General features: G+C 42.7%; 2 protein-coding genes and 1 long non-coding RNA gene across 4 annotated transcripts; 1 reads left to right on the top strand and 2 right to left on the bottom strand.

Annotated features, from left to right (window-relative positions):
* Positions 1–24,937: 24,937 nt before the first annotated feature.
* Positions 24,938–36,200, bottom strand: LOC128119775 (uncharacterized). The gene is made up of 3 exons (XR_008221675.1): positions 33,105–36,200; positions 29,914–30,004; positions 24,938–25,585 (listed from the first exon to the last, which is right to left on the bottom strand). It is a non-coding gene; the product is annotated as an uncharacterized LOC128119775 (long non-coding RNA).
* Positions 36,201–36,435: 235 nt separating this feature from the next.
* Zdhhc17 (zinc finger DHHC-type palmitoyltransferase 17) lies at positions 36,436–100,656 on the top strand. Its single transcript, XM_052753316.1, is given in 19 exon segments — positions 36,436–36,614; positions 53,735–53,770; positions 53,772–53,839; positions 54,738–54,819; positions 54,821–54,861; positions 63,738–63,815; positions 64,368–64,512; positions 68,756–68,820; positions 69,432–69,594; positions 75,903–76,028; positions 82,937–83,079; positions 84,219–84,321; positions 88,351–88,473; positions 89,298–89,360; positions 93,744–93,837; positions 94,874–94,957; positions 95,979–96,136; positions 96,756–96,850; positions 97,914–100,656. Coding segments are annotated over 19 exon segments (1,899 nt in total). The 5' UTR covers positions 36,436–36,521; the 3' UTR covers positions 98,053–100,656.
* Positions 100,657–103,637: 2,981 nt separating this feature from the next.
* Csrp2 (cysteine and glycine rich protein 2) lies at positions 103,638–123,855 on the bottom strand. 2 transcript variants are annotated; one of them, XM_052753315.1, is made up of 6 exons: positions 123,514–123,855; positions 110,790–110,902; positions 107,732–107,900; positions 105,211–105,340; positions 104,476–104,569; positions 103,638–103,943 (listed from the first exon to the last, which is right to left on the bottom strand). In XM_052753315.1, the coding sequence occupies exons 2-6, from the start codon at positions 110,899–110,901 to the stop codon at positions 103,867–103,869; spliced, it is 582 nt and encodes a 193-aa protein (XP_052609275.1). In that variant the 5' UTR covers position 110,902; positions 123,514–123,855; the 3' UTR covers positions 103,638–103,866. The 2 variants fall into 2 exon arrangements, with proteins under 2 accessions (XP_052609275.1, XP_052609274.1); XM_052753314.1 differs by lacking the exon at positions 123,514–123,855 and adding an exon at positions 123,174–123,295.
* Positions 123,856–144,179: the final 20,324 nt, after the last annotated feature.

The following is a 144,179-nucleotide window of genomic DNA, read 5'->3' as shown; positions in this document are numbered from 1 at the left end:
AATGCCTGTTACTAGTGCAGATGACCAATATAATAATATAATAATAATACTAAAATAATGATAATAATAATAATAATAATAATAATAGACTATTTAACTCTCCCAAATACAACTAAACTTAAAACAACACCCAGTTCATTAGAGGTCACAGCAGAGATGGCAGCTCTTTGACAGGGTCAAGAAGGAAGAGGGAGACAATTGGGTAAGATTGGAGGACCTGGGCCTTAGTGAAGGGGTTTAATTCCAGGTGTCTCACCTGGGAAACAGATGGGTGGGGTAAATTTTGGACCTAACAGTTGGGGGTTGATTGGCATACTGAAGTGAAAGTCTTAGAGGAAGTCTTGGTAAGTAAATCGTGGTTTGATCTGGGAGCTTTAACAAGGAAGCCACTGTGTCTCAGATAATCTCCTTTGCAGGGAGTCCCTGAGGCAAGCCCTGAGTTATTTATTGGTTTATGGTCTTACCTTCTCTGGGCAAATTTTCCTGGAACAAATGACTAAGTCATATTGACACTGGTTGTCTCGTTTGTAGACATTATGGTCCCAGCACATCACTGCAGGTGGCTGGGATTCGTTCTCATGAACTTTGCTAATAGAAGGAAGTAGCCTGCCTCAGAGAAATGCACCATCCCTAACTTGTCTTGAGTTCTGTGCTCAAATATTCTGCTACCTACTTGTCATCTCCTTTTGGATGTATTATGTATTTTTCAAATTCCAAATAAAACACATAGCCGATCCCAGAGAGAAAAATCTTTTTATATCCCCCATTTCAGTAAGTGGTAAAACTATCTTCTAAGGTAGGTAAAGTCCACCTCTTGCCTTGCACCCCTACATGCCATGATGGGTCCTGTTGGCAGGGCCAAATTCAAGCACTTAATAGAGTCCAGCACTGAAATCCTAGCTCAAGTCACCATTAGCTCTTACCCTGAGAACAAACCCTCACACTATGACATTCCACACCAGTATTTTCGATTTTTCTAGAAGGTGAGTTCTTATTCCCATGTCAGGGCTCTTGTCCAGGTCTTCCTTGCCTGGATTATTAGCCCTCTAGGTCTCTCTGTGGGTCCTTCTGACTGTGAAATCTCATCATGAGTTCCTTTTCTTCAGTCACTCTAACTCAATGGTTCTCAACCTCCTTAATACTGAGACCCTTTAATACAGTCTCTTATGCTGTGGTGACCCCCATCCATGAAATTATTTTCATTGCTACTTCGTATCTGTAATTCTGCTATTGCTATGAATCATAATGTAAATATCTGACATTTATATCTATATAGGTGGCCCCTGTGAAAGGATCATTTGACCCTAAAGAGGTCATGACCTATAGTTTGAGAACCTCTGCTCCAACCAAACTCAATTCTCTTCCTCCGTTGTTGTAGTCTATTGCTATTTTTCACTTATTTTATTAGAGTTAGAAAGCTCTGGAGCTATATTATCCTAGACTTTGTTCCCTTGTTCGGCACAGCAAACACAAACTCCTTCCAAACAACCATCTCATCTACTATGCACCAGGCCCTGCGGTCCCACTGCCTTGAAAGGAACTTGGCATACGGCCTTCTTCAGAAGTAATTGTGAAATGACTCATGGAGAATTTTCAGGCAAAAGTTATTGATTTAGATGGATAGTGGTATGGATTAGTATATGAATTATTTAATAAGTAACCACCATTTAGTGGAAATATAAAGATACTAAATATATAATCTCTCTATCCTCATTAGCGGCTTAACATGCTTAATCCATCATTTGAAATATGTTTAATGTCAATTTTCACCCAGCAAATCCCGTGGATAAGTAATGAGATTTGTTTCATGATGGTACCAGCTTTGCAAGGGGTAATTTTGCTGGACTCCTGGAAGAAGCAGGAAGCTGAGGGGTTCAGGGAATACCTGAATGCATGAATGAACAGCTCAGAGCCAAACCAAAATCGTGCTAGGAAAGCTTGCTTCAAATTTTTAAAAACCTGGTCAGGTATATCTTTACTTTTAATAGATAGTAAATGTTAAAGCAATTTTCTGGAAGCTCAAGTATGGTTAAAATGCTATTTCCGCTGAGTGTGGTAGCATATGCCTGCAGTTCCCAGCACTACAGGGGCAGAGGCAGGATAATTTCTGTAAACTCAAGGCCAGCTTGATTTATATAAAGAGCCCCAGGCCAAGCCAGAGCTATATAATGAGATCCTATCTCAAAATATAAAATAACAGGAGCCGGAGAGATGACTCAGCAGTTAAGAGTGTGCACTGTTCTTACAGAAGACCCAAGCCCAGTTTCCCAGCACTTACAATGAGCCATCAGTTCAAACCTCTGTAACTCCAACTCAGGGAACCCCATGTCTTTGATGTTCTCAGGCACCATCACACATACACATTTCTCTCTTTCTCTCTCTCTCTCTCTCTCTCTCTCTCTCTCTCTCTCTCTCTCTCTCTCTTTCTCTCTCTCTCACATACACACACACACACACACACACACACGAGAGAGAGAGAGAGAGAGAGAGAGAGAGAGAGAGAGAGAGAGAGAGAGAGAGAGGGAAACACACACAGACACACACTAAAATAAATTAAACAATAACAACAACAAAAAAAGGGATATTTCTTGACTGGGCATGTAGCTCAATGATAGTAACCCCAGCATTTGAGAGGTTGAGGCAGAAAGATCTCTCAAGTTCAAGTTCAAGGCCAATCCAGTCCACATAGCAAGAGTCGAAGAAGAAGAAGAAGAAGAAGAAGAAGAAGAAGAAGAAGAAGAAGAAGAAGAAGAAGAAGAAGAAGAAGAAGAAAAATACTTATCCCAGAAAGCAACAATGAGTTTTAGTGATTAATCAAATATACTTAATTTCATGGAAATCGTCCTAATGCAACTTAAAGAGAGTATTACTTTTTTGCAGCTGGCAGGGAAGAGCTTCCTCGGGCACACTCCAGGAAGTAACCCTCAGCTATGGTCTGGCATTGCTGACTCACGCCATTCACAAAAGCACAGTGTCAGGGTACAAGAAGGCCGATGCTAGTGAAATGCACGTGAAGAGTTGGTCAGAGTTGATGGGGAGGCAGGACACTTGAGTGCTCCCTATACATTTCAATAGATTGGGAGCATGTTGAATCCACAGCGCTCAGTCAGAAGCTTCTCAGCAAATAAACTGTTGTCTTTCAGGCACTGAAATGGCAATGAGAATATAACGATTAAAAAAAAAAAAAGAAAAGCTGTATTCCTTGCTATCAGGTTAGTGATGTTTAGTGACCAGACTGTTGAGGACCTGAATGGAGGAGAATCACTTAGAATGTCTTATCCTACTGCTTAGAGTTTGAACTCTGTTCTGACAGCAATGGACAGTTGTTGAGGAATTCAAGCAGTCCAATAAAGTAGCATGATTTTATATATGTGTGTATACACACACACACACACACACACACACACACACACACACACACACATATATATATATATATATATATATATATATTAATAAACAGTGAGTGGCTGGTCTGTTAACGTTTTAGAGACTGGTTATGGGTTGGAGGTTGGCACAGTGGGCTGCAGGGAAAGAAACTGGGGAACCAGGAAATGCTGCTATAGAGCAGACCAAGAAAGATGGCAGCCAGAATGAAGAGAGGTACAACAGTGAAGGGGTACTGATGGGTACCGAAGTAGAGAAGAGATAGAGCCAGCAAAGTTTCGATAATGGGAAGACCTCCCAGGGCAATGGAGGGACCGGGTTTAAAAACTGGCTCCTAGAAATACAATAAAAGCTCACAGAAGGATCTGGTTTTCTGTTTGATTTTGTTGTTGCTGTTTTTTGTTTTTTTTTTTTGCTTTTGTTTTCCTTGTAGTATAAAACTCTCGTTTTGGGGATGCCTAAACAAGCATTTAAAAGCCTTACCCCCTTGTATATATGGTCATCATTAACTGGATGCAGGGGAGGATTATTATTACTAATAGTAATATAGAAAAGAAGATGTGAAGTTGAGGGAGAGACTGACGGCTTGTGTGTTCTAGGGGAGTTGAAGGAAGGCGGTAGGGGTGGATATGATCAAAATATATGATTATATGCATGAACTTCTCTTCTCCCCTACCCTCTCATCCTCTCCTCTCCCCTGTCCTCTTCTCTCTCTCTTTCTCTCTCTCTCTCTCTCTCTCTCTCTCTCTCTCTCTCTCTCTCTCTCCCCCCCCCTCTCTCTCTCTCCCTCCCTCCCTCTTCCTGCTGTCTGCTGATCCAGATGTAGAACTCTTGGATCCTTCTCCATGTCTGCCTACACTCCTCCATGCTTCCTGCCATGATGATGATGGACTAAACCTTTGAACCTGCGAGCCAGCCCCAATTAAGTGCTTTCTATGGTCAAGGTCATCCCTTTACAGCCACAGAGCTTTGACTAAGACAGGCTCTCAAGCCATCTTTTGCTGCTTCTCTAATGTATGGCTATACCTCTTAGGACTTTGAGGGAATAGTAGACTAGGAGAATAGACTTTGGCTTCCACTACCTACTCTGTCAGGTGTTGTCATATAATTTCCTGAATGACCCAATCATTCTGAATTTCAGTTTGCTCATCTGTCAATGGGTAAAATAAAATCTTGATCGGGGTTGAAGAGATGGCTCGTTAGTTAAGAGCACTTTCCGCTCCTGCAAAGGACCTGAATTTGGGTTCCAGAACTCATATTGGGAGACTCACAAATGCCTGTAATTCTAGCTCTAGGGAATTTTATGACCTCTTCTTGACTCCAAAGGTACCTGTACTCACATGCGCATATTCATCTAATGACACACACATAATTTAAATGATGATAATAATAATACAAAGAAATAATAATAATAAATCTTTAAAATCCTAGTCAAAGGTTTGCTTATAATAGCTTAATTTATTAAATATTTAGATCATTTTGTTGATCCATAAATATTTCCAGAACACAATATTAGTTCCCCATTGTTGCTACAACAAATTATCACAAACTTACCACCTTAAGATAAAACAAATGGCCGGGCAGTGGTGGCGCACGCCTTTAGTCCCAGCACTCGGGAGGCAGAGACAGGCAGATGTCGGTGAGTTCGAGGCCAGCCTGGTCTACAGAGTGAGATCCAGGACAGGCACCAAAACTACACAGAGAAAGCCTGTCTTGAAAAAACCAATCTCTCTCTGTCTCTCTCTCTCTCTGTCTCTCTCTCTCTGTCTCTCTCTCTCTCTCTCTCTCTCTCTCTCTCTCTCTCTATCTATCATCTTACAGTTCTGAAAGTCAAAAGTTGAGAGTGAGTCTGTATTTATTTTCCTGTTGCTGTGACAAAATACCCTGGCAGAAGGAACTCAAGGAAGGCAGAGTTTATTCTTGCTTGCGGTTCACAATACAGTCCATTGTGGTGATATTTTCTTTGTGCACCTCAATAAAGCTTACCTGAGGATCAGAGGAAAAAGCCAGTCACTATAGTAAACATAGACGTCAGGCAATGGTAGCACACACCTATAATTCTAGCATTCGGGAGGTAGATATTCACCCGGATCTCTGAGTTCAGGGCCACCCTGGGACCAGAGACAGGCATGGTGACACACGCCTTTAATCCCAGCACTAACTAATAGAGGTCTGGAGGTCTGTACTGACAGACAGGAAGTGATGTAGCTAGGCAGAGAGGAAGTGAGATGGCAGAACAGAAAGGCATATAGGTGTGGGTATGCAGGAAGTAGGTCTCTTTGGAAGCTGAGGTGTTGGTAAGGTGAGGATGACTGTGGCTTGTCCTATTCCTCTGATCTCTTGGTTTTCACCCCAATATCTGGCTCCGTGTTTGTTTGTTTGTTTTCGTTTTTCGAGACAGGGTTTCTCTGTGTAGCTTTGCGCCTTTCCTGGAACTCACTTGGTAGCCCAGGCTGGCCTCGAACTCACAGAGATTCGCCTGGCTCTGCCTCCCGAGTGCTGGGATTAAAGGCATGTGCCACCACCGCCGCCGCCGCCGCCGCCGCCACCACCACCGCCTGGCTGGCTCCGGGTTTTTTATTAATAAGACTGTTAAGCAATTCGTCTTACAGTCCATCATGGTGAAGAAGTCAAGACAGCAGGGAGTTGGAAGCAGCTGGTCAAACTGTGTCCACAATTTAAAGAGGAGAGCACGGAATGCTGATGCTCAGCTCAGGTTCTCCTTTATATGCAAGCCAGGACCCAAGCCTAGGGAATGGCACCACCCACTTTTAGGGTGGGTCTTCCTACCTCTGTCAAACTAATCAAAACAATCTGTCACAACCACGCCTACGCTTACCTCCCAGATGACTCCAGATTTCATCAAATTGACAATTGAGATTAATCATAATCTTGCTAGTCTCAAATCAGCATGGTAGTCACTCCCAGCTTTCTTCTGAATATTTCCTGGATTGCCCCCAACTAACAGTCACATAATCTGGACCCATTCCTCATGTCTTCTGTGGTGGTTTGAAAGAAAATAGCCCCCAATGGGAGTGGCACCATTAGGAGGTGTGGCCTTGTTGGGGTAGGTGTGGTCTTGGAGGAAGTGTTTCACTGTGGGGGTGGGCTATGAGGTCTTTCTCAAGCTTCACTCAGTGTGACGGTCAGTCGACTTCCTGCTGCCTTCTGGTTAAGATGTCTCCAGCACCACATCTGCCTGCATGCTGCCATGCTCCCCGTCATGAGGATAATGGACTGAACCTCTGAAATTGTAAGTGAGCCACCTCAATGAAATGTTTTCTTTTTAAGAGTTGCCATGGCATGGTGTCTCTTCACAACAATAAAAACCCTAACGAAGCCACCTTCCCTGATTCTCACACAGGGAAGGAGCCTTACAATTACTTTCTAGTACTGCCTAGTCCCAAACAACTCTCCCATTTCAATATCCATTAACTTAACTGTGACTGCAAACCCTATTGAGTCCCTTAAGATGATACAGTCGCAGGAATATTAATCTTGTTTCCGCAGAGAAACAGAACCAATTAGACAAGATGCTATACATGATTACAATCCCGTTGCTGGAGTGATGGAGACAGGCAGACTCCTGGGGTTCATTGGACAGCCAGCCTCCCAGTGAGACCAAGGCTGGTGAGAGATCTTGTCTCAAAAAGAGAATGCGGACACTGCCTGATTCATAATATGTGTCTCCACATGCACAGATACAGATGTGTATACAGGCTCATCCACATCCACATCTATACATATACAGATGTGCCTACTCATGCATCCGCATATGCACATGCACATATACATAAAAGACAAACCTCTATCTGTTGATATAGATGTACACACACACACATATATATGTATATATATGTTGTATGTATGTGTGCACATGCATATTTAAATACATGTATATCTACACACACACACATACACACACATACACACACACACATATGTAGAGGAAGAGTAAGGTACTGTCTAATGTTCTTATGGTGCCTAGAAGTTCAAACTCTGCCATACAGCTAGTGTGCTGGATAGTTTTTGTTAACTTGACACAAATTAGAGTCATTTGAAAGGAGGGGATCTCAAATAAGGTATCTCACCCATCCGATTGGCCTGTGAGCATGTCTGTGAAACTTTGTCTTGGTTAATGATTGATGCTGGGGGCACAACCCAGTGTGGGCATTGCCACCAAGGAGCAGGTGATCCTGGTTTGTGAAAGAAAGTGGGCGGAGTAAGACACAGGACACAACTCAGTAAATGGGCGCTCGCCGATGGCCTCTGCTTCATGAACAGTTCCTGTCCCCGGATCATGAATTCTAAGCCAAATGAACCTTTCTTTCCAAAGCTGGGGTTGGTCAGTGTTTTATCACAACAGCAGTAAAAAGAAAAACCAAGACGATTACACCTATGAAATCAGATCTCCCCTGAGATGTAAATTTGAGGTTTCAACACATACATTGTTATTGATTTTCATGGATTTCATTGTTTGGAATATCACATCAGTGAAGAAAGAACTGTGGAATTTATTTAAAATGAGTACTTTGTTTAGCGCTTTTCTGTTTCTTCTCTTTTAACAGTCTTTTTATTGTTAAGACACAGTAGAACTCTGAGCTTCTTGCTAAGACACAGTAGTACTCTGAGCTTCATGCACATTCTTCCATCACATATTAATTTATAACACATTTGAGGAGAATTACCCTCACTGCCGTGAAGAGCTTATACTCTGCTCGCTCAACATGTGAACACTTCGAATTACAGTGCATTAAGATGTCAGCGACCAAAGAGAACCTTCTAAAAATAAAGTGATTTTTAAGCATTTTGTAAAATGACTAACTCCTCCTTCCCCACTGAGCACGTACTCTGTGTTCCGTGAAGTGTTGCTTAGAATCCCATAGGTAGCAAAGCTCGTCTTGGAGTGGAATCGCGTTTGCTCTCATTGAATCCAATTGACTTTCCGACAAGGAGAGCTTTGCTACACACAAAAATAAACTAATGCATACTTCATACACCTTGAAACAGCTCGTTTCGGCCTCCCAGAAACTGTGCTGGTGAGATTTTTTTTTAATTATCCACATTTTACAGATAAGAATCTGAAATTCAAAGGAAAAGAAAATTTACTTTAGGACTACAGAGATTCTAAGTGGCAGAGGCAGGAATTCCACCCCAGTTTGCCCCAAATCTAAACCTGGCCACATAACCAGAGATCTCTGTACCAGGTGCAAATGGCTGAAGAATAGATGTCTATGTATGCATTTATAGAATTACCTTTAAAATGGGGAAAATGGATAACATGTATGATGGCCAATCTTGTCAACTTGGCAGGATCCAGAATCATCCAGGAGACAAACTGCTAGGCTTGTCTGTAAGGGAGTTTCTAGGTTCAGTCGACTGGGGTGGGAAGACTTACCCTAACTATAGACTGCACCATCCCATAGCTTGGGGTCTTGAACTGAATAAAGAGGAGAAGATGAGCTGAATACCACCATTCATCGTTTTCTGCTTCCAAACTGTAGAGCAATGCGACCCTCTGCCTCACGCTTGTGCTTCCATGCCTTTCTGCCATGATGGACTGGACCTTTGAACTGTGACCAGTGACCCAAAATAAACCTAGCTTTCCTGAAATTGCTTTCTTCATAGCAACAAGAAACGTAAGTAAGGCATCGCACGAACAGGAGAATTTTAAGCAGGGAGAAGAAAACTAATAAAATACTGGAAAGCTTTTTAAATGGCAAAGAAAAAGTACTGAAGAGTAGCCTTACCCTGATAGTGGCAAGGTTCATTGAGAAGGGTCGGTGGGAGGATCACGACATCTGAAGGCATCACCAGACTAAAACACGAAGAAGAAAGAACTTACAATAAAAGACTGTGTCAGCCAGGATCTTGGGATCATCCGAACACTCCAAAACATGGAAGTCGAGACCAAGAAGGAGTGAGGAAGGAGAGTGGGAGCCTTTAATAATCGCCCCCCAAATTTTAAAAGGCCTTAAGCTCACAAAGCCAAGAAGCTTGGCCAACCATAGGAAAAATAAATATAAAAGAAACATCATGCATGTCCCTGTGACAGCCAAACTACATCATCTTTACATGGGGTGGTGGGAATAAAAAGTAACCACGGTAGAGTGCTCCAGAAGGATTCTTCACAAAGCAATACAAAGTAAAGACATTTTCAAAGAGGTTAAGTGGGGAGACAATTTGTTGGCAGCTAAAGTATAAGAGATGGCCCAAGAGATTCTTCATTGTAGAAGGAAGTGATCTTAGATACAAGGCAGGTGGTCAGGAAGGAATGAAAAGGACCATTTTTAAGGGCAAGAAAAATCCACAGGGTAATTTACAGACTGTTCCGGGAGTATATAGGGGTCATTGTGAACTCAGCTGGGATATTCAGCAGGGTACCCTCCAGTCTGGAATCCCGAGTTTCAGATGTGAGGGGCTCCACTCCCCATCTCTACTCCTCGAATTCCGCGTTCTCTGAATGTGCGTCTCTGATCTTTTTTTTTTTTCTCTGACATTAACACAATCCGACCTCAGCCCAAGCTTTGTTTCCTCCGCTGTTCCAAACTGAACTTACACAGAAAGACTGTCTAGCAGCAGAAACATCACTGGTAATAGGAGCTTCTATCTCCCATGGCAGAGAGATGACGCTTGTTTGGAAAACATTCCGTCATAGGGTGTCGCCTGTCCATCCCCAACAAGGTTTTCTCTCTGGCTGTTTCACACACAAGCCATTCACACACCACACAAGCGATGCGTTGGACACCTCCTCTTTTCTCGTGCAAGGGATAAATCAAGCTTTCCTGATGGTTTCTTCAGCAACTTAGCCTCCGTCCACCCTTTGCTTTACCTCCAGTGGACAGCCTCACCTTCTTCCCTGAGTGACTTCAGCATACCTCCCCGCTGACACTGGAGTCTGTCTGTGTAGGGAATGGTCCCAGAGTCGTACGATGCGCAAACCAAACATCAGTTTGTCGTGACTCTGCTTCTACCTCATTAAGATGTTTTCCTAATCAAAGACTGCTCTGTTAGTAGTACACGCTGTTAGCTTTAAAAAAAATAATCTCACTGATATTCCATAAAAGATTTACCAAAACTAGCTGGGCAGTGGTGGTGCATGCCTTTAATCCCAGCACTCGGGAGGCAGAGCCAGGCGGATCTCTGTGAGTTCAAGGCCAGCCTGGGCTACCAAGTGAGTTCCAGGAAAGGCGCAAAGCTACACAGATAAACCCTGTCTCGAAAAACCAAAAAAAAAAAAAAAAAAAAAAAAAAAAAAAAAAAAAAAAAAAGATTTACCAAAACTAAAAAAAAAATTTGATATAAAGTTTGAAGCTGGAAAACCTGTATTCTGTACTTAGAAGGCCAATACTGTAAAAATGTCTATTCTTTTCAAATTCATCTGGAGTATCATAAATTCAAATTAAGATGCCAGCAGGTTTTATTTTTTGGTATAAGACTAAAATATTAACAAGAAAGACTAGAAAAAAAAGACATTTTTTGAAAAGATAATGAAGACAAATATTAGGATGAGTAAAAGTACAGACACATTTCTTTATCATCCAATTAGCCAGTCTCCTGTCTGTGTGTCTGCTACGGTCTGTCTGTCTTCAGTCTTTCTTTGTTAGACACTGGCCACATTTTTCTTTGGTAACATCAGCCCTTTCCTTCAGAAGGGCATCATCTCTCCTCTGCGCTCTCTATGGTTTTGTATGGAGCTGTCAATCACAGTAACCGAATCCCTTGGCCTGAGGATTGAGGCACAGTGTAGGCTGGGCCAATCACAGGAAACCATCCTCTCAACTGGTCTGTGGGTTAAGTGATAGCAAGTCACCCAGAGAATTCCCTGGAAATTTTTCAGAATGAAGCTAGAAATAGGATGTCTTCTAGAAGCTGCTAGAACCTTCTAGAGTGCTATAAGATCAAGCTTGCAAAAGACTGGTGTCATTCCCCTGGGCTCTCTGCCTCCTGCTTGTGGATCAAGATGTGAGCTCTCAGCTGCCGCTCCAGTCACCTACCTCTGTTCCCCCACTCTACCATCATAAACTCTAACCCTCTTTAGAACCAGAAGCCAAATTAAACTTTTTTTGAAGTTGCCTAGGTCATGGTGTTTTATCACAGCAATAGGAAAGTAACGAAGACAAATTATCCTTTTCTTTTGGGTCATTTGAAATCTACTCTGCACATAGACACGGTAGCTCACACCTGCAATTCTACCACTCAGGGAGGCTGAGGCAGGAAGGTTGACACTAAGTTTGGCCAGTCTAGGCTATATAGTAAATTCCAGGCCAATCTGGGGTTTATAGAGAGACCCCATATCAAGCAAATAAGTGAACAAGCAAACAAACACGTAAGTAAAAAGTCCACTTTTCAGAACTCACCAGCATTTCTCTGTCATTTTGGTATTTAAGCACACACAAAATTTGCCCCCTCCGACATGGTCTTACAACTAGCTTTCTCCACCTACCATTCTGGGCCTGCCACGCAGCTCTTTCACAACACAAATGTCCTATATTAAACTGTTCCCCTGCTGACATACCATTAGAGTGATTTTAGGTTTTTACTGTGACGAGCTGCCATAACAAATAACTTTCTAATATGAGCTCATGCATGCTTGTGTGATGAATCTGTAAATTTCTAGAAACGGAATTTCCAGGTCAAAGAAGAGATGTGTTTGAAATTTAGATAAATACTACAAAGATGTCACCCAAAGAGCTTATGCTAATTTGAATTTTTACCAGCAAATCTATGTCTGAGAGGGTCTGTTCTTAATCTTTGCCAATCTGTTAATAAGATATAGTATAGTATTGTTGCTTTAATATACATTTCAGTATAATCCTGGTTGAGATCTAGTACCTTATCATTTATGTATAAATTGTTTTTCTCTGAACTATAATTCTTATGGCTGGATTTTCTTTTTATTGCAGATCACTTCCAAGGAATAATATACATGCTTTTGAATTTCATACAGACTTCAGTAGTTTTTAAAGCATGCAATTGAATTCAGAGTTAGGTTGACAAGAAGGTCATATATAATGGATTTTTCATATGAGAAAATATACTCCATTCACATTGGTCCCCAGGGAGTCTTCTATTTCCCACAATGCAAAGCTGCAGTCTGCTTGCCTCTTCCCTCTTGTTCTTAATATCCAGGCACTGCAGTCTCCGAGATTCACATCCTTTTAAAACTTACTACGTCTCCCAAAAATACTATATGACAATATGGTTTATTGTCGCCTCGAGGCTCAAAAATATGAGAATGACAGAGAGTGGGCTGCCTGAATATCAACAACACAGATAGCAAGCAGCTTGTGAGAGGTTATGTAAGAAAGAGGACACAAAATGCTGCGTGCATCAAACTAAAAAGCTGCGACTGGTCCAGAGCGTGAGCGCAACTGTGGAAGAAACAGAGGCAGCCAAGAGAAAAATCACCAGTAGCGGAGGGGAGCCTGAACGCTGGCATGCTTGCCACATGAGGATGAGAAGAAGGTCCTATTTAAGGTTTGTGTAAAACCGTGATGAATCCATCGCCAACTTGGTGAAGTTCCCGAGTGTGACAAACCACCAATTTCGGTTTTTGTGTGTGTTGGTGGTGACAGGTTTTACAGCGATCTTAGGAGCCTGACTCAAACTAGCGACGGCTAAAAAAAGGATTCCCTGGATTATGTAAGAGGAAGTTAGGGGATTGACCATGATCGAGGCTCAGTGACCGGGAGCTGGCTCTTCGGGGCTCTCTGGTATCTTCCAACTCTCACTGACAGCGTTAAGGCTTTCCTACGGAGCAGCAAACAGATGTTGGGTGACATCTTAAATGCTTTAAATGTACAGTAAAAAAAAAAAAATGTCATCTGTATTCTTTATCTGATAAAAATGTATGATTAAGTTTATTTCCAGAGAATTCAAACTCTATTACCTTTTCTCAATCAGGGTTTCTTTCAATTTTACCATTTGTCACCCCCTTTTACATCAACGAAATTTTAATGTGACTCTGGATATATGTTTAGGTTATATAAAATACATTCACAAATCAAGCATCTGCTGACAATAAATCATAAAGAAATTAATTTTAAAGCAATCCTTTGCCCAGCTATGGTGGCACACACCTTAAATCCCAGCACTCAGGAGGCAAAGGCAGGTGGATCTCTGTGAATTAGAGGCCAGCCTGGTCCACAGAGTGAGTTCCAGGACAGCCAGGGTTACGCGAGAGAACCTGTCTCAAAAAAGAGAAAGTCAAACAAAATAGAACAAAACAAAAACAAAACTGTAAGCAGAAGTTTCTGTCCCAGCAGCAACTCCCAAATACCCAGCCGCCGCTTCCCAAATAATTGACTCAGAGGCTTAACATTACTTATAAATGCTCGTCTGGTAGCTCAGGCTTATTACTAACTCGTTCTTGCACTTAAATTAACCCATAATTCTTATCTATGTTTAGCCATGTGACTTGGTACTTTTTCTCAGTGTTGCTTCTCATCTTGCTTCCTCTGCATCTGGCTGGCCTCCTGACTCCACCCTTCCTCTTCCCAGCATTCTTAGTTTGGTCACCCCGCCTTTACTTCTTGCCTGGCTACTGACCAATCAATGTCTTATTAAACCAATTCAAATGACAAATCTTTACGGTGTACAAGAGGATTATTCCACAGCACCAACTTTGGTATGTATACAAATTTACCATTTATTAAGGATGAAAGACAGTTTCCACCCTAGTGAGATGAGGTGTCTAACAGAACACAATCCAAACACATAGTAATTTGACACGTGCTGGGGAAGGTGGCTGGGGAAATAGTAAGTCTTTGTTTCCATAGTTAGACCATTATATGTTTATAAGTATGGAACACTTTGCACGTGCATTCAGTTACTCGATCCCGCGTGGAGTGGAGACCCACAGCTCAAGACACACTTAAATGACTTCCTTGGTGTATTTTTCAGTGTCTTTCCCAAATGTGAGGACTGTAGTAAATTCCAGGATATGTAGAATTTTTAACACAAAACAACAACAACAACCAAACCAAATAAACTAGTGGCTACCTATGTCTATGAACTCAACCAATGTTCATTATCAAAGCACAGTTTTCTCTTGTAAAATACGTGCCTTAGGGTGACAGAACTCTTCAAAGCAGGGTATCTTGAAGTATCAAAGGAAAAGAAAGTGCTGAATCAGTTAAAACCTGCCCTTGGTTTGTTCCAACTCCCCTCTCATCCCTTCTTAAATGTACATACACAATCCCAGCACTTGGGAGGCAGAGGCAGGCGGATCTTTGTGAGTTCGAGGCCAGCCTGGACTACAGAGCGAGATCCAGGAAAGGCGCAAAGCTACACAGAGAAACCCTGTCTCGGAAAAAAAAAATGTACATACACTATCTTCTGTCTGACAGGAAGCATTATTATGCTAGGTGCTTAAGACAGACAGATCAATACATACATACATAGATTCATATTTGTATACATAGCAAGGTGAATATATATATGCTAAAAATTTAAGCTTCATTTGGACATAATTTCAGATATTTGTTACAGTATCTATACAAAGAACTATCAAATATCCTTCATAGCTTCATAGCTTTTCTAGTTTTCTCAAATTCTAAGTTTATTGTCACTTTCTCTTTGAGAATTTCAGAGCTGATGTTCTCCTTATTCCTAACATGCCATCGTGTATTTTCATAAAAACAAGGACCTCTTTAAACTAACCACAATGGAACAAACCAGGAAATAAACATCAAGGCAAAAAAATAGTGTCTAACCTATAGATCAGACTCAAACTTTGCCGATTTGCTCCCCAAATGTTTGTTTTAGCAAAACAAGATCCTGGCTCAGCTATCACATTTGATTTTTGTTTAGCTAATTCCCCAGACTTCGTCTTTCCTAACAGTCACATTGGTGGTGCGGGGCGGGGTGGGGTGGGGGGAGCGGGGAAGACAGGAGTACAAGATAGACATTTTGTAAAATGTCCCTTAATTTGTCAGACGTTTCTTCAAGAGTAGATTTGGGACCTGGCTTTTGGCTGGAACACCACGGAAGTGTAATCTTCTCGGTGCTCATGATGCCAATCCAACCCATGTTCCTATTTTTAGCATCTAAGATAGGTGGCAGACAGAAGAGGAAAAGCCAGGATGTAGTCTGTTAATACAGTAAGGGAGGCATGCACATGTGTCTGCCTGGCTGCTTCCTCATATTTTCTGGGTCCTCCCTTCTGCTTTGCCTCAAGTGGATGGCACACCTCTTGCATTTTACGCCGAGTCTCCTTTGACATAACATGGAATGCCTGGCAAAACTTGTCTACTTACTTTTAGCACAGGCATCCAGCGGGCAGAGTTGGGGAGTTGCCACGGCACCACCTTTTACAACTGCAGCATAGAATTGGTCAGCGTGGCCTCTTCTGTGTCACGTGATTTATTCTGATAATTCTGTGGGAGCCCACAGAGGTTTCCTAGTGAAATCTGAGCTTGCTTTACCCAGCAGGGCTGCATAAGAGGATGATTGGACCACGGGCCTGGGTACCAGGTGTTCGGAAGGGTCTACACTTGGCTGTATCTAGCAAGGGAAGGTCTTTTGCCTCACCCCATGGCATTGTTACAAAAAGTCCTTTTGAATAAAGATCCTTCTCGGCTGGTGGATAAGGATCCAGGCCCTCCCGAGGCTATCCTATGTTTCTGTCTTTTTCTCTCCCCTCTATACATACTTCTATCTGAGTCTCTTATTCCTCTCTCCTTGAGAGTTCCTTGGGGAAAATGTGGGGGCCGGTCCCCCACATAATCCCAAGGGGTAATTTATACAGGTCTTCCAAGGTTCCCAGCAGGCCAGAGCTCCAGGTGCCCCATGAAGCACACCCATTGGAACGCTTCCTTCTTGTCCATTTATCCTTCTCTACTATTGTTGTTCTGGTTAATCATTTCCCTAAGTAAACCAATTATATGAAAGCCCTTGTCTCAGAGCCTATCTTCTGGAGGGACTAAGACATTTGATGGTAAAGGTAGAGTGCAGAGCAGACTTTCCTGCCCTACCCCAGAAGGGTTCTAGTACTAATGTCTCATCAGTCAGAACCCTGCCACAGCTGGTAGAAAACATGTGGGGAGATAGCCCTGTCTCAACCATATCACTAAGACTTGCATTGATTGGGGTAAGGGCTGGGTTCAATAGTGTGGCGGTTTGAATAAGAATGGCCCCCATCGGCTCAAATACTTGAATTCTTAGTCACCAGGCACTATTTAAATGGATTTAAAGGATTAGGAGGTGTGGCCTTGTTGGAGGAAGTGTGTCACTGGTGGTAGGCTTTGAGGGTTCAAAAACCCATGCCAAACCCAGAGTTTGTCTGTCTGTCTGTCTGTCTGTCTCTCTCTCTCTGTCTATGGATCAGGATGTAGCTCTCAGATACTGCTCCAGCTCCTGCCTGCATGCTTTCATGCTCCCGAGGAGGATGATAATGGACTAAACCTCTGAAACTGTAAGCGAGCCCCTAGTTAAATGCATTCTTTTATAAGAGTTGCCTTGGTCATGGTATCTCTTCACAGCAATAGAACAGTGACTAAGAAAAATAGGGGTTTCCTTGAACAATTTGTAGACAATGGTAATTATAAGATCTATGGATTGGCTCACTTTGTCAAGGGAGCATCCAGATTAAAAAGAAAGGATGGGTTCAAGAAACCAATTTTCAGTTCTGGGCAGGCCATGAACAACAGAAAGCCTCTGTTGTAGTTTTATTTCTGCTATAAAATATCTTGACAAAAGCAATTTGGGAGAGGAAGGGGTCTGCTGTTCATCTTACAGTGCCTGGTTGTATATAGTCCATCATTGCCGGGAAATCACAGTGGCAGGAACTTGAAGCAGCTGGCTATACCACATCCATAGTCAAAAACAGGGAGAAATAAACACTTGCATGCTGCGTGTTCATGCCAGCTCGATTTTCTACTCTTAGACAACTCAGGACCCCCTGCCTAGGGAATGGTACTGCCCACAATGGTCTGGGTCTCCTTATTCATTGACAGAATCCCTGACATACATGTCCACAGGCCAAACCAATGTAGACAATTTGCCATTGAGACTCTCTTCCCAGGAGATTCTAAGTTGTTTAAAGTTGGCATTTAAAGCAAACCGTTACAGCCCCTCCAGGTGGCATTTAAAGAAAAACTTATCTTCTATATCCACCGAGCAAACTGTGTTAGCAATCAGACCCCAAAGCGAACAGCATGGTAACAGAACTACAAAGGAGATGTAACACATAGCTCAGAGATGTCACCTACACCAAAGTCCTTGAGAAAGAATGGGAGGCCGAGGCCTGTCATGACAGCCTTTAGCCTATGAAATTTCCACTCGTACATTCTCCTGTGCTCTTTTGGCACGGACAGTTCCCTCTGCATTGCCTAGAGCAGTGGTTCTCAACCTTCCTAGTGCTGCGACCCTATAATATAGTTCCTCGTGTTGTGGGGACCCCTGAACCACAAAATTATTTTTGTTGCTACTTCATAACAGCAAAATTACTGCTACTGTTAAGAATCGTAATATGCAGATGGTCTTAGGGGACACTGTTAAAGCGTTATTCAACCCCCCCAACGGGGTCTCGACCCATAGGTTGAGAACCACTGGCTTAGAGCAACTAGCCTCCCCTTGTCTGGGAGTCCTGCATTTACCTCCGATAAGGTAAAGAACAGCGTCACTTGTTTGAACAGAGGACAAAGGTATGATGATGGATCTTGGTAGTAATAAGTCAAGGAGGGCAGGACATAAAAGAAGCCAACATTAACTTTGACAACATGGGTTTTTGTGATGAAGCAAGGACACTCGAGTTCACTTTAATACACAGTTGGGAAGGGTACCTGAAGCACAGATGGGATGGAGGATACAGGCCAGGGCCTCCACTTAAGGAAGGGGTCTAAAGGAAGTTAGAATTGTGGGAAAAAATAGAACATAAGGTCTAAGACCCACAGCCTAACTGTATTTCTCCTAAGAGCCCAGAGGACATATTAATCCCGAAGGTAGAAATTCCCTGATGAGGGTGCCATCGGCTTCTTTGGGATATCTAATGGTGGCTGTCTACCATACTTGACAGTAAGAGGTGCTGCTGTAGAACTGGACTTCCTAATACAAGGAATCAATAAGCATCCAAACTAGCAGGGGCCAGATGGCAGCCCTTGACAGACAGAAAGTGGACATAATTACAATAATGAGCTGTAAGGCCAGAGTAGCAACCTGAGTGCCTCGCCCACAGGCTTCTGAGGTAATGACTAACAGACCAGTGTGCCTTGGGGAGAGCCAAATGAGCATCCATCCACTGGAGTGCTATTTGACCTACATGTGTAACTTAAAAGGTGGGCAGCTGGTGAGCAGAAGGCCCGACGCTGGCTGTCTCCATTGGAGCCCCTCACTACACAGTTAAACAAGCTCCAACCTGGAACTCATCATGAGAAGGGGAAGCCAAGTAAAGATCTTGCAGTTCTAGCATAAATACATATCCTGTGTATTCTTCCAACAGTTCCCCCAAAGGACAAGTATCTATTTATAGAGACAGTTCATTGAGAAAAGGGAACACATGCAGACATTTCAAGGCTTGCTGGGTACAGGGTCTGGATAACATCATACTGGGAAACTAGAAACATTGTCATAGCCTCCCAGTGGAGAGGGAATTCATGGAGACCAGTGGCCCAGGCTCACCTCACAGTCATCCAGGGGAGTCAGAGATTCATCCCCAACTTATACTCCTAAATGTCAAGTTGAAATGGATATGTAGCAAGTGGCAGAATTCTTGTATTGTTTTCCTGTTGTGTAGCAAAGAATTATGATAGGGAAAAAACAAAAACCAAATCAAAACAATGGAAAGTGCACGCCATTGCTGGGTAAAACAGTACATCGGGGTGGCACCAGCCCAAGAGGAAACAGATGGACGTTCGTATCTCTGGGAAAGACTTACACCATGCAGATTTGTTGCTACTCATCATATTCTTGTTCAAGTCAGTTATTTAAGCAAGCACCATCAGAGGACATCAAGGTTGACTACTGGAAACTTGACCCAAGAACAGCTCCACTCTCTGCTGCCGACCTGGGTGTGTGGTCCACTTACTATAGACTTACAGTGTAGCCTTTGGTTGCTGGGCATGTGATTAATGCCTGAAGGAATAGATTCTTCCCAGCCCTGCCAATACAGAGGGACAGAAACTAGCTGCCTTTCATGTAGAAGGGAGAGCAGGGTGTATGCACTCCATATTGCCACAGAAGTAGGTTAATGTTTCTGTTCTCGGTCACAATTTAAATAGTTCCCAGGACTTGGAACAACTTGAAATTTCGTAGATGATCTTGTGGAGGTGACATGATGCTGATTGGGGTTCTCAGTGCAACCACACTGAATGATAACTATAAATGGGTAAATGCAACAACCATTACTCAGTAAGGCTAATTCCTCCATACCTTTATATGAAGAGCCACCCAGCCAGGGGGATGTCTTTCTGTATGCTGTGAATATGTGTTGCTCTGATTGGTTGATAAATAAAGCTGTATTGGCCTATGGCAAGGCAGCTTAGGGGCAGATAGGAAATACAAGCAGACAGACAGGAAGAAGAAAGGGATAAGGGAAGAGACATGAGCCAGCTGCCCAAGGAGCAACATATAATGGGATGCAGGTAAAGCCACAGAACATGTGGTGATCCATAGATTAATAGTTATGGGTTGATTTAAGATATACGAGCTAGCTAGCAAGAGGCCTGCCATAGACTATACAGTTTGTAACGAATGTAAGCCTCTGTGTGTTTACTTGGGTCTGAGCAGCTGCGGGACCAGGCAGGACACAGGAAAACTTCCTACTACACAGCACCAAAGGCTGTGCTCGTTCCTCTAATAATACTGGACTCACTGCTTCATTGACACTGTCACCCACCACCTCAAAGGCCCTGCAATAGACTAGCAAAGGCTACAAGCAGATTGAATAATACACACTGTGGAACAAACCAGACACCCCATATCCACTGTGTATCCATAGTTACCAGTTGAGTCAAGATGACACATGGTCACCGCGGTAGGTAGCCTTTGTTTTTTACCCAAAGGCTTCTTCTCTAGGTAAACGTAAACATGTAAGAGCTTAGACAAAGAGTGCACAAAAATCATCCCTTTGTCTTTGAGCAAATCATTCTGAATTCTGGATCCCGTGAATCTCTCCAGTAGGATCGAGTCTCCATTGCCTGCAACAGTAAGTGTCTTCTGCCATGTACTGCACACTTGGTTTTCTTTTTACTGGTTTTTACTCTTGTTCTCCTATCCCCAACTCTTGTTTCCTGGAATCCTATCACAAAGGGAATCAATCCGAGGAAGCCCTAGTCTCTGGCTTTTCTTCCTAGGGAACCCTAGAAGAGATTTCAAAGTAAAGCAGAACATAAAGGATGTTCTAGATGGTGTTTCCAAGGCAGTAACACTTGAGTTAGGCCTTAAAGTTTCAATAAGTTGGCCAGGTGGGCAAGAGGGAAGTGTGTTTCAGGTAGACGCAACAACACGAACAACAGTTGGGAAAAGTCTTGGTGAGATCAGAGAATTGCAAATATTCCACAGTGGAAGAAGCATCATTAACCACATGGTTGAGATGTCGGGGGATACCAAAGGAGGTCAGCAGGGACCAGATGCAAAAGACTACGCATACGATGTCATTGGGAACTCTCTCATACACATAACAAGTTAATAATTATTTTTGTCATGGTCCCACACCTTGTCCTGCAACTGAAGCCATGTGAACCAAATCTCTTCCCAGCATCGAGACACTTTAAGATGAATTTGCTCTCCGCTGATCGAAAGTTCTGGAGAAAGCGTGTGGCAACATAAGTAGACACTGCTGATTTCTATCTGCTCCATTTATTTTTCCTTCCCAGTCTTTCCAGGAAGAGCTCAATTTTGTTTGTCCTTACTGACTACATAGCTTTGTGCAGGAATGCTCTGTGTCCCCAGTTGATACTGTGAGCGAGGGATGAGTAACTTTTTCCAGTAAGTAACCAGATTAGTAAATGTTCTGGGTTTGTGACCTTCATGGTTTTCCACTGTAACTCTTAGACTCTGCTACTGCAGAGGGAAAGCATCCTTTAAGAACATCTATGCTTTAGCTAGGGACATTGACCTTTGCATTTATTTTATCATTTTCCTGTGTCACAGAGCATTACGGTCATATCTCTAAGACTCCGAGGGATACAAAAATGTGTGAAGCCTCAAGTAAAATGGCATAGTATCTGCATGTAACCTGTGCACATCCACCAATGGGCGTTGTCATCTCAAAACTTCTTGTAATGCCAAATACAATGTAAATTCTGCATAAGTAGTTATATGTTGTTGCTTAAGAAATGGCGAGAAAAGTGTGTACATGTTCAATACAGATGTGATTTTTCCTTGTTAAATATTCCCAATCCTGGGTTAGCTGACTCCACAGATGTAGAACATAAACACATGGGCATATATCTTTAATCTCAGTACTCAGGAGGCAGAGGCAGTTGGATCTCCGTGAGTTTGAGGCCAGCCTGGTCTACATAGGGAGTTCCAGGACAGCCCGAACAACATAGAGAAACTGTCTCAACAAACAAAATGCAAACCAAACCAAAGGTGTGTAAGATTGATTACTTCCCATTCTTTCCCTCGTTTAGAAATGTAATACCTGGGGCTGGAGAGATTATTCAGTAGTTCGGAGCACTGCTTGCTCTGAGCACCTGGTTTCAGTTCCCAGCTCCTACATACAACCATCCACACCTCCATTTTCAGGGAGTTGAGTACCTTCTCCCGGCCTCTCTGGGCATCAGGCATGCACTCAGTGCACTTACATGTATACAGGCAAAACACTTATACACGAAAAACAAAAATTAAGAAGTCGTTAAGACACAAAAAATATAACACCCATAGTCCATGAGCTGTGCAAAGGCAGCTGAGGGGACAGATGTAGCCCAGAAGCCTGTCTGCCAATCTCCTGAACATTCAATGCGGCTTCAGCTCTTGTGCCAAAGATTGGCTTAGCATACACCTGTACTTAAATCTTGAGCAGCGAGATCTGCAAGTGTTCCTTGGCTCAAAAAAGAGGCACATGAGGAGGAACAGTCTTTTCATTGCCTATCTATGCTGCTGTGTGATGAATAATACCTACAGCTGTTATAGCTATGTTGAGGACACGAAATTTCTCACTTTTCTCCGAGACTGGCAAAGCAGAGCAAGGGATCTGATAAAATCGTCATGACAGTACTGAGCTGTTGAACTAACCTGAAAAATACTTGGATCTTCAAATGTCATCAGATTGTTGAACTTCACTGACTCTAGATTTCTTGTATAATAAATGTTCTTACTGTTTAAGCCACCTTAGGGGCTGGAGAGATGGCTCAGCGGTTAAGAGCATTGGCTGCTCTTCCAGAGGACTCACATTCAATTCCCAGCACCCATGTGGCAGCTTGTAACTGTCTATAACTCCAGCTCCAGGGGATCTGACACCCCCTCACAGATCTACATTCAGGCAAAACACCAATGCATATGAAATAAAAATAAGTAAATCATAAGTCACCTTAAGTTTTCTGTTGCTTAAAGCCAATACTTTTCTATTGATAAATGACATAAACTACGTAAGGAAATACTATGTAAATCATTATAAACACTGACTTTGAAGAATATCTCAGAATGAACAAGAGCGTGGTATATTTTACACAGTTAAAATACCATATTTTCAGAATACATATGTGGAAATCTATATATAAATATATATGTACTTCTCAGTCTCAGAAATGTGTGATGCAATTTCCTCATTGTGTGAACATCAAAGGGTACTTACACAAACCTAGATGGTATAGATTTTTACATAAGTAGGCTATATGGTATAGCTTATTACTCCTAGGATCACAATGAATAAGATGTGAGATTAAACTACTCAGAAGAAATTCGGCAATCAAGTGCAGCATTTGGGAGATGCACGGCACAACCGATGGCATCACTTGGCAGGCTGTTTCCCTATAAGTCCTTTTCCTTATAAGTGTTATTAGCACGTTCTATGGAGTTAGAGAGATGGCTCAGTGGTTAAGAGCCTACACCACTCTTCCAGAAGACCGGAGTTTGGTTCTCAGCACCCATGTTGGGCAGTTAACAACCACCTGTAATTCCAGCTCCAGAGCATGCAGTGCACGCGCGCACACGCACACACACACACACACACACACACACACACACACACACACTTTTAAAAACAAAAATGAGTCTGTTTTTAAAGGAGTACATTATAAAATAACAGTACAGTATGATACATTGATAAATCAGTAACATAAGAATCTCTTATTATTATTCAGTATTAAGTACATAATCATATTACTGTGTTTAACTGATAGCACAATTCATACCAGCATCAGCACCCACACCAGGAACATGGTGCATTACAACCAATGGCTACGATACCACTAAACTAGACTAAGGTTCAGCTCCTTTATGATCTAACGAAACCACTGTCATGTGTCTGGCCCCTCATTGGCCAAAGCCTCTTTGTGTGTTTAAAGGGTTTAGGAAGACTATGATCAACCATAATGAACTCTGGGAACTGTTGTTGGGTAAGTAGGGAGGCAAAGAGACTTAAGCTTATTTTTCTTATTTTAAAAGTTAAAGTATATGCAATCTTTCTAGACTTTAAAAATTGTCCAGCCTGGTCTACAAAGCAAGTTCTTGGACAGTCAGAGCTGTTACACAGAGAAACCTTGTCTTGAAAAGCCAAAAACCAAAACCGAAAAGAAAAGAAAAGAAAAGAAATTGGTTTACCGGGGCTGAGAGATGACTTATTGGTTAAGAGCACTTGCTGCTCTTCCAGAGGACTCAGTTCACTTCTCAACACCCACATCAGGCGGCTCACAATGCCTGTCACTCCAGTTTATATCCCCTCTTCTGGCCACTCTGCTCACCTGTTACACACGCGGCATATACTCCCCCAGACACATCAGAAAATGAAGTATTTTAAAGTGGTTTATTAGACAAACAACATGTTCACAAAAAATAACCGGAAGAATTGTTGACATGGACAGGTATTTTGAATTGGATCCTGTGGGAATGTAGGGATTAATTAACTGATCAATTAACTTAGAGACATGATCTCATTATGTAGCTTATACTGGCCTTGAACTCTTCATCTTTCTGCCTCCTTTCCTGAGGGCTGGGATTAGAGGCATGTACCACCACACCTGGTTTTATTCTAGTCTCTTAATATGGTACTTTCAGCCATTCTTCTTGCTCTGTGAATGTAGCTAGGAAGGGTGTCATCCAGCACAGGAAAATGGGAATACTAGATGATACAGTCACAATACTTAAGCTTCTCTTATCTTCCCTGAGAGGCAGAATACCCAATGAGAAGTCTCTGAGCATTGGTATTGGTACTTCTTATGTGAGTGAATATTTGGAAATAGGGAAAAAGAGTTTTTTACTGACAGCAGTCTGGTAGTTTTTATTAAGAACAAGCTTGTTCTGAAATGACTTAGGTAAAAAAGATAAAATTAGGCTTGGTGGTGAAGGCCTACAATCTCAGACACCTGGCAGGCTGAGGTCAAGGGATTGCAGGTTGCAGGTTCAAGGCTAACCTCGGCAACTTAGTAAGACCTTGTCTCAAAAAAAAAAAAAAAAAAAAAAAGGAAAAGAAAAGAAAAGGTTAAGGAGACTATTAAGAAAGACTATTAAGGAAGAAAAAAAGACTCACAGACTGAAGAACTTAAGATAGAAAGAGGAAGGGTGAAGAGATGGGCACCCACATGGCAGCTCACAATTGTCTGCAACTCCAGTTCCAGGGGATCTGACACCCTTACACAGATACACATGCAGGCAGAACACCAAGGCACATAAAAGAAATAAATCTAAAAAAGAAAGAAAAGAAAAAAAGGAAGAGGAAACTTTTCTGAGAGTAAAACTGAAAAACAAAAGTTGATTGTAGCAACCTCTGACTTTATTACGGAAGATGACTTTTCATTGAGGAAGTCTGAAAGAGAACGATCTAAGATGGTTCTTCTGTCATCAGATCCACAGGCATGAAAGACCCTCTGGAGAGTATGTCTCTCAAGCCCTTTTATTTTACAAATGACAAAACGGGCTGAGAGATCGAGGGGAATGATAGAAATTATACCGTTAATTAGCGGCCAAGCCAGAGCCAGTTTCTTGGAATCGTCTTTCTTCTGCATCGCGATGGCTGAGGATGAGCTGTCTGAAGACAGCAGGATGGATGGCTTCCGAAAGTTCTTCCCAGGTTAAGTGCATCGGTCAAGAACTGGAACTGTAACAGACCATGGGGAGGGGTTGAGATGGCTCAGCAGGTAACGGGCCCGAGTGTGATCCCTGGAACCCACATAAATATCCTCAAGTTTTTTGGGGGAAAAACTCCTAATGCTTCTTTGCATTTTTCATTTTTGGGGGGAGGGGAGTTGAGACACAGAGAGATTCTCTGTGTAGCCCTGGCTGTCCTGAAACTTGCTCTGTAGACCAGGCCGGCCTCGAACTCATAGAGATCCGCCTGCCACTGCCTTCCAAGTGCTGGGATTAAAGGCGTGCATCACTGCCCAGCCATTTTTCATTTTCTTATTCTATAATATTAGAAAAGGTTGTGAGAAAAGCTGTTGAGTTAGGAAGCACGCACGACAGCTCTGACTCGGATGAAAGTAGTGTCTCCAGGGATACTCACCGGGACGGGGGAGCAAGTGACTGTCTGGGGATATCTCTCTATGGAAAGGAGGCAGAAGCTTCACCTAGATGGAGCGCACACATCTCAGGACCCACGCTTTCTAATGAGCCTGTATTTTTATTCCCTTGACCAACATTTCTCTACACATCACCTCCTTGATGTACAGAGAAGCCAACAGAAGATTAAATTCTTTTTTTTTTTTTTTTTTTTTTGGTTTTTCGAGACAGGGTTTCTCTGTGTAGCTTTGCGCCTTTCCTGGGACTCACTTGGTTGGCCTCGAACTCACAGAGATCAAGATTAAATTCTTAATCTCCAAGCAGAAACTAAGAGTAGAAACCAAGCTGGGCAGCGGTGGCGCACACCTTTAATCCCAGCACTCAGGAGGCAGAACCAGGGGATCTCTGTGAGTTCGAGGCCAGCCTGGGCTACAGAGCAAGATGGACAGGCACCAAAACTATAGGGAGAAACCCTGTCTCAAAAAAAAAAAAAAAAAAAAAAGTAGAAACCAAATTTGATATAGAGGAAAGAATATTAAAAAACAAAAACAAACAAACAAAAAAACCCCAAAAAACAAAACCCCTGCCGTATTGTGTTCTAGAACAATACAGGCTGTCTAAGGCTGAGCAAAGAGATGGAATGGCAATTGCAAACACATCATAAACAAAGAACTTAAGTACTGCCCCCAGGTCACAGAATTAAGAGGTCAGAATTAGGTCTGAACCTAGCTAGTCTGTCTAACTAGCCTGGAAAACCTGGACAGAAACATATTCAGATTTATTAAATCATCTGCTAGCCTGGCACATGCCTTTGATCCCACCACTCAGGAGACAGAGGCAGGCCGAGCTCTGTGAGTCCAAAGACAGCCTGGTCTACAAAGCAAGTTCCAAGCCAGTCAGGACTACACAGTGAGACCCTGCCTAATAAAAGATTCCTGCTTCCAAATTCCAGTGTACTCTCAAGTTAAGACGATGATTTAAGAAGAGCTTAAGTTTCCTGACATAACACGCTCTTCTAATAACAGAGACTTGTAGACGGGGCAGTGCTGGAGAACTTTCTAGAAGTGATCTAATATCAGCCAACAACCCGCAACACTTACTATCTTAATGAAGCCCTGAACAGGAATACCAGCAGGGGTCCAGCAAGGCCAAATCTAGTCATCCTTAGCACCACAGCTGTAGCTCCTTCCATTCCTAAATTAACGATGCTTGAACCACAGCCTCATCTTGCCCTAGAATCAGGGATGGTGTGGTGGTTTGAATAAGAATGCCCCCCATAGATTCATATGTTTGAATGCTTCATCATCAAGGAGTGGCAATATTTGAAATGATTAAAAGGATTAGGAGGTGTGGCCTTGCCAGAGGAAGTGTGTCACTAGGGGTGGACTTTGAGGGTTCAAAAGCTCATGCCAAGCCCAGAGTCTCTTCCTCTGCTTATGGATCAGGATGTAGCTCTCACCTACTTCTCCAGCACCCGCCTGCATGCCGCCATGTTCCCTGTCATGATGGTAACGGACTGAGCCTCTGAAACTGTAAGTCAGCTCCAGTTAAATGCTTTCTTTGGTAAGAGTTGGCTTTGTCCTGGTGCCTCTTCACAGCAACAGAACAGTGACTAAGACAGAAGTGAGGACGGTGAATGTCAGGTAGCTAGGGCCACTTCCTCCACAACAGCCAGAGGAATGGCTTTCCGGGTCAGTGAAGATGTACAGGCATTTGTTCTGTAGTCCAGTAGTCATGACGAGGAACATGAGTGACTAACTTCATGACAAGAAACAAGAAGCACTGTGGGGCTATGGTGGCACATGCCTTTAATCCCAGCACTCGGGAGACAGAGCCAGGCGGATCTCTGTGAGTTCGAGGCCAGCCTGGGCTACAGAGCGAGATCCAGGAAAGGCACCACAATGACAGAGAAACCCTGTCTCCAGAAAAAAAAAAAAGAAAAGAAAAGAAAAGAAAGAAACAAGAAGCACACGGGGCCTGGATAGAGGGTGAGAAAGGGTGTGGGAGAGTGCTTGAGAACACATTGTTGCTTTCACCTGCTTTTTCTTAAAAATTTAGTTATAATGTGTATGTTGTTTCCTCTTAAATGGGCTTCTTAGAAATTTATCATCAGCTACACCCATTCCACATATTTCTTTCAATTTTCTAGTTTGATTCAGTTGGCATCAGTGACTAATACCGAATCTGAGGGGAAAATGGTCCACATTTCATCTCAAGTGGGGTTGTAGAGTGTTGTTCTTCGTGGGCCCTTGCCTCAGCCTAGTTCTAAGGAGCAGTATTGTTTAGTTCTAATGCTGGCAGTTCCAATGACACACAGAAATTTGCACAATGGCTTAGACAGAAATCTTATCATAAATATACTTGGTGGAATTCAAAGCGTTGTGATTATGTAACAGAATTTAGCCAGTCCAAATAATCTAAGAAGGACTGGAATATAAGAATTTTAAGATTAAGAGTATCTCTATGTTATGGTTACTATTTCCAACATTTGTTCAGAAAAAAAATGTTTAATTGCCATATCTTAGAACAAAAAATTACAGGGTACAAAATCAGCAAATAAAAATCACTTGTCAAGTTGAGTGCGGTGCCTCACACTGTGACCTCAGCAACTCAGGAAACTGAGGCAGGAGGATTGCTCTGAGTTCTAGGCCAGCCTGGGTTAGAGAATAAGAAACATACATACATTAGTGTGTTTCTATACACTAACTATAAGCTATCTGAGAGGGAAATTAAGAAAAATAATACCATTTATGATAGCCATCAAAAAAAACAAAATGGGAACCTTAACTAAGGAAATGGAATTCTGGTACACTAAAAATTACAAGTAACTGATGAAAGAAATGAAGAAAGACACAGTTAAACCAGGCTGGCTTCGAACTCACAGAGATCCGCCTGGCTCTGCTTCCTGAGTGCTGGGATTTAAGGCATGTGCCACTGCTGCCCGGCTCCCATCTTTGCATCATTAAACAAATGTTTCACAACATAGACAAATGTAACACACCTTAAAATAATATTCCACAACACTATACTACTGAAAATGATGTACAGATTCAATGCATCCTTCAAAATCCAATAGCTCTTAAAAAAAAAAAAGAGAGCTGGAGAGATGGCTCAGAGGTTAAGAGCACTGGCTGTTCTTCCAGAGGTCCTGAGTTCAATTCCCAGCAACCACATGGTGGCTCAAACCATCTGTAATGAGGTCTGGCTCCCTCTTCTAGCCTGCAGGGATACATGCAAGCAGAACACTGTATACATAATAAATAAATAAATCTTTAAAAAAAAAGTAGATGCTTTAAAAAAATCCTAAAATTCATATGGGAAAAATATCTACATAGTCAAAAACATTTCAGAGAAGGAGGGGCACAAAGATGACTCTTGGAAAAGTATATTCCACGTTTAAAAAGAATGAAATTAGATTCATATTTTACACAAAAATCAATTCAAAATGAGATGGACACACAGGACCTCAAACTACACAAACTCCTAGAAGGAAGCGCGTGACACCTTCAGGACGCTGGGCTTGGCAACGATGCCTCAGATACGACACAAAAGCACGAGCCACAAAGGCAGAACTGGACAAGCAGGATCACCCTGAGCTAAAAACCATCTACTTAGCAAAGCAGTCAATCGATAACGTGAAAACCCAACCTGCAGAATGGGAGCAAACATGTGCCAATCACACCTATGGGACCAGAATCCAAAAGAGGCAGAGAGAATTCCTACAACTCAACGGAGAAACCCCAGACAATCCAGTAACAAGGGGCCATATTTCTCTAAAGATATGCTAATGGCCTACAGTTTTATGAAGGATGTCCCAAATGGCTAATTATTAGTGATATCTGAATGAAAACCACAATGAGCTATTACACACTTGTTGGGATGAACACTATCAAAAATCAAAGAGCAGCTGGGTATAGTGGCACTCACCTGTAATCCAGCACCTGAGAGGTGGGCAATGGAGGATCATGGGTTTAAGGTCATTCTCAGTTAAATAGTGAGTTTGAGACTACGAGAGACTCTGTCTCAAAAAGAAAAAAAAAGAAAAAACAATTGTAAGGGGTGAAGGAAGTAATCAGTGTGGGAGCTTCTCAAAAAAAAAAAAAAAACCCTAAAAATAAACCTACCCTATGACCCAGTTATACCACCCTGAGCCTATACTCAAAGGGCTCTCTAGCCTACTATAGACATTCGCACATCCATATTTACTGCTTCCCTATTCATACCAGCAAAGGAACGGAGACAGCTTAGGTACACAAAACAGATGAACCGATAATGAAAACATGGTATTTATACGCAGTGGAATTGAAATGTAGCTATTAAGAAAATCAAAATTGCCGGGCGGTGGTGGCGCACGCCTTTAATCCCAGCACTCGGGAGGCAGAGCCAGGTGGATCTCTGTGAGTTCGAGGCCAGCCTGGGCTACCAAGTGAGTTCCAGGAAAGGCGCAAAGCTACACAGAGAAACCCTGTCTTGAAAAACCAAAAAAAAAAAAAAAAGAAAATCAAAATTATGAAAACTGAAGGAAAATGGAAGGAACTGGAGAATATTTTAGTAAGATAACCTAGGATCAGAAAGACAGATAAGGTATGTTCTCTCCCGTATGTGTGTCCCATGACAGCTTCTTTCTGTTAAATGTGAATATGTAGGTGGGAGGAAGTGTGGGTAGAGGACAGGAAACTAGAAAATGACTGAGGATGCAAAAAAGGAGGCTTTAAGGGAGGAAGGTAGAAGAGGCAGTAGAAGACATGAGATACGAAAACAGAAGCTCCTATGGGAGCTGAAAGGCACATCCGGGAAGCAGGAACGAGGAGATGGGGGAGAGAAGGTGGGAGGGACTCTATGTATGAAAATACCAGAAGAAAACCTACTATTCTGTAACCTAATAAAGAAAACTCTAAAATGTAAAAACCAACCAACCTACCAGACACAGAAAACCTAAAACAGCAACCAGCGTTTGCAAGGATGTGGAGAAATGGGACCCCTTGTTGCAATGGCTCTTGTTGGTTGTCAACTTGATTACACCCGGGGACTCATGAAAATCCAAGGGGCTGGGTACACCTGTGGGAGATTTTTCTTTTTTTTTAATTACATCGTTTGATGTGAGAAGACTGACTTCTAATCTGGATCTTTAGAGGTGGGAAGATCCACCTTTAATCTGGGCCACACCCTCGGTGGGTAGCCTAAATGGCATGGAAGAAGGAAGCTTGCTCTCTTTCATTGCCTTCTTGCCCTCGCTCTTGCTGGCAAGACCCTCAGAATACTGGCATGTACTGAACATCAGCTGAGACCTTCAGCCTCGTGGAATGAACAACTAACTGCTGGATTCTTGGCCATTGGTAGACAGCCATTGTTGGATCACAGCCTGTAAGCCGTTCTAATAAATCCCGCATTTTGTTTTCCAAAGTGACTGCGCCATCGCGCATGTCAACCAACATTGTTCACAATAGCCAAGAGATGAAGTATGGGGGCATCCAGAGGCTCCCTACCTTAGTCAAGGTCAGAGAATCTGTGCTTGGTTTACTCAGCAGGGCTGCATAACGGGATGATTTGGCCACAGGCGTGGTTACTAGGTGTTTTGAAGGGTCTACACTTGGCTGTATGTTGTGCTTTGATCTTGAAATGGGGAGGTTTTCTGCCTCTTCCTTTGGTAGTGTATAAAAAGCCCATTAGACTACAGGACGAGGGGTTGGGTATTTAGCTCAGTGGTAGAGTGCTTGCCTAGCAAGCTCAAGGCCCTGGGTTCGGTCCTCATCTCCGGGGGGGGGGGGGGGGGGGGGGGGGGGAGGGGGGAGGGGGGAGGGACGGGACGAGGCAGCTGGGTAATGACCCAGGGCCCTCCCAAAGCTATCCTGTGTCTCTGTCTTTCTTGTCTCTGCCGATATTTCTGTCTAATACTTCCTCATTCCTTTCTCTCCTACCCCCCAAGAACTCTTTGACAGGTCAGAGTTGGTCTCTGACAATGAAGAACACTCTCTGCGAGGTGAGTGGATAACGCAAATGTGCTGTGCAATTACAGTGGAATATTGTTCAGTTCTTAAAAAGAAGGAATTGCTATCATATACAATACAGATAAACCTTCAGATTACATTATGTTAAGCAAAATAAACCAGCCATAGGAAATACTACATGCTTCTACTTAAGGAATATGAAGACCGTCAAAAGTATAGAAGAAGAAAGCATGGTAGTTGGCAGGAGCTAGAGTAGTGTAAAGATGAAGGTGCTGGGGTTGGGGATTTAGCTCAGAGGTAGAGCGCTTGCCTAGCAAGCACAAGGCCCTGGGTTTGATCCTCAGCACAAAAAAAAAAAAAAAAAAAAAAAAAAGAAGATGGAGGTGCTGTTCAGTGAGTATAAAGTATATCACCTGCCGGATGGTGTTGTTGGTTTTTGCTCTTTTGGGGGGCTCATCACCCAGCTCCCAAATAAGTCACACACAGAGGCTTATTATTACTTATGAATGCCCGGCCTTAACTTGGCTTAGTTTCTAGCCAGCTTTCCTTAACTTAAATTATCCTCTACCTTTTGCCTCTGTGCTTTTCCTTTCTCTTACTCTGTGGCTGGCTGTGTAGCTGGGTGGCTGGCCCCTGGAGCCCTCCTCCTTTCCTGGCTACTACTTCTTCCTCCCAGATTTCTCCTTCTATTTATCCTCTCTGCCTGCCAGCCCCGCCTATCCTTTCTCTTGCCTTGCTATTGACTGTTCAGATCTTTATTAGACAATTGGGTGTTTTAGACAGGCACAGTAACACAGCTTCACAGAGTTAAACAAATGCAACACAAACAAAAGTAACACACCTTAAAATAATATTCTACAACAAGATGGGCTCTAGGGATCTGTGGCACAACATTGTGTCTATAGTTAATAGTGCCGTACCGTGTAGTTAACAGTTCACATCTCATGTGACATGCTTTTTACCATAATTAAAAAAAAACAACCACTAAATAAGGGCTAGAGAGATTGCTCAATGGTTAAGAACATTTGCTGCTCTTCCAGAGTTTGGTTCCTAGAACCCACACCTGGCCCCTCACAACCTTCTGTAATTTCAACTCAAGGGGCTCCAATGCCTCTGGTCCTCGTGGGCAACTACACTCACATACATATACTCACACGCAGACACACATACCTGTAGTGGGTAGCCATTCCAGCTTTGACCTGGAAGTTCCAACCCCCATCGAGGCTTCGGTAACTGTCACGCTTACAAGGCGGGGCCGAGAGAGGACCCCTGAAGACCCGGGATCCGGATGCCCTGGCTCTCTTGGTTCCTGGACCTTGGACGCTGGAGGTAGACTGAGCAGAGTTCTCCAGAGACCACCGCCGGACTGCGCCACACCTTTGCCAGACCCTGCACCCTATCCCTTCACTTATAAGTTACCCCACAAAATAAACCTCCCTTTTAACTACGTGGAGTGGCCTTAATAATTTCACCAATACATACCTACACATAATTTTTCTTAAATCACCTAATAAACTAAATAGTTCATTGCAGATAATTATAACAGAAGAAATATGGGATGGCAGTAAAGTAGTAGAAGGGGATCCTCAGGCGTCTTCCAGATGTAATTATGTAACAGACTGGTTGTGTGGCTTTAAGCAGGTCTCTAGACTCCCCATCATTTGCCCATTTGTGAAATGGTGACATTGGACTAGGAATTAAATGACAGCTAAAGGTTGCCTCTCAGGTTACCTATTAAACCATATCCACACCACTGGAGCCCATTCCTTCCAATCTTCCTGTCCCCACACCCACTTCACTACTGTCCTTACGAGGTCAATACTTCTCTTTCTTATCTATGGATGCCATTCTTTCATCATCAGTACAATCAGCACACTCGCTGTACTTACGGTCCCTTGGAAATGTTATCTCAGATTCAGGCTGTGTAGATAAGAACTCTGCAATGACCAAGGCGGAGCCTGCTCAGAGTCAACAGCTTCATTTTGGTCCGTACTGAACCTCATCCAATCTAACATGCTTTCCCAAGACCAGGTGCTGTGTGTGTGTGTGTGTGTGTGTGTGTGTGTGTGTGTGTGTGTGTGTGTGTGTTTTGAGACAAGAGTCATGCAATGAAGCCCCGGCTGGCTTGTAAACTCCCGATTCCCTTATCTTCACCTCTGGAGTGTGCCACTGGGTGAAGACCAGAATGGCTGCTTTGGCTCCTGGTTTACCAGTTGTCCCTCTAGTAATTTTATCTCCACCTTACTGTAGGGAGGAAGGACGACATGGATTGTTCATTTTCATTTTCCGTTTCATTTTCCTGTCAGCCACTTTTGGCATTAATATTTTCCTCTGGAAGTTGTAGATTTCTCAGAAGTTACAAATACAAATGTCTCCTATAATAGCCAATCAGATAATGAGTAAGGCAGGACTATGTCCGGCAGTGGCTGAACAAGAAGGCTCAGGTACCCCATGCTCCAGACTTAGACATTCTTTTCAGAGGAAAGTTTATTTTGGTTCTCAGTTTTGAAGGTTTTGGTCAGCAGTCTTTATATTCACTGGTTCTGGGTCTGAGCGATGCAGAGCATCGTGGTGGTGGGAGCAATATGAGGGAGGCTGTCCAACGAATGATGGACAGAAAGCAAGAGGAGCCAAAAAATCTTCATTTTTAAAAAATTGAAACTTCTTTTTTTAAATTTTGGTATCTAGTTAAGCTGTATTTTGAAAACTACCAGACTACTATGTGGTCTAAATGGTAGATTTTTGCTGACTCAGTTTGACTCTGACCCTTCCACCCAAATACCCTGGGAACCTAGGGTTCCCACCCTGAACACCTCTTTTATGACTATTCCCACTACGCCCTGAACTAATATTTCTAATCCATGGGCACTCATGGAATGCTTTTTTGTTTTTTGTTATCTCCATGTCTATTTTCCTCATTCACTTCATTCAGTGTGGGATTTTTGTTCGTTTTAATGCCACAGCCTCTCCCCTGTTCCTTTCACTCGACTTTCTCTCTTTACTCTTTTCTCTAGATTTAAGTAAATGCAAAGAGCGTCAGGGTAAGGAGACGTGGGCCGGAATATGCCAATAAAACGGATTCTGTCCATGTTGACACATGACTGAAAAAAAAAATTGGAGCTGTAAACGGAGAACTCGAAATTCTGTTTAGGTCTGCATGATTCCTGGTTTCTGCCGGACTAAAAAGAGTGAAAATCGGTCCACGCCGGAAGGAAAGGCTGTGCTGAGGATACACACGGATACAGCATCTTTTCCCCCACCAGAAGCAGCTACAAAACAGCATTCATCATTTCTGAATGATCACTGCTCTTTTACCCACGAACACTAAGTGTACCTTGTCATTCGCGTTTGTTATGAAATTGTCCTAGCCTCATGATCGCATCCAATGCCTTGCTATTCCCCGTTTTTCCTCACCTCCTCAGAATCGAGGTCCAATCCAGAACCGATCCCAGCTCTCCCTCGACCCTCCTCAGATTCTTTTGGCGGGAACCTAAACCTTACAAAGGGGTTTCCTCCTCCATCTCCCTTTTTTTTTTTTAAACTTCTGGCGCCTTCCTCCCGATTTACAAATAAATCTGGTTTTGTCCGATTGCAGGTTTCTTCCTGGTGACCTTTGGTTGATTTGGCTTTAATTGGCTAGTGTTAGGATGTCTAATCGGTCGTTAACCGGTCGCTCTCTGCTCAATGTGCCCCGGGCGCTGTACAGATTTACAATCCCTCTTAGCCCAAACCAGAAACAAATCCTTTTCTACAATTGTTCCATCAGCCTCCCTCCCAGCCCTAATATCCTCTTAAAGATGGCTTTAGTCCTTTTTATCTAGGTCACACTCCGGGGCTTTCAGTTCTGAATTCCTGGGTCGTATCAAAATGTAGCAGATGGCAACGTGCGGGGGCTTTGACCTTGCAAAACAGTCATTTAGAAATGCACCAAGAGCTCAGGCACCAAAGCGAGCGTCCCATAACAAAAAGCTTTCCCAGGAAGGCAGGTTCCGTCCTTGTCTCTTCGGGTGTCCCCGAGGCCAGGGGCAGAAGAATGCACCCTTGACCTCGGGGTGGGGGTGGGGTGGGGGTCATGCCCGTGGCCCTCGGAGCTTCCCAAGGAGGGGGGGGGGGGGCCGGCCTTGCACTGCACCGCTTTTTCCGGGGTGACCGGAGCCAACCGAGCAGCATCGGCCTCGGACCGGGACCGGGACCGGGACCCGCCCCGGGACCGCGGCGAGCGCCCACGCCCAGCGCGCCGTCCCGTTGTCCCGGCGCAGTGCAGCAGAGCGCACACACTCTCCCCCCCGGCCCGGGGCGCGCGCGGGGGGGGGGGGGGGAGGGAGGAAGAGCTCCCGGACCGCGCAGGCGCACGCGCAGCGGGACCCGCGCCCTCGGCGGGCGGGAGGGCGGGGCTGAGGGGGGGGGGCGCGTCCCGGGGGCTTGGCGGGGGAGGAGGAGGAGGAGGAGGAGGAAGAGGTGGAGGAGGAGGTGGAGGAGGAGGAGGAGGCGGCGGCCGCGTCGCCCGCGCCGGGGCCCGCGCAGCGCCCGCGCGCTCGCCCTCCGCCTCCGCCGAGCCCCCGCGGGGCCGAAACGCTTTCTCCCGGCATGCCGCGGGAGGAGGGATTTAACACCAAGATGGCGGACGGCCCGGATGAGTACGATACGGACACGGGCTGCGTGCCCCTTCTCCACCCCGAGGTGAGGGGGCCGACACCGCGCCCCGAGCGAGCGCCTATCCCTCCCCCGCCCTCTCCCCCACCCCACCCGGGCCCCGCGTGCGGCCCCGCGGTCCCCCGCTCCCTCCGGCCTCGCCCAGGGCGGCGGCGGCGGCGGCGGCCGCGCGGTGGGCCGTGGGATGGGGATGGTGGTGGTGGTGAGGGGGAGGCTGGAAGGAGCGAGTCCAGGCCCGAGCGGCCGCGGCGGCGGCGGCGGCGAGCGGATAACGGGGGAGGAGATAGCGGGGCGGGCCCGGGCCGGGGCGGGCTCACTCATGCTGGGACGCCGTCCCTGGCGGTGCCTGGATGGAGGAGGAGGAGGAGGAGGAGGAGGAGGAGGAGGGCAGAGGTGGGGATGTGGACGGGTCCGCTTTGTCGCCGGGCTGCTTGCTGCTGCTGGTGGGTGCAGGGGCGACGCGGACGGACCGGGGGAGGGAGGGAGGGAGGGAGGCGGGTGCTGACCCTTTGCAACCTCAGCCGGAGCCCCCTGGGCGCCTCGCTCCAAGCCTCGCCAGGGCGAGGAGGGAGCGCTGGCCTGCTTTTGATTTTTTTTTTCTTCTTCTTTCCCTTTCTCCATCCCTTCCTTCGTCGTGGGGAATGACACTACTCTCTCTCTCCGTTAGTTAGTTCACCCGTGGTGGCAGGGGGCGGAGGGGTGGGGGGAGAGTAGTTGGGCAAAGTGATGTCCTTCCAGGATATGTCATAGCCACCACCTCGCCGCTCAGGATGTCGAATTTCGGTGTTTTAAGTATTTGCCCTTAAGCCATTAAAAAGAAAAAGAAAAAAGAAAGAGGGGTCAGAACTTTCGGGATACCCCCCCCCACCCCCGCGCACACGTTAGGTTGTCAAAGTACAGCTGTTTTAGGAAGCGGGTGTGTGTTGGGGAGGTTAGAGCAACACGTTTCCCATCGTTTCTTTTGTATCTTCTCATGCAAGTGAACGTTTCTGTCCCAGATCGCTCACGTCCCGTAGTTGTTTACCTCCCGGTGTGTGGCCGAGTTGGTGTTGAGTGAAGACCTGGAAGCAATGCTTCATGCATTCGGGGGGGGGGGGGTTTAACGGTGCCCGGTGAGGTGCGGGGAAGGGAACAGGGGTAGCGCAGCTCCCTGCAGAACTCAGGTCGTGTCTTGAGGTTGGATATCGTGCCCAAATCTGTGGTGTTCACCGACAGGGTGAACAAAGGTGGTTACGTGGCGTGACATTGATTTTTTTTTTCTTTCTGGATTTTGTGTCTTGCGAAAATTGTGAATAACAAGGACCGCTTTCTCATCATATGTTCATTCTCCGTCATCATCTTCATTCATAACTTGATTATACACACACACACACACACACACACACAAAACTGGATAGTTTCTTAGAAATATATGCTTAGACAAGTCCCATTAGAAAAAGTGATTTTGGGCTTCTGACAGAACTATGCAGTAGAATAAACTTTGTAAAAAATTGGAGTGGTAGGGACTGGAAAAATGGCTCAGTGGTTGAGAGCACTGGCTGCTCTTCCAGAGGACCTGGGTTCAATTCCCAGCACCCACATGGCAGCTCCCACGTGTCTGTAACTCCAGTTCCAGGGGATCTGACACCCCTACACAAACATACCTGCTGGCAAAACACCAGTGCACATAAAATAAAAGTAAATCATTAAAAAAAAAACTGAAGTGGTAACAGTCTTAGGTTTGGCATTAGAGGTATTTCTTTTGATGTACACTTAAGCCCTAAAAACATGTCCAGAAAGTTTTCAGACATTGTGTTGTAACTGTGGTTAGGGAATATTTCTATTCATCTGTTCCTGTGGGTATATTTCAAGCACTTAAAGTATTTTATATATTTTAATGTTCTGTGACACTCAGCGGCTGTTTGGAGGTGGAAAGAGTGGGATTAGGCATTCAAGACTATCCTTAACAGTGTAATGAGTTGGAGGCCAGCTTGGCCAGCTTGGCCAGCTTGGGCTAAATGATACCCTATCTCAAAAAATCAGACCAAACTTAAAAAAAAAAACTTTCAGCTTTGTAAAAGTGTATGTTGTTTGTTAACCTAAACATAATTTTGCAAGGCGTGGTAGGGTCAGGAATGTCTCTGAGTTTGAAGTCAGACTGGTCTACATAGCAAGTTTCAGGCTATCCAGGGCTGCATGGTGAGACCATGTCTCAAAAACTTTTTTGGTTTTTTTTTAGCCTGCTAATAAGTCTAGAGATTGGTCGATATGATAGAAAGCTTGAAGTTTAGGTGTTATCAGTCTGTTATTTAATAGATGGTGTATTACTAGAAAGTCAACTTCCCTCCTGTTCAGTTGAAATTCCTTTTACCAGTACACACAAGGTCTAGTGGTTTCAGTTCTGGAACTCTGGGGGCGAACTGAAATGTCATTATTTTCTCTGGTTAGTTTCTTGCACCTGCTGTAGACCTGGCATTACTCCGCTCCTTACATATGTTAGGAGCAGAGCAGGGCATGCTAGTTCTCTTGAGTTTGTGAAATTGGGACGATGATGATGATGATGATGATATTTATGCACCTCACTAATGGTCCCTTAAGGAGGTTAAATGAGATAATGGAGAACACAGGCTTTGGGGCCAGAATGATTGGGATTACACTTCTGATGCTTCTGTTTTATCTCCTCCTCTTCCTCTTCCTCCTCTTCCTCCTCCAGGCAGGGTGTCTTTGTAGCCTAGCTTCCAACCCCCTGTGTAACAAAGGATGACCTTGAGTTCTAATCCTCATAACCTGGATCGTAGGTATGTGTAGGTATGTGCCTCAACACGGTACTGGGGGTTGAACCCAGTGCTTTGTGTACACTAGGCAACTGCTCTGCCAGTGGAGCCTGCTTCCCAGGCCTGGATTCCAGTTTGGAGTCCTCGGCAGTGAAATGATAGGAAGTCAAAACTTCTTGAAGCTTCCATTTGTTCATGAGAAACTGTTGATGTTGCCAGAATTTGTTGAGCTGTAAGAGAATATATGTCGGAATATGAGTGAACGCACTTTAGGCGCTCTGTTAAGGCTATCTTTTCACTCACTACCAGAAGAATTGTTACTTTCTGAGTAATTTAGAAATTCATGTGAGTTTTTATTTTATCGGCTTTGCATATTGTAGAAGCGTTTCATTTTACTTTTTTCTTTAGATTTAATGCTGTCACAAAAATAGTTTCTAAGTATTTGTTAAATAGATGAATTACTTGTAGGATAGAGGATTTAGCTGTTGCCAAACATGGTAGAACACATCTATAATACAAATACTTGAGGAGCTGAAACAACAAGATTGTGAGCTCCCCACTAGCCAGAGCTACAAGGCAAGACTGTCCTGTCTACTTTAGATAGAGAGACTCCAGATAGATAGAGTCAGCTATTGCTAAATCACCAATTGTGTGTAAACTACCCACTGTTGAAACCTGTTTCAGAGAAACATGGACAATGACATAGTTTTAGAGATATTTTTGGTAAGAAAACCTTACTTTTTAAATGAGATGCCATTTGTTTAGTGAGTCATGTAAATACTTGTTTATTAGATTTGGACCAGGTGTGTGTCCTGAACTCAGAATTGTGTGATTGTGCTGTGCGTGCGTATTCAAGAAGAGACACTAGAGGATACTGGTTAAAAGTGGGTTTTGCTGTTCACTGTCATCGTGGTCAAATTATATTTTCCTCATTTGTAAAGCTAGGTTGCTGTTACCTACCTTTTAGAGTCACTGTGAGCATTCATATTAGACAAGCTGTTTGAAAAGCAGCCCTATCACACATTCGGACAGATCACATAGTAAATACTGAAAGGAAAGCTGATATTACCATTGCTCTGTTGAAATAGGTGATAATTCATTTTGTCACAGAAGAATTAGAGGCTATTTGGAACTAGATAAACTGTCCATCCGTGGATTAGGGCTGGTCCTGGCTCTGTAACACTGAGTTAGCAGATGCTTAACTGCTCTGAGTTTCTTTGCTTTTCAGACAAAGAGACTAGACTAGATGATCCCCATGATCTCTTTGAACTCTGATCTGATTTAAGTTGTGATTGTTTTTTTTTTTTTTTCAGGGTAATCAACTCGAACATCTAACTGTTATAGCAGTTATAACAACACTATTTTAGATCATGTGAGTTAAAATAAAGTGAAATGGGTACTCTGTTTTCCAGAAAGTAATAATCTAGTTGAGAACATAAATGTCTGTCAGACCCTTGATGGAGTCCAAGTCAGTGCTGACTGGGGTAGTAGAGCTTGCTGTCAGTGTCAGGTTCCCGTCACTCAGAATAACCTGTCAGGAGGTGTAGAAGAGGGACAGACCATGTGCTGGTCTGCAGTCCGGCAGTCTCTTGTTTCATTGTAGCGGAGCTTCCGCAGATCAGATCAGTGTCGTAATAGATGATCACGACACCCCTCTGCCAGCGTATCCTGGAGCTCTGTGCTTCAGAAATCTGACAGCATTGGACTGGGCTGCCTAGATCATCTGGGCTTTCCGCTCACTGCTTTCTTCCTTCGTCCCTCGTTTTTAAAGTCTGATACTGCATCTCCCCCAACCCCCATAGCCTGTGTGTTTTAAATGGTGGCACTTTATTTTACATTTGTTTTTAATCCATTTTCTTTTCTCATGATTTGTCTTGGTTGAATAGTGAAGTAAAACATTACTGTACTTGCTGACTTCACAGGTTTTCTTCATAAAGTCTCCCTTTTCAGGCTTTAGTAGTGATGACTTTGCTTTTTTACATCTGTACGGTCCATTCTGTTATGTACTTGTTTTCTTATGTTAGGTCATTGGCAACTCTGTCATCAGATTCGTGTTTGTAGACGGTCGATAGGATCTCTTTTTTCTTGTTAGCATTTTTTTTTCCCCTTGAGACAGTGTAGTTTTGGTGCCTGTCCTGGATCTCGCTCTGTAGACCAGGCTGGCCTTGAACTCACAGAGATCCACCTGGCTCTGCCTCCTGAGTGCTGGGATCAAAGGCGTGAGCCACCACTGCCCAGTTTAGCATTGTTTTTTAACTGGGTGTGGTGGTGCACACCTTTAATCCCAGCACTTGGAGGCAGAGGCTGGTGGATCTCTTGAGTTTGAGGCCAGCCTGGTCTACAGAGTGAGTTCCCAGACAGCCAGAGTTAAGCAGAAAAGCCCTGTTTCGAAAAACAAAGGAACAAGATTTATTTTTATTTGTTTATGTGCATGTGTTTGTGTGAGTGTGTGTGCATGCTTATGGAGGCCAGATGGGGGCAGCAGAGCCCCCTTGAGCTGGGCAGTGTGAGTGAGCTCTGTCATGTGGGTGCTGGGAACCAAACATGGGTCCTCTTCAAGACCAGCAAGTGCTCTCCTTCTCTTTTTTAATTGAAGCAAAAATGCTCTAAATCATATCATTGTAATTTAGATTTTAAAGGCATAATAACTACTGAGTCTCTTATATAAATTGAAAACAAGGTTAACCATTGACCTATGGAGTATAATAAATTCAAAGTTGAAAAGTATTAGGACCAAAATTCTTACTTGGTTTGAGAAAAATAAAATGCCATTTTTCTGTTCTATATTTTTATTTATTATTATTATTATTATTATTATTATTATTATTATTATTATTATTATTACTATTATTTTAGGCAGAGCCTGATGTAGTTCAGGCTGGCCTGTAGTTGACGATGTAGTTTAGGTTGACCTGGAGCTCCAGATTCCTTTCTCTGCACCTCCTGAAGTACCTGGCTTACTGGTGTGGCCCAGGTGATGGTTTATTTTAATTGTCAACTTGACACAATATAGAATCACCTGAAAAGAGTCTCATTGAGGAGCTGTCTAGATTAGGTTGGCTTTGGAGGATTGTCTTGACTGCATTAATTGATGTAGGAAGACCCAGCCTTGAGAGTGAGTGACACCATTTCTGCTGCAAGCCGCAGGAAAATGTAATGGAATTCAGCTACTATCACAAAAGCTACTACTTGGAAAAGTCAAGAACTTCTCCAAAGGTCAAGCCATGGCCTAAGAAGTCTTGGTGATATTTTAGCTTGTACTCGCACGCGTGAGTGCGTGCGTGCGTGTATTAGCTGGTTCCTAAAATGATTTTCTTGTGTGCTTCCAAGAACTCCTAACGGTGTATTTATCTAAAATGCCTATCAAGCACCTGCCTCCTAGGTCAGGTGGATAGCTTTATTTCTTGTGCAATTAATTTATGGTGAGACCCTCTTTCCTTACAGCCTTACTAATAGACCCCTAACTTCTTGCCTAACCACTTCTAGGAATGTAGACTGAGCACATAGATCCCCTTTTTCTTTTCTTTTCTTTTTTTTTTTTTTTTTTTTTTTTGGTTTTTCGAGACAGGGTTTCTCTGTGTAGCTTTGCGCCTCTCCTGGAACTCACTTGGTAGCCCAGGCTGGCCTCGAACTCACAGAGATCCGCCTGGCTCTGCCTCCCGAGTGCTGGGATTAAAGGCGTGCGCCACCACCACCCGGCTTAGATCCCCTTTTTGATATACTAACCGCTCATTAGCACTCAGTTGACCTCCTCTGTTACCACTCCCATTTTGGGTGGTAAAAGAAAGGCTGATAGTCACTGCCTGAGGAAAATTTTTAGGTATCTTTATGACCCTGAGAATTCAAGCCTGGTGACCTTGCTCGGATTGCTTGGGTTTATAACTGGATTCCTGAGAGACTTGGGGAGAACTGAGAGAGTCAGAGAACTGAGAGGGAGAAGGAGGATTTTAACTAGAGAACTTGAAGACAAGAAGGAGAAAAGATAACAGGAGAACTAGATGGGGAAGAACTAGATTGAAGGGCTAGAAGAGAGTACTAGAGGAACGAGATGGAAGATGAGGAAGAGCCAGATGGGGAAGAACAAGATGAGGAAGAACAAGATAAGAGAGAGGGAGATGGGAGAGGAGCTAAGATGGGAAAGAACTAGATGGATGAGAACCTAGAAGGGGCAGAACTAAGATGAAGGAATTAAGATAGAACCTAGAGGAGAGAGCAGATAAATGTAGAGAGAAATCAGGCAAGAAAGGAGCTAGGTGTGAGAGCAGAATAGAAGCTTGTAGAGAGAACTGACACAGAATAATAAAGTGTATAGACTAAGGAGTTTTGTGTGCATAGATTTATTTCTTATCCTCAAAGATTCAATTATCAGCTGGTTGTAGATTCTTCCCAGACCCTGGGAGGACTATCGAGGGGCTGGACCCCCCTAGTCCCGTTACATTCCCCCAGGTTAGGGTCCTGGACAGTGGGCACTCATGTGTTCTCTCTCTGCTCTTGACTGGATGTGACTCGTTCCTGATTTCTTGACTTCCTATTATGACTGACTGTAGCCTGGAGTCATGAACTACAATAAACCCTTTCTCCCCTAGAGGTTTTTTTTTTGGAGGTGGGGTGGTGTCAGGGCATTTTATCATAGCAACAGAGATGAGAGTAGGATACCCAAGTTCTCAAATTATTTAAGATGATTTGTGAGAATTATCTTTAAAGTCTTGAGTGGACTATGGAGTGTGTAGATAGAAAAACATGAGTGTGAGCAATGAATGAAGTTAGGGTACTTGTATTCAAATCCCAGTTCTGTTACTTCCTAGATGTGTGACCTGGGCAAGTTTTGAACTCTTGTGTACCAGCTGTCTAAGCTAACAGCAAAATATAATAGTAGATTATTGTAATGACTAAATGAGCTGATTTATGCAGTTTTGTGTCTAGCCATTGATAGACACAGTAGATCTTAGCTATTAATGTAATCGTCTTAGTTACGGTTTTTATTGCTGTGAAGAGATACTGTGACCATGACAACTCCTATAAAGGCAAACATTTAATTGGGGTAGCTCAAGTACAGTTTGGAGGTTCAGTCCATTATCGTGGCGGGGAGCATGGTGGCATGCAAGCGGACATGGTGCTGGAGCTGAGAGTCCTACGTCTTGCAGGCAACAGGAAGTCAACTGAGACACTGGGTGGTATCCTGAGTATAGGAATCCTCAAAGCCTGTCCCCACAGTGACACACTTCCTCCAGCAAAGCCACTAACAGTGCTAATAGTGCCTTCTAATAGTGCCACTCCCTATATGAGGTTATGGGGGCCAATTCATTCAAACTACCGCAGTAATAATAGATAATACCCAGACTGACAAATTGAGCAGTAGTGGTACATCTCTACATATATGTGCACGCACACACATAAATGTTAGGTTAGAGACAAGAGAGACTGAACGACTGAAGTAAGTAATACTGGTTGTCTCAAGGAGAAGCAGAGGACTTTTTGATGAACACTTGCCTTACTTTATTGTCTTAACTTGTATGAGTGTTTGTAGAACATCTGAGTATGACTTTGACCCTTTGGTAAGTCACAGAGTAATGAAGTTTGTGAAGTAACACATCGTGAAACAAAAGATTGTAGGTTTTCAGATACTTCAGGATAGATGAAGAGGAGGGAGATTGAACGTTAAATTTAAAAAGTGGATTGTAGGCTTCTAGGGTTTGCTAAGGGTGCTGTGGTTGGACAGTTAAGGTGTCTTTAAAATGTAAGGTGGCCCAGCAGGTAAAGGCACTTACTCACAGCCTGACTCCCTGAGTGGTAGGACCCACATGGTAGAAGGAAAGCACTAACTCTAGAAATTGTCCCCCACGTGAAGGCCGTGGCACACCCCCCCACGTAAAATAATGAATAAATGTAAAAAGATGTAAAAATATATTAAATGTAACGTGCTTTAAGCAGAATGCCAAATGATCTCAATATCAGTCACAAAAATGTTTTGCTCTTAAGATGCATAAATTCTCTTTAAAAGCATCATGTCAAGATACATGATGTGAAAAACACATAGTATAAATAGAAAAGCATCACGTCATTGTATGACTATGAAATCAGTTGAAATAAAGTACGGTGAAACCTTAGGCTCTGTGAAAGGGCCTAACTGCAAAGAAGTCAGTCCCTGGGACTGCAAAGAGTTAAACAGTAGTTTCTATGCAGAAAGGAGTTTCTAGTTCCATCAAAAATAAAAATTCAGAAGAAAAGAAAAAGAAAACTTGCCACTCAGTCCGCTTTCTTTAGAGTTAATCCATGCCTACTGGAGTATTTCCCTGATACAGTGTGCTCCCCAATGGGTCTGAGTGTCACTGTCGATGTGGAGATGAGATGGCTGAGTGGAGCCAAAGCATTTAGGCATATCAGATGGCTTATGTTTTTAGTAGTTGCCATATTTGCCATATTCTAGGGCACTTGTAGGGCAAATGTATAATTTTCTGATTATGGCCACTTTCTAATTTACAAAGGATTTAATGAGAGATGAACAAAACTAATTTGATTATCCCTATTTTCATGGGGGCAAAACCCTGTTTTTATACTGATAATGAGTTATTCTTACTTTATTAGAAACTTCTAGTTGCAGATGTCAACAACTCAATTGAAAATTAGCTGGGTAAGAAGGCGGATTTAATATATTTTCTCAGATATCTTATAAGGCCACGTCAGGGTGCAGTTGCACTGAAGGACAGCCGCGCCGGGGCTCAGACTCGTTCTTTTCTCTCTGTCTTTCTTTCCTAATAGAGAGCAGCTCTCTATAGTCTCTGATGTAGACATGGACGCCAGGTTTATTTATTTATTTTTATTGTTTGGCCACACCTCTCAAACCGTCTCAGTAGAGAGGGACTATGTTGTCTCTCGTTCCACACTGGAGAGTAGCACAGGCTCAGGTTTAGTTTCAGAGTCTACTTAAGTCCACCAGTATAGCAGTTGTTGGTCAGGACACCATGGCTGGAGCTGGGGGAGGACTAGCTGGGCACAGCAGCCTAGCTGTCATCTGTGATTTCCAGCAGTCATGTGTCATTTCCATGCGTACTTGGAGATGTTATATTAAACTCAGTTGTGCTGCACAATACAACTTCTAATGAAGTACTGAGTGGTATTTGTTATGAATAACCTAGACCAGGAATTGATAAACCTTTTTGTGCAATGCCACATAGTTAACTTATACATTTTTTCAAAACTTCAGACTGTGTAGTTTCTGTAGCAATTGCTGGACTGTGCTGTTGTCTGAAAGCAGCTGTAAGCAATATGGAAATAAATATGCATGCTGTGTTCCTGTAACAGCTATTATAAACTCAGATGATGGGGCCATACCTCACCAACCTCTGATTTAGAAGAAGATAAGTAGAAACTCACAAGAAGTTTATGTTAAAGAACATTTCAGCATATTGGAAGCTCTTACTCTCCTATCTTAACTTTATCATAACTTCATCAGGAAGACTTGGGTTAGATGAAGAATATATGTGTATATTTAAATCTGAAGGAGAGCCTTGCCACATTAAACATGTTTCCATACAGAACTCTCTAATATATGGGTTTATGTTACTTTTTTAAAAATGATCCAAGGGGATTCTTATAAACACCCCTCCATTTTATCCTCTACTCTTCAATACCCATTTTGATATATGGGCAGAGTTGTATACAGGAAGAGGAAGAGTACTAATCTGACATTTAATGTATGAGACATTATGCCAAGTTCTTTTAATGTTATCGCCTCAGTGTCATACATAATAATAGCAATGCTAACACTGACATGAGCTAACATTATTGTAAACATTTTTACATATTGTTTATTTTCACTGCTTTTGTGTGCCTATTTTACAGATGAGATGATTGATGTATATGGAAGTCAGACTTGCTGGCAAATGGCAGAATTATATATAAATCCAGGTTACCCTTGTATTTATATCATATTTCAGTGTCATAGAAATGACAGTTACACAGTTTGGTTATGGTTTGGTAGGCACCAGCTAGCTGTTGTTGCAAATGTCTCATCTATGTTGCTTTTAGTCTTTTATTGAAGTTTTTTAAAGCTATTTGGTTTGGTTTAAGTTATAGTCTGTAACCTTGAGCGGAAGTACAGGGAATTCCCACATCCCTCTTGTCCCCGCTTCTTCCTAGTCTTCCCCATTGTCAGCACACAGCAACAGAGGTACATTTGACAATATTTCATTGTCACTCAGACTCCATACTTTTCACTCTTGGGGTTGTACAGCCTATGGCTTTAACAGATGTGTGTTTACTATTGTAGGAGACTCCCTAAAATTTATTTTTTACTTACTGTGGAGCAAAAGTCACCTACATTAAATAGAAACCATACTTGAGATTTTGTTCCTTGGACAACAGTATGCAGATAGTGTGTGTGATGATGTTTATAGCTCTAGCCTGGTCAATCAATACTCAAGCTGGGAATGGTAGCTCACATCTGCTGTAAGTCCGAAACTCTGGAGGATGTGGCAAATGGTTATTGGACGTTTGAGGCCAACCTGAGTCTTACTATGTAGCCCTGGCTGTCCTTGAACTCACTACGTAGAGCAGGATGGCCTCGAACTCACAGAGATCCACCTGCCTTTGCCTCTGCCTCTTGGAGTGCTGGGATTAATTAAAGGCGTGCACCACTATGCCCAGCTAGCTTGTGATGTTTTTTATTTGCAAGTTTTTTATAATAAAGGCAACCAATATTCTAGATTTGGTATATTGAGAGAGAGAGAGAGAGAGAGAGAGAGAGAGAGAGAGAGAGAGAGAGAGAATGAATGAATGTGTATACATAGATGTATATGTATACATGCACACTGTATGTGGAGGCCAGAGGACCCAAAGTGATATTTTTCAGGAACTGTCCACCTTGTCTTTTGAGAAAGGGTCTCATTGGCATGAAGCTCAGTGATTAGGCTAGGCTGCTTGGCCGAAGCGCTCCCGGAAATTCTGTCTGTGTCTCCCCAGTGCTGGGCTTACTAGTGCATACCTGCTACTTCACTTTTTTATGTGGGTCTGGAGATCTGAACTCGGGTCTTTATGATTGCATGGCAAGAATTTTATTGACTGAGCATTTCCAACCCTAACTGCATTTTTCAGCTTTGGATGTTGTTGAGTTTAAAAGAACATGGATGCTTATGATCCAAGTTCAGGTCCTCTTGCTTATGCAGCAAACACTTGACTAACTGAGCCATTGAGGTCATGAAATGATATGTTGTTCCAAACGTCACATCCATTGCTAGAAACTCTGTTCTTGGGCAAATTACTATTAGTTTAGGTGTCTTGGTTTTCTTTCCTGAAAAACAAGAATAATAGAAAACATATGTCTTAAGGGCTCTTTATAAAATGGAATGAGTTATATACTAAGTGCTGTGGGTTTATCATTTCCAAACTCTGAAATTGAGATTTGTGTTTGCAGTGAGTGGTGCCTCTTGCTTTGGCCGTGTAGTAGTAGATGGCTGGCTGTCACCCTGGTACATAGGCTGTCTTTGACTGTTCCTGACAGCACAATCGAGCACCTGCAGCCCTTCATTTCAGCCATCAGTCCAGCGGAAGAATATTTGAGAATGTGTGATTGTTGGCTCTGTCCAAACTAAGTTCTAGGAAGATGAAGAAAATCGCAGTTCTGGAACATGGGGGGTGTAGCTTGGAAGGAGAGTCCAGAGGTACCAGGTCTTAGGAAATGCTGTATTCTGTTGTTTTGGGTGGCTTCTACATGGTATTGACAATTGTAGGTTAAACAGTGATGGAGAGGAGACCCACTCTGACCTTGAAGATTTGGCAGTACAGCAACCAATTAAATCTGTCTCCAACCATAAAAGATCTTTTAATTACTATAAATAATCCTCCAATTCATATGCAACAATTCTAAGTGATAAAAGCGTCTTGTAAGTAGTTCCACTGGCAGTGGTTTCTCTTTGTGATACATCATAGTTAGTAATGGTGTGCCTTACAGTTGTAACCTCTCTAATTCTTCGAAACTGTCAGTATCTATTCCAAAGGAAACTCTGCTCCCCACATTCTGGTGGGGAGAAAAAGCCAGCGTTCCTCAGGAACTTGTGAAGCCGGTTCCCTTCCAACAAAGGAGTCAGTTCTTTTATCACCGGCAGAAGGTACCAATGGCTATTTGTAGTGCCTATCAGCATACCAAAGCACACGCTGGCCTCCAGGCTCCCTCTGTAGGTAGCTCTTCTACCCTCCTTCCTCAACGTATTTAACCTCTCCAACTCTGGAGCTCCACCTTCCCTCACCCCCAGGCTACTCATTTCTCCTTACAACCTGGCTCTTGGTCCCCTCTTTGTCCGTTGTGTCCCACCCCTCTCCCCTGGCCAAGTCCAGTCTGCTGGCCACATTCAGTGGACTACTTCCTCTCCCTGCTCTGGACTCTTCCAGATGCCCCTGGCTGCTCTCTCCCTCATGTCTACAGTAAAATCCTTCCTTTCCCTGGCCCTGCATCATGTCCTAAGTTTATAGTGTGCAGATAAAGTTAGAATAGTACCCAGGAAGTAAACTTGGATGTATATCCTTTAAATGTTAGGGTTTTAAAGATGTAGTTAGGTTTTAGAATTAGGTGTATGTGCTGCAATGGGGGTTGTGCATGAATGCAGATGTGTCAGAACCCTGGAGCAGGAGCTCCTGGACTGGTCCTTGAGGAAACACTGGGAGCAGCGGTTCTCTGTCAGAACTGTGCTCCTCTCAGCTGCTGAGCCACCTCTCACTCCAGCCTGTGAAATTAGTTTTCCTGTGCATTTCAAAAGGAGTGCACAGGGATGAGAATCTTGCTTTTGTTTTTGTTTTCGTTTTTTTTTTTTTACTCTGAGATTTTGTTTGTCCATGTACCTTCCCTGAAATTGTAAACACTCACCACTCTTGAGTGTTTTGTAGATCTAATTATGACTAAATTGTAAACACTGAATTACAAATTTGGAACATTTGGATATGTTGGTATAGAGATGCAGGATCTTGTTTACTTAGAGAGTTAACTAACTTGATTTCAAAATTTTCCGTTGTTTAACTTTTTTGTGTGGATGTGAGACAAAGTCTTATTTAGTTCAGGCTGGCCTTGAATTTGTGATGTAATCCAGGATGACTTTGAACTTTTGATTCTATTGCTTTAAAAAGTGCTGAGATTGCAGGTGCTCCACTACCTGGGGTTTAAACTAGGCTTCCTGCATGTCAGGGGAGAACTCTACCAACTGAGCTCCATCTCCAGCTCCTCTTTTGGTGTGTGTGTGTGTGTGTGTGTGTGTGTGTGTGTGTGTGTGTGTGTGTGTGTTACTGAATGTAGTCTAGTCCAAGAAAAGGAGCATAATTGTGGGGAAAATGGAGCAGCCTAGAGCCTAGCATTCTAGCACAGCTGACTGAATATAAACGTAAGCTTTCTGAATGATCTATCACCCTAACATGATTTGTTCTGTTTTATTGGATGGCATATGGATTTTTTTGTTTGTTTGTTTGTTTTTTTCCGAGACAGGGTTTCTCTGTGTAGCTTTGTGCCTTTCCTGGAACTCACTTGGTAGCCCAGGCTGGCCTCGAACTCACAGAGATCCGCCTGGCTCTGCCTCCCGAGTGCTGGGATTAAAGGCGTGTGCCACCACCGTCTGGCGGTGTATGGATTTTTAAGATATGAAAAATTGAAGCCACAACATTTTCTAATCATAATGCCATCACTACTGTGGAGTATGCTGAGAAGTTTTTTGGGCAGATATAAATATTTCAGGCACACACTTACATAATTTTCTTGTTAACATGTAAGTAGTATATGTTTTAAAATTTGTAGTGTTTTTATGAACGCTTTTGGGGCATAGTTCTATTTCAGAGCAAAATAATCTCACTTTTGTGGTGTTTAGACCTGTATTTTTCTGTGCAGTAGCCACCAGGTATGAGGCTTTTTGAAATAAGTAAAGTAAGTTAATAAAATAAAAATTCAAATTTCACCCATAAAACTGAAATCCTAAGTGTATAATAGTTCTATGTGGCTAGCAACTGTTGCTTGATGGTACAGAATGAAGGACTGTGTCTTCATAATGCACAGATTCTGTTGGACAGCATCCACCTTTATAGGTTTTCTGCATTTTCTACATCTTTCAGAAACATCGTTTTGGGGGCTGGAGATGCTTAGTTGGTAAGTTTGCTGTGTGTGTGAGGATGAAAACCTGAGTTTAATCCTGAGCGCTCAGGTTGAAGTTGGGCTCAGCGGTGATGTGCAAGTGTAACCTTGGAGCATGGGAAGCAGAAACAAGATTCCCAGAGCTTGCTGGCTGGCCAGTCTAGCCAGATGGTGAGCTCCAGGTTCAGAGAGAGACTCTTTCAGAAAGGAATGTGGAGGGACTGGAGTGTGCGCCGCGGTTAAGAGCATTTACTGCTCTTCCAGAAGACCAGAGTTCAGTCCCCAGCACCTACATTGGGTGAGTCACAACTACATATAACTCCAGTTCCAGGGAGTTTGGCGCCCTCTTTTGGCCTCTTAGGATACCATACATAAAAAATCAAAAAGATGGAGAGCAGTTGCGACAGACACTGCATGTTGTTAGCCTTTAGTCTCCAAAGTCATGTACACAAGTGTATTACATGATTGGAATCACTTAGTATGTAGCCGTAGAGGATTGATTGCATTTTTTTAAAACTCACCGTAATTCTTGGAGATTTTTCAGGGGTCTGTGGTTCCTTCCCTTTTGTTACTGATTGTTATTCCGTAGTATGAATATACATACCATTTTATACACGCATTGTAAATTACCTGGGTTGTTTTTAGTTTTTAGTGACTATAAAGAAGGCGGCTTTAAATAGTTGTGTACAGATACTTGCGTAAACACAAAGTTTTGATTATCTGGGGAAATGCCCATGAATGCAGTTACTGGATCACATGGTAGTTGTACATTAACTTTTTAGGAAATCAAGCTGTTTCCATAGTGACTGTGCACTTTCCATCCCATCAGCAGTGTCTGAGTGACAGGATCTCTGCATCCTCACTGTAGTTGATGGTGAAGTTTTACTATTTCATTGTTGTGGCTTCTTTCCAATCTGATTTTAAGATTATTTTTGTGATAAAGTTCCCTCTCTGTAGGAGAGCCCTGACAGGGATACAGGGGTATGGAATTAGGATCAAGTATATGCTAGCCGAGATATGAGTGCATGAAACAGAAAAAATTTGAAATAATATGAGGGGCTAAAGGGGTGAGTTGGAAGTAGGGAAAGAGAGGAGGCACTTTGGATGTCTTTATTCAGGATCATGAATATGACAGTGTTCACCTCATTCTGGGGAAGGGCAAAGGGATTGAATTCCAGTTCCCAGGATTAGCCAGCAAGCACCTGTATCCGCCAGGCCATCTACTGGCCCCATTCAGGAGTATTCTAATGCAAACACACATGGATGAGCTTACTTACACGGGTGCTGAGAACTGACTGTTAGGTCTGTCATAGGTGAGAGCTGTGGGTGTGTCACTCAAGTGGGGAAAGTCTTAACTAGGCCAAGATGACAAGGCAAGACTTGGTTTCAGATATTTTATGTCGAGCCTAAAAATAGATGATGTTCAGGCAGCAAGTCTATTAAATTATGACTTTCTTTTCTCCTTCTCTTTTTTTTCCCCATGTATGTGGTTTTTGTATAGGTGTGCATGCCCTTGCCTCCGTGTGTGTGTGTGTGTGTGTGTGTGTGTGTGTGTGTGTGTGTGTGTGTGACTGGTTGTCTGTCTTGATTGTTCTCCACCTTGTACATTGAGCTAGTCTCTTGCTGAGCCTGGAGCTCACCGTTCAGCTAGCTGAGCTAGTTAGCTTGCTGGAGAATGTGCCCCTGCTTCCCCAGGGCTGGGGATTAAAGGCAGGTCACCATACACATGTGGCTTTACGGAAGCAGTCACTTCATCCGCTGAGCCAGTTCTCATCCGGATCCCCATCTTTCTTTTAGACAGTGTCTTCCCTAGGATTGCTACTGCCGTGAAGAGATACCATGACCACGACCACATTACTTCCAATCTGTCTGTACAGACCTTCAGACCTTCGTGGTTAGCTAGTGTTGGAATTTAAGGCATGTGCCGCCATGCCTGGCTCTGTTCCAGTGTGGCCTTGAACTCACAGAGATCCAGCTGGTTCTCTGCCTCCCGAGTGATAGGATTAAAGGCGTGTGCTACCATTGTCTGATCTCTATGTTTACTGTAGTGGCTGGCTTTTTCCTCTGATCCTCAGGTAAACTTTATTAGGGTGCACACTATTTGGGGAGAAACAATATATCACCACAGGGAAGACTTATTTGACCGTGCTTTTTCTTTAGACTATGGATGGTTGAGTAAGTTAAACACAATTATTTCAATAAGGAATATTTGTCAAATAACACAAATAAAAATATGAAAATATTTTCGGCAGTTTTTCATTTCTTGCTTATGTGCTTTTTGTCTTTGACAGGAAATCAAACCACAAAGCCATTATAACCATGGATACGGGTGAACCTCTTGGGCGAAAGACTCACGTTGATGACTATAGCACATGGGACATAGTCAAGGCTACACAGTAAGGGTTTGTTGTGGTGGTTTTCTTCCTTGACATTTGTTTGAAGTGAAGTATGATTATGAGATATGGTATTCTGTTGCCTTGGGGGAAAATGTCAGTATCTCAGGTAAATAATTGTAATTCCCATGAGCTGTTCACTTTTGCTGCTTGCAATTTTGTGGAAGTTTGTTATTTTACCTTAAGAATATTCGGTGTAAACTAGAAAACATTTCCAACTTTAAAAGTACCTTTCAGTTAAAAAAAATATGGGTCCATCTCATATTCCCTACCCACTCAGCCAGATATATAAATACAGTGTAGTCAATGTTATATATGCATATATATTTATTATACAAAGGGGGATATCACAAAAATGTTCAAAATCTGATCTTCCCAATGTCAGATTATATTGGTCTTTGAGACTGGACAAGAAAGTGATGAATCTAAAAATATTATAATTCAAATCACATGGAAGTTGAAATGCAACAGGTGTTTCTATCTGCAGACAGGGGAGAAACATGAGGTTATGATATAAAGAAATTAGCTGATTCGTGGGTTTTTTTTTCTCCTTTTTTTTTATCTTGAACCTCATGAAATGTTACATTGTTACAAATGAAGTATTTTCAAATTGTAAAAAAAAGGGTTAGTCAGAGAAAGATGTTGAAATACTAATAATTTCAAAGTAATGTTATATGTTGGAAAATAGTTTTAATTCTAAGTATGAAAATGAAGCACTAAGCCAACCAAGTGTGATGTCACCCACATGTAATTCCAGCAATGTGGGAGCTGAGTCAAGGGGTTGCTGTGTGTTGAAGGCCAACCTGGACTGTCCTGTCTCCAAAAATGCATTGCTTCTGAAAACACCGAGCTCAGCTCTCAGTGTTTAAGGAGTTGTAGCATTTCTTGTTCTCTTTTCTAGATACGGAATATACGAACGCTGCCGAGAACTGGTGGAAGCAGGCTACGATGTTCGGCAACCAGACAAAGAGAATGTCACGCTTTCAGCACTGGGCTGCCATCAATAACAGGATAGATTTAGTCAAGTATGTGCTTCCTGTGCTCGCTCATCCTTAATAAGCTTCTGGGTTAAGTAATCATCATAAGAACTAATGATTTCTAAAATCCGTAGCTTTCATGGTTTATATTCTGTATACCTTGAAAAAAAACCAACTTAGGTTTAACATACATTGAAAGCTTGTATGAGTCCAGTTAACAGAGTACTTCTCCACATGTATTTCCTTTTCACCATAATTGTTGAAATAACGCCATTTCTGATGTAACTAACAGTTTTTGTGTGTAAGGAAACTGAAGCAGAAAGCTTAACTATGCTCCCCAATATCACAGCTAATAAAGGTTCGACTCAGACATGAATTTGGGTAATTTCACTTGACTCCTACCTTCTGAGTATGGATTCTGGATGGTTCTGAAAAGCAGCAAAGGAGAGCTGTGTTCAAACAGTAACAGGTGACATTCTTTCCTGGCCCACACGGCTGTGGGCTAAGTACTTCACATCCGAAGGATAAAGTGGTTTCTGTGCTTTAGTGTAAATCTGCTTACCATTGATAAGAAAGAGATATGCAAGAGCCGAGTGATAGGAGTCTATGGTAATCTCTGGATAATTTTGATGTAGACTTTTTAGATGAGGAGGACATGAATTCTAAAAGAAACTGCTTGGAATGTACACGTGAATGCAGCCCAGAGAGTGAGGAGCAGACAGGTATTAAAGCCAGGGGAAGAACTGGCCACCCAAGTCCTAGCAGAGATGACAGTGACAGCCATGGGAGTACTGAAGTCCCCGAGGGGGCTTCCTGTGGAGCGCGCTCTTTTTGCTGCTCCTTCCCTCCTTCTGTTTCCTGACAGGCCTCACCCTCAGTGTGCGCTCTCGTATCTAATTCTGCTTTGTTAGGGAGGACTCTATTTCGTCTTTATGAAGGAAGCTGTCACAGGAAATAGAAAGCTAGGCTCATAGATCTGGTATGTCTTGTTTTCTTTGTTCTGTTTTCTGGCTGTTGTCACCATTGAGAAATCCATCTAAGCATTGTGCTTTTTCAGGTTTTGTTTCATTTGCTTCCTCTTAAGATTTTCTATTTCTTGTTTCTGCAGTTTGATATAAAGAATCCAAAAAGTATGAATTTCTTTTCATTTATCTTGAATGAGAATTCAAGTAATTTTGATTTTTTTTTTTTGGTGGGTTAACATTTTTTAAATTAAAGTTACTTTTTTTTTTTTGCCTTCCCTTTCTTCCTCTAGTCCTTCCCATGTACCCCCTTGCTCTCTCTCAAACTCATAGTCTAATTAATTATTGTTACCATGTATGGATCTACATACATCTCTAAATAGATAAATACAACCTGCTCAGTTCATATGGTGTCAGTGGTATTGCGTCTGTGATTTCAGGGCTGACCATTTTGGAGAGGATAACCAGCCAATCTGGGGCTCTTCTCTGGAGAATAAATACTGTTTCTCCTTCTCTGTTTTCCTTAGTCGTCTGTAGTTCTTTTCTAGGGTTGAGGCCTCAGGAGCTTTCCCCCTTGGGTCATGTTTAAGTAGCCATGTTGATGAAGGACTTCATAGGTGCAGCTTCTCTGCTATTTCTAAGAGATTCAGTCTCAGAGCCGACTTCCTGTTCCTTTAGCTTGTCCAACATTCCCACCTCCTCTTCTGCTGTGATCCATGAGCCTTCGGTGCAGGAATTGTATCCGTTGGGGCTGGGTAGCACAGGGTCACTTGTTGTCTGCATTTTGAATGGTTGTGGTTTTCTATAATGGCCTCCATCTGTTGCAAGATGTTTCTTTAATGAGAGAGAAGATGGGTATTTACATGTGGATATAAGGATAAGCTTTTAGAATGTAGTTGGGAATTATGCTGGTTTAGTAAAGGGGTTGTTGTAGGTTCTCTAAAATGGACAACTTTGCTAGCCTTGGGTAGTTGGCTAGGATTCTAGTTCCATACATGATTTCCATCTTGTTGTGGGCCTTAAGTTAAATTAGAGAGCTGATGGTTACAGCCAAGGTATGCATGCTAATACTGTATGTACCCTTAGGGACATGGTGCTGTGCTCTGGTTATCATGGTCTGATAAGAACTGTGGTTGTTTCCCTCTCTCGGAAGCTTTTATGGCACCGTTTGGTATTATGAAAACTAAATCTTCAAGAGAGGAGGCTTTCCACTCAGATCCATTTCAGAATCTCTGGGTCCTACGTCCAAATGCACAGTGTCTTCAACAATAGAGAGTTCCCTTCAACCTCTGTGACCAAAGGCAACATCAGTAGCCTATAATGTTCTGGAATCGGTTTGGGCAGCACAGACCGGCACAGGGAGCTTCTTGTGCCTGGTGCTGGGATTGTCCTTAGATGGTCTATGGCTCTTTGGGGTAAGCATTGGCATCTCAGATGGGAGATTTCACTTGAACTCTATGTGCATACATGGACTTACGTATTATATGTAATTTCTGGTGAATATATAGTATGATTCCCTAGGACCTTTTCAGACATCACTATTGTTACTTAACCTTTCTCCCTCCTTCTGTATTTATCTCCCTTCTTCCTCTCTCCCTAATTAAATGTCCTCTGTTTTTCCTTGCACCTTGCTCTTCCCTTCTCTGTTGCTTCTCTGTCCCTGCCATGATCCCTTTTCACTTGTTTATGTAGTTACTCCAAGTTATATACTCACATCTGAAGATTTGATGCTAGGATCCACAGATGAGAAAGAAATTGTAATATTTGTCTTTCTAGGTCTGTGTTGTCATACTCAATATGATCTATTCCATGATGGTCCCACCCATTTACCTGCACATTCCATGGTTTCATTTTTCCTTATAGCTCAGTAGTACTCCATGGTGTATATGTACCACATTTTCATTATGTACCTATCAACTGAAGGACATATAGGTTGTTTCCATTTCCTAGTTATTGTGAATAAAGTGGTAGTGAACCTGGCTGAGCAAGTATCTGTGGAGTGGGGTTTTGAGCGAATCCTTTAGGCACACACTGAGGAAGGATGGATATATATATATGATCATATGATACATTTATCTTTAGATTTTTGAAGATTCTCTACTCTGACTTTCAGAGTGGCTGAACTAATTTGTAATTCCTCCAGTAGTGAATGAGGGTTCACTTTCCCCCACATCCTCTCCAGTGTTTGTTCTGTTGATGTTTGCTATTCTGACTGGGATAAGACAAATTCTCAGAATTGTTTTGATTTGCAGTTCCCTAGTTGCTAGCACTGATGAACAGTTTTTGAGATATTTCTTTTTTGTTTGTTTGGTTTTTTTTTTTTTTGAGACAGGGTCTCTTTATGTAGTCTTGTTTGTCCTGGAACTTGCTATATAGACCTTGCTGGCCTTGAACTCACAGAAATCTGCTTGCCTCTCTCTGCCTCCTAAGTGCTGGGATTAAAGGCATGTGCCACCATGCCTGGCCAGTGTATTTCTTACTCAGTTTTATTTCTTTTTTTGAAAACTGTTCAGGTCTTATCTCAAACCCATTTTTTAAAAATGGGTCATTTGGATTGTTTTTGACTCTTTATATTTTGAATTCCTAATATATTCTGAATATTAATCATCTGTCATTATATATATGTATGTATGTGTATCTATCTATGTTATATATAGATATCAGGCAAAGATTCTGTTTCAGTTTTGTGGGCTTCCTGTTTATTTGATTGTTTTTTTTTAGCTGTGTTGAAGAAGCCTTTTAATTTTATGGGGTCCCCGTTGCAATTGTTGGCTTGAATTCCTGAGCAGATGGGATCCTCTTTAGGAAATTCTTTCTTATACCTATGTCTTGTAGGGTGCTACCTGTTTTCTTCTAAAAGTTTCCATGTTTCCCATTTAGATCTTTGATTCCTGTGATTCCTTTTTGTGCAATGTGATAGGTATGGGTCTAATTTCATTCTTCTGCACATGGACATCCGATGTTCCCAGCACCATTGATTGCAGATGCTGTCTTTTCTGCAGTATATGTTTTTGGCATCATTGTCAAATATTAGATTAATCACAGTACTCATGAGTTTGTGTACTTTGAAGTTTTATTGCATTATGGTCAGATAAGGTACACAGAGACATTCCCAGCCTTTCTGAATTTTTTAAGACTTGTTTTTTTCTATGATTTGATTTAGTTTAGAGATGCTTCCATGTGCTGAGTGGAATGTGTATTCTTTGGTGTTTGGATGGAATATTCTGTAGATAACTGTTAAGTCCATTTGATATATGATGCCATTTAATTTGGATGTTTCTGTGCTATTTTTTGTCCAGATGACCTGTGCATTGGAGAAAGTGGGGGTACTGAAATCACCTTCTCTTGATGAGTTGATGTTAATCTTTGCCTTTCATTCCAGTGGTACACTTTTACGAAGTTGGGGGCACCAGAGTTTGGTGCCTGTATCTTTAGGATGGTGTACCTTTTTGGCTGATTGTTTCCTTAGTTAGAATGAAGTGTCCTTCTTTATTACTTACAATTAGCTTTAGTGTGAAGTCTGTTGTCACTTATTGGGGTATTGACCCTGCTTGCCTCCTTGTCCTTCCTTGCTTGATTGGAGTACTTTTGTCCATCTTTTCACTCTGAGGTGAATGAGGTGTTGACTCTTTAAAGGTAAGATTGTTTATTGTAGACAACAGATGGGTTTTTGTTCCTTGGTCCATTCAGCCAACCGTATCTTTTGATTGGAGAGTTGAAGCTATTATTACTTAAAGTTATCAACAAAGGTGTGTGTTGAATTCAGTAATTGTGTTGTTGACTTTCAGTGGTCCTTGTGTTCTCAGTGGTACCTTTTGTTTTGGTAATTATAGCTTCATTTTTTTTTTAAAGTATTCTTCTTTTCAGCTATTGCTTCCTGTATTTTCTTTAGGTTTGGTCTGCTGATACAGTTTTATTGTAGGCTGTTTGTATTGTGGAAAGTTTTTCTTTCTCCTTCAGTCATGGGAGATAGTTTTGCTGGGTCTGTCAGTCGAGGTTAGCAGTCTGGGTTTAGAATTAGGATGCGCTGCTTTAAGGTCTTCTGGCTTTCAAAGTTTCCGTTGAGAAGTCAGCTGCAGCTCTGATGGTTTTCTTCTGTCTGTGATCTGTGTTTTTTCCTGAAGCTTTCAGTGCTCTTCTTTGTCTTTATAGTGTTTTAACTTTGAAATACCATGAGAAGGTTCTCCTTTGGTCTTGTCTGTTTAGTGCTCTGTGTGATTGGGGGAAGTGTCCTTGGATTTTGTGTAAAGTCTGTCTATGCCACTGACCTGTGGTTTTTCCTCCTTGTCATGAGAAGGTTTGGTCTTTTGATGGTGTTACACACTTCCTGTATTGTAATTGTTTTTCACGTTCTTTGCTTATTTCATGTAGGGTCTCTGCTGTGTCTTGGAGTCCTGATAGTCTGTGTTGTGCTTGATTCATTCTACCTGAGAAAATTCCTCTTGAGTTTAGAGCTGGGTTTGGGGCTTTCCAGTTCCATCTTTATTTCAGCTTGAGTGCTCTTCAGTGTTTCTCTGTATTGAATTCCATGTGCAAATCCTGGATCGTTTCTGTCATTTCCAATATATACCTTGTGTTTCCATGTATTTTTTAACTTTATCCATCAAAATGCTATCTTAATTCTATGTTAGCACATAAAGATACGTGATAATATTTTATTTTACATTTGATTTTAATACCTCTGGAGTTATCTGTTTTCTCTCTTCTTTCACATGTGGCCTTATGATAGACATGAATAAAGAAAGCTCTTTCCATAGGGGAAAGCTTTTGTAGGGCAGTCCTATAGGGCAGTCCAACTGGAACCTCACAGTTACGCACAAATGTTTTTTAGAGTGCTCTACATATCACCAAGGTATACATCATTTCTTTATTTGACAGTATGTTTGTCTTTTCTTGGGTATCATTCAGGTGTTTATTCTTTTAAAGTTCATTGAGCTATTTGTGTCTTCTTTAAACTCTTTTAATTCTTTGATGACATTTATGATTGCTCTTTTACATTCTCTGTCCTGGCGTTCCTCTAGTAATTCTCATCGACAAACATTTCTATTGCACTCACTGGTGGAGTGTGTGTGTGTGTGTGTGTGTGTGTAGTTGGTTTTTCGTATTCTTTGTATTTTTGTGATGAAATTTGGAAAGGTGGACTTACTTTTGTTAGTTGCATGTCGGCCAGACCCTCGCAAAGGCTGTGCAGGATCTGGCTGCAGCTCTTGCTTCTTTAAATACTGTGTCTGCCGTATTTTCTTGGCTGACCTGCTCTAGCTCCCGTAGAACATGTGTTAACCCTTTCACCTGATCCTGTCTCTCCTACATGTGTGTGGTCTTTCTTTTCATCCCTTCCATGGGGGAGACTTCTTCTAACTTATTTATAGTTCTGTTATTGTTCTTACTTTTATTTGTGTTAGTTTTTAAAAATTCTTACTTAAATCACTAGTTGCTGGAATTTTCAGCCTTGTTTTCTATATGTGAACAAACTAAGTTTATTTCTTTTGTGATCCTTGTCTACAACGTGATTTTGTTTCTTTTATGTTGTTCTTTCATGTTCCTGGCTATCTTTGGTAAATAACTGGAAACCTAAGCTAGCTACAAGGATATTTATCTGATTCAGCCAGGTTCATGTTAAAGTCTGTATTTTCCAGAGCCCACAGGGCTGGCTTGGAGCCTTTTCTGTTACCAGTGGTCTGGGCCAAGTCTTTAAGTCCTTGGCTTCTTCTTATTCAAAAAATTGAATAGAGGTGTGAACAGTTTTACAGAGTAGCAAAGAAACTGTTCAGAAGCAAAGCAATAATACAGATCAGAAAGAAAAACACTGTCAGGAGTGACAGTGGCCCCAGGAGGGAGAGAGGCCCTGTCTTAGTTAGGGTTTCTGTTCTGTGAAAAGACACCATGACCACAGCAACTCTTTAGAGCTGCTGCTGCTGCTTTTTTTACAGTTCTTCATTGAGTCTTTGGGAGTTTCACATCATGCACCCCAATTCTGCTCACCTCCAGCCCCCCATCCCCCTCTCACACCTCCAGCCCCCCCCAAAAGAAAACAAAGCAAACAAACAAAAACAAGGACAAAAAAACCAACAAACCTCTTAACTCTTCCATCTTTCTCGCCTCTCCAACACATCTTTATTCATCCTGGTGACACCTCTGTGTGTCATCATATAGTACGTCCTTTGGTCCAATCAGCTTTAATGGCCTGTTCTTGGCATTGTTCACTGGTCTGGTTCAAGGCCTCTGGTTTCTGGTACACCATCATCACTGGAGTCATGGAGATCCTGCAGATAATGTTCCAGAGGACCAGTCCCTTCAGCAGGTCCTAGATGGGTAGATGTTAGTTTGGGCCAACCCAAGGCCAGGCTGTGGGCCTGAATAGTAGCTGAGCTGATCAGTCTGGGCCACTGGGGCCACCTGCCTCAGGCGACGGGGCAGAGTCAGCTCCCCTATGCCCATGCCCTCAGGGTCTGTTCACCCTCACCTGTGGTGAGGGATGGGGCCAACTCTCTTGCTGCAGTGTCCAGAGAGAGGCAAAGCCAGCTTTCTCTGGGCCAACAAAGGGCAAGGCAGGCGCAGCATGGCCCTGATTTCATCTCACATGGTTCCTAAGGTCCCCCGAAGTGACACGGACTCCAGCTGCTGCTGGACTACAGACCCAGACACAGCAACTCTTATAAAAGAAAACATTTAATTGGGAAGGCTTGTTTACAGTCAGAGGTTTAGTCAGTTATCATCATGGCAGGGAGCAAGGTAGCATGCAGGTGGACATGGTGCTGGAGAGGTAGCTGAGAGTTATACCTCTTGCACAGGTGACAGGAAGTGGTCTGAGATACTGGATGTGGCTTGAGCATATATGAGACCTCAAAGCCCACTTCTATAGTGACACACTTCCTCCAGCAAAGCCACTTAGTGCCACTCCCTTCGGGGGCCATTTTCCTTCAAACCACCACAGGCCCTGATTGTTTAGGGCTTCCTTTTGTAGGGTTCAAAAGGAGGAGGAACTTGGTTGTTAAAGAACATATAGTATTCAGTTCTCAGTTCTAATTATCATGCTCAGATTCTGTAAGCTTTTGTTCCCAGACTGTGTCCCTTCCAGAGATCTTCCATTGATGTATCTGATTTTAACTATTTATGTCTGATTATCAGGCATAAGATGGTAAATAGGGCGTTGTCCCCAGAAGTTCAGTTTGTCTTATTGTGTGTACTGAAAACTTATTCCCTCTGGGTCCTCGGCAGTGCAGACTGCTGACACAGCTGTCCTTACCGACTGTGTACACTGTTTTTTGGCTCTTGTATGGACAACTACCTCATCCCAAAAGTTTGTGTGTTGCTCAGATCCCTGTGATTGTCTGATCGCCTTTTCTATATGATTAGTTGGCTTGTTTGTTTGTTTGTTGTTTTTGTTTTTGTTTTTCGAGACAGGGTTTCTCTGTGCAGCTTTGTGCCTTTCCTGGAACTCACTCTGTAGACCAGGCTGGCCTTGAACTCAAAGAGATCCGCCTGCCTCTGCCTCCCCAGTGCTGGGATTAAAAGCATGTGCCACCACTGCCTGCCTTGGCACTTTTTTTTTTTTTTTTTTTTTTTTTTTTGGTTTTTCGAGACAGGGTTTCTCTGTGTAGCTTTGCGCCTTTCCTGGGACTCACTTGGTAGCTCAGGCTGGCCTCGAACTCACAGAGATCCGCCTGGCTCTGCCTCCCAAGTGCTGGGATTAAAGGCGTGCGCCACCACCGCCTGGCTGGCACTTTTTTTTTTAATAGTTTTAAAAATTATTTCCTTTTTTTTCTAGTACATGAATGTATGTACTATGTACATATGTAATATGAAATTCTACTAAACATGTTTTTTAAACTTTCAAAAGACCATTTATCTTCAAAGGCACAAAATTGGTTGATACTCAAGTGGAAAACATTTTATTTTTCACATAATTTTCTAAAGTTGAAGATGAAAACTATCTAAATTACTATAAACTTCATTTTACAGATACTATATTTCGAAAGGTGCTATTGTGGATCAACTTGGAGGAGACCTGAACTCAACTCCATTGCACTGGGCCACAAGGTTAACATTTACTTCTATTCACCCTTCCCCTGGGCCTCCTTTATTTTTTGTTTTTAATGATATGTCTGTACTTGATATAGTTGTCATTTATTTATTGCTTCCCAGTGGAACCTTCATTGGAAGTAGTTGTCATTTATTTATTGCTGCCCAGTGGAACCTTCATTGGAAGCAGAGTTACCAGCTGTCCTCAGAAAGCATGCTAATCCAGTTGTAAGGGCTGAGTCATTTTGGTTAGTAAATGTAATGCTTTGGAAGTATGTGTGTGTTTACAGTTAAGCAGGTTAGTTCTTGGGACTTTTACGGTCATATTGGAATGGAGCTAACTTAGTAATTGTGATATTTAAGGAAGTGAAGATCGTTTTCATTAAGTTATCAAGGCTGTTGTTCCATTTAAGACTTTCAAGAGCCATAAACTCCTTTGTCTTGTTTTAAAGCAACTTCATAAAATACATGATTTACCTTCCCATCTTTACCTTCCTCAAGTATTCTCTTTTCCAGAAGACTGTCTTTGAAATAACTTTAGGTCTAAATGTTTGTCTTTCTATTTTTTAGACAAGGCCATTTATCCATGGTTGTGCAACTAATGAAATATGGTGCAGATCCCTCATTAATTGATGGGGAAGGATGCAGCTGTATCCATTTGGCTGCTCAGTTTGGACATACCTCAATTGTTGCTTATCTTATAGCAAAAGGACAGGTAAAAAATAGTCTTACTAGTGTGTGTTTTAATCAGACATTCTTCATGGCTTAAATGCCTGATAGTCTTAGCATTACATTTGTAAAACCTGGAAATGCTTAAGTACTATTTTCTGGTGAGTGGAGAAATGAATGTAGTTATTTTGATACTGAGTTTTTAAGTGAACTTAAAAGCAAATATAGTCACAAATTAGCTAATTCTCCATTAATTTGGTTTTTTTTTTTTTTTTTTTTTTTTTTTTTTTGGTTTTTCGAGACAGGGTTTCTCTGTGTAGCTTTGGAGCCTGTCCTGGAACTCGCTGTATAGACCAGGCTGGCCTCGAACTCACAGAGATCCTCCTGGCTCTGCCTCCCGAGTGCTGGGATTAAAGGTGTGCACCACCACCGCCCGGCGGTTTTTAATTTGTAAGTGTGATAGAAATAAATAGGGGAAAATTTATAATCTATTAATTTTTTCCCTTTAACTATTTCCCTTAAATATTCTTAGGATTTCTATTGCTATGATAAAACACCAAGTCTAAAAGCAACTTTGAGAGGAAAGGCTTTGTTTTACTTACACTTCATATCACAGTCCATCATGAAAGGGAGTCAGGACAGGAACTAATGCAGAGCCCCTGGAGGGCACACTGCTTACTGGCTACTCTTCGTGGTGTGCTCAGCCTTTCTTATAGCACCAGGACTTCGAGATGACCAGGTGTGGCACTGCCCATAGTGAGCTGGGCCCTCCCATGTCAATCATTGATCAAGAAACTGCATCATAGGTTTGCCAACAGGCCAGTCTGATAGAACATTGTTTTTCAATTGAGGTTCCCTCTGCTAAACTGACTGTAGTTTGTTTCATGTTGACATAAAACTAACCAGCACAATTGACCCCTTGTCAACTTGACATAGAATCATCACAGTTCAGCTAGAACCTTTCCTTTCTCATTTGTCCCCAAGACAGCATGTTAATATTATCACAATATAAAACATGTTCCAACTTACAAAGTCCCAGTCATTTAAAAAATTCACACTTTAAAAGTTGTGTCTCTTTAAAATATCCAGTCTCTAAAATATCCAAGGTATCATAACTGCAGGCTCCTGTAAAATCAAAAAAACCAAGTTAAATACTTTCTGACTCCAAGTAGGAAGAACCAGGGTAGAGTCACAGCCTGAACAAAGCAAAATCAAAGTCTAAGTCAGTGTAAAGAGCCAAGTGTTAGACACCTGGGATTAACTCACAACCTTCTCGGCTCCGTGAAAGGACTTTTCACAGCCATCCATCTCTAAGATGCCATAGTCTCTGCTGTAGCTGGGCTGTTGTACTTATTAGCCTCTTTTCTTAGCCTCTTGTGGCCTCTCTTCAGGGACTCCAGTCCCACCACACAGTGGCAAGCCTCAGTTGTTCTCTGTGATCCCTTCATGCTTCAAAACTAGTTCCACCTGCATGATTTCTTGGACTAAGTTCAGCTGCCAGCATAAGATCGCTCCTCCATCCCCTGTAGACCGTGGCTTCTGTGTGCTGACCTTGAGGAAATACTCCTGGGTTTACCGTCTGCAGGATGCTGCCGGTCTCTTCTGCATCACCGCTAATTTCTCAGCTCCGGCTCACCAACGTAAATCAGTCTAGTAAGGCAAAGGTTCATTTCTGTGGTGCTGGTCTCTTGTGAACCACAGGCAGCTCTCCAGCTCCAGCTAAGCAGAACCACAGTCTTAAAATACTGAATGTCCCTGCAGGTGCTTTAAGGGACTCGCAGAACTTCCCTCTGAAACTCCACAAGCCAGACCTCCATCGCTTGTATTTATTTCTTTGAACATCCTTATCTTCCAAGCTCCCACAGAACAGCCCACTGAGCTCTCAGCCCTCAACAACTATTCCAGCACAAAGACAGTGGCACCACAGCCCTCCCCAGTACTCATGGTCAAGTCTATCACCGAAGTTCCCCAAGACCTGGTACCAATTTCTGTCTCAGCCAGTGTTCCTGTTGCTGTGACACAACACCAAGACCAAAGGCAGCTTGGGGAGGGGAGGGTCATTTGCTCACACTTTTAGGCAATAGTCCATCATTAAAAGGGAGTTGGGGCAGGAGCCTGGAGGCGGGAGCCATTGAGGAACACTGCTTCCTGGCTCACTCGGCCTGCTTTTCACCAGGACCACCAGCCAGGTGACACCACCTACAGTGAACTGAGCCCTCTCAAATCAGTCATATAGAAAATATACCACAGGCAAGTCTGTGGACATTTTCTCAGTTGAGAGTCCCCTTCTGAAATGACCCTAGCTTGTGTCATGATGATCTAAAACTCACCAGCACAAACATTGGAACTTGTCATTGAATTTATGTAAACTTGACATTCATTTTCTGTTTTGATAACCTCTTGAGGAGAATGATTTAAAATGAAACAAAACAAACCATGTTTCCTCTTTCTGCTGCATCAAATAATGAAGTTTCTGTCAGGAAACATGGGATTTAAGTTACTGGTCTTGATTTGTTTTTCTGAGTGTGCATCATAAAATCACATTAATTATATACCTATTCGTCTTATTATGCTTTTATAGTAAATAGATTTTTTTAAGAGAAGCACTGCCTAGGTTTTCTTCTTCTTCTTTTTTTCTTTTTTTTCTGGTTGTATTACATTCAGAATGTGTTGTGTATATATTCCTCGTATTGATAAAATGGCTAGAGGCCTGTTATTAGCTGGGGTGCTGGGCCCCCTAGCCCTGTGCCTTTCCTTATGCATTGTCCAAACTCTACAATACCACTCTTCAGCGGGGAAGTAGACCTCTTACGTGGTGCCTCAGAGTTCCCTGAAGAACACAGACAGAAGCTGTTCTGCTGACTTGAACCTATAAAGCAGCATTTCTTCCTGTCAGCTAAAGCTGGGACATTGTAGCTCATGTTCAGTGTGGGAAATGTCAGCCCAGCACAAGAATTGAATACTATAGGAGCCGTCTTTGGGACTGTCGTAGACTAGCTTTATTCTAGCTTCTTTGTTACACCAGGGCTTGGAGAACTTACAGTTACTTACTGTTTTCTTTCCCCTTTTAGCTGGGAAAGAAAACATGGTAACATTTTCAAGTGTTCCCTGTCTTTTTGTTAATGCAATTGCTTTGCAAGTTCGGCTCATTTCCACTAGTCTTTTTAAAATCTGGAGAAGCAGGCAGCTTATAAACATACCAAGGGAATGAGGCTGGGAGATGGAGGGCTCAGAGTTAGAGGCCCAGTTGTGCCACCGTGAGCAGCACTTCCAGCCCGCAGGTGAAATTGGCCGCCTGTGGAGGGGGTAATCCCACTGTTGCAGCAGGTGGATCGTGAGCGCTCTAGCCAGTCAGTCTAGCTGACCCTGTCTCAGAAAATCAAGCGGAGTTAGCTTTAGAGGAAGATATCCAATACCTGCCTCCGGCCTCTCCATCAGCATGTGTGGACAGGTGTGCTTGCACAGACATACATATCCAGCCCGGAGAGAGACACACACAGGTGCACACAGAATCAGGCGGTGCTGGGTGTGTTGGCACATGCCTGTCGTCCTACTGCTTGGGAGGCTGAGAGGCAGGAGCCCCACCACAAGTTTGAGCCCAGCCGGGGCTGCATGGTTAATGCCAGGCCAGCCTGGACTACAGGGTGAGACACTAGCACAAAATAAAGCAACTTAACAGGAAAAAATACGAAAAGATCAAAGAACAGAACTTTACTAGCATGGTAGTGTTTTATATAAAAGGTAAAATACGATGATCTGAGATTTTAAATTAGTTGTTTTCTGAGTAATTTTTTTCTATATAAAAAAGCAATACATACTTAAAATATTTAGGCATAGTTTGTGTGACTTAACAGGTATAGTATTTACAAATGCCTAAAAGTTGTCAAGGAAATTAAAATGTAAAATATGGTATATCTTTTACCTTCTGAAAAATGAAGACTGCAAAACAATGTCATATGGCAAGTTTCATCTTGTGAAAGACTAGTAGAATTTGTCTTTTATTCTAAATTAAGATTGTGTAATAATAGTGTTTGAGGACCACTTAGAATTCTAAAATAGCTAAGATCTTTAAATGTAAAACATTAAAGGGGAAGGTTGAAAGTTTAATTTGTAATCCAGTTAGGCTAATTAGTGGCAGTACTTAGTTTTATTTTAAAGTTAAGAAAGAAACTTTCATAAAGCATTCTTGATTGAGTAGTAATGTTTTAGAGTGCATAATGTATAAATTAGATGTTTCCAATTAATTTTGGTTAGGATCTTAAAACTCTGCTGTCTGACTTTATTATCAGGATGTAGATATGATGGATCAGAATGGAATGACACCTTTAATGTGGGCAGCTTATAGAACACATAGGTATGTAATCACTATGGACTATTGAGATCACTTCAGCATAACACAGCGGGAAACCAGTGCTTAGAAAGACCAGCGATTGTCACACTTAAGTCCTCTTTAAAGCTTCTGTAGCCATGACTGGTGCAGAACAGACCTTACTCTCGGGCTGTTTGGATGTTTCTACTTCGGCCCAGTAATCCTCTTAATTCTGAAAGTGGAAGAAAAGTTCACTGTTTTTTTTTTTTTTTAAGTAATTACCTTTTCATGTGATTGTATTGTAAAATTTTATGTATTCATTTTAAGTTGTTTTAAATCATTTTTGTATCAGTCCAAATTGAAATGAAGTTTTTTTATTCTTTAAATGTGTAGGTGTTAATAACATGAATTCTTAGATTAAGTTAGGAGCAAGTATGCTGTCTCTTGGCACTGTATTACTTTATATAGGGTTGCATATCTTGATAATTCATGTTAGAACATTATTTAATTACTGACTGTAATGTTACTGAGGCTAGAATAGAGCGTTCCAAGATGGAATGAGAATGCAGCAGCCACAATCAGTGTAGTCTCTGTAATGATTTCGATAATTGAAATTAGGGTTGTTGTTGTTGTTTGTTTGTTTTTTTCCTTTTCAGTGTGGATCCAACTAGATTGCTTTTAACATTCAATGTTTCAGTTAACCTTGGTGACAAGTATCACAAAAACACTGCTCTGCACTGGGCAGTTCTAGCAGGGAACACCACAGTCATTAGTCTCCTTCTGGAAGCTGGAGGGAACGTGGATGCCCAGAATATCAAGGTAAATACGTCCTGCTGTTGAAGGACAAGGAAGGCACTAATGGATGAGTCTCTCCATAAAACATGTTGTTTGTTGTTGGCTTTTTTTTCTTTTTAAAGACTGAACATTAGAAGAAATCTTTTATTCAGTTTAGTCCTTTGCTTCTACAAAAAATTTGTTTTCAAATCTCGGGTCATTTACTTTCATCTTATATTTAAATAGTTTTTCGTTTTGGGGTGGCCTTTTTATTGTGGAATTATACTGGATTTTAGAAATTGCATACTTTAACTTCTATAAATGAACGACAGTAGCTTTCTGGTTTCTTAAGAATATCATTACATGTAAGTTTATAGTTAGCAAGCACATAATCTGTCAGCACAGTGGCACAGCTGGTAGAATCACTGGTTTGTAAAAGGCTGGCAACCTAAGCTGAATGACTCCTAGACCCATCCAGGTAAAGATGTGGAAGGAGAGCGCCAACTCCACAAGGCGATCCTCTGACCTACCTGCATGCCAAGGCACAAGCATCCGTGTGTGCATCATACCTTCACACATAATAACAACAGCAATAATAAAAACACATCATTCATAATAAGTTCTAGTGATTCTGTGACTTGGTCATTTTAGTAACTTATTTGTTTAAAGAGCAAGACTTTAAAATTTGATAAAACCCTTTATGATGTTTACAGAGTGGTGAGTTAACCCAAGATAAGTATACAGAATTAATCTAAGAGCCAAGTACAATATAACATGTATACTTTGAGTTTTGAAAATTTGTAGACATCATAATTGTCTGCGAACCCAAGATTCTGCTGAGGGACTGGCAAGATGACTCAGTGGGCAAACAGCACTAGCTGCCACGCCTCATGACCTGAGCTCCCTTCAGGACATGGTGGAAGGAGACAGCTCTCAAGTTGCATTCCGACCTCCGCATGTGTGCTGTGGCTTGTTTTCGTGCACACGCAAACACAACATAAATGTCAAAAGTTGATTCTGTTGGTAATCTCAACTTTTTGCATTCTTAAAGACTTACGATCCACTGTGTCTTTTAGCAGAAATTGGAATGACCACAGAAATTATCAGGAATCACTGTCTTTTGACAAATGTTTTGAAGGATTAGCAGTAATTTGTAGTATTTTATGAACCATGTTTTATAAATGCCTAAAGGATATATGCTAATTAAATGTGAAGGGAGTTTAAGCTAATACTAACCTGAAATAGCTAATCAAAAAGTAGGTACCTCTTGCTGGATCAAGGCATCTCTTTATGTTATATTGAAAATTCTTCCTTTATTGGGTTACTTTAAGAAGAGAAGGTTAGACTATTAAAAATGACTTGAGCTTTTTCTTTTTTATTAACTTACTTCATAGCTTAGTGAATTTTTAGAAACTGGTCTAATTATAAATTTTGAGTTTAGTTTAAATATTATAAACTATAAATTGGATAAAATCACGTGTTTTCTTTCTGTTTTTTTAAACTTATAAGTCTTTTTCCTACCCAGAACGATCAGAATGGTCTACTAAACACATGGGAAAGTTGGCATACCATAATGACTGACTTGTGATGGGCACTTGACAAATATCGATTGACTAAAGAATGAAAATTTGCGTAGTCTTCAGTTTTGCCTAGGTTGACATTTATGGCAGCCAGTACACTGTTCTGCTACTTCAGAAAGGATAGAGTAGTATTTGCCATTGCAAAGATTAATTTTAAGGTGATGCTCTCTCTGAAAATTCTTAACCAGCTTCAGTAACCTATGCCTAGCCCAGCCCAAAAGAAGAAGGAAGATATGAAACTAAACTTGACCAGTGTTCCTTTGGGTCAGTTAACTGAGATTCTCTCATTTTTACCATTTGTGTTCCTTCCCATCTTTGACTTCCAGATGCTCAGTCTTGAATTTCATGTACTACAAATACATTTCAAGATATTGCTTGCATCACTGAAAAAAAAAATAGAACCAATTTTTTTTACAGCAAGTAATTAATTTCAATTTGCCTTTTTCTAAGTGCTATGTTAGTGTATTTGAATTACAGTATGTCAAATAATTATGAAAGCAAGATGGCTATATACAGTTTGGTAATTTGGAACCAGTGGTATTTTTACACAAAAGCTTAGGACAGTTCAGTCATGCTCTTTAAGTATTTACAATATGTTTGCAAATTTTAACATCTTTTAAAGTAAGTAATGAAAAGTTGTGAACCATTGCATAAACTTTTAATGTTGGTAAGATAGAAAAGCCCATAATGAATTTCAATAGAAAGGTAATGAATGACAAGAGTAGAGGTATTTGAAAGTATTCGTGTGATTTTTTTTTTTTTAACTTTTTTTAAAGTGTGCTCTAGGTTCAGGCATATAACTTATATGGTACCAAGATTAGAATACCTTGTAGAGTCTACAGTGCCAAATGATTGAGCTTACTAATGTGCCGGTAGACATTTTATTTAAACTCATGCCTTTTAAAATCATTTTATTGTACCTGACACAGATTCAGGGTTGACAGTTGGGTAAAAAGGAAAGAGTCCGCATGCCTGTATTAGAGACTGAGTCCAGGACTTCATGTGTGCAGGGCAAGCGTTCTGCCCTCTCTGTTGGGTCTAGCCTTCTCTGTTGGGTCTAGCCCTCTCTGTTGGGTCTAGCCTTCTCTGTATAATTGCAGCGTAAACACCACTTCTAATAGAAACCATTTTCATTCATTCAGTAAATATTGGTAGGCTGTCTCGGTGGTCAAGACAGACTAAGGCCTGTGTTGTTTTAGAACGTACATTCTGTTGAAGAGATGAAATAGTAAATAGATGAATCATGAGATGCGGTTGAATGGCCGGGCTGAGGTGCTGATGGTGATAGGAGAATTGCTCTGAGGTGATGTTTTCTTCGGAGGCTATGATGAGAAGGAATCAGTTGCAGAGATCAGTGGTTCACACATTTTCCATGTAAAGAAATGCAAGCACTCCAAGGGCTAGGAGGCCAAGATGCTGAGTTTTAGGTGTGGTAACTGAGGCTGGCTTAGGAGTACAGTGAGCGAGAAGCGACTTGAGAGGCAGGTGCCAGATCGTATAGACGCTAAGGTAAGATGCTAAATTGTTTTTCAAGTCCTAGGAGCCAGGAGGGTTTGTATAGACTGTCATAGGGTGTGTTTTTTGTTTTGGTTGAAGAAGTCGTTGAATCATTAAGACAGTAGGGAGATTGGTAAATCAGTTAGGCTGGTGGTTTTTGTTGTTGTTTTTGTAAGGACCATGTTAGCTTAGCCAAGGAGTAGAGGTGGAGATAACCGAAAGGATTTGAGATAATATCTATTATATTTTAGAGTAGGAACGACACGATAGATTATATTTGAGAGTGAAAGAAAGCATCATTGGTGAGACAGCTTTTGTCTTAGTTAACTTGTCTTTTGACACGTGTTGAGGTTGTGAATGCTGAGGGGAAAATACTATTTTGAGTTTAAGATGATAGGATTTCATTCTGTTTCGATAATATTTACAATGAAGTATGCCTTTTCACTGTGTACCATATAAAGCAAATTATTTAGGTAACTGCAAATTTTGAAAAGGAAAAATTAATTTTAAAAGCTTCAACATTATTCTTTGTTCATAATTTTGACATTTATTTATTTCATTTTTCATTTTAAATACTAGGAAAGATCATCTTACCAAAAATGAATTGTGGGGGCTGGAGAGATGGCTCAGCAGTTAGGAGCACTTACTGCTCTTGCAGAGGACCCAGGTTCATTTTCCAGCACCACCATGGTGGTTCACAACCATCTGGAACTCCAGTGTCATGGGCTCTAACCCCCTCTTCTGACTTTGGCAGGCACCTGTCAGTCATGTAGTATATGTACACATATGCAGGCAGAACACTAATACACATAGAATAAAATAAGTATAGCTTTAAAATGTAAAGTAAAAATGAATTGTAAGGGTAGGATGTAGCTACAAATCTAGATTTAATTTTAAAAGCTATAAAAAGTTACGTTCTTCAGACAAGATAAAACAAACATTTTCTGTGCTATAACTATTTAACTATTTGGCCCTTTCCTAAAATAAATATTTTAAAAATCAGGTTAAGTTTCTTTTAAATCTGTCTAGGTTAACTAGAAATTGCTTCTGTAAATTTCTAGTTTGAAAAAGGAATTAGATTCCTTTAATGTATAAAGCAAATTTCTTCCATCAAAATAAGACAACTTATTTTGAAGACTACTTTAATAATAGATAACTTTAAAATATTTTAAAGTTGATATTTGGAAGGATAAGAAGTAGCCAAATACCCTAGATTAGGTTCACAATGAATCTAGGATGAGATAGACCCACAAACCCCTTAGACTTGTTTAAAGTACTACTGTGACAGCATTTGGGGAGAAGATCATTGGTTTTCATCAGATGAGTGTCAGAAGAATTTTACAGCCACAGCCCTAGGTTATGGTTAAATATTAACCATAGGGTAAAAAAGTAATTTGTGTTCTAAGAATGAAAACACATTTATGGCTTATGTCATAATTCTTTTTTACTATGGTGGTTTTGTTACATCAATAAATTTTAATTTGGGAAGAACAATTGATCTGAGTGCTCCCCAAGCATTTCCAGTCTTTTCTTTCTAAACCTGTCAAGGGATGGATGTAGACAGAAGGAGCCCTGTAGTTTCTTGGAAGGAGGTGAGAATCGTTGGAGAATGCAGTTGTTCATTAGCTCTTGAATACTTGGACCTCAACGGTCTCCAACTAGTGTTAGTTTTGACAGTGAGATTGTCCCACTAAGGCATAACTGGAAGTGATCTTCCACCTTAGCCATGGTTAGTTGACCAAAACCCTGAAGAATTTGTCTACTGCCAGTGACATAGTCTATAAATACTCCATGTGGATTCTTGTGATGTTACTTTTGTTAGTAGTAGTTACTATTTTGGCTGCAACATGGAGTGACCACATGTAGACTTGACTCTGAACTCTGGTTTTAGTACAACTCTTGAATTGTTTGTCTATTTACCAGCCGACTGAAAGAACTATACGAACATGGTCAGATGACTAGAGGAGTTGAAGGTTTTTAAAGCTCCCTCAATCTTTCTGTCTAGGCAATCCTTAGGTGTCACATGGCCCTCTAGTGGAAGGGGTGCTCAGCTGGACCGAGGCAACTGCAGGATAATCTGGGAGTGGTTACCCAAGGGATTGCTATTATTCAGGTAATATTTATAGTTCGGATTCATTAGCCGCTTCTGAAAACTCAGGTGATGGAATTCTGGAATAAGCAAGGACTCTCTAAAAGAAATATCCCTAGATTAGCCCATTCCTTATTAAATACCATTGGTTTTTGTATTAAAAATCTGCCTGGGCTTTTGAAAAAAATTATTGTTGTTTGATTGTATTTCTTTGTTGTTGTATGGTAGTGTTATGCTTAATTTTTGTTTTTTTTTTTTAAAAAAACTGTTCCATACTTGATAAGTGCCTTAGGATTCCCTGTTTCTTTCTTTTTTAATCCAGCATTTTGAAGTAAAATTTCAATTGTTATTTTTTTAAAAATAATTTGAATATCATTCTTCAAATTTTGGCAAACAGTTTTAATTTGTCTTTTTTGTTTAAAGAATCAGATAGAGGGCATTAAATAGATTGGAAATGTAGGTGTCTAATTTACAAAAGATATAGAAAATTTAACTGAGTAAGAGCAAAAGGGAACATCTAGGACTGAGCTGTGTACTTGTTGTCTCTTGACTTGTTCCTGTACTCCTGGCCTTCCTGGCAGTCCTGTCTTAGGATTAAAGGGACCTCTAGCTTCCAACTGCAACAGAAGGATTGTCAGTCACTCGCTCTCGTGTTCTCTTTGGGAATTTCTCTCTGGGTGGATGAGTTTCTGGTAGGCTGAATGCCAGCACAGTGGTTGAAGTAGAGGTTGACTTTTCCTTCCTTCCCTAATCTCTTCTGAAGGCTCCCACCATCCCTGAAGTAAGCAGCAGACTTCTGACAACTTGGTAGCTAGAGGGTTAGGATGCTTTACAGCACTCATGTATGCTAGTGAAGTCTGTAAGGAATGTGCCGTAACTGATGAGCTTAAGGATAGCCTCTGATCCAGCAGGTACTAAAATACCTACTTTGTGATTTGCTCTCTAATTTGTCAAAATGCAAGCAAAAATAGAATCTATAGTGTAAGATGAAAAAATGTATTTCCAGTTGTATTTTAAATGGGAAATGATAACAGGTATGTAATGGTTTTTAAATTGATTTACCTGATGTCAGAAACCACTGTCAATGAATTTGTGTAGTCAATTTATTTTATGGGATTTCTTTAAAAGTTATTAATGACAATATTAGTTTTATTTTTAATGTGAATATCTTCTGTTTACATTACCAGGGTGAGTCAGCACTTGATTTGGCAAAGCAAAGGAAAAATGTGTGGATGATCAACCATTTGCAAGAAGCAAGGCAAGCGAAAGGGTACGACAACCCATCTTTCCTTAGAAAGCTGAAGGCCGATAAGGTAACTGTGGCTGAAAAGCTTTCAGTCTTCAATCTGTGCTTTACTTGGTGTAAATATTCACACACCTTAAGTTTTACATTCTCCACTGTAATTTTTCAAGTATTATTTCAGCCAGAATAAAATGGAGTATGTAGCACGGTTTCTTGTCTCTGCTGTATGATACTTAAGGAGGATGGGTACGTATAAGTGGGTTTCAGTTGAACTGGTCTTGTAGATGAAAGCATTCTGTGCACGTGTGCGTTTGTTAGTGTGATAATGAACTATAACACAGAGTCTATGTTCCTAAGAAAACATTATTTCCACTAAAAAGGAAGATATTACTTAACCGGCATTTAAAAAATCTGCTTAAGTAATTAAATAATAACTAAATATTTAAGCTTGACAGCAATCACGTGAGTGATATTAGTTGTTGTTTGTTATTAATTTTTTATAGAAAAGTTGAGTACTTTAGCCTTACTAGTGGCAGTACTAAAATACACAGAGCTTAACATTAACCCCCCACCTGCCCGTGTGACAGAAACAGAAGTTCTGAATGAAGTGTGACACACTGGAAAGCAGCAGCTCATTTGTGTGCACAAATTCCAGCTCCCTTCTGAGTGGAGAGTCCCTGTCCATCACACGGATACCAGAATAGCTGGGCTTGTGGGTTGTTAACTCACGCTGCTGTTCTGAAACTTCACAAATGAGGATGATGAACTGCTTCCGTAGCCATGTTAATGCTTCCAGTCGTTTACTAGCTGTATGCAGAAACTGACTGATTTTGATTTCATTCTGTCTGCCACACTTTAAAACAACTTGTTCCATGCAGTATACTAATTAGTCTAGTGCTAAGAATAAATACCTTGACTTACTTTATAAAGCGCCATAATTGTTGATTTTGCTGAATGTAAATATTCCAAACTTTTATTTTTCTGTAGGGTCAGGTGCAATTTTTTTTAAATTTAAAGATGATGATATATTAATACATAAACTTCCCTATTAATATATTTGAGGTTGTATATAAATTAATATATATATATTTTTCCTATGTGAGCTTAAGTTTTCATGTCTGAGATAAAAGCAATTCTGCACTCTATGGATCACAAACTATTTTCTATAGAATTGTATGATTTCACAATCTCACCAGCAACATTTGAGTAGTCCAGTCTTTCTGCATCATCAGACATGTCTTTAGACTTTTTTCTTCTCTCTCTCTGTACATATGTACTTGAGATAGCATTTTGCCATGTAGCCCACAATGGCCTGGAAGTCTTGATCCTCCTGCCTCAGCCTCCCAAGTGCTAGATTACATATACCTTTAATCCCAGAACTTTGGAGGCAGAGGCAGGCAGATCTCTGTGAGTTCAAAGTAAGCCTGATCTTCATAACAACTTCCAGGCTCTCCAGGGATACACAGTAAGACTGTGTCTCAAAGCTACTGAAGGAAAAACAAGAAACCAAACTTTTCCGCTAAAGTCACTGTAACACACACTGTTAGAACTGCAGGACACGATGAAGCTCGCGTGGGTCTATGTGTGAGTACAGTGTGCAGGTGCATGGGTGAGCATGCACATGTGGAGACCTGAGGCTGACATCAGGTGTCTCCCCTACCGCTTTTTACCTGATAGACTCAGTCAGGGCCTCTCGGCTGTTCTGCTGTTCTGACCAGCCAGCTTACTCCATGGATCCCTTTCTTTGGTGCACTGGGATCATGGGGTTGTGGGATGTGACACCCCCCACCCCCAGCTCACACGTGGATTCTAGGGATCCAACCTCTAGCCCTCATGCTTGGGAGACAAGTCCTCTACTTGCTGTGCTGTCCCTCCAGCCCCTAAAGCTCTTTCTCTCACTTATCATTTATTTTCATTTTTTAAAATTTATTTATTGTGTATACAGCATGTATGACTGCCGGCCAGAAGAGGGTACCAGATCTCATTACAGATGGTTGTGAGCCACCATGTGGTTGCTGGGAATTGAACTCAGGACCTCTGGAAGAGCAGTCAGTGCTCTTAACTTCTGAGCCATCTCTCCAGCCCCCTTATTTTCATTGTGTTGAGAAGGAAGCCAATGACTGCAGGTGCCTCTAGAGGCCAGAGGGGCTGGAATCACATGGTGCTGTGAGCTGCCCTATGTGGTTGCTAGAATTGAACTCAGGTACTCTGCAAGAACACAGTGTGTTCTTAACCACTGAGCCATCTCTCCAGCCCCCAAGGCTCTCTTTTTTTACAGAGAAACAATATCCAAATACACACACACCGTTTATTTATTATTTATTTATATGCATCTTTATTTATGGTAACTCCAAACTAGACAATTTGATGTTCTTCAATAGGTAAATGGTTAAACAGACTGTGATGTACCCATACCATGAAAGTTAGATCACATGGAAGCCATATATCTTTAATCCCAGTACTCTGAGAAGGCAGAGGCAGGCAGATCTCTCTGAGGTTGAGACCAGCCTGGGCTACACCATAAGACTGTCTCAAAAAAAGAAAGAAAATTCACAGCTAAGTATCTTTATGTAGTTTTGTCACCTAAGATGATTCAAGAAAGATATTGAAGTTTGTGAAGAGCTATTCTGTAAACAAGACAATATTGATGTTTATTGATGCTGTGATGGTATAATTGTGACAGGCATTACAGAGTGGTGTGTGCATTTGTATATTACAAGTGTGGACTTCTGACAACCAGACAATGTTAATGTTTCTGTCATCCTCTTAGCCACTTCTGGGGTCCCACAGACACACATGAACCATGGGCAGTCAGGCAAAATGCTTATTCACCCCAGGGCCTTCTGTCTTGTGTAATCTATGCACATGCACAGAGTGGCTTGGCTATCTAAGCCCCGATAGCATTCACTGAGCTACCTTTGAAAGCAGACCCCTCCCATCCCTTTCTCTCTTCCTTCACTCCTCTTCCAGGCTGGCCCTTGCACCCTCCCCCCACTTCCCTCACTCTCTACAAATAAACTCTTAAAGTGGGTTTCGCTGTATTTGTGGTCCGTTCTTGCAGCTGGTAAACACAACAGTCTACAAAGGATACAGAAGCGTCTCTTGGAGTTCTGAACACTGACTTGATGAGAGGTGTTCAGAGCCCGTTGTAACAGACTTTCTTTTGGGCCACCAACCAGCTCCAAAATCATGACATGGAGACTTACTATTAGTTATGAATGCTTGGCCTTACGCTCATTTCTAGCTAGCTCTCATGACTTAATTTAACCTGTTTCTCTTCATCTACATTTTGCATCAGGGCTTTTTACCTTCCTTTCATCCATGTCTGGATGGTTGGTGGCCGCCTGACTGGCTCTTTTTCTCCCTTCCCCCCCCCCCCCCAATTCTTTCTCTGTCTCTCCTAGATTCTTCCTCCTACTTATTCTCTCTGCCCTCCAGTCCTGCCTAACCCTCTACTGCTTAGTGGCCATTCAGCTTCTTATTAGACCGATCAGGCACTTTAGACAGGCAAGGTAAAACAGCAACACATCTTTATACCACTAAACAAATGCAGGATAAACAAATGTAACATATCTTTGCCTAGTTACAATAATAGTCCACATTTCTTCCTTTCTGTCTAAATAAAAAGAAAGGTTTTTAACTTTAACATTGTAAAACTATATATAATAAGAACAATTATCAAGTAAGAATTAAATTCACAATGTCCAGTCCATTTTGTATTTGGCAAATTCAGAGAAAATACTCCAGTATTTATTCTATCTTGGTGAGTCCAAAGTTTTGTACCTAATTTACCTTCTATCATAACTAAGGAAAACTATAACTACCTAGTCTTCACTTCATCAAAGACCCCAGAAGGATGTAATATTACCTGAGAAGTAGGAAGTGCAGAGCAAGCAACTTACAACTATAGAAATGACAGAGATATCTGGCTTCCTGAACAGTCACCCAGGGTTCCTCTGCAACATTGGGGCATCCATCTTTTGCCTACAGACCTAGAATATCCGGCAGGTTTTTCTATGAAGCAAGAATTTTGAAGGACTATCCCACCTTGTTTTGGCAAAGTTTGGCAGTCTTTTTCCTTTGTGTCCTGCATGTCCAGTTTATACAGCATACTGTCAGCAGTCAGGGCAAGGGCAGTTTCTTTGCCCAGTGGCTGGTTTTGCCACAGTGAAAGCAAACTCCATATGGAGGTTCTTTGACACCCATCATCCTTTTATGAAGTAGATTGGTGCTGCCGGGAGCAGACGTGTCTCATTGTCATGAAAAGTCTTAGGTTATTAAACATCTTAAATGTCATATCTGTAGGTCTCTGAAGTGTTTGAAGAGCATCTATCTATCTAAAATATATCTTTTTAACCTTGAAAACATACTTAACATGACTACAAGTTTGGTTATTGTGGATGACTAACTACTAACTGCATTCTTAATTATACATTACATTTTTAAGTGAATTGCATAGTATAATACCTTAAGCAAGAATAGAAACATATATACAGTATAACAAATAACTTTAGATTTGTATCTTTATACCAAAATCCATACCATTGTAAAATATTTGAGGTTAATAGTTGTCTTTTTATCCTATATTCCTATATTAACCCCTAAATGATGACAAACATCCATAATCCACCGAATGACCAAAAACTACCCACCCCACCTCTTGGGAATGTGGGTGTTGTGGTCTCTAGACTACTTCCTGTTGTCTGGGGGTGACAGCATCTTTAGGGAATCCTGAAAAAATTGAGATAATGGTCAGGTCTTGGGAAAACGAGTTATAACATTTGTTCTCCACTCTCAGAACTGTTCCCATACAGAGGGATCAGTATATACGTCACCTGTCTTGTAGCTTTTCTTGGTTTAGGTTTATTTCTTTATGTCTGTAACCAAGATTTTCAGGAGGTCTCCTTGGTTGAACCTGATCTGAAGGAATCCACAGCCTTTCATTTTCTGTGGAAACAAAAGCACAACCTCTTCCCCAACACAATACATTTTTTGAATTCCATTGTAAAGTTAGGACATTCCTAAAGTATGTAGGCTGGTTTAATTCAGAAGTCCCTTTCATTATCCAGTGTCTCTCAGCAGCTGTCATTTGCTCATCAGCATTTAAAAAATTCAAACTCAGCACAACACCATACAAAATCCAGATGCCTGTGTATTTCCCATCTTTATGTGGCTTTTTTCTTTTCTTTACTCTCCCTTTAAAGACTTGACTTTATTATTTTTAAACTATTTATTTTTTCCTATGGCTGTCTAAACCCATTTTCTTTTCTTTCTTAAGCCCATGCACATTTTTAAACACACTGTAACCTGTTTAGAGGTATTTTTTTACATCTGGACCTGTCTTTACTGCGTGTTTCTAGCCTTTTCTGACCACGTGAGCCAAACCTTAAACTGCTAAACGGCTTGTCTGCTGGCTCTGCCTTGAGCCTGGCTCAGAGCTGCATTCAGCTGGGAGCTGTGTCTAACCAGGAGGTGCATTCAACTGCCCCAGCTCTAGGAAACTGTACCCGCACCGTGGCAGGTGTTTTTACTTAGCTTCTTGCTACTCAAGTGCTCATTGTAAGGCAGAGCCTCCTAAAGGAGCTATATCTGTTTGTTTTGTTTTTGGTTGTTATGTTTTCAACTTTTTCAGACCCTATGTGGAAATATGTGCCCCATGTTGGACACCAAATTTAACAGGCTTTCTTTTGGGCCACCAACCAGCTTCAAAATCATGACATGGAGACTTATTAATGGTTTTGAATGCTCAGCTTTATCTTATGCTGTTTCTAGCTAACACTTAGAACTTAATGTAACCTGTTTCTCTTCATCTGCCTTTTGCCTTGGAGCTTTTTACCTTTCTTTCATTCTGTAGTCCTGCTCCATGTCTGGCTGCCTGGCTCCAGACATCTCCCTCTCTCCCTTGTTCTCTCCCAAGCCTAGATTCCTCCTCCTGTTTATTCCATCTGCCTGCCAGCCCACCCTATCCCTCTAATGCCTAGCTATTGGCCGTTCAGCATTTTATTAGACCAATCAGGTGCCGTAGGCAGGTAAAGCAATACATCTTTACATTGTTAAACAAATGCAGCATAAACAAATGTACCACATTTTTGCTTAGTTAAAGTAATATTCCACAACAACCTATTCTTCCATTCTGTGCACTGAGAAACCTTGCTGATTGTTTGGTGGGTTTTGTTTTTGTTGTGTGTGTGTGTGTGTGTGTGTGTGTGTGTGTGTGTGTGTGTGTGTGTGTGTGTGTGTGCGCGTGCGCACATGCATGTACGCACACGCCTTTACAGACATGGTATATGTATAGAGGTCAGAGGACAAGTTTTGGGGAATCATTTCCCCCCTTTCATTGTGGGTTTCAGGGATCAGACTCAAGTGGTCAGATTTGATGGCAAGCACTTTTACCCATTGAACTATCTTATTGGCCTTGATTTTATTATTTATATCATTTTATAGTTTAAATATACTGTTAATATATATCATTTTGAATGCCTTCTCCAAGTTAAGCATCTCCAGTTTTCTACTATGTGATAAAGTTATGAGACCATACATTCAGATTGTGGTTAGCAAAGCCTCTATTAAAACGGGTTGTTGGCATTATGAACTATTTCCTAACTAGCCATCCTAACCCATCCTACTGTTTTCTAACTAGCCATCCTAACCCATCCTACTATTTTCTAACTAGCCATTCTAACCCATCCTGCTATTTTCTAACTAGCCATCTTAATCTTAACCCATCCTATTGTTTGTTGTCTGTTATGTCTGGCTGTGTAGAACTCACTCCCATAATTCCAGCTTCTGTTCTGTTCTCATTTTCCACAATCTTAAAAACCCTCTGAAAGTGTTGGGTGTTGTGTGCTACCTGAACACTATCGGCAGATTTGAGTGAATGAATTCTACTTTCGGTTGCACACTTTCATAAAGATAGCTGTGGTTAACATAGAGATCATTTGAAACATACAACAACTTTTTAATATTTGTTTTTTACAGGAATTTCGGCAGAAAGTGATGCTAGGAACTCCATTCCTAGTTATTTGGCTGGTTGGGTTTATAGCAGACCTAAATATTGATTCTTGGCTCATTAAAGGGCTAATGTATGGTGGTGTTTGGGCTACAGTACAATTTCTTTCCAAGTAAGTATGTTATGTTTAACTTTAAATTTATGAAAGAACATAATTTGTACCTTGCTATGTCAAATTAATGTTGTCTATGTTTAGAATATTGTCTTTATTGATAATTTGTGAAATTCTTTAGGTCTTTTAGCATTATTAAAATTAATCAGAAAGTTCTTTAATGACAAAAGTCTAGTATATGATTTTTGAAGATAAAATACATTCTTAGAAATAGTTACACTTTCTTTAAAAGTGAATGTGAGTTTGTTGAATTGTAAATGTGGTGTGTTACTGATTTCTTCGGTAATTATTATACTTACCTTGCTGTAGGTATTGCCTTTGTTTATCAGCATGTAAAGGCGATGAGCTCTGACTGTACTGGCAGAGTGAACTGTGTCTACACCATTACGAAGCAGCTTAGACCTTTGAAAAAGTCTTTCCTTGCTTTCAGCACTGACCATTTCCTTTCTCATTAAGTCTCTCTGCCCTGAAAGTTGCCCAGTTCAGCAAACCTAAGAAGGTGTCTGACCCACATCTCCATTTCATTTACCGCCTTTTAGCATCTTATTGTCACTGGAATCTTAGAAAAGACTTTGGAAATAGTTCACACAGGAATAAGAATGACTAGTCATCTGCTAATGTTAGTTCTCAGAGGGAGCTGACTGCTGGTTCATCTCCTAGGAACGCTGACAAATGGTTTGTTAAATAGGAAAACATCAAGACTACTTGATCTGCGTGGATAAAGGGTCCTGTTTGTCCTGACATTTATCAGTATTTCTTCCTAGGTTTTAAGTATTACAAATATAAGCCTCCAGTTGCACTGAATCAGCCAGTTCATTTTACTTGAAAAGATGGGCCCAACCTTAACTGAACTGGGTAGGTTAGGAGAGATAAGCACTCTTGCCAGAATTATAATGTCCTTGAACAGTGTGCTGGATGATGAAGTTGCTGAATCCTAAAGTGCAACAAGGTAGAATACACTGAAATTCTAAAACTACAAAGTATGTTTGGTTCTTGTTAGGTTAAGAGGATATTGTGACGTCATTGTTACTGTGAAAACAATCTCAGTATTGAAATATTCTCAGCTTTTGTAATTTTACTCTCTGTTCATTTTATAATGAAGTATAGCACTTACGTTGTATAAAATGTTTGTTTTCCAGGTCCTTTTTTGACCATTCAATGCACAGTGCATTGCCTCTTGGGATATATTTGGCAACCAAATTCTGGATGTATGTGACATGGTTCTTCTGGTTTTGGAATGATATCCTTTGCTATAAAAGGATGTGTTTAAAGCACAACCCTATCCAAGCAAATGTTTGATGATTTGACATTAGGACTGAGCTCATGATTTATTACAGTGAATCAGCATTCCTAGAAAAACGTGAACTAATATAAAAAGTTTGTAAATATTTGTATTTAGTAGGATGCTTTTAAACACTGTTTTTAACAGCCACAATAATATCAGCCAATATTAACTCAGTTTTAAAGAAACATTTACCCACATCTTGTAAGCTAGTGTTAATTCATTTTATTAATGGGAAAATTTAGGCCTTAGGAGCCCAAGGCCATATAGCTGGTCTTTGTTAAAGCTAGAATTCAAAGCTGTCAAAGTATTTTTAACTTTTTTATCTAACACTGGCTTCCATGTTTTAATATCCAACTATTTTCTCTAAGGACCACCTGCCCCTTAGAGGGGTTTGCAGTGGGGTCTTTTATATAGCACAAACTCGCCTTGAACTCAAGGCAATCCTCCTGCTTCATTTTCCCAACCAAGAATTAAGATTACACATATGAGCTACCATACTGGATTCTAAGGACTTTCTGAATTTCACTTTTTTCTTTAAACTTAGTAGATAGCTTTTCATTTCCTTTTACACATATTGAATCTCTTTTGCTTCATTAAAAACAGTACTATTATGTGTCAACATATATCATGTGTTAACCATCACCGAGTTATCAACATAAAATCCTAATTTATTTTTTATTTTTATTTTTATTTTTTATTTTGAAACAGGTTCTTTCTAAATAGCTTTGGCTGTCCTGGAATTCACTATGTAGACCAGGATGGCCTTGAACTCAAAGAGATCCGCCCCGCACTGCATCCCAAGTGTTAGGATTAAAGGTGTGTACCACTATACCCAGCATAAAATACTTACTAAAAACTATAATTTGGGATCGTAAGTACACACGAACCTGTTTACCACATCTGGCTCGTTTGGATTTGAGGTTTTATGATGTTGCCCAGCCTGGCCTGGAACTCCTGTACTCAAGGGAGTTCTGTCTCTGTTTCTATGTACCTTTGACTGTAGGTGTGTGCCACTGTGCCCTTTTTAAGTTCTTAATTTGTCCTTTAACTCAACAAGTTAGAAAGGAATACTCTCTGTACATTTCCAGCACATTCTGTGCATAAGACTTGAGTGTTCTGGTTCTTCAGGTCATTCTGTCATGACCTGAACTAACTGGAGAGGATTGCGTTCAGTTTTCCAGTGTATTGATGTGTTTAGCAGTTTCTCCCCATGCGTAGTCAGTTTTTCCTTGTCATTTTGTAGGCATTGCTAAGTGTTTAGGTTTCTTCCTTATACATTGAACCTTAGCACTAGTATGGAAAAACTGAAAGTCCAAAGCACTAACATACATACATATACATATATATATATATATCTATATCTATATATATATAATCAGCATTTTATTGTTTGAGAAGATCATTTTCTTCTAACCTTTGTTAGGTTGACATTAGAAAGGAATCTGTAAACATGCAGGCATAAGCGTACACCCTCAGGATAGACGCCAGCTTTTAGGACTAGTTCACCTCTAGACTTGGATTCATAGTTCCTGGCTGTGAGTGCATCATCTCTCTGGTTCTCCTGAGGCTCAGGCGCATTCAAAAGTGCAAACAAACGGGAACCTACCTTTACTCAAGAAAGAAGTCAGTAAGATTGGATTATCTGTGTGTGGTGGCTCACAGCCATCATCCCAGTACTTCAGAGGCTGAGGGAGGACAGCCTGAGTGTATTAGCCTCTTTATGCTCTGTGTGTGTTTAGTTTTTCTTAGTTAATGGTTTCATCATTGTTTTGTTTGGTCTCAATTTGTTTTCTTACTTCTAGAAGCAACACCTTTATCTTATTGTCTTATCCTTAAATTATTTGGTAGGGTTCATATTTCAACTTAAAATGTACCTTTGATTAGCATTGTGTATGAGCTGCCAGGGTACGCTGTAGGGGTCGGAGGACCACTCTGGGGTGGTTCTCTTCTCCCACGGTGGGCTGTGTGATTGAACTCAGGTGTTCATGTTTGCCCAGCAAGGGTTTTTACCCACGGAGTCACGTCACTGGCCCTCGTGTTTAAATTCAGTTATGGAACATCGTCGGTTCATTTGCTTTTTCCTTAGGTTATGTTTTCTTGGAGACTGGATTCTTTGGCTTATGGCTGCTATATACCTTTTTTTCTCCTTTGATTTTTCTTGAAAGTATTCTAACATAATTATTATGCCATTTCTCTTCATCTTTCCTCTTTCCTATGATTAACTGAAGTGAATTTACCGAGACTTTCATGTTTTCTGTGATAGGCTGTAGGGTAATTGTTGGCTTTTCCTGTCTGCTTTGGTGCCAGGATGACACCACCTCACCCACCGTCTGATCTGGCTCTTTCCATCCACCTTTTCTTTGCCCAAGAGAAAACACTCAGTTGTGGACTCTTGCGCAGGAGTCTGTTCAAGTTCTGCGAGTGGTTCCCTTCTTCCTCAAACAGGATGGAGCTGAGGTCCCCTGCCACAGCCACCCCTGTACACAGAGAAATGAAAACGTTAACGGCAGTGAGTTCAGTCTCTCTCGCTGTGACCTGCTAAAGCATAAACACTCATCCTTGAAAGAGTAAGATAAAGCTTTTTGCCAGAAAAGTTGGCAGCGGCTTTTCTTAGTGCCGGCGTAAAGATCAGGCAGGGTGTCGCCGATGGGCATAAGTTGGTGTTGCTTAGCAGGTGCTAAGGATGAATTTTCCCCCTTTTGCTTCTCTGGTGTGTGATGTTCAGATATTTACCAAATACATGTGGGGTTATTTCATTCAAGTTTTTTATAACTGTCCTTCAGGAGAAATAGAAGCAGTGTATGTACATGTGAAGGGAAATCTTTCAGTCTTGTCTGTTAATTTCTATATCACACCTTGAAAACGCTATTGAGTGAACCAGATATTCTGTATTTCAGGACTCTTATTGCCTTAGCAATATTTTTTTTTATAGTTTTTGATTCTTTTATATTTATAAATGCCTGGTACATTTGCTGTATTTTTATTAGGTAAAATCTTTCTATTTTAGGAAGGTTTAAAAATATTTTCTAAAATTAACATCAACTTGAATAAGTTGAGAAAAAGGCAAAGGAAAAAAATTTATCTTTGTTGGCTCTCCTGTAGTAATGCATCCTTTAAATACATAACAATATAAATATTATTATATTATAAATATTTAACTTGTCAGTTAAACACATAACTCTGCTGTTACCCTGGTGTTGTCTGGTTCTGTGACCCTCAGTAAAAAGGAACTTGGAGCTGCTAGAGAGACTCAGCGGTTACTCTTGTTGTACTCCCAGAGGCCAGAGTTCGGCTCCCAGTGCCTGGGTCAGGGGCTCGCAACTGCCTGTAATTCTAGCTCCAGAGGAGCTAGTACCTTCTTCGCCTGTCCGTGGGCACTACACTCACACTCACAATCCCCCACAACACACACACACACACACACACACACACACACACACACACACACACACACACACACACACCCCTCCCTCTCCCTGAGATTCAGATAAATGAAAATAAATACAAATCAATGAAAAGGAAATTTTTTTGTAAAAGAAAATCCACCAACCTAATTTAGATAATCCCTTACTGGGACACTTCCCAGGTGACTCTAGGTTATGTCACGTGGACGATTAAAGCTAATCATCACAGATATCTGAAGAGTTTGATATCTATATATTTACATAATATATACAAGTTTTGGTGCAAGAAGAACAGTATGTGTCTAACTGTGAAAATGCCTTCATTTTGTAAAGAGCAATATTGATCTACTGAAGTTTTTAATATTTACTGACTTTTAAAGTATCATAAGACTTTGTGACTTAAATTTATTAGAAAGTTATATTTTATCTTTTTGTACTTAGTTATAGACATTATGGGAAGTATATTTTGACTTAGAAAAGTTTACCTATTTTGGTTGGTAGGTGTTCTTGTGTGGTAACACCATATGGGGTATAAATCTCTGTGTAAAGACGTCTGCTTTAGATTCCTTAACTTCTACACATCTCAACTTTTTGTTTATTCACCTTCCCTTCCTTGCTAATAGTGTCGCACTTTTCTACAATTTTGGGAAGTCTTGGAAATCAGATCCAGGGATTATTAAAGCAACAGAAGAGCAAAAGAAGAAGGTGGTGATGCTCTCAGTTGACTGACAGTTTTTCAGTGGTCATAGTAGAGATCTACATAGAAAGGAAGACACTCTTAGAATCAGTGACATTTTCAGCAGACTTGTTCTCGTCCATATGTTCTGTGGTGTCCCCCCGTGCCCTTGTTATGCCTGGCCTTACATTTTATGATTTAACCTTTCTTCTCTTGACCAAGGGTGCTCTGGTTGTTTTCAGAGGTGAATGTCACAACTGAAACATCTCTCTAACCCCACACCCCAAGGAATGGTGGGTGAATTACCTGTTAAACTAGAAAGCCAATAAACTGACAGTGCTAATCCTCCGTTCCAGGAGCCAGAGCACCCTGTCCATGACTGATGGAGGGCGTCCTTCTTCATGACACAGGGGCTTGAAGCTGGATGCGTGTGAAGTACTGTAGTCCTCCAGTAGAGAACTGGACCAGGCGTTTTAGAGTACTGTAAGGGCTATTTTAGCTGCTGTGGGAGAAATACACCTGTCATCTCAGTACCCGCCTCAACTCCAGGAGACCAAAACCAGAGAGCTCATTTAAAAAGGAAATGAATCTCAATGAGTCATTCCTGTCCCTAATTAACTGACGTCATGAATTCTGTGGTCTGCTCCCATTTGGTAGACTGTGGAGAGGTTGCGGTGCTGATGTACCTCTGCTTCCATACAGTAATGACGGCAAGAATGAGTCAGTCAGGATATCTTATTTGAGCTTAAAAGATGGATAAAGATGGCATGTTTATTGATTCACAGTAATAATGAAAGAGTTGGTGAGTGTTACTCAGTTTTGAGTAAAATGTTTTCTGTTTTTTAATTGACAGACAATAGTTGAACTTGCAGAGACTGGAAGTCTGGACCTCAGTATATTCTGCAGTACCTGCTTGGTAATATTTATTATTTTCTCTTCTTTCTCTTCTCTTCCTCCTGGCAGTATCTCAGCATAGAGGGAGTCTGGGCATGGGAAAGAGTCCTGCTCCCCAGACTCTCCGAGCATCCTGTAGTCTGTGGGAGAAGAGGGGAATTAGGGACTGTCTGTCTGGAGTGTACTTGTTCCTTTAGCAGACCTGGCTGTACTTCAGAGCCCTGCTCATGTCTGTTCTCATTCTCTTCATCCTTCGGTGAAAACCTACTAATATTTAAAGTCAAAAGTTTAAACAAATTCTTGAGTGTCAAAGTCACAGTATAGAAATTCCAGAAAGGATTTTTCAGACAACAGTCTTGTAGCAAATTCAATTTGAGTATTTATCTGGAAGTGTCTGTGCAACTTGAGGTACTGTATTGTCATGAAATTTAAAAATGGTCCTTTTGAATTGCCATACACTAAGACTTGAAAGTATTGTTTATGAAATCAGTTAAGGTTATGATTATTTTACCGTAGATATTTTAAACTTAGATTTTTGTTTCAGTTATTTTATAGTATTTGTGAAAATACTTTAAACACAAGCACATTAGTTGCATTTCCCCAAATCATACATAAAACTAAATGCATTTAAACTATATACTGCAAGTAAACCAATGTCTTGTTATTAGTACATAATAGAAAATAAGTAAATAAAGTTGTTGACATGGCTTAGGATTAATTTTCCGTTTGTCAGTGAGTGTTCAGAGTGTGCACTGCTCTGCTCTTGCCAGTGGTTTCGGGCACTGGCTGCCTTCTTTTGCACATTCAGGCATTGTTGTCTAAGTTTGGCTTCTGTGCTTTACCATGGATGATATATAAGATCATTACTGTTCTCTTATTCTGTGGAGTAATCAGGTTCCACAGAGTCATGCATATACCATAAGTGCTTGCATGTGACATGCAGATTTTATAGTCAGTACAGATAGAAGTTTCCTTGTTAAATAAATAACTGGTGCCTTTTTGTCATTGTGGCATAAACTTTTTATTGTATATTATTATAAACCATGTACTTTTGGGTAGGTAATTCCTCATTATAAAGAGCATATTCTTTTATAAAGATAATTTTCACTGTATGGGTGTGTTTTTTGTTTATTTATCACATTGATAACTAGGTGAGTTCCTAAGAAGACTTGATTGAGTTTTTAGAAATGAGTTAGTGTTGGTTACAGGCCAAGGGTATTATGTTCAGAACCTTGAGACTGCTGGGTGGCAGTGGTGGCACACACCTTTAATCCCAGCACTTGGGAGGCAGAGGCAGGCGGATCTCTGTGAGTTCGAGGCCAACCTGGTCTACAGAGGGAGATCCAGGACAGGCACTAAAACTACACAGAGAAACCCTGTCTTGAAAACAAACAAAAATGAAAAACAAAAAAACCTCGAGACCAACTTACCCTTTGCATTGTTATTCTTGCTCAGATTTTTTTTTTCATGTTTCATTTTCATTTGAAATGTGGTGCTCTTGTAAGGTGTTTTTTCTCCCCCTCAAATATCTTTTAATGAAGAATGGGAATCTCCACAGCCAGAGCCCCTCCCACCAGGGTGGTTAATGCGGTCTGGGGGAAGGTCCATCAGAGGGTGAGAGGACTATGGGTAGGCTCCTGTTTGGGGCCTCCCCTCAGCCCCACGAACGTATCAGAGACAATTAAAAGAAACATTAAAAAGGAAAACGGAACCCCAAACAAAACATACATGGGTATCCAAGACAGCTTTTTAAATGCCTCCACTTTCCCCTCTCCCCTTTTCTGTTTGGAAAAACATTGAAAAATTGAATTCTTGGCCTCTACATTTCAGCATCTAAACTCCCCCAAACCACACGCGCGCGCGCACACATACACACATAGTTGCACACATGTACACTTTGCAGCAGTAGTCAACACATGCTCACATCCAAAACCTTTAAGTTTAAACGTGCAGTTTGAGGTGGTGGACATCTGGGCTTTACCTACTAGAACAAAGGAGCTGGGGACAGGTGGACCCTAGAAAAAACTGATAGGCGTGTGTATGTAGTGGGGTCACACATCCACAAGATTAAAAGAGATAAAAAATATACCCCCCTCCCAAAAAAAAGGTTCACTCTTGCTGAAATGTCCCAGTAATGTGTGTGTGTGTGTGTGTGGGGGGGGGGGGTTCTGTCTGTCACCCAAGAACAAGCACGCCCTGCCCAGGGTGGAGTTAATGCATTCCCAGCTCAGCACCCCACACTCGATCCTAGCTGCAGGTGAGATCAGCCCTCAATACATCTCTGAGACTGGGCCTCCCTCCTACCATCCACTCCAGTTCAGTGTGTGTGTGTGTTCGTGTTCGTTCGTTTGTTCCTCCTTAGAGAATAACAACCATGACTGGCTCAGACAGAAAAGTGAAATCTACAAATTTTTACAGACTTCTAGTCCCCTCAGCTCCATTGGGAAGGAAGGTTGGGGAATAAATGGGTGTCAGGAGGAAGGGAGGGGCCAGGAGGGCCAGTGGCCAGAAAGGGTGATCAGAGGCCTGTCCTTCCTTGTCCTTTCCTGACAAATCCCCACCTGACAGAAGATACCTACCTGTCTCCACAGTCTCCTTTAAACCAGTTTTGCTTTGAAGTGATGTTGTCTAAGGGAAAATATAGCCGAGGACCTGAAGTGGGGTAGGTTTTGATACATCCTGCTGCCTTCTAAACAGATTTAGTCATAGCTATGAGAAAGAACAGCTCATCCTTCTCCTTGGTCCAGGGATCATTCTTACTTGTATAAGAGCTACAGTCTGCTTTTTCCTGGCTACCTCAGGATGGTACTTAAGCTATGCAGAGTAATGGGGAAAGGTAGTATGACCAATGAAGGGTCTCGGGACATTTGCTTTGTTGTAGCTTAATAGCGCTAGCTCTTGTCATAAATTCAGCATTGGAGTTGGAACTCTTGAAGAATACCTGTAAGTTTGTGTATTCCTTTGGCTGATTTAGCATACACAGTAGAGGGAGAGGTACTATAAATAGCATTTTAGTGCTTGTAAAGACCAGAGTAATGACGTTTTGTTAAGAAATAGTGACTCCTAAACCCTGAGTACTGTCTTTCTTCAGTATGGTCATCAGTTCTAATGGGAGGTGCTGAACCTAGTTGGAGATCGCAGGAGGCAGTTAGAGAGGACACTACTATTTTTTGCTAGATTTGTTAATTTGGGGAAGGTACCTTCATTAATGATTTCTAATATGAACAGCTGTTTTACTCAGTTTTAAGGTGACCTTCCTTTTATTAAAAGAAACATTTATTAAAGGGCAACCAGCATCATGATCATTAATCAAATGAATTTTCGTGTAAGAGTTTAGAAAGGCTGATGTTTGTATTATGTAGAAACTTGAGTGATACAAATTAAGTGTGTAATCATTTATTGTAACAAATTGAATTTCATTCTTATTTTTGGAGTTAGCACAGCAGTAGAACACTTGTCTTGCACAGTGTTCAGTCCTAGAAGAAACAGCGATAAAGCTCACTTGTTACCTTCTGTAAATCAATTGTAGACAAATTCCTAAACGGTCTTATTAAATAAAAAACACGGAGCCAGATACAGGGGTGAAAGCCTTAGAGAGATCAGGGAAATAGGGAAAGCCACCAGCCCACCTTTCCTCACCAGCTCTGCAGCTTCCCAATGCAAGCTACTTCCTGTCTGCCTTGATGTTCTGCCCTCTCATTGGCTCTTAGCCCAGCTACCTCACTTCCTTGTCACTGCCTGTCTGTACAGACCTCCAGGTCTCCATGGTTGGTACTGGGATTAAAGGTGCGTGTCACCAGGCTTGGCTCTGTTCCCTAGTGTGGCCTTGAACACACAGAGATCTTGCCTGCTAAGTGATTGGATTAAGGGCATGTACTGCCTTTCTTTGTTTACTTAAAATGACTGGCCTTTTCCCCCTGATCTCCAGGCAAACTTTACTTATCAAAGTACAAATAAAATATCACCACATTTCAACACAAATAAAATATCACCACAATCAATTCTCTATTCTTTCCTTTTTTAAAAATTAATTGTTTTAAGATTTCATATTATGGAGGACCTTTACCTTCTTTGTTGCTATAGTTTTTGTTTTGAACAAATTAACAATAATTTTATTAGCTTGGAAATATTGGTGTAATTCTAAAAAAAAAAAATAGTGCTCTTTTTCTCAATTGTATTTTGAAAATAAAAATGTTCAGTTTTTCTTTTCTTCTTCTTTCTCTGTGTGGCCCTGGCTGTCCTGGAATTCATTCTGTAGACCAGGCTGGCCTCGAACTCACAGAGATCTGATTATCTCTGTCTGCCTCTGGAGTGCTGGGATTAGAGGCGTTCACCACCATGCCTGGCCAGCTTTTCTTCTTTATATACAGTGTTTTTCATAATACTTTAATGTGTCTGTTAACAGATTCGGAAGCCGGTGAGGTCCAAACACTGTGGTGTGTGTAACCGCTGTATAGCGAAATTTGATCATCATTGCCCATGGGTGGGTAACTGTGTAGGTAAGTTGTGTTACCAGTCTCTAAGTATCTTGTGAATTTAAATTACTTTAGGTAACTAATGAAAAATGTCATTTAAAGGATAATCTTTTTTTGAAAAAAACATTTTTTTAAAATTTATTTTTATTATATGTGCACTGGTGTTTTGCCTGAATATATGTCTGTGTGAGGATGCTGGATCCCCTGGAAATGGAGTTACAGACGATTGTGAGCTACCTTGTGGGTGCTGGGAATTGAACCCGGGTCCTCTGGAACAGCAGCCAGTGCTCTCAACCACTGAGCCATCTCTCCAGCTCCCTAGTTAGTTATTCTTACATCCCACATGCTTCCTAAAATAACTTCTGGTGGTCTGTATAAGCAGCTCACGGAGGTGCATGTACATGTGTGGGGATGTGTGAGACCATCAGTTGGGAAGAGTCTAATTATTTCACTACACATTCGTTCTGGAGTCTGCTCTGGCCTTGTTTCCCCACTGAGTAACAGTGAAATTCATCTGATGTGGGAAGTAATATTGGAAGCATTAAACTGGAGAAAGTAAGGCAGTGATACTATTTGGAAAGATGTGTGCAGAGGCAGAGAGGAATGACAGGTGGGTTTACACAGCTCACCATAGGTCCCCAATCTGAAAGTGGCTTTGAGATGAAAGGGGTGATAGAAGGGAAATGTTTACAGTGACTGCATGACTGTGGAGAGAAGATCTGGATTGTAAGGGGTATGAAAGGAAGATAGAATAGGTTTAGTAGACCCTCACACCACAGAGAAGGATTGGAAGCTGTAATTCCGTTTTGTGTTATTTTTGGGATTTCCTTGCCTTCAGGTTGAGTATCAGTGTTCTCATCATACCATGAGTGTAATTGCAAGCATTCTTATCTTAAAACTTTTACTAAAACAATGTTCTTGAAAACTATTTTACAAAGTAAGTAATACATGTATGTGATTGTTGTCCAAGTTGTACCATCCCTTTCCTAGCATACCCGGTAAAGGTGTATTGCCAGTTGTTTTTTCTTAGCTGACATAAATTGCTTCTGTGTTGTTTCAGGTGCAGGCAACCATAGGTATTTTATGGGATACCTGTTCTTCTTGCTTTTTATGATTTGCTGGATGATTTATGGTTGTATTTCTTGTGAGTACAACTAGTTTCTGCCTTCTTAAAACACAAATGTTTATATACTTAGATTACATTTACTGCATTAACAAATTAATAACAAAAGTCTTTTAACAAAAAATATATTGTTTGGGGCATCGAATGAAACATAAAGGAAACTGTATCCAGTGTCTAGTACAAGCAAACAGTGGCCAGTGAGCCGCCTTTTAGTATGAGTGTCCTTTGTTGGTTTAGTAGTCTTGGAAAGCTTCTGGGTAAAATACACCAGCACTTCACACTCGCATGCTTGCTCTACTAGCCAGAGTGGACACAGTGATTGTGTTAGCTCTTCTTTCCCACCAACAGCTGAGAAAGCAAACTTACAGTTAAATTCGCATGCACTTGAAATGCTTTGGAAAGTGTGGTGTGAGTATCAGAAGTTACTTTCTAAAGATAAGATTTCACTTGTTTTCTCAGCGGGCTTGGTGCCATGAGAGTTTAGATGAGGTGCATGGAAGGTCTAGCAGAATGATGCTATCTGCCGAGACAGCAATAAATAAAAGGATAGTAAGAAATACAATCCCCAAATAGAGATGATGAAAAAGATTTGGTTCATGAACTTCGTCTAATTTCCAGATCAACATACCTAACAAAGAACACTTTCCTACCAACAAAAGTCATTTGTATTACTAATTCTTTATGCCAGATTTTGTGTTAGAGAAATCCCACCTTACTGAGGTGCCTGTTGCGACTCATATGCTCCGCCATCCACCAAAAGCAGCTCATGATCTTGTTTAAAGACCATGTTCTCTCCAGGGCTGGGAATAATACTCTGCTTATTCTTATCAGACAGGAATTTCTTTTGAAGTTTGCCAGCTGTTGGCCGAGTTTTTGCTCTGGTATATTTTTTATTGATGTTACGGAATTACTAAGATATACAAACACTTGCTGTTCTATGTCATGAATTAAATCTGGTTAGATCCCGTTCCTTAGTGGTGTCACCCTAACACCTGAGGTGACCGGAAGAGTAATTGTGTCGTCACCTGTCTTCTGCGTTTAGACTGGGGACTTCACTGTGAGACCACTTACACCAAGGATGGATTTTGGACATACATTACTCAGATCGCCACGTGCTCCCCTTGGATGTTTTGGATGTTCCTGAACAGCGTGTTTCACTTCATGTGGGTGGCCGTGTTACTCATGTGTCAGATGTACCAGGTATGCGCAAGTGCTTTTCCCTGGGGTAAAACTTCTCTTTCTAGACACTGTGGCTTGTTAGGGATCAGTTTGGGTTTATTTGCTTTGCCTGTCTGACTTCTTTCCCCCTCATACTCTGCTTTTAGCAGGAATTTTTACTCCTGATTAAGATACTTGCACTTGGACGTGTGTGAACTTACATTGTGATACTATTGATTTTTTCTTCATTTTATTGATACTGTTTTATTATGTACAAATACTAGTATTTATTCAAAAACCTTTAAGAGATCTCCTCCTCCTCTTCGGTTTTTGGGGACAGTATCACTTTGTAGACCAGGTGGACTCTGAATTTGGGATCTTCCTGCCTCAACTTTTTGAATACTAGGATGACAGGCTTATTTAAAAAGAATTTAACTACGAATCTGTTGGGGGAGGCAGTCTGTTCATAGTGTCTGTTGTTATACATGCAGTGTTCAGTAGTCTTTTCATATTTAATTGGCTGCTTTTCACAGTTACAGTGATGTGTGTGAACTAGCTTGATGGTCTCCTCTGGAAAACCAAACACAGATTGTGTCTTTTTTATTCTGTGCTTACATTAACTATTCAGAAGGGCTGACGGGCTGCTCTTTCTTCTTCTTAGATAACATGCTTAGGCATTACTACAAACGAGAGAATGAACGCCAGGAGGTACAAGCACTTCAAAGTCACGACGACATCGATTGAGAGCCCGTTCAAGTAGGTACACATTCCCAAACGCAGTGTTCCCTGTGCTGATGCTTCGTTAGAAACAAACTCCATCAGAGGAGAGTGTTTTCTGAAGAACAGCATCTGAAGGAGGGGTGTTTCTTTTAGCTGTGCTTAGAAAAGGTTTAATATTACTCAACACCATGATGTAGAATCTGGCACATTAACTGAGTATACATTTATGCTCTTTATATATACACTGTAAAATTTTAACCTCTCGCCGGGCGGTGGTGGCGCACGCCTTTAATCCCAGCACTCGGGAGGCAGAGCCAGGCGGATCTCTGTGAGTTCGAGGCCAGCCTGGGCTACCAAGTGAGTTCCAGGAGAGGCGCAAAGCTACACAGAGAAACCCTGTCTCGAAAAACCAAAAAAAAAAAAAAAAAATTTTAACCTCTAGCCTGATGCTTAGTGGTGCCCTAATTTTGTGCAATATTTAAAACTGAATTTTGTGTAAGCTCTTATTGCATGCTTCTGGAAGGGAAACAACTTTTACATAAAAATGAAAACTCTTATAGAGGTACAGTTATTACAGAGAAGGTGGAAATGGACCACCTTTCCAAGTGTTACTGAAGACGTAAAGCCCCTGAGCTCCCCTGACATTCTTTATCCATTGTTACTTTTATTAAAGCCCATTGTCAGGTTCATACTGTATATAGTTTTCCTCACTTTGACTTCTTTTCTCAGTTTGGGACATAGTTTGGTTCATTGGCAAAGAGCCAGTAATCAAGGGAGTGTGCTTTTTGTTGATGTTTTTGCTGTTGTGTGTGTGTTTGTGTGTGCATGTGTGTGTGTTTAGGAGCAAACAGTGGGTATGGCATGGGAGTGAAGTGGTTGGGTCACTTTAAAGTATACTTGTGTAGTGTTTTAAAGTAGCAGAAGAAAGGACAAATGCTGGTAGAGCTGTGGAGAGACGTGAAAGCCTGTCTGTTTGCAGTGATACTTCTTTCTTGAGAGCAGCCTGAAGTTTTAAGCTTAGAAAAAAGTGTTAACATGAAAAGTTATATTAAGTCATTCATACTAACTGAAGTCTCTTTCTTTTGGGGTCTGATTTTAGCCATGGATGTGTAAGGAATATTATAGACTTCTTTGAATTTCGATGCTGTGGCCTCTTTCGTCCTGTTATCGTGGACTGGACCAGGCAGTATACCATAGAATATGACCAAATATCAGGATCTGGGTACCAGCTCGTGTAGCAGCGTCTTTATCCTGTGAAACATATTGCTGAGTGGTGCCTGAAGATTGTGTCTGTCCGTGTCTCTCTCTCACTCGAATCCACATCCTTGGAACAAATAGCATGCTGTATGTAGGGCTAACAGTGACTTTTACGGTCTTTTTTTCAATACTTTTATTAACAAAAGCAAACATGGACAGAACACACTGCCACTTCTAGGAAGAATAAAGATCATAAAAAGAATTGTCATGGTTCTTCATTTAGGAATTCATCACATACTCAACTTTTGGTTTTCTTCTCATAACATTTGTCATGAAAAAGTGAACTTATTCTGTTACTAGAGATGGCATCCCAAGGATAAATTGTTGTTATAACTAAAACTAAATTTATGTTATACAGCTAAGTTGTATTATGCAGTACTTAAGAGTATTGTATCTAATTCCAGGAGAATTGTCTTAAATTGCTGACTGGTATTATGTACATTTTAGATGTACATGTAAATACTGTGAGGAAATCATGTGGTTTTATTAGAGATCTACTGTACTGTGTTCTCAAGGCACAGGGAAATAATGTCACGGAAATGTGCGTGCTCTTCTGTTTCCACCAGCTGGTGCACTGCCGGCTGATTTCTAGCTCGGTGAAAGAATTTCTAGTAACCTTGCTCTGAGGTCTCACGGTCTGATAATAAAGCACTTGCATGAGTATACTAAGTCATACTATTTTGTTGAAATTTAAAGCCCTACTAAGTGCATGTTACACTGCATAGATTGTATACTAGCAGATACTGTCCAGTGAAGCATAAATTAGGATTTCTTTTCATGTGCAAAACAGCCCAATTTTTTAAGAGTTGAGGTGGATTTTCAACAAGAGGCAAAACAAATAAGCTAATGCAAAATTCTTATTATTAGAGATAAGTGGATATGCTTCTTTTTAAATTCTGAGCTGAAAAATGTAGACAAAATAATGGAGTTTAAGCTAAAGATGGAGCATGATCTCTGTACATAGCACATGTGAATAAATGAAAAGCTAATGGAATATTCTTTTTTTTTTTTAATGACCTATCAGAAAGTAGAATTCAAACCCCAGGGTTGTTTTAATTTTTCCAATCTTGAGTATGTTTTGAAGTTTGTAACACTTTCTGACACAGTCTCTGATTTTACTGTTCAATGTGACGCACTGATCAAGTTCTGTTGCAGCATTTCCACACCCTCATGAATACTGTTTACAGGGAGACTTGGTTGAGTCCTCTTAAATGCTGTAGCAAACTGTGGTTCGAGCAACCTGTGGGAGGGGATGGAGGAGGGGGCAGACTGAGACAGATCCTAGACCAGTGTAAAGAATGTGTATGTGTATATAAATAATTTATCAAATAGTTTTCTCTTTGTGTCTATATGTATTAGTGTTTTTAAAGCTGCTCATTTCATTTTGTCCAACCAAAAAGAAAAGGGAGATATCAATGAGCTTCTAGTGATGTTCAATATTGCTGTTAATAGGCACTATACCCTGCAAGTTCACTGCATGTCCAGTGCTAGGTAAAATTAGTATTCCCTGTAAAATGCTGGTTACAGGTATTCAAGCAATCTAGTGGTATACCCGCCCCTTGCCTTAGTAAGAGGAGCAGTGAAGATGTATATAGTTGATGTTCAGTATTTCCAAGTACTACCATTTTTATAGTAATTTCTTTGATCATAAGTCACCCCCCCCAAAATATGACCCTTATTATATTTGAGGGTTTTAATATTAGAATTGGCATATGTACTTTATTTTTGAAAAGGGGAGAGATGGGTGTGGGGTGGTAATAGCATTGTACCATTTTGTCATAGAATGTAAAAAAATTGGTCAACTGTACAAATGTCCTTGCTAGTTTTGGCTAATAATGGGGGGAAATTTTAGGTAATTTTTAAATTCAAATGTTATTTATAAAATGCTAGGATTTGTTTTAATTTTGTATTTCGAGTCACTTCACACGAAGACTCAGTTGCAATTTTTATCAGATACATTTTTACCAACAGTTAAAGATTATGGTGGTCCTCTGTTTGAATAAGAATGTTGTTACCATGTTCTTTCTTTGTGGTACAATATTCCTTCAGTGTAAAAAGAGATGCTTCTCGGTCAAGCAGACAAACCCTGTAGATGTGTAATTACATGGAAAATATTTGCAAGGAGATGCTTTTAGTACTAACCATTTCATAGTCTCCATGAGTCTGTAGCAGAATTGTCAAATGGGCCGGAGGCATCTGCGCAGCATCTTTTGTTACTTGTAGGTCTTGTGAGGGGCAGTTTAACCCAGCTCTCAGGCTCTGTGGGGGCAGCGCTCCGAGGGCAGTTCTTGCTGCTCAGCCAGATTCTCAGTCAGAGCGTGAATTCTTCGGAGGTTTTTCATCCATATTTTTGTTGTTTGTAGGAATTTATTTTAAATACTAGGCATAAAAACGCATCCAACTTAAGCTATGAATATTTTTATTTTATATTTTCTTTATTTATAACTGTGCCAAGTATTATTTTGCTACTTATTGTGTTACTCTGTGGAAAGAAAAACTTGTAAAGTGTTTAATTAGTCCTCCTTACATAAATTAAACCTGTCAAAATTTTGTAAAATATTAATCAAAATAAATATTGACTCTTACATGTGGTGGTTGCTCAATTCACTTAGAAGAAATTGATGAAACTGTGATCTGTAAAGATTCTATATTTCTGTCTTGATCAGATTGGAGTCAAGTGCTATGGGATTTTATAGGAATTTGCATAAGTGAGTAAAACTGGTGGTATTCTAAAATTTCTGTGTGTGTGTGTGTGTGTGTGAGAGAGAGAGAGAGAGAGAGAGAGAGAGATTCTTTTTCAATAAAAAGATACATTTTTTTCTTAGCATATTTTGGATTCCGTGGAGTTAATGAGGACCTCAGGAAGTACATGAATATAGATTTTGAATGTAAGTATGTCTAAAGCCTTATAATAAAATAATGCAAAATGATAGCTTTTGATCCCGGTCACTTCAGATGCTAGACGTGGCAAAGAAGGCATCTTTGCAGATTTAAAAGGCAAAATGATGATGAGCCCCCCGCCCATCAGTCCTGTGTTTCCCTATGGTCTGAGGCTGGTGGTAAATCAGTAGTTGCAGGCTGGACTAACACTCAGTTCGTAATCCCTTTGACATGAAACAGAGGTGCTCTGGTGCTTTGCCCTTCACTTTGACGTCCTGACCAGCCCCTGCATACTGGTAGGCCTTGTCTGTGAGGTGGCTGGGTGCCTGGGTTAGTATATAGAGTTCCTTAGCTTCCCCAAGTGCTTACATGTCTGTTAAATATATTTGTGACTTTTCAAATAGAAAGTCTGTAGTTACAAGTAAAATACCCAGTGCTGGTCTAAGTCACAAACTCAAAGAAACCAGATCTGGCTCTTAGAAAGCCCTCACCTCTGCACTGGATGGGTGTTCTGCTAAATGACTTTACTCAGATTAGTCTCTATTTGTCATCACACATTACTAGAATTGAAGAGCTTTTGCTTTGTTGCCCAGGCTGGCCATGAACTTGGAATCCACCTGCCTCTGCTTCCCAGGTAGCAGGGCTTTTAAACATGCATCACCACACCGTGCCTGATGCAGTTCTAATAGGTGACAGCATTTTAATTCCTCGTTATTTGCATTTATGTCATCAGAAAGGTTCACTGTGGCTTGCTTATATAAATGTACAGTTTTACCAAATACACAGCTGCGTGGTTCTATTGATTTACAGTTTCACCAAATTTGAAAAATTTCAGTTAGGCCTGCAACTCTCTTGGGTAGCAAGGTAGCAGGTCCTGTGAGAGGTCACCGACTTCCACGGCTGCGTTTTCTGTTTGGATGGTTTCTGTCACTGTCCGGGGATTTTTCCTGCTGTCTAATCCCCCATTACTATTAATCAGTTTTCACCTTATACTTTGTAGTTTTTTTAGCTGTAATGTCTGATTTGGAAGTTTGTTCTTTTCTCTACTCTGAAAATATATAGGTGTTTCCATAACCACCTCACCTGTTTCTTTTTTTTTCCTCACATCTCTGCTTGTTTTGATGACTTTTGGTAGTTTCCTTCCTTGTTATTGATGGTGTGTTTTTAGTGGGTTCCCCCTTTTCATGCCTAGTAATTTTTTTTTATTACTGCTAGATTTTTGTATTATAAACATTTTGAGCTTTGTTTTGGAATTCAGATAAGTTCTTGGAAAGTTTATCTTTTTTGGTCTTGATTTTAAAATGTGTCCGGCAAAGCTAGAGCATGGCGCAGTTTAGTGATAGCCTTCCTGCCTGCCTTCCGTGTGAAGTACACTAGCCAGAGCCCCAGCAGTGCTTTACTTAGAGTCCTGCCTGTGGGGATGGAGACCTGCTGTGCCATGGGAGCAGCAGCCGTTGTCCTAAGAACAGTGGAATACCCCCCCTCCCCCAACACTGTGTGGAGGCCAGGAGTGGATGTCCAGTGTCTGGCTTGATCACTTTATTTTCAAGACAGGGTCTCTGGACCTGGAGCTCATCAGTTCAGCTGGTCTAGCTGGTCAGTGAGCTCCGGGGACCTCTCCCCCAAACCCCAGGGTCACAGATGTGTACCGCTGCAGCAGCTTCTGTCTGGGTGCTGGGGACCCAGCCATACTTATGCTTGCACATTCACCCAGCCATCTTGCTAGTCCTCGCCGCGTACCCCAGTGATCCTAATGAAGACAATTTCCACCTACACTTGGGGAACTGTCTCTGGGAGGCCAGCTCCCACCTTTAACAGGGTTCCTATGAGAAGGAGATAGGCATAAGGAATTTGTAGATAGATAGTGGAGATGAGACAGACAGAAACACAGGACAGCTTTGGGAGGACCTGGATCAAAATCCACTGGCCCCTTCTGTCTCTACAAAAGGGCTTTTTATAACAATGCCAAGGGGAGGGGCAAAAGACCTCGCCCTTGCTAGATCAAAGCACACAGCCAGCCAAGTGCAGACCCTTCCACACACCTGGAAACCACGCACGTGGTCAAGTCATCCCCTATGCAGCCCTTCTGGGTAAAGCAAGCTCAGATCTCACCAAGAAACCTCTGTGGGCCGGCCTCCACGACTGTCCCATTGAAGAAGAGTGCCTACCACCAGACTGTAGCGGGCAGAAGGGAAAGGAGCTGCAGTGGTGGCTGCCACCTCTGAGATGCGATGCCTGGCAACCGTGAGCGGATGCAGCTTGACTGATAAAAGGATCTGCCCGTGAGTGTGTGTGGCTGTGGGAACATGGGAACCGGCTAGTGGCCATACCTTCAAAAGAGAATGAAAGCCCACTCCCACCCCAAGTAGCTACTAATGGCCAGTAGCTCCTCAAGGAGAGCTGATGGAGGGCACCTCAAAACAAGAACCATGACATTTGGGGGGCGGTGTGTTAGGAGTAATACGATTGCACTTTGCTGTATAGATACGAGATTCTCAAAAATGATTTTTTAAAGCCTTCAACTTCCACAGTGTAAATGTTAGCCTAGCGCCGAAAGGAGATGATTGCCTTTTTAACACTTTTTTTTTTAATCTCAAAATTTGGTTCCTTTGGAGGAAGGAACCAAATGATCTTCCACTACCTAAAATCACAATAGCTCCTCCAAAAGGTTAACTGAGAGACAGTACCCAGATCAAGCCAAAACTTTATTTCAGATGTAAAAGAGATGCTCTTAAATGCTAGCAAATGAGCGAGCGAGCGAGCACAGTGCTGTCTCGTCCAGCCCGCCTGTGCAGGTAGAGGTGTCATGCACAGTGCCGGGTGCTGGTCGAGTTTCACAGTAGTGAGTGCTGGAAGGCCATCTGTGTTCGGTAGTGAAGATTCTGTGTGCAGTGCCTCGTTCTGGGTTCACACCATCACTGTGCATGAACAAGGGCCCCTGCTCCTTGACCGTAGCCAAATCCCTTGGGCCCAAAGTTCTTTGCATAGCACCCTGCAAAGGAGAGGAAGAGTTAGTCGGAGTTCTTAACTGTTGCTCCCACCACTTGAGACAAATGTCCATAAACTTAAAAGCCAACTGTAGACTCTGTCAGAGGTCAGTGTAAGATCTAAAGTGTGATCTGTTACAAGCATCCTTGTGTGAAGCAAGGCCAGGAATTTCCACTGCAGTGTAGTTCGGCCCTGCTGAGTTATAAACATGAAGTCCTGCTAAGTTACAGGTCTGTTATCTTCATACGCTCAAATGTTTTTGCTTTAAAGCAGGAAGTCAAGGCTGTTGGGGAGGCCGTGCTGAGGACGGGGCTCAGCCTTGTGAATGTACTCCATAAGCACTTTACTGTTCGGCCAAATTCCCAGCCCTGTGGGAGTTACACAGAGGAATGGGAGAGTGCACTCACTGTCACATCTCCCTCTGCATCTGATTTTCAAACAGCGACACTACACCGGTTCAGGGCTCTTATATCAGATGCCCCATCAACCTAGAAGGTTGTGAGATACGTTGGAGAGCCGAAACAAAGGAATTTTACCTTTACAATAGATTTCACCTTCTTTCTCAGTCAGAGTTGTAGATTCAAGGCTCTTCCCACACTTGGCACATCGGAAGCAGTTTTTGTGCCAGGGCTGGAAGAGACAGATGGGTTAGGACGTTTAAGAGGCTTGTTTCCTTTGGTCTGATTAATGCAGCAGGTGGCTGGGGAAAATCAGCCCACAAGCAAGTTCCTCGTGCTACCGTTTGGTCAGCTAGAAAGCCAGACCTGGCCCTCCTCCCTGTCCATATCCTGAGCACCCATAAAGGGCAGTTTGCCTGGGAGCAGGCTCTAGCCTTGCCGCAAACCCAGCCTGCTCCTTTGAAGTTGCCATCTTCCTGGATGAAAATGTAGCAGCTCAAAGGAATTCAGTGGTGATTTCTTAAAGTCCAGCTATGACCATCTGATGTCCCAGCCCTGATAATACTGCAGAACCTGTACAAAGCAGGATGCTCGCAGTTTGGCCTTTTGAGAGAACCCGCCTGATGAGAAAGTTCCTTTAAACATGATGGCTGAGCATGGCTATCAGTTCCATAAATTAGTGATTCCGATAGAAATTCAGTTGGAAAAGCTTCATCTAAGTGGGAAATGGAAATGGGTGTGGGGGGAGGGGTAGGAGTGGGAGGTGGGATGGGGTGGGGTTTACAGTTACCAGTGAGAAATGGAAATGGGGGTGGGGGGTGGGGTAGGGCTGGGGAGCTTACAGTGACCAGTGTGAAACAGCAGCTTATATACCTTCCCGGCTCCGATTATCTTCTCGGCAGCATAGACAGAATCCCCACACCTGGAACACTTCTCAGCACCTCCATATTTCTGGGCAAATTTCGAAGTGTTTGGGTTTGTTGTAGGCCTGTGAGGCTGAGCGCTTGAGGAAAGGGAAAAAGAATGAGGCCACGTTTCCCCAAATGTCTTGCACGCTAACGGAGGAGCACTGTCCCCTGGCCGTGTCAGAAGTCTGCAGGGTGGGACAGCCAGCAGAGTAAAGGAAGAGCCCAGGTGCCCAGCTGGACTGACTTAGCCTGTGTACGGATTCGTCAGGTGCTAGAAGTCAAGCCCAAGCTGGAACTTTATCTTTCCCTGAGTGTGAACAGAATTTATGAAATCCTTAGCGCTGCCCTAAGCAGTTCTGTCTCCCCCACAGTCATTAATCCAACTTGATCATTGCTAGCTCTGTATTTCACAGGAGATGGCAAAGTCGACACTAAGCTATTCTGGAGGTAAAAATACCTGCAAACACATTGCTGGTCTAAGTCATTCATAACTAGGAAAGGGAGGCATATTTTACAGATTATTTGCTCAATATATCTTTGGCAGGTGAAGTGTGAGTCAACTATTTTCTTCATGGGAAATACTTCTGGAAATTTCCCTGCTACTCTGTTTTGGTTTTTACATTTTCTTGTGGCAGGGTGGTATTTTTGTCACTACTTACAGGTTATGAGGGTAAGTCATATTTAGCAGAATTATTTCCCCCCATTCATAAGCAGGCACACTAAAATATGCTAAACATCCTCTTGGCCACAGGGGCCTTTTAGAACCTGAAGTTGGCAGGTGTACTGCAGGACTGTGTAATACATTGTTAAAGCACACACATGAATCAGATTTTAATATAGAAATGCTGATTTTTTTCATTAAATAAATTTTCAAAGACTTTGCCTGCTCCTTCATCTCTCTTCACTCTGAATTAGAGTCACTTAGGAGTTTTCTACACGAATTGTTGACTATATAGCAGTCTTTGAATCTCTGTGTGTGTGTGTGTGTGTGTGTGTGTGTGTGTGTGTGTGTGTGTCTGTCTGTCTGATTCAGAGTATGAAATCACGGCATGTTTCTTCAGTTGTACTTAATGACAGAACACTGTATACATAATAAGTAAATAATATTAAAACAAACAAACAAAAAAAACAACTTTACACAGGCCGGGTGGTGGTGGTGGCACACACCTTTAATCTCAGCACTTGGGAGGCAGAGGCAGGCAGATCTCTGTGAGTTCAAGGCCAGCCTGGTCTACAGAGTTAGTTCTAGGACAGGATCCAAAGCTACTCAAACCCTATCTCAAAAAAACTGAAAAAAGAACTTTACACAGATCACCTCCTTCTGGCCTTTTAACAGCTTCACAGGGTGTGGATACTTCATATCACAGATGAAAGTTAATCAACTTGCTGATGGGCTAAAACAGTAAGTTGAAAGCCTGACCTGAAAACACTGCCTGTCTAAACGACAGTGTTCTTTACTTTGGTGCTACCTCTCAAGGAGACCCTGTGAAAGAAGCCTTTTCATCTGTGTATTAAAAGGCTTCTGGGAAAAGGAAGAAGAGCAGAACGTGGCCCCACCGAGAAGGAACAGGCGGGGGTACAGCTGGACATAGGTCACGCACACACACAGCTTGCACACAGATCTTGCACACACACAGCTTGCACGCACAGCTCGCTTATTTCAGGAAAGGGGGAGAAACGGCAGAAAGAGCACCCCCTTTGTCATTGTGTTTTTCCAGTTATGGCTACATACAGACACTGACTTTGGGGGTCATGGATGGATTTAGCTGTCATTGACGGGAAGGTTTAGAGGTAACAAGTATTTTGAAAATTTTGAAATTAAACCTTGGGAATCAGGAATGCACTTAAAAAGTGTGGGTTAAAAGCACAATACATTTTAACAGTGTCCGCAAGAGCTATAGTGGCAGTCCCTGGACCACGCAGGGAGATCCCATTTCAAAATCGGGGAAGAAGGAAGGAGATGGAGAGGAAGTTCCAAATGAAACCCTCTTGCATGAAATGAAGCACTAAGTAACGAACAGATTAGCACTCTGGTCCTTTGTCCCTCAAATCATCAGAAACAGGAAATAGTTTCAATTTTAAGTTAATGGACAGTAATTTCCTGAGGAAAGAGTGACTAAGGACTTTCCATGGACTGCTCAGCTTCCTACCAGAACCATCTCGTGATTCAGACACTTAATTTCAGGATAGTCGCTCTCCAAAGTGCTGTGGAATGTTAATTTAAGTCACTTTTCCTGAGACTTGTGGTTTCCCGATAAAACCAGGGCTAGAAGTCCCTGCAATAATCACTAAGACTTTGAGTACAAAACTGTCAATATTTTGACATTAAAGAATGTCACAGAGTTCACACTGGCGTTTAGTAGAGGTTCTGTTACATCTTGCTTGCTTAGTTGAAGCTAAATGCGTGGACATTCCCAGGCTCCTGGCTGGTGAACAACAGCCCTGTTCTACCCACTTTTAAGACAGTAACAAGCATTCTCTCTCACCTCTCTGGCTTGATGCCCAGCCTCTCACCACGGTCCATGTTGAGCGTGCCAGCGCCCTGGCCGTAACCATAGCCTTTCGGTCCGTACTTTTTTCCATAGCAAGATTTGCAGTAGATCTCTTCATCATGAATTGCCACTGTGGTGCTGTCTAAATTTTTCCTGCAGACCACTAAGGGGGTGGGGGTGGGGGAGTTAGATTTTCAACATCATTTAACTCTGTGTGTGTGTGTGTGTGTGTGTGTGTGTGTGTGTGTGTGTGTGTAATACATAATACATACTTAAAACAGCGGTGTCTCCAAATGACAAAGGCTGTCTCCCTCCCAGTTTATCCTGTGGTTTCCCAGAAGCCATGAGCCAGCATCTACGGCAGCCCACTCCACCTACAGATTCAGTCACCTTCCTCTGTGGTGTGTATGAGAGCTGCTTCACAACAATGTCAAAATTTCCGCATCACAGATTCAAACGTTTTCTGTACAGAATCTGCCTCTCGGCAGCAGCAAAGCCTTCCTCTCCACCTTTAACGCTCATTCTTTCTGCCGTGTCATACCAAATATTTACATCACAACCTGATAAGGAACGAAAGAGTAAGCGAGTGCCTCGGAGTTGCCTCTGGGCTCCCTTCCCCCTAAAAGTACATTCCAGATAAAAAGTTTTCAATGCAAAAGCCTAGTGTTCATCTCTAGTCTAGAATGAAAAGTAATCTCTCCTCCTTCCAGCTTCTCTCCAGCCGTGATGAGCGGGTCTGAAACTCATCAAGTGGTTTGAGTCCAGCATTTGTTTCCTGTCTCAAAGGAGAACGCATTCTTTCTTGATGGATTCCTTACCACAAGACAGTTCTACGCACCCCACATCATAAAACTGCCAAATGTCATCAGGCTTTATCCAGACATTAGTTCACTTTCTAAAACTTCAAATCAGCTTGAGAAGGAGGAAAAAAAAAAAAAAAAACACAACCAAATCAAAAAACATTGTGAGGGAACTCACTGGTGGCATGGTCTGGCAGCTGGAAACCAAAGCTTAGTGGGACAGAGAGAGGAATTTCACCCCCTTAAAAGAGAGGGCAGGGAGGTGGACAGAAGAACAGCTGGCTGGCTGGTTTGCCGTGGCTTCTAATATCTTAGACTACCGTGTTCTCTAGAAGAATAAAAAGAGCTACCACGGACGGCAGCAGCTTCAGGCTCAGTGCTAACATGCAGTTGCTTAGACGTTATTAATCTCTAGGCTTAATAGCCTTAATAAAGCGTAAGTACATACGAAACCTGTCCTTAAGAACATGTATGTTAGGGCTGGGGATATCGCTCACTGATAGAGCACTTGCCTAGCAAGTACAAGATCCTAAATTCAAACTCCAGATGGCAAACGCCAAAAATTCCCATGTATGTTAGTTGCCACAGCACAGGTTTAAAAACCACGATTTCCTGGGGTGTCGCCCTCTTCGATGATCTCTGCAGCGAATTGTCACAGATCGGTAAGTGACCCCGAATTCCCTTGTAAGGTTCCAGTCAGCTGAGAGAAGCATTAGGAAAGCGTTGTAAATAAACACTGATTTTGTTACAGTACAAGCAGCGGGGCTTAACCTAGAAGAAAAATGAGAACTATTCCTAAAGTATTTGCATTTCAGGTTTTCAACATTTTGCTTAGTTACATGCCTGTTAAAATATGGATTCCCCTTTAAAAAAAAAAAATCACCAAGAGAAAAGAGCCATGGCCTCGGAAAAGAAACAGTTCAACTAAGTCTGAGGAAGAGCCATTATAAAGTCACGAAAACGTGCCTGTGTAATAATTTTACTTTTTGTAAGCACAGCGTCCTGTTAGGTTTTACTGGGAAGCTGTCATACTGTATGTACGTTGGTCCAGACAACTTGAATGTTGGCATCTATGGAGATGAGACAAGCCACATTTGAAAGGGTTTTGTGTTTGTTTGTTTTCCCCTAAAGTTTAATTCTTAATGTAAGCAGTTTTTGGAGACAGGGTCTCAGTGTTTCCTCAATGTCACATGGCTGCCTTGGAACTTGATATGTAGACCAGGTTGGCCTCAAACTCAGAGATCTGCCTGTCTCTGCCTCCTGAGTGCTGGGATTAAAGGTCTCTGCTACCACACCTGCCCAGTAAATTGATGCTTAAAATATGGACTCTTTATCTTTAAACTGTGTTTGCAATACGGTACTTCTCACTGTATAACGCTATAAATAAGGCAGAACTCTGCATGTATGGATTCTTCATTAAGGAAAGTTCTATCATTTGACTCATGGTGACTGATGAGGAGGCTTTCTCAAGCCATGAGGCTACTGCTTTGAAACTTTAGACTTCTGGGGTCTTGTGAAGGGGGTTTCTCTCTTCTTATTTCTCTTATTATGGGGGTGTTGACTCTTCAGAGCACACAGATATATGTTGTTATATAAATAACAATAATTCCCATCATGCCTATAGGGACCCTTGGTGTCCTATACTCTCCCAAATTAAGAATACCAGTAACCACTAGTACCTAACAATACCATAGAAGGTCAAATTTGAGCTTCTGAAACTAAGCTCATAGACTGAACCTCAGTCTGCGGTATGCTAAGAACATGTCAGATGGCCAGGGCGGTGGTGGTGGGTGGCGTACACCTTTAATCCCAGCACTCGGGAGGCAGAGCCAGGCGGATCTCTGTGAGTTCGAGGCCAGCCTGGTCTACAGAGTGAGTTCCAGGACAGGCACCAAAACTACACAGAGGAACCTTGTCTCGAACCCCCCCCCCAAAAAAAAAAAAATGTCAGAAAGGAACTCAGCCAACTGGTAAAGATCAACTTACTTATCAAAACCAAGCCAAACACACACAGGGTGTGCCGGACTGCCAACCGCCACCAAGCCCTCACTGAACCGGGGACACGGGTGACAAACTGCAGAGGACCAAATGGCCAGAGTGGAGGGCCGGGCACTCAGTGTCCTAAGACCAAAGGCACAGAGAAACCCCTTGCCGCTGTAAAATGCGACTCTTGGCTGGAGTTAACTTTTCTTCACAAAGTAACCTGGAGCTTTCTACACACCGTGTTCGCAAGGGGAGGGGACGATACTCACTGCACAGGAAGCAGCAGCGGTGGAAGCTGCGCCCATCACACTGCACCTCCTCGGCGTGGTACACGGTCCTCGCGCAGGCCCCGCACTTATTTCCACCGCCCCAGACCGGCATTCTGCGGAACCAAGGATGCAAGGATGCGTTAGGGCGCCCCGCGCTTGCTTCTCCTAAGTTCCCCACGCCCAAGGAGAAGCGCAGGATCAGATCCGGCTTCTTCCTGAGCCACGCATTTCAAAGGCCTGCGTTCCCCCAGCATAGCCCCATTCTCTCCCAAATTACAGCTCTCATTAGGAAACGGGCTCGGACAGCCTCTCTCTTCCCAGGAGACGAAGGACTTGCATTCAGTGGAAGAGTCGGGTCATCAAAGTAGAACACAGAACAGGCCGCTAGAATCCACAGGAATTAACCCCGGGGGCGGCTGCCCTCACGTTTAAGTAGAGTCATTTGCTATATGCACGCTTCATTCACTGTAAAGACGTTCAATTCTTAACATGTAATGTACGTAAGCTATGAACCTGCTTCTATGTGCCTGCTGGCGTTCAGGCCAATTACAGCTTGCCTCACCGTCTGTGGCCAGTACAACTGCAAGCACCCAGCCCCGCGGTGGTCACCACAACAGGTCACCACAACAAACCGCCCAGATGGCTGCCAAGTTAGTTGCTGTGCGCTTCACTCACCCCAAAGCCCCCCACTAATCCAGCCAAACTCTGGCAGGTTTGTTAGGCCTACAGAAAATGCTACCAAGTCCCCTCCTCAGCAGTGACTGAGGAAGTATGTTGGAGGCGATCTAGGAACAGGGTCTGATGTGATGGGAAATACAAGATTAATCCCAGATCGCCTATGATCGAGGGGCAACAGTCTCTAATCCTCCTTAACAAACTGGCCTCCCCGGACACCTCTAATGGGCCCACTTCCGAGTGCCAGCGTTCTTAGCTGTTTGAGCCTACTAAGAAGGGACCTTGTGTCTGACATCCCCTGACCGGTGGTGTGTACCCACGCAGTGGAATCATCCCTTTTCCCAACACTTTTTTTTTTGGCCCTCCCTTTTTTTTTTTTGGTTTTTCGAGACAGGGTTTCTCTGTGTAGCTTTGCGCCTTTTCCTGGAACTCACTTGGTAGCCCAGGCTGGCCTCGAACTCACAGACATCCACCTGGCTCTGCCTCCCGAGTGCTGGGATTAAAGGCGTGCGCCACCACCGCCCGGCTTGGCCCTCCCTTTTGTGAGGGGTATTTGGAGCCCTCTGCCTGCTAAGTTTCTGGGTGTGTTGCTTACCCCTCTAGGAAACGGCTGGTTATAAAAGCTGACATTTCCTTACAAATATAAACCATATCATTAGAACGCACCGGAAGTAATGATAAGCAGGGGGGAGGGGGAAAGCTTCAATCTTGAACATTAAAAGAGGATGGATTCCCACACAACCAGTAAGGTGGGTCCAGAACTCTATAAGGTTTCCCAATAAGGCCTTTATTAAATATTTATACAATTAAAGATGTATACAATTTATACAATCCCTCTTCTGGTGGTACCACCCTAGACTTTCATCCAGAGTAGCATGGAAGAAACATCTCTCTCAGCTCACGTGAGTTAGAAACTGACCAGTTCAAGCCAAAATTCAGGCAAGCATGTAAGAAACTTGATAGGACTGGAGTGTCATTAGTGTCCACCAAACTCCTTCTGGAATTTAAGGCAGCCTGAGGGGATGGTCCTTGTGGTAGGTATTTGGCTCCCGGGGGTTCCGTTATTACATGTCCAGAGGGAATGAACTGGTTCTCCCAGCAGAGGGCTGTTAGAAGGCAATGCTCTGTATGAACACGCTTCCTGTACAGCCTTCCACTCTGCTGCACACGGGACAGCGCGTAGCTCTGTGGTCATCAATCCTAGACTTCACAGCCACCCGAACTCTCAGCCAAAATAGACTCCTTGATAATGCAATCCAGCTCCGGGTATGTTAGAGCAAAAGAAAACAGAGTAAGGCAGAGGCGTCATGCTGTGCCATGATGACCAGGGGTGTGCATCGCCAGTGTACTCATCCTCTTGAAAACGTCAGTACTTCTATCTTAGAACAAAAAAAAAACCTACTCCTGGGATATGACAGCGGGCCACCCAAGGGGCCAAGGCACTGAGGCAAGGCTGACGGACAGAAGCATGTCTTCGGCACCAGCAAGAAAGGCTGAGCCGCACACCCCGGGGCAGGAGGAAGGGGCTTCCATGCTGAGCTAGACAAACACGGGCTCCAGCCAACCAGAATATATCTGGACTTTCTCAAAAGCACTGGCGTGTGCGGTGTCTGCTAAGGAACAATCCGGGCATCCTACTGTCTTTGTTTGGTCTAGTGTCTCCTCTAGGAGCCTGGGATCGTGCCAGAGTCATGTGCTGAGCAGAACAGGTCATGTCAAGCAGGATTCCCGTACAGAACGTCACCACACACAGCTTGAAAGCACTCATTCCCACGGCACTGGCCCTGCTGATCTCAGCCCGGTTTGTGCCGCTCTAACAGATTCAGTCTGGATGACTGGTCAAACGAAGAAATGTATTTCTCAGAGTTCTGAAGTCAGAAAGGTTCAAGACCAAGAGGCTGGCAGGCTTGGTGTCCGCTGTGGGACCCTGGTCTCTGCTTCCAAGACTGTGTCTTCAGTACAGGGACACTGTCCTCACACGGCTGAAGAGCAAGGAAAGAAACCCACCCCCAGAACCTTTTTAGAGTGGCATTAATCCATTCAGTCCTCAGTTTTTCTGCCGGGCCCCGCCTCCCAACACTGGGAGTTTGGGTTACAACATGCATTCCGAACCAAACCAACCGCTCACACCATGGCAACCCTCAACCAGGTATGAACACAAAACCTCTTGCCAATCCAGCTCAGCGAAAGGTAAACCCGGAGCTGCGCTTTAAAATGGGGTGAATAAGGAAGAGAGGTGCTGGTTCCTGTAAACAGAGAACCCAAGGAGCCAACCTAGAGGAAGAGAGACACCCTTCAAGTACCCGAGCCCCTGATTTGGCTGGACTTCAACTCCTCCTGAACACCTCAGTTTTATGAGCCATTGAATTTAATTTCCAAACCCTGTGAAATCAGAGCCTGTTCCTTGAGATAAACAAGATCAACACTGCTCCACACAAACACTTGACAGATATCACTAGTGACCACTAAGCACTAGGTATTGATTTGCAAAACAAAACAAAAAAAAACAAAAAAAAACAAACCCTACTTCTGCCCAGACAGGAATAAAAGCATCCCAAGGGTCTGTAACTGTTGAAGGCTTGCTGTGAGACCATCCCCTCCGCCCTGCCTTTTGATGTGGCCTCAATCTTTTATCCCCTCTGTGGAAACAGGTGCTTCATTGTTGCAACTCTGAAACTTCCGCCTGACTTAACCCAAGACACAAAACACTAGCTAGCTCCAACAGCTCGCCGTGGCTTGAGTCTGAAGGGCCGGTGGCAATACTGACTGCCCTGGCCTCCAAGGATACCCACTTGGGTTCTGCAGTGCTCACGTGTGCAAGAGGCGTCTGCTGGAGGGAGGGTCCCTCGTGAGTCCTACGGAGGCCAGAGGTTCGGTCCAGGTTTATAGGTGATCACTGGGATACTGAGGCACTCCTGTTATCAAGGTGTGTCCCTCATATTAAACACCAACGATTTAGTCTCAGCCGGGTTGCCAGCTTTCTTTGACCGTGTTATCTATCTCTGGAGCAATCTCAATGAGGAAACAGAACTCTAGCAAGACCAAGGTTAGATTACGTTGTCCTGGATAACGTTCAGACACATTTTAAACAAAAGAAACCCAACTGATCATTTATGCTGTGAAAAGCAGTCTGGATTTAGTTTTTTTTTTTTTTTTTTTTTTTTTGGTTTTTCGAGAGAGGGTTTCTCTGTGTAGTTTTGCGCCTTTCCTGGAACTCGCTTTGGAGACCGGGCCGGCCTCGAACTCACAAAGATCTGCCTGCCTCTGCCTCCCAAGTGCTGGGATTAAAGGTGTGAGCCACCACCGCCCGGCTAGTTTTTTTTTTTTTTTTTTTTTAAAGGAGTTAGTATGTCCCTTTCTTTATGTGGTAACAGGTACTTTAAATTCACTGATAAGTCTGCCCTTACCCACCCTGTGCATGCCACTGCAGCCAGGTGTGGCTATGGCTAAGCTCAGGAAATACCCGGGCCTTCTACAATATTCTGCTTGCCATGTACCTTGATTTCTCACTTCTACAACATCTCAGTCTTGGCCACTTGCTATCAGTTCCTATGGTGTGTATCTAGACATTAAAGTCCCATCCATCTCGAGGGCTTTCCTAAGGAATCTTAAGAACCTTTTCTTCGTTGTAGGCAAAAACAGCCCCAGGAAGCCTCAGTGGGATTTCTGCTCTCTGTTTTAGGACAGCGGACGGGTAGCTATCATCAGTTGCTCTTCCTGTGACCCTGTTTTGTATGTATACCCATTCCACGATAGAAGGGAGAGCAGGGGGACGGGTTTGGACTTTCTTTTTTTTTTTTTTTTTTTTTTTTTGCAACGTTGTGCTTGTCTTATAAACCAGGGAAGGTAGCTCTCACTACAGAGATGCTGTAAAGATAAAATCCTCCATCGGTAAGAAAATCCACGGAACAACCTCCAAACATCAGAGCCGTAGGACCACAAAGTCAAGGAAACCTGTAGCTGATCAGTCACTCATAAGCCTCCTTCCCGGACATTAAAATGCATAAGTATAACAACGCTCTCACTCCCCACACTGGCTGTCTAAAGAAATGAAGTTCAACTTCACACATTTGGTCCGAACCCCCGGAGACGGGACCCGAATCTGGCAGGAGAACATATGATAACCCTCTATCCCTGTCGCTCTTGGCATCACTGTGCATATTTGTAAGAGATGCAAGGCTTCAGTGTTTTTTGTTGTTTTCTTTTTCTTTTCTTGGCCACGCTCCTCGGACAACAGCTGCCATTAATCACGGCAGACTGGACCTGCACCGAGCAGTCTGGGCTGCGTGCCTTGCCCCAGTCCCACGGGCTCCTTGACAGAACGCTAAGACCACAAATGAAATCCCTCTCCGTGCGTCGTAGGCCAAGCCCCGGCGTGTTCTGCTCTCGCTCTCGTTCTCGGGTTTTCACTGTGGCCCGCGGAACTAGGATTTGCCCGACGCACTACACGAAAACGCTTGGTTTCCATGCCAACGCGTATGCGAAACCTTCCAGCTTCTCCTCGGTCTAAAGCACCAATCCAAATCCAAGAGACTCACCCCTCGGGAGCCGTGACTAGAGGCTGACTGGCTCACCTGGTGCGAAGTCACCCTTCTCTAAGGGAACCAATGAGACCTGCAAAGTGACCACATGGGTCAAGTCATTCTCAATGTTTTGTTTTCTTTTTTAGATCTATTTTTACTTCATATATGTGAGCTTTTTTTTTTTTTTGCCTGCTCATACGTCTTTGTTCACATGGCTGCAATGCCAGTAGACGCCAGAAGGGGGCAACAGATTCCCTGAAACTGGACCAACAGCTGGTTTGGAGCCATCTGGTGGGTCCTGGGAACCAAATCCCAAGTCCTCGGAACCAATGAGCCATCTCTCCAGCCCCATGGGTCAAGTCACTCTTCTACTGCTGGTTCTGTCTTTGGCACCCTAGAGGACTGGACCTGTGCATTCAAGTGTCCGTGCCCCCCACTTAGGCGGTTTTAAGTCACCTGATCCAACACTAACGTTTTGGCGCGGCTCTGTGCATAAACCCAGACTTTAAACGTTTCCAGCTTCAACACTTCCGCATAAAACACTTCACTGTTACCCTAGAAACTTGGCTATTGTCTGCTCTCTCAAAAGGGGAATTTTTTTTTACCAGCCAGTGTCATCTTGAGCCCGATTTGGGGAACAGTGGCTCACTAAAGGATATAAATTAAATATAAATTACTATAATAAATAATTTATATTATTTATATTTATATATAATTATTTATTATTCTTTATATTTATTATATATTATTTATTATTATCTATATTCATATTTTTATATATAATTTTATATATAAAAATAAGTTAAATATAAATAAAGGATATAATTAAAGGATATAAATGGCACTGCCCTATACAATAACTTTTGGCTACGCTTATATTTGAAAGGTGCCATTAAAGAGAAATTAGGCTGCACGTCATCCTAGCTGAAGATTTTTTTTTTCTGCTGCTGCTCCAGCTACCTGTTTAGTCTAATTCTCTTAATAAACACAACAGCGCCTACAACGGTTTCTTCGTGTCTTGGTAACCTGCTACCCACCCATTCCATCGGGCTTCTAAGACAGCCAGCTCCTCACCCTGGCCCTCCAACACTAAAGCCTGGCTGAGGAACTGCGCCGTGAGAACCCGAGCCGTGTAGCCCACACGGTGTCTGCCGCTGCCCTCATGGAAAGTGGGGACAGCGGGGCCTTCTTGACTGAGCTCTGAGAATTTGGTAGGACCGTGTTTGCGCAGCAGACACCCAGATGACAGTGTCTCGCATCGTGTCACAATATTCAACGTCTGTGGGTGTTACTGAGGAATGAACCCCGGGCCTTGCGCATGCTAGGCAAGCACTCCACCACTGACTTATATCCTCCAGCCTAGTATTTACTTCTTTAAAAATTCTGAGACACTTAAGTTGTCTCCCCGAGTTGTTTCAGCTGGCCGTGAACCTGCTCTTAGCTCGGCTAGGCCATGGGCTGTGATCCTCCTGACACAGCCTCTCCAAGTAGCTGGGGGAACTGGCCTATGCCACCAAGCCTAAAGGAATGTGTAAACTTCATTCTAAATACTCATATATCCATTCTCTCTCTATCCTCCTAACTCTTGCCTATGAAGGCACTTGACCTCCCTCTCTCCCTCCCTCCCTCCATCCAGCTAACTTTTGAATTTGTTTCTGTAGGTTTCTCTGGGGGGAGAGGCGGCTTCTAAGTGTGTAATTATTTGCTGTTTATGAAATACTCAATCAAAATATAATTCAACAACTACATCCTGGGGGCTGGAGGTGTGCCTCACTGAGCACCCATATCACATGCACGAGACTTCAATTTTGGGTAGCACACCAAACCAAGGCATTATCTATCAGCCATATACCATATATTGGTTTAGGAGCTGAAGACAGAGTTAGGGGCTAGAGAGACGGCTCAGTAAGCAATGAACAAGGACCTGAGTTCAGATCTCCAGCACCCACATAAAAAGGTGATGGTATGCACTATAATTCCAAAGCTAGGGGTGGAAGGCTTTAGGATCTCAGGGGTTCTCTAGCCAGCCAGTCCAGCTTTAAAAAAAATGGTGAGCTCCATGCCTGGTGAGATCTTGTCTCAAAAAAATATAAATGGACAGCAATAAAGACACTCTGGACTATGGGCAAACACACCCACACACACATATACACACAAAGAATTATACGGGAGAGTGTCTTTTAGGGACTTGTTCTTTGGTGGTAAAGATACATAAACAGGCTGGAGAGGTGACTCCGTGGTTAAAAGCACTTGCTGCTCTTCCAGAGGACCTGGGTTCAGTTCCTAGCCCCCCCATGACAGCTTACAACCTTTTGTAACTCCAGTTCCGGCCATCCAACACCTTCTCCTGGCCTCCTCAGGGAGCAGACACACCTGTGTGGTACACATGCCTCCAGACCAGCAGAATATCCACATACACAAAATGATTTTTAAAAATATGGAAACAGGGCTGACGACACAGCACAGCCAGCAAATCGTCCGCGGCACGGGGCTCACGGGGGAGCGACCTGAGCACGGGTCCCCAGTACGGACACAAGAGCTGGCCACAGCAGCATGTGTGTGCAGTCTCAACGCTGCGGAAACAGAGGTAGAGCTCTAGAACTCGTTGGCTTAGCCGTCATAGCTGAATTCATGAGCTCCAGGGTTAGTGAGAGACCTTATCAAAAATAAATAAATAATAAAGTGGACAGTGATCAGGGAAGACACCCAACTCTGACTGCTGGTCTCTACCTGCATGTACACACACCCATGCACACACCCATACAAACGTGTTTACACCACACACACACACACACACACACACACACACACACACACACACACACACACGATGGAAACAAATTTTAGCGCCGTTTTCATTTTACTGAGGTAGTAAAATGGTTTTCTCTTGCATATCACTGAGAGTGCGTTCCTTGAGGAAGATCAGGTTCGGCCCAGGTGGTGCACTCACGATCACTGTGACATGCCTGCCCTGAAAACTGAAGTACACACACCTACCTCGAGACCTCTTACTGATACTTCTGGTACAATACCACGAACGTGGAAGTTAGAACTGGAAATACTGAGGTCTTCGTCACCACCTCTGGGATCCTAGCAACGTCCTTAATCTCTGAGCTGTGACTCCCTGGACTGTAATTTGGAAACGGAGGAGGATTTAATGAGACAGCAGGTAAAAGGACCTGGAAGAGCACCAGCAACTCCACTACTGCCTCCTCCTCTTCAGAAACACCACTGGGCCTGGACATGGCACCAAGTTCAACTGTCCATGACTCCTGAGGTCACTGACTTCCAAAGCAGGAGAGCAGACTCATGTTTTGAAGCTATCCCTAAAATTCCCTGTTTTTTGTTTTCGTTTGTTTGTTTGTTTCACAAGAACATTAAAGACTGAGATCATTCAAATCACCGAGAGTTCTCTGTCTTTGAGTTCCCATATTACATGCCCAGGAATATATTCCTGCCCACCCAGAATTCACCCATTCAGTGAAGTCAACACACACTCAAACTGTAACTTCCAACAAAAACTCCTTCTCCTCTCTGTTAACCCAAGTCTAATTTCACCACGGAAAGAAACCTCCCTTCAACGGAGTAAACTCGGCCTCTCCGTTTTAAATAATGTCCATGTTGTTACCACAATGCCTCCAACGGAAGTATGGCGAAATTTTTGACATGGATGTGAACGGTACCTGCCCCGTCACATACTAGAATTAAATGTAGCTATGCTGTAAGTCTGGTAATCTCTGGACCCAAGATATGCCATAGCAATCCCCAGTCTGTGAATATGACCAGATACACTATCCAAACAATTCAACATCTTCATGACCTTTACATGGACTTAGATGCTATGATTCCTGCTTATTTGGCAAACGATAAAGGTTGACTAGGTCGCATCTGCTTGTTCTCTTATTTCAATAATGCTTGTTTATATCATAAAGCGGTTCTGAAATTAAGCAATATATGCAGAACCCTTACAACAGTGTCTGTTGCGCAGCAGGTAGTGGCCATCACAAATACTCCTGTAATGTTTACCATCTTCACTCACGTTAAGCAGCTTATTAACTAAATCCTCACAACTGAAGTAGGCACTATCATGATCCCATTCTATGGATGGAAGAAGACCTGACATATTAACTGTGCATTAACCACGAAAACAAAATTACCAACGTGACTTAGAACACCAACAAAGCTCACTGCCAGCCACAAGGAAATAGTGGCACTGTCAGCTACAGCTATGGCAAAGATTCCTAGTCTTGGCTATCCTGGATTCCACTCTCTCTCCATTTTTCTCTGGTGAGGCCACCAGGAACCTGTCCTACAGTTAACTGTCAAGTCCCTTCATCTTCATGTATCATAATCTGTCTGACCGACTACTACTAATCAAAAGCAGTTAATTAGTACTGTTGACACAAGGAGATCATGAGAATGCAAGAACCCTGCTAGGCTTTGAAAATAATTCACACGCAATGCATTGTGGTCGGTTCTTCCTCTACGACTTACAACAGGATTAACAACCAGAAATTGTGCCACGCTTCCCAGAGTGAGAATGAGAAACACTCCTCTAGATCTAAGTTTTTAATGTAAGAAACATAATTCCTTTAAATCTGGGTCTGGTTAACTCATTCCTACACACATTATCTTTTATAGATTTAAAAGCGTTTTCGATCAGGCACAGTGGCACATACTTGTAATCCCAGCTAGTTGGGAGACTATGGCAGGACAATCTAACGTTCAAGGCCAGCTTTGGAAACTTTGCAAAACCTTGTCTCAAAATGGAAAATCAAAAGGGCTGATTGTAGCTCCACTCAGAGTCCTTGCTTAGTATTCACAAGGTCCTGGGTTTGATCCCCAGTACTACAAACACCACAAAACAAAAAAGCACACATTTAGAGTAGAGGTCCAGATACTTCACAGGACTGTAAAAAGGCCTGTGACACACAAAAAAAGGATCCCTAGGGAGTTAAGGCACAGAGAGGATGCCTGGTGACGCCCAACCAACAGAACCCGAGAGGTGGCAAGCAAATGCCGGTCCAGGCAGTGGTGAGCCTTGAGGAAACCTCTGAAGGTCTGCAGAAGGAGGGAAGTTCTGGGAGATGCTGTTCCAGGGGAAGCCAGCTCTCTCTTGGAAGACTTCCACCAAGAACCATTCAAGTTTCAGGAAAGTCAGAATGTGGTCTAAAAGCACTAGGAATTCACCACACACAGACACACACACACACCAGGGCTGTGGTCTAAAAGCACGAGGAATCCACCACACACAGACAGACAGACAGACACACACACACACTCCCTTCCCACTCCCTACCCTTTCTCACACACACACACACACACACACACACACACACACACACACACACACACACAGCAAGTATACTATTACACCCATTTCATAAGAGGAAGTAACTGAGACCAGAGAGTAAGTTAACTTGTTAAGGGCACCAAACCGGTGGGTACTGACCCGAGAATCACATTCCTGCCTTTATCTCTACCCTCCCATGCCATCTCCTCTCCCTTAGAGGGCTCCCTCCCTCCATTTCATCTGATTCGTCTAAATTGTAACAGAACAAAAATGAAAGATTCGAGCTCTCCATAACTATTTATTGACAGGGTTATGCCTGGACCTAGCGTCTCATTTTCTGCTGTTCCCCCTCCCCCGGCCCTATACCAACATGTATGCTATCTTTTGATAAAGATCCGATTTCCCTCAAGTCCACAATTGTGCAATTTCATCAGGAAAGTTCTCCAATCAGTACGGCTTTGAGTGTGGTCTCCAGCATATTCCCTATCAGCCAAAAAAATTGAGGAATCTGCTAACAATTTATGGTAAGAACTTTGGACAAAATCTGTTAACAAATCTCTACTGCTCCCCACAACTGCACCTCATTTCATCTGTTCCTTCCTTATTAGTTAACGAGTGCTCAGGTGTGCTCCAACCATATTCAAGATAACTAAGTAAACAGTGTTCCAAAGACTCCTGGGACATAGACTTCTATGGCCACCTGGCCATAAAAAGAATACAGGGGCCAAAAAGCCTTGAGAGGTAGTCATGGAATTATCAGTAACAACTCCAGGAGAATGGTAGAGAATAAGATCACAAATACCACTTCTATGCAGTTTTGAGACTGTGCGACTTATTGGAGATCTACCTGTTAACTTTCTGGAAGAATCTGGGTAGAAGGATATCGGGGTACAACCTTGTGGTTGTCCGTTTTAGAGTCTTGATTTTTTTAATGTAAGTAGAGACTTAACACAGATCAGGAAAGTCAATAACTAAACTATTTTCGTTGCCCAAGTTAAAAAATTACTACATCCAGTATGTTCTGTTTTCTGTATTTTTTTTAAAAAAGCATTTATAAAGAAAAAAATGTACGTGGTTCTCAGTTCAAACAAAACAAGTCAAACTTTTGAGTAATCATGTAAACAAACACGGTTCAACGTCCTGGCTTCCAAGGGGGACAGAAGTTCCGAGAGCACTTCCCTCCACTCCAGGAATGCCTACACCAGACTCCAGCTCTGAACCCCAGGTGGTGACTCTTAGGACCTGTTGCAGAATTTCTCAATCGAGCAATTTTGCATCCCCCCCCCCCCCCCCCCCGTTGTACCTCAAAGGTAGAAAGTACCGGGGAAAGCTAGGAACGACCCATTGGAATTTCACTCGGGGTTTCTTCTACAGTCAAGATCCCGTGCCTGGCGGGCAGAGACCACCGAACAAAGGCGATGGCCCGGAGCTCCGTTCCGCGGCAGGGGAAGAACTGGGGCTGGGTGGGGGGGAGGCGGCTGTGGAGGCGCCTACCACCCACCCTAGAGCACCCCCACCCAGATCCCGAGAAGCTCGGCTAGGCTGGTCATGCACACCCACTCGGGGTCCAGGAGCACCGGAGCTTCTAACGCCCTCCTACCCGAAGGCAAGGGGAAAATCGACCCGGGGAGGGAGCCTAAGGCTACAAAAAAAGAGGAGCCGGGCAGCCACGAGAAACTCCCCAGCTCGCCTCTTCCCCAGGTCACCGGGGATGATTGACCTGCCCCCCCACCCCGCGAGGACAGGAGGTCCCAGGGCAGGGATGGGCATGGGGCGACAGCAGGTGTGCTAGAGGACCCCAGGGCAGAAGTGGGAGGATGGGTGGGAGCACCGTCGGGAGCAGGGGTGGAGATGACAGGGATCGCGGGGCGGCGCGGGCTGCCTGGGACTCACCCGAGAGGGAGGCGGGAGCACGCGGCGAGCGGGCGGAGCTAGCGAGGCCGGGGAACCGAGGACACCCGCGAGCGGATCGGGGGGGAAACCGGCGGCAGCGCGCGCGCGCGCCCGCTTTTAAAGACTCGCCGTGGGGGCGTGGTCCCGCTCGCTCGCCACGCCCACCGCTCCGGCCACGCCCACCGCGGGGTCCCGGCCGGCTCGCACAGCTAGGCTCCCGCGGCCGGTGCCCAGCTCTGGCCCAGAGACAAAAGACCGGAATCCCGCCTCTTCCTGCGGCTTCCCGCGCACCGGCGGCTCTTCCCCACCCAGTCACCTCCCCATCCCCAGTCGTCCCTACCCTCCGCGTCCGGAGCTGCCTGAGCACTCGGAACCGGCCCGGAGCCACCGAGATCGGGTGTGTCGCCGCCCCACGGGGTTCCCGCCACCCTCTGCGAGGCAAAGGCCACATGATGGACTCCGGGGTGCAGGACGCCCCGGTGCAGGCTTGTCTCCGGTCGGAGTTGCAGCTTCTGGAATCCACAGCTTTCCTGTCGTGAAAGAGCAACATTCCTCGTCTAGACTAAACAGATGACGTTGTGAAAACACCTCATTCCCCAAGTGTTTTGCTTTCCCCGCCGCTGATGGCTGAAGTAGGGAAGAAGCCCACAACCCACGCAGAAGCCCTGGCGCCAAAGGGCTTCGGGTTTCGGTTTGCCATTGTCAGAAAAGCCCAAGGAGGCCGCTGCCGGCGATGACAGCAGAAAGAACCCAAAAACCTGGTCTTGAGGATGACGTATTGTTTTAGACAAAAAGGAAATAATGTTGCCTCCATCTGGTTTGCATTCCAGGACTTCTGGTGATCCATTTCTCTGCCATCAGTAGTGGGTTGGCCTAAGAATTAGTATTTGAAGATTGGTGACCCCCAATAGGCAGCGGTCAAAACCACTCCCTCCTGTCAAAAATCAATCACCCCTTCTATTCAGGCGCGACACCAGGCCATTAACAGGCTCGTTGATTCTTTGGTGGAGGTTAAGGGGGCGATGTAGGATGCCTTTACCTGCTAGATGCCAGTAGATGCCAGTACCCTCACGTTGCTACGTTACAAAAATGTCCCGCTTACATTGCCAAAGGCCCTGTTTGGGGGAGAGCAGGGTTGAGAAACGCCCTTCTGGGGTGTATGTCTGTGTGACAAAGTGCAGACCTTGGTTTATGGTACTCTTTTATGCTGTATGCTGGGCCCAATCCAGAATAAACCCATAATTGCAGCCAGATTCTCTGTCCACCAAGTACTGTACAAAAATGCTGCACATGGTGATTGGCATCTCCCGAGAATTGCGGCAGGAGTTTGAAAGTGTGGGTGCCTGCTGTGAGCTTTCCTAAAAATGGCAAGTCTTATGCTCAGGGTTCCAGTCTGTTTCCTTTACCCCCTCAGCTTTACTGTTCTTACCTGAGTAGCTGGTGGTTTTGTTTTCACTGAAGGAAGCTGGGTTGTCGCATTATGTGAATACTTGTTTTTCAGCAAGCGATTGTCTTTTTTCCGGCTACTCCCGAGGTCATCTAGAGTCTCCTTGTGGAAGGGGCCTCAGGACCTGACCTGTTGCCTTTCTGTCAAACTATTTGATGGCTGAAAAAATAAATAAATAAAGGAAGGAGAGGACGTGACTGCTCCTAGGTATGGTGGAGGAGAACGTTTATTATAGATCTGTGGGAGAGCATAGCCAGAGGCAGGAACATCTGGAAGAGTCCTGAGTGGACATGACCAGACTGAGCTGGGCCACGTAGGGAGAGGGTGAGGACAAGGTACAGCAGCCAGGAGGTCAAAGGTATTAAAGGGATGGGTAACCAAAATGTCTGAATTATATACGGAAGAGCCTCCGGGGGAAGGGCAGCCCAGCCTCAGGGCTGGAGAGTTCAGGACAGAGGATGGGATAGGCCAGACATACCCTATAACAGGTAGGGGCTGAGGGATGCTGGGAGAACCTGGTGGCCAGGTCTGCTTTGACTTTTTAAATAGGCACCTCAGACTTTCTAAACCTGAATTTCGGTTGTGAACGTGAACAAATTCTTTTCAACTTTTAAAGATGGAAGTGTGGTAAGAAAAAGTGTGGCTTTCGTGTGGAAGATGTGGCTTCGACGTTCAGCTCTGCAGTGGGCTGGCTGGGTTCTGAAATAGCCTCTCAGGCACTGGTTCTCAATCTTCCTAATGTTGCAACCCTTTAATACAGTTCCTCATGTTGTGGTGACCCCAAATCATAAAATGATTTCGTTGCTTCTTCACAACTGTAATTTTGCTACTGTGATAAGTGGTAATGTAAATATCTGATATGTAGGATAACTGATATGGGATCACTGTGGAAGGGCCGTTCCACCCCCAAAGGGGTCACAACCCACAGAATAAGAAACACTGCTCTAAGGCCTGGGTTAAAGACTTTGTGCCCATTGGGACAAAGTGGGACTTACAAGAAGTAGGGCCTGGTGAAAATCTAGGGTCATTAGGAGTGTGCCCTCAAAAGGGATTGCAGATCCTGATCTCTTCCTCTTCATTCGCTTCCCAAGATACCCTGAGAGCACGGAGCTTCCTTTCCCACGTGCTCTGAGCTATGATGTGCTGTGTTCTTTCACCATAACTCCCAAACTATAAACCCAAACAAACCTTTGTTCCTTTGTTTTGAGATGCTGGGAGTCCCATCCAGGGCTTTGCATGACCTAAGTGTGTGCTGTACCACCAAGCTACATAAGAAAAACTTTTCTCGTGTGAATTGATTTATCTTAGGTATTTGCAGTAATCCCTTACTGCCACCCGGTAACTCTGTGAGCTTGGGATAAGTATTTAACCTATCTGTTGTTTTAGTCATGTTATGCCCAGATTGCAGGGACCCCCAAAAGACCAGCACGGAGACTGAATCCCTTTTGTAAAAGCAAAGAACCTAAGCTGGGCACGCACCTTTAATCCCAGCAGTCGGGAAGCAGAGCCAGGCGGATCTCTGTGAGTTTGAGGCCAGCCTAGTCCACAAAGCAAGTTCCAGGAAAGGCGCAAAGCTACACAGAGAAACCCTGTCTCGAAAAAACAAAAAACAAGACAAAACAAAACAAAAAAGCAAAGAACCTTTATTTTCAAGCTCAGAGTTTGGGCTCTCTGTCTGACACAGCAGTAAGAACAGGGAGCTCAGAGCCCAGGCAGGGTGGAGTTTTTGTCATGGCAGAGGTTGGGGTGAGGGGATTTCCATGATTCAGGACCCTGAACATTTGTCTAGGGATATAGGGAATGTTTGGAATGTCAGGTATTTCCTCTTAGATGCAGGCCCCACTGGGTGGGGTCAGCCTATGGCTCTTCCTGGGTCCAGGTGTTACTTGCCAAAAGCTGTGTCTGGGCCTCTAAACCTGTCATGGCAGCTGTGTGGTCAAGCTGTTTTTGGGCTCCCCCCCCCCGCCCCCCAGTCACTGTTCTATTGCTGTGAAGAGACTCCATGATCAGGGCAACTCTCACAACAAGAAAGCCTTTAAATGGGGGCTGGCTTACAGTTTCAGAGGTTTATAGCCCATTATCATCACGACAGGGAGCACGGTGGCATGCCCGCATGGGGCTGGAGAAATAGCTAAGAGCTACATCCTGATCTGCAAGCATGGAGAAAGAGGTACAGGGCCTGGCGCGGGCCTTTGAAACATAGAGCCCACCCCCCAGGGACACACTTCCTCCAACAAGGCCACACCTCCTAGTCCTTCTCAAATAGTGCCTCTTGCTGATGACTAAGCATTCAAATATATGAGCCTATGGATGATAGGAATTTCAACCATGCCCCATGGTCGCTGTGCCTGGCGGGACACTTAGATGATTCCGCCTAGTGACCCACGCCCCATGGTTATGAGGTCATGTGCTGTACGTGACCTTGTGATCTCTGTACCTCTGTACGAGCCTGTGTGCGCAGGTGCGACCTGGCCTTTATAAGGTGGTGCCATGATCTCTCTCTCTCTCTCTCTCTCTCTCGTGTCTTTCCACAGGCCTGATCACATCTATCCCTTTGTCTTGATAAAACTCTTGTTAGTGGATTCTGTCGAGTGTTGTGACTTTTCCTTTGGGGCGAGAGCACCGTGAAAACCATCAATAGAGACGATTCTTATTCAAAGCACCATTATCTGTAAAATAATGCTACGCATCTTGTAGATGAACAAATCGAGTGGTATATGTAAAATGCCAAGCATAGCGCCTGGCCCATGGTAAATACTCGTTGAATGACTGTTATGTTAGGAACGGATATCATAAAATCTGTTTTTGCTTCTGTTGAGAAAGAAACAGATGATGCCTTTTGCTAACCAGCCACGATGCCTCCTTAAAGGTTCTGTAGTAGAAATGTATGAAGTGTTCTCTAAAACAAATAAGAGACTTCATAGAAAAAAATCCGTGTGCCTTGAGAAGGGCTAGTTGGAAAAATGTGCCCTTGTGGGTGAGAATGAGTCCTATTTACTGCTGCGTACATAGTCCTTGTCTGTCTGACCCTTTCAACCTTGAAGGCAAAATGGAGAGTTAAAAAAAAAAAAACATCTAGAAGGAGGTTTCATTTTCCCACTCAAAACACATGGTATCTTTGTAACAGATTCTTTGTTATCTGGAACCAATTTTCAGTCAAAATTCTGTGTCAAGGCCAGCGTCCTGAGGCAATTCAAACAGAGGTTGCGTTTCTTCATAACCTTGTGCTTGAAGCTGAGATTTTTCACATAGTTCCATTGTTTTCATTTCTTGCCACCTTCCCTCAAAACGTTCAATCAGATGGCTGTGAACAGAAGCCCAAGGCCTCTTTGTTTTAAGGCCAAGCGTTCTTTCCTAGAAGCCAGCGAGGCTTGATGGAGAGGAATTTTTTAGTGCATTCTCATCTAAGAGGGAGAGTTCTCATTTTGCTAACGGACAGCACAGAAAACAACAAAACAAAAACAAAACAAAAACACAGCCGCTCTCTGGTGTAGCCAAGGTTTAGTAGCAATGGCGGCGATTTTAACATGTTCATGCCCAACGGTGACGCTCATTGAGGCATTTTCTGACAAAGGAAACAAGTTTCCTATGCTTGAATTCTGAGATCGGAGAATCTCATTTTAGGTACTTGTCATGGTTGTGAGTTTTTAAATCTTCCACAGCCTCCTGCTGCCTCATACATGCTTCTTTTTCTAACCCGGTCTCATCAGTGGGTACTGATTGCCTTTCGTTACCATGTTATTTTTGCCTTCTTTTAGACAGGGGCTCCCCATGCATTTTTCGTCAGAGTTGAGTTCAGCTCTACCCGTGTGAGAAGGTGACTCATTTCATCTCTGTTATCATAACCTCTCGAATGCTGTCTCACTGTTCTCTGTTGTTTTTAATTCACGGCATCAGCTTCTTCATTGACATCCAGAGTCACCAGGCGACATCACCTCAGCCTTCATCCGCTGTGTCTCAAAATGTCTGTCTACGTTTTCTCTAGAGTTTGTATTGACCATCCCTGGTCTTGGGAGCATGTGTGGCTTTCCCACTTCAGATTCTCCTTTGACTGTTTCAGTGTTTGGTGTTTCTTCTTGTCTGGTTTGGGTTGGTTTGAGCCGTGTCTTGTTACAGTATACAGGCTGTTGGCAAGTTCCTGGGCGTAAAGTGTCTTCCTGCCTCGATCTTACAAATACTGGGACTACAAGTGTCTACCATCATGTCTGGTTTACTTTGCATTCTTTAATCCTGTCCCCTTGCTTTTCAATTCTGTTTCTAGGGGATGTTTTCCTTTCAGGTCACAGCAAAAATGCTATCTTATATTATAAAAAACAAAACAAAACAAAACAAAAACCAATAGAAGTGTCCTCAAGCCTTGTATGTTTTAGTTGAAAAGAAGAAGAGGATACTAAAAGGTACATTAATACAGGAGTTAGGGCTTAACGGTGCTGCTTAATGATGTTTGTCTCGCTTAGCGACTGATCAACCCCCTTACACTTACTGGATGGGAGATTATCGGCCATGTTTGGAAGACACTCAGGCAGCCTCAGGAGGTTCACAGAGTGAGGAACAGAGGCCCCGGGCCAACAGGCGCAGAGAAGTTGAAGCCCTTGGCCAACAAAAACAAGACTGAGTTTGTATGACCCTCTGGTCCTGTCAAATGAAATGATTTCAGCCCTGGCTCACACTTCAGCCTTGGGAAGAGACCCTGAGCCTCTTGTGGCCATCAAAGAGCTCCTGGCTACCCAACCAACTGAGGTTTTTCAGGCCTCCCTCCACAAGACTCTCTCACTCTTCAGCAACACTGAATAAATACGTAATCATATAGACATAATTTTCTGAAGTTTCGCACAAATGTTAACATCCATCTTTAAGTACCGGTATAATGAGACATGGGAATAAATTCCAACCGCTGGGAAACACATGCCTTCCCCTTAAAGATTTATGCTGTGAGGGACAGAGCACATTAGACAATATGGTAAGTAATTATTATCTTACTTGTTACTAGAAAAATCAGGAATATTTTAATTGTTTTATATTACTTATTTTATGGGTTTTTTTTTTGTGTGTGTGTGGGTCATTCCCCACCCCCACATTTCCCCAGAATATTCTTAAGCAGAAGCAGCAGGAAATATTAGTTAGAAGGATAGAGGGGAGAGATAGAAAATACAGGATAGCCTCGGTAGGGCCTGGATCTTAATGCATTGGGCCCTGACTGTCTCGGCCCTAGAGTTTTTAAAGGAATGCCAAGGGGTGGAGCAAAAGACCTCCCCCTAGTACAGCCAAGTGCAGACCATCTCAGACACCTGGTACTGGGGCCCGTGGTCCAATCATCCTCTTTATGCAGACCTGCTGGGTAGAGCCTAAATGGGGTCCAACAGTTTTGGGGCTGCGTGCATGTCTGTGCACCACGTGCAAGTCTGTGCACCACATGCATGTCTGTGCATCAAGTGCATGTCTATGCACCACGCACATGCCTGGTGCCTGAAGATACCAGAAGAGGGCATTGGATCCTCTGGAACGAGCGTTACACAGGCTCTCATAGTTGTGAGCCACCATGTGGGTTCCAGAAATCAAACCCAGGTCCTCTAGAAGAGCAGCCAGTGCTTTTAACCAGAGTCATACTCCAGCCCCAAATAACCAGACATTTTGAAGAAAAATAAAATCTCTTTATTTTTCTTTATATCACATTTTTTTTTGTTGTTGTTCATGCTGAGGTTAAATGAAAACATCCTCATTTATCTACAAAAGTTTAAGAAAAAAAGTTTTACAATGTGCAATAGGGCTTATCACACACACAAAAAAAGTATTTTTTCCCCATTCAGGAAAATATTAGAAAAAAAAAATCACTGCAATTTGAGATTTTAAAATTAACTTATAGGTGTATGTTTCATTTTAAATGTAGGTAATGGGATTTCCATATGTCTTGGCCACTGAAACAAAGCTCCAGAGAAAACCTCATAAAAATGTCCACTTAGAGCCATGTGCGTGCACTTGTGGGTGTGCGTTTCTGTGGGAACAGAGGCAGGGAAAGGTGACTCAATTTTAGTAACAATAATGAATTGTGTAATTAATAGGTACTTTATTGTGTATGACATGCCTGCAAGGATTTTTGTGTAATCCTCACACACGGGATTAAGAGTCATTTGTAAAATGAACCTTTTCTCATAAAAGAAAATAAAATCTGTCACATCTCCATAGCTCTCACATCATAAGAGAAGTGTTGAGCTACGGGGGAAAATTAATGTTAAAAAGAAACCAAAAAAATCTCCTATAAATCATACAGTTATGCACTTAAAAAACCCTATAGGCTTAGGTTTTACTTTAAATGTTATTGGACCACAGTGTTCCAAAGAGTGAAGGATAGTGGTTCTCAATCCTCCTAATGTTGTGACCCTTTACTACAATTCCTCAGGTTGTGGTGACCCCTCCCCGCAACCATAAAAGTATTTCATTGCTACTTCCTAACTGTAATTCTGCTACTGTTATGAATCATAATATAAATATCTGACACGCAGGATACCTGATATGTGATCCCTGTTAAAAGGGTTGTCTGATGCCAATGGGGTCATGACCCACAATTTGAGAACCGCTGATGTAGGACGATGTAATTCCCATTCCCAGTTCTTCATGTTTTATGTTGGAAGACTCAGGCTTTATATTTCCTTGCCCTTACGTTCTTACTTCATTTGCTGACTTCATATCAGTACAGAATTTACACAGCTTGAAGCTCTGTAGCGAGACCGACGCCACCGATTCCTAAGGAGGGAGTTGGCTTTGTCTGTTCTGCGCTTTTGTAGCAGGATGCCTGAGGCCTGGTAATTTATAAATAGAAAACAAAACAGAGATGAATTTCTCACAGGCCTCGACGCTGGGAGTCCAAGGCAAAGGACTCTTCTGCAGAAAGCTGACGAAAGAAAAGAGAAGAGGTCCTAACCTGAGCCCATTGAAAAATCAGGAACCTACTCGTCCAATAACTAACACACTCCCAAGATAATAGTACGAATTATAAGAGCAAAGCCCGCAAGACAGTATCTCCCCTTAGAACTTCCTGGATCACTGGAAGCCTCCTCACAACGTTCAACACATAGCAAATGGGTCTCAAAGCCTCTGAGAGAGGGTATTGGGCTATACTGGAACCCTCCTGTGACCTACTTCAGCTGTGAAATCATAAATGAGAAAGGACCAAAATCCACCTCATCGGCTGTTCTTCAAGCCAACAATATTTCAATAAAATTACAGTAATCATTCATTAAATTTTTTTCTTTTTGGCCTGTCAAACATTGTAGGGATATTTTTCCTGGTCCTTCCAACAGTCTTGCAAGTTTGTTATTATTTCACATGGGAGAGGTGAGCTATTGAATAACTTATCCAAGCTCACATAAATAAGTGGCAGAATAGGGATTTAAATCCAGTCTGGATCTAATATCACATTCTTTCCACTCTTAAATCCTTTCAACAATGGCTCTCTGATGTCCAACTAGAAGAACTTTAAAAAAAAAAAAAAAAACAAAAACAAAAAAACAAAGGTTAAGTTCTTCTTAGCTTGAAGAACTTACAGAACTCTCGCTTCTTGGGAAGATACCCTCTGCAAAACAAAGCATAGACATTTCCACCCGACAGAGAGGCCTCTATATGATGCCCTATAGCAATGCAGACTGTTGCCCTGCAGCAGTCTAGGTAAGCTTCAGACAGGGGGGGCAGCTGTGGAAATGGGGCCTCTGCTGAGGAGGTGGAGGATGATGTGGATGGAAAGAGGAAGTCAACTCATTATAAAGGTATCACATTCTGTCTACCCCTGACAAAAGCCAGCAAGACAACAGATGAACACATTATACTAACACAAAAAAAATGCCAACATGTAACCCGGAGCATAGCCAGGTGGCCATTTGTCCCATCTCTTTTTGGGGCATAAGAAAGCTATAAATTCTTTATGTAGGACTAGAATAAGGAGACCATCTGTGGTTTTGCCTCTGCCTCCATTTATGGAAGCTTGGGTAAATTATTTTTTGAGATATTTAATTTAAGTAGAGTTTACTGCTAAGGTCCTGCTTAGCTTTAAAACTCTGCAGTTCAACTAGTAGTACTGATTATATAATATTACAGTCATGTGATTTTGGACAAGGGCATGTGCTCACATGCATCCAACAAGGTTCTCGGTTGTAGATCATGGAATTACTGTGAACAAGCAAGCAAATGATAGGCCAGGCAGGGTGGCACACACCCTTAATCCCAGCACCTGGGAAGGAGAAGCATGCAGATCTGGGTGAGTTGAAGGTCAGTCTGGTTTACCCAGCAAGTTCCAGGCCAGTCAGTGTACATGGGGAGACCAAGCAAGCTATCGGTGTCCAGTCCCAGGATGATACTGCTAGGCACGCCTGCCTCTCCGTCTATTATGCCAGATCCAGACAACAGGCCTTTGCTTTAGCTGCTGGTAACCTGCTGTCCTTGAGCGTGACCACCACTTATGATAGACAGGCCTAGATGAGACTAGGTTACATGTGGAACTTTGTTTACCTTTCTGTCTAGTCTTCGGCATACAGAAGTTGTATTTAAAGAGTGAATGGACATTAAGAAAACCTGTGTGTAATGTCTATGTGTTGCAATGGTGTATATATTGAAGGAGGGTACTCTTGAGTAGGGAGAAATGAGAAATTTGTAGATAGACGTGTATATATATATATATATATATATATATATATATATATATATATAGAGAGAGAGAGAGAGAGAGAGAGAGAGAGAGACAGAGAGAGAGAGAGAGAGACAGAGAGACAGAGAGACAGAGAGAGAGAGAGAGAGAGAGAGAGAGAGAGAGAGAGAGAGAGAGAGAACATAGGCTAGCCTCGAGAGGGCCTGAGTCCAAACCTACCAGCTCCTTCCATCGCTACTAAAGGGCTTTTTAAAGGAATGCCAAAGGGTGGAACCAAAGACACCCCCCACCCCCCCACCCTCCCCACCCCCCACCCCCGGCACAGCCAAGTACAGACCATTCCAAACACCTGGTGACCATGCACGTGGTCCAGCCATTCCCTAATGCAGCCCTGCTGTGTAAAGCAAGCTCCGATCTCACCAGGAAACCTTTGTGGGCTCCCACAGTATACCAAAAAAAGGGAGACACATGCATAACATTTTGATATATAGGTCATGTTCTATTTAATGAGTAGGTTAAATTCTGGAGAATGAATAGTTGGACAGTTTCATTGCACACATATGGTAAAGGGCAAAGGAAGACAGCTATAATGTCACCGGGTGGTGTCATCTTAGTGAATCATCATTGTATATGTGGACCATCACTGAATGAAAGAAATAGACATTGGCCGGGCGGTGGTGGCGCACGCCTTTAATCCCAGCACTCGGGAGGCAGAGCCAGGCGGATCTCTGTGAGTTCGAGGCCAGCCTGGTCTACAGCGCGAGATCCAGGAAAGGCGCAAAGCTACACAGAGAAACCCTGTCTCGAAAAAACCAAAAAAAAAAAAAAAAAAAAAAAAAAAAAAAAAGAAATAGACATTGTTGTGCGACCCATGATTATGTGTAAGGGTATGCAGGACTGGGGTGTAGACCGTGATAGTCTACTTGCCATCGTGTCGAAGGCTCTATATTCCACTTGCAAAACTGCAATCTAAGAAGAACAAAAAGTCTGATTTCTTTTTTAAAGTACGAATTAAAATTTGAGTAAAACTTTGCTCTGAATCGGAAAGCTCTGCGTGTTTTAATTTTCCTTTTGGCTGTTTTTTTTTTTTAACCAAAAATATTACTTGTTTGGGGCTGGAGAAATGGTTCAGGGGTTAAGAGTACCGGCTGCTTTGCAGAGGACACAGGTTCAATTCCCAGCACCCACATGGCTGCTCACAAACATCTGTAACTCAAGTTGCAGGGGATCCAATAATCTCTAATCTCCATGGGTACCAGGCACGCACATGGTGCACATTCATACCTGCAGGCAAACTGCTCATGCACATAGGTAAATCTAAAAAAATTTAAAATATTACTTGCATAATTTCATGAAGGATCAATGCCTATTATTCATCTATCTATGATTCTATATAACATAAAGGTAATACCCTGCTTTTTTGAGTCTCACAGACAACTGTCTTGAAGACATAAGCCACAGGATTAGATTTTGAAAACGAGGAAACGGCATTCAAGACATTATTCCAACTCTGATCATGTTTTCAAAGTTCTATGTATTTGGGTGAGTTTTCCCAATGGTGATTCTGAGACAATATAGCAGCATTGGAGGGGGAGAGATGTTTAAGATGTAGAATTTTCACTTACGTAGTTTCTCTCATTGCTCATATTAAAATGAGTGGCAACTCATCTCGTGAAGTAAAAGTCTGTGGTATTGTGTGTTGGTTTTAAACAAATGAGGGTAAATATGAATGGCATATTATTTATATGAAGATTGCACAACCCGGTTCACAGCAATGGTGTAACACAATGGAAGACGGAGTTGGAAAAGGGGGCCTCAATGCCATGCTGAGGATTCGAGATGCAATCCAGTTTTGGTCTCTCTGTTTCCCTAAGCAGATCTTGATTTATCTTTCCAACTAGAAAATGCCAAAATATGTTTGGCATATTGTTGTTTCAACTTAAAGCCTCAATGTAGAGAGAGAAGCTTATGAATTTTCTGACTTTGTACATAATTATAATTCATAAAACTTCACTTCAATGATTTGATTTTTTTAGTGCTGTAGAGAACATATTTATTTGGGTTTAGAGGTGAAAGCTGTTTTTCTTTTAAAAATTCTCAATTTGATTAAATCTAGGCTTTTTTCTCTTTTAAATTTTTGTTTATTCCTATTATCATCATTAATGTGTATCTGCATATTCAGCAGTGGTGCATGTCTTTAATCTCAGCACTCGGGAGGCAGAGCCAGGTGGATCTCTGTGAGTTCGAGGTCAGCCTGGTCTACAGAACGAGATCCAGGACAGGCACCAAAACTACACGGAGAAACCCTGTCTCGGAAGAACAAAACAAATAAATAAATAAATAACAAGGTAAACGGGAATAAATAAGTAAGAGAAATCAGTACCGAGGGTGTTGTTAATAGTCATAGCCATTTTCCACTTGTTCTCATGACAGAGAAGTTAGAGAAAGGATTAAGCGTGTCAACATGGGAAATACACGATTATCCAAATGAAACGCCTGAGATGAAGTATAATCTGCTCAGTCCCACAGGGTGAAAGATTAAATAAAGACACAGCAGCGGGAAGCATCCAAACGAAACGCACGGAGAAAGGACAGGAAAGACGAGTGGTGCCTTGGTGATCTGTGGGACACTTTTAAATGACCTGATGGGTGTACAGAGAGCCTCTAGGAAAGAGGGTCAGGAAGAGCATTAATAAACAACTACAAGAAAATCCCCAAAATGCCTGAAAACCAAATCATTGAACTCTAAGAACAAAAAACCACGAAAGGACAGCAACAAATATAAATTATTAGCGATGACAAGTTTATTAAAAGCAGTTGAAGAGGGGCTGGGCAATGGCTCAGTGGTGAAGAGCACTTGTTGCTCCTGAAGAGGACTCGGGTTCACAACCATCAGTAACTCCAGTTCCAGTGGGGATCTGATGCCCTCTTCTTACACACAAGGAGCATATACATGTGTGCAGGCAAAACACTCACACACACATAAAAACAAATTGATTAACAAAACAACCTCCTGGGCAGTGGGGGCACACGCCTTTAACCCAGCACTCAGGAGGCAGAGGCAGGCAGATTCCTGAGTTCGAGGCCAGCCTGGTCTACAGAGTGAGTTCCAGGACAGCCAGAGCTACACAGAGAAACCCTGTCTTGAAAACAAAACAAACGAGAAAGGACATAGAGAGCTCATAATGGAGCAATCTTTACCAAAGGGGGAAAAAAGTGTCAACTTGGATTTCAAAACCCAGCAAAAATGCCCTGAAAATTGAAAGTGAATTAATGTTTCTTCACATGAATGCTGAAATAATTCATCACAGCAGAATTGAAATACAAGCAATGAGAAAATAGTTCCTTTTCACCAGAGGAAAATGATCGATCCTAAGAGGAAATCTGTGCCTAGAAAAGGAGTGAAGAGCCTCGTTTAAAGAAAAAAAGGCAGATAACTGTAAAAAGATCATCAAAAACAAATGATTTCAAAGGTATCTAGGCAGTTTAACAAGAAGGCTCTGAAAATGTGTACAAGGTATTTTATAGAAAGTTTATAATATAATGCAAAACATAAATACAAAGGAGATCCGTGACAAGGACTTCAGAAAAGCCTGGAGGTGGGAGAAGAAAAGGTCTGTTAGGCTTTTGTGCTTACGTAGTGATACATTGTCATTTAAGGAAGACTGTAGTAAGTTGAGGATAAACCCCAAGGCTATCACCAACGCCAAGCAACACAAAGAGTTTTAGCTAATAGGCCGCCGAAGGGAGTAGAGGGAATCGTAAAAATATTCACGTCGTCCAAAAGAAGGCAGAAAAGAAGAAACAGGGAACAAAGAAGAGATGAGTCACACCAAAAATGGATAGGGAGATGGGGCTGTAAGCCATGTTGCTAGGGCACCAGCCCGGAACTCTTACACAAGTCAACGAGTTGACTTTGATCTTTCGCCGCATCCACATTCTCTTCCAGAGTCGAAGAGCAGAGGATTAGAAACGTGCGTTCACCGTGGTTACAAGAGCCAAACGCTCCTGGCAACGATTCCTTCTCTGACTTAAGCATTTCACGGAAAGACGCTTAGCAGGTTCCGCCGAGAGACCACACAGAGCCCACACTTCACTCGGGTTGCTGTAGCCTAACAACCCAGGCAGGGTTCAAAAGGGAAAGACTTTCCCTCCGTCCTCTTGAGGTTTCAAGAGACTCCGAAGACCCTCTGGCCGGATGTTTGTTTCGTAAAGCAATACCAGCTCTTCTGCAGTCCGCTGCTTGGGGGTGACCCCGAAGGGGCTTTTCCTGTGCCCTGCCACCCTCTCTTGGAATCCTGACCGTGGCTTCCTCCAGTGGCTGGGTCTTATCTGACGTTACATCTGCTTCAAAGACAGTGTTATCTCTTCCTCACTGACTTCATTCCCATTTATTTGCTCTTCCCATCGTCTTGGGTGGTGTTGAAAAGTCAAACGAGGCCTTGCACCACACAGGTTAGGCAAGCTCTCCAACTAATGGGCTAGCCTGTCCCATCCTCTGCATCCTAATTCAAAACCTGCCACTGCCCAGCCCAGAGCTTCATCCGATCCCGGATTTTTATCACAGTTGGAAACCACGGAGTGTGGAGCGTGATTGGGTGGCGGAGGCCGAGGCACAGACGTTCTGAGTGTGTCTCTTACCGGCACAGATTGGAATAGTCATCTTTGGCCTCCAACTCTTTCCTACAAGGACTGCTGTTTAGGAAAATTGGTGGACTTCATTACGGAGCCTGGGTAAATCAGCGAAGGAAAAAACCTGAAAAACAGGAAAGCCTGGAGAGGAGGGGGGAAAGTCCTAGGCCTGGGAGAATAATGGGCCCAAAGGGAGCTGAGGCACCATAAATAAGGGGCAGGCAGCTGGGACACCAGGGAAGGTTGGAATGTGGGCAGGGCCTGGATTATAGGATGTTCAGAGAAACCCTGGGAAAGCTACAGGGAAAAGGAATGTGAACAGCTAATGTGTCTCTAGGTCGCTCAAAACCCTGTGATAGTCCCTCCTTGAGAGGCAGGCAACCAGGAAGGGTAGAAATTACCTCAGTAGAATTTTGGTTGCCGAGTTTGCTAGAATAGGGAGCACAGACGGGCACACTGAACTGGACAACAACTGGTGTGTTTGGTGGCCAATGTCCATTCCTTTTCCCCTTATAAGGAGGCATTTACACCTCTTCTGGGGACTGACTGACCCATTTGCCCTGGCTTCCGCCAGCAGCTAACCCAGCTTCAGTGACAAGCATAAGACATAGGCATGCCCAGTCAGAGAACCACAGTCTACTGGCTCGGAGTGGCTGAGAAGTGTGTGTGTGTGTGTGTGTGTGTGTGTGTGTGTGTGTGTGTGTGTGATTTATTTTGAGTCACACTCAAAGCAGTTGAGAAAGAGAAATTCCGCTGATCTCCGAATTTGACCATGGTGCTAGACACCTGAAGGAAGGTAACAGGGCAAAAATCAGAGGAATCGGGTCTCTCAGTGGTGACATTGAGACTCTGTTCCGGCCTGTGCTGTGGCTGACCCTTGGCTTTTAAACTAAATGAGTCAACCTCTACCCCGCCCCCTCACCTTTGGTTTATGTAAGTCTGAGCAGTGTGAGCAGGATTTGGGCCACTTGGAGTGCAAAGAGGTATAAATTATACACCATTTGCCTTATACTTGTGCCACCTACGATAATGACATGTCCCCATAATAATTAGTTACATTTCATGAGGTCAGAGACTGTATGTACCTTATTGTGTTCTCTACTGTACCCCCCCCAACACTTAATGTGATGTCTGGAATATTGTGTGTAAGTCATTAAACGCATCCTAATTAGTTCATGGCGTGGTGCCTGGAAGACTCTTCTCAAAGAAAATACCCCTAAAATTTCTAGGGGGAGGGCAGATGATATCTCAGTGGTGGAATCTTAAGTCTTCATGACCATGGAAGGCTGTCCCTTTCCCACCCCAAAGACCCGGTGATCTTTCCCAACACAGAAGAAAGGTTTATTTGGGCACACAGTTTGAGAATACAGTCTGTCATGGTGGGAGGAAAGTCACGGCTGTGGGAGCTAGAGGCGACTGGTCACACTGTGTTCAGAGTCAGGATGAAGGAATGGATGCTGGTGTTCGGGTCCCCAGCCTCTGAAGCATGGCGCTGCCCACATTTAGGGGAGATTTTCTTACCCCAATGAACCCAATGTACATAATCGCTCACAGACATGCCAAGAGATCTGTCTCCAGGGTGATTCTGGAGTCTGTCAAGTTGACAACCAATATAAACCATGACAGTCTTTTTTTTTTTTTTTTAAGGGTGCTTAACCTACTATTACATGGTCTGTACGTTTACAGTATCTGAAGCAGCAATGGAAGCCCGGTGGGATTTACGGTACCCGAGGAGTGGGCTCCTGATGCCGGGCGGAGCAACCCTCTTCTCTAAGCAGCTCAGCCAAAACCAAAGCAAAGCCCGAGGGGGAAAATCAAAGAGGGGACAAAACAGGGCTCCCAGCTTGTGACTGCCTCTCTCGACCGCTTGTCGGTTCCGCCTTTTGGTCCTTTCTCTCAAAATGAAGCGATCCGCTAAGTTCACGGAGCCGGGCATGCAGTGCACAGACAGCTCATGTTTCATAGGTTGATGTTTATCAATTACTGAGTGCACGGTGTTGTTGGAAGCTGTAGTTAGTCAATTCCTAGTGTACCGAGCTTAGTAAGCAACTCCTCTAAACGCTCATCTGGCCTTTTTAAAAATCTCCTCCTTCTCTCCCACCCACCACCCATCCTCCTTACTGATAAGGCTAAGTGGATAGGATGTGTACATCTATTCTAACAGGGTACCTAGACAGTCCACAAATATCTAAAGCCTGTTTGACAGCCTTCTTAACATTTACATTTAAGCATTAGCTAACATCACTTTAGTAGTTTTGGCTGCCAACATTAGTTAATGGTTACTCCCACAACTCAGACTCAGGAAATACAGTTTCTTCTGGCAAATTTTGCAAATTTGCAAGGAATAACCTTGAGCAAGCTGTTTTATCCTCAACCAATATTTTGTATGAGAGAGGGGAATTAGCCGCTCAGCTGTCAGGTGTGGCTTTGCTTTATTAGACTGGATCTTTGAGATGTGTTGTTTTAGAGGCTTGATAGTAATAAAACTCTCCCCTAAAATTTACAACACGCTTAGTAATTTTCCCACCTTGATCTTCACCATGGAGATTAAGGTATAAGGAGGACGAAGTATTTGGAGATTGCTTTTCCCGGAGATGTGACTGCACTGGACCCTCCCCTGCACAATGTGATGCCGACAGATACTCCTGCTATCAGAAGGTGGCATTCAACTTTTCTTTCTCTTGGATCTGACACCCGCGACTATGCTGAAAGAAGCCCCGAGTGACCTCGTAGGTTAAGTCATTAAGGTGAAGTAGCTTGTACTTTGGACTTTTAGGTAGAGGACCTTCAAACCCAGCCACCATGCTGTGAGAGCACATGCAGGGCTGTGGGTAGGCATCTCACATCACAGCTTTGGCTGACCTCCTAGTGAGCTGTCAACCCATGGGGATGGGAACCAGAAAGACTCCAACAGGCTTCGAGCAGCAAAAACCAAACTGTGTACGAAAGAAAAGCCCAGGAGAGGTTGCCCAGCTGGACTAGGTATACCCCAGAATAGGAAGAACTGGTAGTTGTGGGGCTAGTTGTATGCCAACTTGAGACAAGCTGGCATCATTAGAGAAGAGAGAACCTCAAATAAGAAAATACACTCCCTGCTTCCTTAAGATGGGGCTGCAGACAAACCTGTGGAACATCTTCTTAACTAGTGGTTGATGTGGGAGGGACCAGTGTATTGTGGGTGGTGCTATCATGGGACTGGTGGTCCTGAGTACTATAAGAAAGCTGGCGAAGCAGGTGAGAGGGAACAGTACTCCTCCATGGTCTCTGCTTCAGCTCCTGCCTCCAGATTCCTGCCCTGCTTGAGTTCCTGTCCTGACTTCCTTCTACGATGAACAGTGATGTAGAAGTGTAAGCCAAATAAACCCTTTCCTCCCCAAGTTGCTTTGGTCATGGTGTTTCAGCAGAGCAATAGAAACCCTAACTAAGACAGAAAGTGGTACCTGGATATGGGTTATCACTGTGACAGACCTGACCATGTTTTTGGAAGCACTGTGGAAGGACTTTGGAACTTTGGGCTAGAAAAGCTGTTGATTGTTCAAAGCTTAGTGAGCTGTTCTGTGGGGGCTTGGAAGGTATGAATGTTGAGAGAAATGGAGATCCTGGAGGCCTGGCCTGTGAAGTTCCAGAGGGAAGTTTGAGAGTCACTTACTCTGTCAGGGCCCTTCGTTATTTTGAGTTAAGAAACGGTGGTTCTGGTTAGCTGGGGCTGAAGAACCAGCTGGAATTAACACAATACCAGGACCACTAAAGTGAAACTCTTGCTTTGCTGGGATACTTGATGCTGGTTAGCTGGAGCTGAGAAATTAGTGGTGAATAAGAGACCTGCAGCATCATTGAGGTGAAATCTACCGGGAAGTGTTTCCTGAGAGTACACAGAAGCTGTGTTATACCTTGCACTGGCAGCTGAACTCAGTAATGTGCAAGAGTCACCCAGGTGGTCCTGGTTTTGAAGGCATCAAGGGGTCATGGAGAGCAGCTGAGGCTTAACACTGTGTGGCTGGGCTGGGGTCCCTGAAGAGAGCCCAGGAGAGGCTGTAGGTGAAAGTGCAGCCTAGTTGCTGCAAAGACCCCAGCATTTTGGAGATGCCAGCACCGTGGGATGACCACCGAGAACAGCAGCAGCAGTGGAGTGGAGCCAGCCGGAGCCTAGAAGACAAGCTGTGAGTTCTGCAGGGGGCAGAGGTGGAGAAGTGACTCGAGCCCTTTGGAGGAGGCCAGAACATTGTACGTAGGTCCTAGACATTGGTCACTGAATTATTTACACAGCAGGAGTTTGGTTTTACTTTGTTCAGATTTCATCTTCTTCCCTCTTGAAATGAGGGAATATTTAACTTAGTTTTTATTTTACAGGAGTCCACCATTGAGTGACTTTGAATTTATAAAGAGATTTTTGGATTTTAAAAGAGACTAAATTTTGAAGTTTTTGAATTTGTAAAGACTGGGACTTTTTAAGTTTGTGAAATGTTTTATTTTGTAGTGGCAATATTAATGTATAATGTTGGGCATGAGTAAGAAAGGAAAGGTTGTGGCTTAATAGTGATGTGTTGGCGTGTCAAGTTGTCAGTTGTGCTGGGTAGTCTGTCAACTTGACACACAAGCCAGATTCATCTTGGAGGAGGGAACCTCAATTGAGAAAATGCCTCCATAATGTTGGGCTGCAGGCAACCTGCATTTTCTTAACTAGTCATTGATGTGGGAGGGCCCAGTGCATTGTGGGTGGGGTCCCCCTGGGCTGGTAGTCCTGGGTTCTATAGGAAACCAGGCTGAAGGGGCTGGAGAGATTGCTCAGAAGTTAAGAGCAATGGCTGCTCTTCCGTAGGTCCTGAGTTCAATTCCCAGCAACTACATGGTGGCTCACAATCAGTTATAATAGGATCTGATGCCCTCTTCTGACATGCAGGTATACATACAGAGCACTCATACATAAAATATAAATAAAGTTAAGGGAGCAGACTTAGCAAGCTATGCGGAGTAAGCCAGTAAGCAGCATCCCTCCATGACCTCTGTATCAGTTCCCTGCCTCCTTGTTTGAGCTCCTATCCTGACTTCCTCCGATGATGAACAGTGATGTGGAAGTGTAAGCCGAACAAACCCTTTCCTCTCACAAGCTGCTGTAATTTTAAGCTGCTAAGTTGGAACACATTATACAGTAGTAGGTTACTGGAACAGGAATGGTGTTCTCTTTAGTGTCCTAAGTGGGCTTTTGTGGTCTACAGTGGTCACCAAATTATCTATTTGGGGGGCTGGGGAGTGGGGAGAACGGTTTCTTTTGATCACACAGCAACAAACGATAGAAAGAGCAGTCCGATTAGGCTGTCTATGATGCAGCACATAGTGATCATCTTAGCTCTTAGTTCAGTCAAGGCTGTTGAGAAAACCACAAGAGCCCAACAAGATTAGCCCAACAAAATTATGACATAGAGAAAAACAGCAATTACACACCACATACAAAAGTATGATATCATATTTGACTTTTAAAAATGTTTTCTGTATATAGCTGAGTCTGTTGTGGGTGTAGATTTTTTTTTGGTCTGCTTTATTAATGCCATACCCTCACAGCCTAGAGAAGTGCCTTGCTCAAGTGCTCAATAAAAATATGTTGAATGGCCGGGCGGTGGTGGCGCACGCCTTTAATCCCAGCACTCGGGAGGCAGAGCCAGGCGGATCTCTGTGAGTTCGAGGCCAGCCTGGTCTCCAAAGCGAGTTCCAGGAAAGGCGCAAAGCTACACAGAGAAACCCTGTCTCGAAAAACCAAAAAAAAAAAAAAAAAATTATGTTGAATGAATGAATGACTATTGTAATACTTAGTGTTAAAAATCTAGAATGACCAGGGAGATTACTGAGAGTATCTATGTGGGGTTGTGTTGATTATGTAAATTGAGGTGGGAAAAAACCACCCACTGTGGGTGGCACCCATTCCTAGGCAGGGATGCTGAACTGTGTCAGAGCAGAGAAAGTGAGCCCAAGGGCTAGTGTGTATTCATACATTCATTGCTCTCTGGTCCTGATGACAGACGCTACGTGACCAGCTCCCTCAAGCTCCTGGGCTGTGACATCACTGCTATGATGGACTGTACCCTGAAACTGTGAGTTGAATAAACCCTTTCTCCTGTAAGTTGTATTTGGCAGAATACTTTGTCACCACAACAGGGAAAGAAACTAGGACAAAGGTTAACATATCTGCCAGAAAATTTATTCCTGGAGGGTAGAATTATACGCACGTTTTGTTTGTTGGTTTCTTTTTTCTCTCTCTCTTAATTTCTCCATCATGATCATGAACTGCTTGCATAAC

This window comes from Peromyscus californicus, unplaced genomic scaffold, assembly GCF_007827085.1.
Source record: "Peromyscus californicus insignis strain IS unplaced genomic scaffold, ASM782708v3 Scaffold_24__1_contigs__length_46423439, whole genome shotgun sequence".
In the NCBI taxonomy this organism is placed as follows: domain Eukaryota; kingdom Metazoa; phylum Chordata; class Mammalia; order Rodentia; family Cricetidae; genus Peromyscus; species Peromyscus californicus.
The sequence above is the reverse complement of the archived record's forward strand: the minus strand, read 5'-3'. Positions and strand labels throughout refer to the sequence as shown.

What these genes read in the sequence shown, in the direction of transcription:
- Csrp2 (XM_052753315.1), bottom strand. Translation starts at nt 110,901, where the DNA reads ATGCCGGTCTGGGGCGGTGGAAATAAGTGCGGGGCCTGCGCGAGGACC. An exon ending in CTGGGCATCAAGCCAGAGAG is followed by an intron (nt 105,341 to 107,731) that starts GTGAGAGAGAAT and finishes CCTTTCCTCAAG; the next exon opens with CGCTCAGCCTCACAGGCCTA. An exon ending in AGATAATCGGAGCCGGGAAG is followed by an intron (nt 104,570 to 105,210) that starts GTATATAAGCTG and finishes TGTCTCTTCCAG; the next exon opens with CCCTGGCACAAAAACTGCTT.